The sequence below is a fragment of the Haliotis rufescens genome, unplaced genomic scaffold (assembly GCF_023055435.1).
Source record: "Haliotis rufescens isolate VD_foot unplaced genomic scaffold, xgHalRufe1.0.p SCAF_50, whole genome shotgun sequence".
NCBI classification, from domain to species: Eukaryota; Metazoa; Mollusca; class Gastropoda; order Lepetellida; family Haliotidae; genus Haliotis; species Haliotis rufescens.
Window position 1 is genome coordinate 572,043 of NW_025964224.1, and position 135,864 is coordinate 707,906.

Here is a 135,864-nt window from a genome sequence, read left to right on the forward strand (position 1 = left end):
ACTTGTAAAATATAAGAGAAAAAACCCTTTCCATAATCATAAGAAATATCTGTCCGTTGTACGATTCCGACTACATGATAAGAAATATCTGTCCGTTGTACGACTCCGACTACATCATAAGAAATATCTGTCCGTTGTACGACTCCGACTAAATCATAAGAAATATCTGTCCGTTGTACGATTCCGACTACATCATAAGAAATATCTGTCCGTTGTACGATTCTGGCTACATCATAAGAAATATCTGTCCGTTGTACGACTCCGACTACATCATAAGAAATATCTGTCCGCTGTACGACTCCGACTACATCATAAGAAATATCTGTCCGTTGTACGACTCCGACTACATCATAAGAAATATCTGTCCGTTGTACGACTCCGACTAAATCATAAGAAATATCTGTCCGTTGTACGACTCCGACTACATCATAAGAAATATCTGTCCGTTGTACGACTCCGACTACATCATAACAAATATCTGTCCGTTGTACGACTCCGACTACATCATAAGAAATATCTGTCCGCTGTACGACTCCGACTACATCATAAGAAATATCTGTCCGTTGTACGACTCCGACTACATCATAAGAAATATCTGTCCGTTGTACGACTCCGACTACATCATAACAAATATCTGTCCGTTGTACGACTCCGACTACATCATAAGAAATATCTGTCCGTTGTACGACTCCGACTACATCATAAGAAATATCTGTCCGTTGTACGACTCCGACTAAATCATAAGAAATATCTGTCCGTTGTACGACTCCGACTACATCATAAGAAATATCTGTCCGTTGTACGACTCCGACTACATCATAAGAAATATCTGTCCGTTGTACGACTCCGACTACATCATAAGAAATATCTGTCCGCTGTACGACTCCGACTACATCATAAGAAATATCTGTCCGTTGTACGACTCCGACTACATCATAAGAAATATCTGTCCGTTGTACGATTCTGACTACATCATAAGAAATATCTGTCCGTTGTACGACTCCGACTACATCATAAGAAATATCTGTCCGTTGTACGACTCCGACTACATCATTAGAAATATCTGTCCGTTGTACGACTCCGACTACATCATAAGAAAGATCTGTCCGTTGTACGACTCCGACTACATCATAAGAAATATCTGTCCGTTGTACGACTCCGACTACATCATAAGAAATATCTGTCCGTTGTACGACTCCGACTACATCATAAGAAATATCTGTCCGTTGTACGACTCCGACTACATCATAAGAAATATCTGTCCGCTGTACGACTCCGACTACATCATAAGAAATATCTGTCCGTTGTACGACTCCGACTACATCATAAGAAATATCTGTCCGTTGTACGACTCCGACTACATCATAAGATTTTCTGGCCGTTGTACGACTCCGACTACATCATACGCTTTGTGATTCACTATCAATTAGTTATGATACCAGGTGTTTGCGAAAACATGAGTGTATCCTACCCTACCGGTGGCGCCCGTCACAAACACATGCAAAGGCAAGACAAGTGTTCATCTAAAACCACGAGAACATATGGAGTCAGTCAAAATAGGGAACTGCAGGGGACATTGCATGGAACATGATCACGGAGGCGTCAAGTTTGGAAGTGTCCCCCACATGTCTTCCATAAAACTATTTGTATAAATAAAACGTGCAAGTGTAATGAAGAAAAACCTCAAAATCAGTCTTAAAATGTTCCTAACAATATTTCAAACCATTTCAAACCATTATCAATTTCAATGCACAAACCATTATTTCCACCACTAATTTGCCATTTACACCATGATCGAGACTGATTGTGTAGCCTTTCAACGGATGCATATTCCTCCCTGCTCATTGCATGCATTGGGCAAGCTGTATTGACGATTGCACGCATTGCAAACGGCCTGCACAATGGGCAGTTGCACAGATTGGGTATAACACACATACAGACAGGATAATACCATCCCATAGGAGAGGATATCGGAGATACAATGCACATGCCGTCTCTTTTCAAGTATTCAAGACTCCACTCATGTAAATACACAACCCATGTGGAAATTTATTGAGCTGCTTGTTTTGTATATCATCAACTACGTGAGTCAATGCGTAAGTACACTGTGAGCTGCTTGATTTGTATATCATCAACTGCGTGAGTCAATGCGTAAGTACACTGTGTGCTGCTTGATTTGTATACCATCAACTGCGTGAGTCAATGCGTAAGTACACTGTGTGCTGCTTGATTTGTATACCATCAACTGCGTGAGTCAATGCGTAAGTACACTGTGTGCTGCTTGATTTGTATACCATCAACTGCGTGAGTCAATGCGTAAGTACACTGTGTGCTGCTTGATTTGTATACCATCAACTGCGTGAGTCAATGCGTAAGTACACTGTGTGCTGCTTGATTTGTATACCATCAACTGCGTGAGTCAATGCGTAAGTACACTGTGAGCTGCTTGATTTGTATACCATCAACTGCGTGAGTCAATGCGTAAGTACACTGTGTGCTGCTTGATTTGTATACCATCAACTGCGTGAGTCAATGCGTAAGTACACTGTGTGCTGCTTGATTTGTATATCATCAACTGCGTGAGTCAATGCGTAAGTACACTGTGTGCTGCTTGATTTGTATACCATCAACTACGTGAGTCAATGCGTAAGTACACTGTGTGCTGCTTGATTTGTATACCATCAACTGCGTGAGTCAATGCGTAAGTACACTGTGTGCTGCTTGATTTGTATACCATCAACTGCGTGAGTCAATGCGTAAGTACACTGTGTGCTGCTTGATTTGTATACCATCAACTGCGTGAGTCAATGCGTAAGTACACTGTGTGCTGCTTGATTTGTATACCATCAACTGCGTGAGTCAATGTGTAAGTACACTGTGAGCTGCTTGATTTGTATATCATCAACTACGTGAGTCAATGCGTAAGTACACTGTGTGCTGCTTGATTTGTATACCATCAACTGCGTGAGTCAATGCGTAAGTACACTGTGAGCTGCTTGATTTGTATACCATCAACTGCGTGAGTCAATGCGTAAGTACACTGTGAGCTGCTTGATTTGTATACCATCAACTGCGTGAGTCAATGCGTAAGTACACTGTGTGCTGCTTGTTTTGTATACCATCAACTGCGTGAGTCAATGCGTAAGTACACTGTGTGCTGCTTGATTTGTATACCATCAACTGTGTGAGTCAATGCGTAAGTACACTGTGTGCTGCTTGATTTGTATACCATCAACTGTGTGTGTCAATGCGTAAGTACACTGTGTGCTGCTTGATTTGTATACCATCAACTGCGTGAGTCAATGCGTAAGTACACTGTGTGCTGCTTGATTTGTATACCATCAACTACGTGAGTCAATGCGTAAGTACACTGTGAGCTGCTTGTTTTGTATATCATCAACTGCGTGAGTCAATGCGTAAGTACACTGTGTGCTGCTTGATTTGTATACCATCAACTGCGTGAGTCAATGCGTAAGTACACTGTGTGCTGCTTGATTTGTATATCATCAACTGCGTGAGTCAATGCGTAAGTACACTGTGTGCTGCTTGTTTTGTATACCATCAACTGCGTGAGTCAATGCGTAAGTACACTGTGTGCTGCTTGTTTTGTATATCATCAACTGCGTGAGTCAATGCGTAAGTACACTGTGTGCTGCTTGTTTTGTATACCATCAACTGCGTGAGTCAATGCGTAAGTACACTGTGTGCTGCTTGTTTTGTATACCATCAACTGCGTGAGTCAATGCGTAAGTACACTGTGTGCTGCTTGTTTTGTATATCATCAACTGCGTGAGTCAATGCGTAAGTACACTGTGAGCTGCTTGTTTTGTATACCATCAACTGCGTGAGTCAATGCGTAAGTACACTGTGTGCTGCTTGATTTGTATATCATCAACTGCGTGAGTCAATGCGTAAGTACACTGTGTGCTGCTTGTTTTGTATACCATCAACTGCGTGAGTCAATGCGTAAGTACACTGTGTGCTGCTTGATTTGTATATCATCAACTGCGTGAGTCAATGCGTAAGTACACTGTGTGCTGCTTGATTTGTATATCATCAACTGCGTGAGTCAATGCGTAAGTACACTGTGTGCTGCTTGTTTTGTATATCATCAACTGCGTGAGTCAATGCGTAAGTACACTGTGTGCTGCTTGATTTGTATACCATCAACTGCGTGAGTCAATGCGTAAGTACACTGTGTGCTGCTTGATTTGTATACCATCAACTGCGTGAGTCAATGCGTAAGTACACTGTGAGCTGCTTGATTTGTATACCATCAACTACGTGAGTCAATGCGTAAGTACACTGTGTGCTGCTTGATTTGTATACCATCAACTACGTGAGTCAATGCGTAAGTACACTGTGTGCTGCTTGATTTGTATACCATCAACTGCGTGAGTCAATGCGTAAGTACACTGTGTGCCGCTTGTTTTGGCAGCGTTGCTGTTTGTGAAAGCTAATGGATGTCATCAGCCTAGAAATGACGGGACCTCAACAATAGCAACTGTGTATTCGTTACACTTGCTCTTATACTTTGTCAACAAGTTCATGATATGATAATCTGGTTTGACTGATGGGCGGCATTGTCAAGATATCTTCTCATTAGTCCGACATTCCAGTAGTGCCCCAGTTAAAAACAAGAAGCTATGAGGAAGCCGTCACCTTGGGATGACAGTGTTGCATCAATTCAAAACAGCCATCAAAAAAAGGCTTTAAAATTAGATGATTTATTGTCGTGTATTGATCTTGTCGTGTTTGCATGTCGAAGGTGACACAGCTAGTCCCAGGTTTGTCTTGAGTCTAGTTGTGCAGAAACGTGTGTGGGCGAGTGTACGTAAAGTTGTCTAGTTGTGCAGAAAAGTGTATGGGCGAGTGTACGGAAAGTTGTCTAGTTGTGCAGAAAAGTTTGTGGGTGAGTGTACATAAAGTTGTCTGGTACAGTGTGTGGGCGAGTGTACATAAAGTTGTCTAGTTGTGTGGCACAGTGTGTGGGCGAGTGTACATAAAGTTGTCTAGTTGTGTGGCACAGTGTGTGGGCGAGTGGACATAAAGTTGTCTAGTTGTGTAAAGTTAGAATATTATGTGTTCTGTTCTTTCGCCAGAAAATCGGATTGCATAAAACTGTATAGGACACACCAAGACAATGACAACAATAGCTATACATGTTTATTCAGGGAACATTATAAAAAGATTTCAAAAAGATAATTTGTTTTAAATAGCAAAAATGATTTCCCATTCTAGCTTCATCTAAGCTAAATCCCAGTGCTTGAAGACTAAGTCGTACATGTCCTGAAGGAGTAGAAAAGTCTTCAATGTGGACGGCACAGGCAGCTCTTCAACAAGAGGTTCAATTGACCTTTGAGTTCGATTTTGAAGAACACACCTGACTGACCTTCTGCAAAGTTTGAGCAGACTGTCTGGCTGACGTGTCGCCGATGCTGGTAATATTTGGCAACTCGGAACCAACTTTGGCCGTTGCTGACACAGCATATAAGCTAGATCGTGGAAATCCTGACAATAATATATCAGCAGTTTGAGCATTGACAGGTCTTCCCATTTCAAATGTTCTACCTGTATGTCCCTGGAATGTATTTTGGCACCATATTGTAGCAGAGTACATGTTGTATCTAAGTGCCCGTATATTATTGCATAATGGATAGGTGAGTATTTGTCTATGTTATCTCTACAATTCATTTCTGCACCCGCTCTCAACAACATATGCAACGCTTTGACACTGAAGGATTCTCCACCATTTGTTCCATGAGTTTGTTTCACTTGATGCAATGGGGTACAGGTTTGATTGGCCCGCTGCATCTTTTGTTTCACATTCCGTTGACTTATGTGAAGTGCATAGAATAACGGAGTGTGGCCAAACACATCTCTCCGATTTACATCTGCGTCATAGTCGATGAGAATTTTCACGATATCCAAGTGTCCAGCTTCACAGGCCAAGGTTAGGGCTGTTTTCCCCAAACGTTCCACCATGTTCACATCCGTTCCCACACTGCACAGCAACCTGACGACGTCTGTGTGTTTTTCCTGCACTGCGATGTGCAGAGGCGAGAACAGTTTGTGCTTCCAGCCAGTCGTATTGCGGGAGATCGAGACATCGCATCCTGTCAGAAAATATCAAAGTCATTTGAATCAAGGTCTTAATATATATGTCTAGTGTGATCGGAGATAAATAAAGTAATAAGAGTGCATTAAATCAGGACGATTGGGTAACCTAACTGTTAGCTTGTCACGTCGAAGGCCCGGGTTCAATTTCTTATATAGATACAATATGGGAACGTCTGTTCGATGTCCACTGTCCTGATATTGTTGGAATATTACTGACGACAGCGTTAAACCATAACCCATTAATGTGGAATGGTAAAAAAATAGGGATGTGTATTTCATATATTTTTGTTTTCTTTTTGACCAGAACCATTTATCAAGTTAGATCAAAATCTCAAAATCTCAAACTGTCTTGGAAAAAAACGCCTCTATTGTCTCGTGGACAGAACATCAGCTTTGAGGACGTGAGTCAGTATACTGTGTCTGACAGGGGTATCCATGCTTGACTACAGCATGGTATCTCAGTGGGTGTATGTTTTGAAGAGTACGTTAAATCCCATTTCACTTCACCCCTTTGGGAAGAGCAAGGACCTTATGACGTGTATTACTGCTAGTCAGAATAGACACAAAACAAGAGGTTTTCAAGGTCAATGGCAGACAGTGGTTTCCTTGATCATTGCTTTGCATTTTTCTTTTCATATCTAACCCATACATGTATATCTTGCTTTGTAGGTTGCCTCCAGTGGTAAAGCGTCCGCCAGGAAGGTCCGGGGCTCGATCCCCGGCCGCGTCATACCAAAAGACGTTAAAAGATGGTACCCTGTCTTGCGCTCGGTATTAAGGGGCTAAAACAAGGACTGGTCGGCTCGGAGTCAGTATACTGTGTCTGAGTGGGGTATTCATGTTAAACTGCGGCATGGTATCTCAGTGAGCTATCACTATAAATCGGCATCAGCCCGGACTAGTACACACACACACACACACACACACACACACACACACACACGTGCATGCACGTCGCTTGCAATAATCTTGGACGCGACGTTAAACTCAATTTCACCTCACCTCATCCCTAAAAGTGATATATTTATCGTGAAGAAACTTAATTAAAGTTAAAAGTCTTAGACGCTCAACATTTTGGCGAAATAAAAAATCACGGATATGGTGCTGACAAAACAACATCATGAGGGCGACTCTGGGACTGAATCTGATTAACTCTCCACAGCGGTTTACGGCAGAAGGATACCACCTACCTGCATTTATCAACATGGAGGCAATCTGCAGATGGCCCCTTTCACAGGCCAGATACAGAGGGGTGACGTTCCCACGATCAACGACGTCAAGGTCACTGCCCTCGCAGATGAGGAAGTTCACAACGTCACTGTACCCCAGACAGGATGCATAATGCAGAGGTTTGTGTCTGAAACGTAAGGATGGTCGATGACGGGTTTGTTTTGTAATATATTTTGGCCGAATCAACTGAATTGGCAGAAACATCATAAACAAGTGTCCAAAAGAAACGATACCACCTGTTTGCAACGACATAAAAGAAAAACTAAACAATGCAGAAGTTTAGGATTGGTGTTATGCTTTTGAGAAATCCTTTCACAACATCTGTACAAAACTTTCATTTCAATAAAATCTGTACAACCAATATGACAAGCCTTTAAAGATGGGTGGGGTCGAAAAATGAACATTTCGTTAGAGCACTGATCACAGAAACAACGGGAAATGTCACACCACACGTCTCAAAGTCAAGTCAGTAGCGGGTATGTCCACCGTGAGCATCAATACATGCCAGAACACGCCTACGGACTGATGACGTCAAACGTCTGATGACGTTGGGAGTGATGCGTTGCCATGCCTCGAGGAGACATCGTTCCAAGTCCTGGACGTTGACTGGAGGCACACGGCGATGTCGGATTTGCCGATCGAGGTGGTCCCATAAGTGCTCGATGGGATTCATGTCCGGTGAACATGCGGGCCATGGCAAAACCTGTACGTTGGCGTTGGCAAGGAAGTTCTGTGTCAATCTTGCTGTGTGTGGCCTTGCATTGTCATGTTGGAAAAGGAGTCCACGAGGCTGTTGCTGAATAAAGGGCACCACAACAGGCCGTAGGATGTCATCAAGATAACGCTGTGCATTCAGGTTTCCACGAATTACGACAAGCATCGTTTTGACGTCACCACATATGCCATCCCAAACCATTAACCCTCCACCTCCAAACGGCCGGACCTGTTGGATACAGTTAGGCGCCAAACGTTCACCAAATCGTCGGTATACAAGCTGCCGTCCATCGTTTCTGAAGATGAGGAATCTGCTCTCATCAGAGAACATAACACGTGCCCAGTCCCGCCGTTGCCAACGTCGAACTCGCCTGGCCCAGATCAGTCTGTTGTTCCGGTGTCGAGGCGTCAGGAGCGGTCCGCGGTAGGGATGACGTGGCCGGATACCATACTGCCGTAATCTCCTGTAGACGGTCTGTCGACTGATCCTGTGTCCCAGTGCTGTAGCCGCCGTGGACGTCGCTGTTACGGTGCGGTTCCTCAGGTGTAATACCCGGATGTAACGATCTTCACGGGGCGTGGTTACTCGTGGCCTCCACTCCTGGGCCTGTCTGACGTCTGACCTGTCTGACGTAACCGCTGCATCAACCTGGTGATAGTGATGCGTGAGCAGCCCAACCTTCTGGCGACGTCGACGTGTGACGCTCCTTGTTGGACCATTCCAACGGCTCTCTCTCTCTCTCGATGACTGTCAAACGTGGCATATCTTGTGTTCTTTTTGTTGCTGTGTTATCAACGTGTCTGATCAGCCGTTTTATACAGTTTTTCTGCACGTGCAGAACATGCTAGAGAGGGAAATGTCACTTTCACGAAATTTACGTTTTTTCCCGGAAGTGATCACGTGTTCCCGGTATTTTTTATCGACTATGCTGTGTTTGGGATGTGCAATACGATTTGGCATGTTTTCATACTTGACAATTCACTTTGTAAAAAACAATTTTGAAAATAAGTTGGTATCGTTTCTTTTGGACACTATTTTATTTAGAAGAAAAGAGGTGCTTTTGCACTTTACGCTTAATCTGTACTTAACACTCTTCATTGCTTAGTCGTCATACTGCTGGTTTCTACCAATGTGGAAAACGCCTGGGATCTGTATTACGGTTGGTTGTCAAAGTTGCATTGAGAAGTATTTCAGTTATATTGGGTTAGACCCGTGACGATGCGGGTAGAGAATAGGTCTTCAGCAACCCATGCTTGCAGTAAGAGGCCACACTGCTTGTCGCAAGAGACATCTAACGGGATTAAGTGGTCATTGCAGCCATTGCCCCTAGCGATATTTACAGCTATCCACAAACGTATAGGTCACTGGGATTAGGAAACATGTTGACAGTTTCACGCTGGACTTCAACATCGGCATGTGAAACACGTGTTTGAATACATCATCATCTATAAACACATCACTATCATACTTGCCATATCAGCAACCCATGCTCATTGCCCGCCCGCCCAGCCACCTACTCAGTCACTCACTCACTCGACCCGTGTAGATTCGGGTTAGAATAGGTTCCATGTTTGCTGTAAAAGGCGACTATGCTTCTCGAAAGAGGCGACTAACGGGAGCGGGTGGTCAGGCTCGCTGCCTTGGTTGGTGCATGTCATCGTAATCCAGTTGCGTAGATAGATGCTCGTGATATCAGTCACTGGATTGTCTGGTCCAGACTCGATTATTTACAGACCGCCGTCATATAACTGGAATATTGCTGAGTGCGGCGTAAAACAACAAACAAATCATATAGGGTTAATGTGTAAAAAGCCCAAAGCGACGTCGGTCATGGACGTTATCTTTTGCAAGGGTACAGCTACGATGCTGATACATCTCTCACGCTAATCAAGGTGAATCTGGGATGCGGGTGTACGAATCCAAATTGTCGTGTCAAACACTTGGCTTGATCACACGAGCGATTGTTAATTGACGGGAATCACCTTGCGTCATCGGCCTGTTCAATGTCAGCGCCATGCATGCAGAGAAGAGATATAAGTTCAAGGTTGTTCCTCTCGATGGCCTCCTTCAAAGGGGAACTACTCCTGCCCCTGAAACAGGTACATTTCAGGTCATGCCGTGGCCTATTTCACATCTGGGAAAGTAATTTGTAATATAGGGTCGCGTTTAAATGGATATTCAAATTATTACTAATCATTTGCTCTTTGTCTCTTTGCTATAAATAACAAACTTCAAATCATATTTTTTAATAATATGTGTTTCTGGTTTTAACTATGTAGACTGTTCATTGTCGCGTCATGGTGGATGAGTGTCTGTGGAGTGAGTGAGTGAGTGAGTGAGTGAGTGAGTGAGCTGGATCCCTACATGTTTGAGTAAAGCGGGAGAAGGATACCTTTGGAGTTTCAGGAGCACAATAGATCTTCGGTACACAAAAGCTTGCCAGAAGAGCCGACTGAATAGAATATAGTGTCCAGTTGTGTTATCTGGTTGATTGTGTGTCATCGTACGCTAACTGTAGGGATTGCTGCTCATGCTGTCAACCTCTTGTTAGTCTGGTCCAGACCAACTGGTGTCTGTGTAATATATAGCCCATTGTCCGCCCACCCAGCCACCCACTCACTCACTCACTCCACCCCTGAAGATCCGGGTTAGAATAGGTCCCATGCTTGCCGTAAAAGCAGACTATGCTTGTCGTCAGACGCGACTAACGGGATCGGGTGGTCAGGCTCGCTGACCAGGTTGATGCATGTCATCGTTTCCGAGTTGCATGGATCGATGTTCATGATGTCAATCACTGGATTGTCTGGTCCAGACTCGATTATTTACAGACTGCCGTTGTAAAGCTGGAATATTGCTGAGTGTGGCGTAAAACAACACTCACTCACTCACGGATGTGGGAGCAAAGTAAACATGATGTCTGTTGTTGCCAACCCACAACCGCCAGCAGCTAGCACCGCAAACTTCACGATCCTGCCTACACCACGTTCCTCCGTCGTGAACACAGCTGTACCGTGTGGTCGCTATTTACAATCAACGAATCAAGTCTGCTTCCATCGAAAATGAAGCCAGCACGTTGTGAGACCAATGAGCGCTAAACTTATCAACTTACCCAGACAAAAACTCAAAATAGTAAGATTGTTGGTAAAAATGGCCACCATACAACGGAAAACTTACTGTTTCATAAAGCGATCACTGCATGGCGTATTGACATCAATACCCGGATGGCGCAGAAGGACCTGTACTGCCGCCATCTTGTTCTCCGCGACAGCTCCCCACAGCGGAGTACAGTTGTTATGATCCGGCATGTTGATACAAGCCCCGCTTTGGAGCAGATGCTTCACCAGGTCTTCAGCCCCCATCCGACTGGCTAAATGAAGTGGTGTATCTGGAAAATATGCACGAATTAAAGGCCGTAAATAGAACGTTCCACATAGTGAGCAAGTGAATATGTGATTGTGTTACGTCATGGAAATATGTGTGTTGGAGAATTGGGATTTGTGACGACTTACATAGTGAGTGAGTGAGTGAGTAAGAGAGTGAGTGAGTGAGTGAGTGAGTGAGTATGGTGTTTTCGCCGCTTTTAGCAATATTCCACCCACATCATGGCGGAGGACACCAAAAATAGGCTTCACACATTATCTAGACTAGATTCTGACTGGTTATGGAGCAAGTGTGCAATTATTTTTAATGTAGGCCGCTCAGAGGCGAGGTACAAATGACACAGTGCCCGCTAATGTGTGTTTGTTTGTTGTTTAACGCCGAACTCAGCAATATTCCAGCTATTTGACGGCGGTCTGTAAATAATTGAGTTTGGACCAGGCAATCCAGTGTTTGACATCATGTAGCAATTGGGATCGATGATATGCATCAACCAAGTCAGCAAGCCTGACCGCCCGATCCCGTTAGTCGCCTCTTACGACAAGCGTAGTCGCCTTTTACGGCAAGTATGCGTTGCTGAAGACCTATTCTGCCCCGGATCCCCAGGGGTCTTGCCCGCTAATAAATCAAACGGACCACATATTAGGTTACATGCTTATCTCTCATAATTATTGTTGAGTTTCTGAAATAAACCGATGTTTATCCGAATGCAATGGGTAAAGGGAAGTAACTCGGTTCGTTTGCGTTGTCTGCTACGAGGTTTGTTCGGTGAAACTGCGGACATATATTTCGGATCTGTATGAATTAATGTCAGCCAAATACATTCGTTTTCAACCGATCCCTCGGGGTATATAGTGTGATGTACCCTGGGTATGGGCCTATGTAAACCCCGACTTCGGTTGACAACTTATAGTGTAATCATGTCGGGAATCGAACCCGGGTCTTCGGCGTAATGAGCGAACACTTTAACCACTAGACTACCACACCGCCCCTTCCGGAACATCCTCAGCATTCACTCACGACCGCCTCCGTGATCTGGTAGTAGAGCGTCCGCCCGGAGAGCGGAAGGCCGGGGTTCGATCCCTGGCCGCGTCATACCAAAACACGTTAAAGGATGGTACTTGTTGTTACCCTGTCTGGCGCTCGGCATTAAGGGGCTAAAACAAGGACTGGTCGGCTCGGAGTCAGTATACTGTGTCTGAGTGGGGAATTCATGTTAAACTTAGGCATGGTATCTCAGTGTGCAAGCACTATAAATCGGCATCAGCCCGGACTAGTACAAGCAGCCACACACACACACATGCATGCACGTCGCTATATAAGTGCAATAATCTTGGACGCTACGTTAAACCCCCTTTCACCTCACCTCACCTCACCACCTACCCGTAAAATTAGTTATCATGGGATGCGGCGTTCACACATCAAACAAATGTATAGTGTAGTTATATATGTGCTTTCTCATGTGCAGAGGGGGCTGTCGGGTAGCCTAGTGGTTAAAGCGTTCGCTCGTCACGCCGAAAACCCGGGTTCGATTCCCGACATGGGTACAATGAGTGATGTCCCCCGCCGTGATATTGCTGTAATATTGCTAAAAGCGGCGTAAAACCAAACTCACTCACTCATGTGCAGAAGGAATGGCTCACAACGTTCACCTATCAGTCACTAGATCTAGTCCGGTGTACCTGTATAATATCCAGCTGTGATATCGGCACCTCTCTTGATGAAAAGTTTGGCTAAATCATACTGACGACTTTGTATTGCTGCATAGAGGAGTGAGCTGTGGCCGACAGTGCAGTTCACCTGTAAACAAATCACATCACAATAAGTCTCACATACATATTCCTCACGTCGAACTAAGGGAGAGTTTCATTCAATGGTTTAGGGCGCCACTGTGCCCAGGCCAGAGTCTGTGTCGTGTTGCTGGAAACGGCTAGGCTTGAGCAAGTGTCGCTTTCCCGCATATCAAGTTTCATTAACATATGAAATGGGAACTATCAAACTAATTCAGTAATCGAAAACAACAAATGTTGTTATGTTGGTTTTTGTAAAAACTATAAACGTTATCCGTCACCACAATATCCAAAATGATTCATTAATCAAAGGACCCGTGAAGATCCGGGGTAGAATAGGTCTTCAGCAACCCATGCTTGCCGTAAAAGGTGACTATGATTGTCGTAAGAGGCGACTAACGGGATCGGGTGGTCAGGCTTGCTGACTTGGTTGGTGCATGTCATCATATCCAATTTGAGTGCATCGAAGCTCATGATGTCAATCACTGGATTGTCTGGTCCAGACTCTATTATTTACAGACCGTCGTCATACAGCTGAAATATTGCTGAGTGCGGCGTTAAACAACAAATAAACAAACAAACAAACATCTTTAATCAAAGGAAGAAGTTCAGGCACATCTTGATGAGAGTTGGCAGGTAACCAAAATCGTTTCAATTAGCGCACGTTGTAGCAGCGTTAAAGAAGCAACGTAAAATCTAGCCAGGTTTTCACAGTGGTTAGGACGCTCTAGCAATGTTTTCCCCGTGGTTAGGACGCTCTAGCAATGTTTTCCCAGTGGTTAGGACACTCTAGCAATGTTTTCCCCGTGGTTAGGACACTCTAGCAATGTTTTCCCAGTGGTTAGGACGCTATAGCAATGTTTTCCCAGTTGTTAGGACACTCTAGCAATGTTTTCCCAGTGGTTAGGACGCTATAGCAATGTTTTCCCAGTGGTTAGGACACTCTAGCAATGTTTTCCCCGTGGTTAGGACACTCTAGCAATGTTTTCCCAGTGGTTAGGACGCTATAGCAATGTTTTCCCAGTTGTTAGGACACTCTAGCAATGTTTTCCCAGTGGTTAGGACGCTATAGCAATGTTTTCCCAGTGGTTAGGACACTCTAGCAATGTTTTCCCAGTGGTTAGGACGCTATAGCAATGTTTTCCCAGTGGTTAGGACACTCTAGCAATGTTTTCCCAGTGGTTAGGACGCTATAGCAATGTTTTCCCAGTTGTTAGGACACTCTAGCAATGTTTTCCCCGTGGTTAGGACACTCTAGCAATGTTTTCCCAGTGGTTAGGACGCTATAGCAATGTTTTCCCAGTTGTTAGGACACTCTAGCAATGTTTTCCCAGTGGTTAGGACGCTATAGCAATGTTTTCCCAGTGGTTAGGACACTCTAGCAATGTTTTCCCCGTGGTTAGGACGCTCTAGCAATGTTTTCCCAGTGGTTAGGATGCTCGAGCAATGTGTTCCCCGTGGTAAGGACACTCTAGCTATGTTTTCCCCGTGGTTAGGACACTCTAGCAATGTTTTCCCCGTGGTAAGGACACTCTAGCAATGTTTTCCCCGTGGTTAGGACACTCTAGCAATGTGTTCCCCGTGGTTAGGACACTCTAGCAATGTTTTCCCCGTGGTTAGGACACTCTAGCAATGTGTTCCTCGTGGTTAGGACACTCTAGCAATGTTTTCCCCGTGGTTAGGACACTCTAGCAATGTGTTCCCCGTGGTTAGGACACTCTAGCAATGTTTTCCCAGTGGTTAGGACACTCTAGCAATGTTTTCCCAGTGGTTAGGACACTCCAGCTATGTTTTCCCAGTGGTTAGGACACTCTAGCAATGTGTTCCCCGTGGTAAGGACGCTCCAGGTATGTTTTCCCCGTGGTTAGGACACTCTAGCAATGTTTTCCCCGTGGTTAGGACACTCTAGCAATGTTTTCCCCGTGGTTAGGACGCTCTAGCAATGTTTTCCCAGTGGTTAGGACACTCTAGCAATGTCTTCCCAGTGGTAAGGACACTCTAGCAATGTGTTCCCCGTGGTAAGGACACTCTAGCAATGTGTTCCCCGTCGTTAGGACACTCTAGCAATGTGTTCCCAGTGGTTAGGACACTCTAGCAATGTTTTCCCCGTGGTTATGACGCTCTAGCAATGTGTTCCCCGTGGTTAGGACACTCTAGCAATGTGTTCCCAGTGGTTAGGACACTCTAGCAATGTTTTCCCAGTGGTTATGACGCTCTAGCAATGTGTTCCCAGTGGTTAGGACACTCTAGCAATGTTTTCCCGTGGTTAGGACACTCCAGCAATGTTTTCCCAGTGGTTAGGACACTCTAGCAATTTGTTCCCCGTGGTTAGGACGCTCTAGCAATGTGTTCCCCGTGGTTAGGACGCTCTAGCAATGTTTTCCCAGTGGTTAGGACACTCTAGCAATGTCTTCCCCGTGGTTAGGACACTCTAGCAATGTGTTCCCCGTGGTAAGGACACTCTAGCAATGTTTTCCCAGTGGTTAGGACACTCTAGCAATGTCTTCCCCGTGGTTAGGACGCTCCAGCTATGTTTTCCCAGTGGTTAGGACACTCCAGCAATGTTTTCCCCGTGGTTAGGACACTCTAGCAATGTTTTCCCCGTGGTAAGGACACTCTAGCAATGTTTTCCCATTGGTTAGGACACTCTAGCAATGTGTTCCCCGTGGTTAGGACACTCTAGCAATGTGTTCCCCGTGGTTAGGACACTCTAGCAATGTTTTCCCCGTGGTTAGGACACTCTAGCAATGTTTTCCCAGTGGTTAGGACACTCCAGCAATGTGTTCCCCGTGGTTAGGACACTCTAGCAATGTGTTCCCCGTGGTTAGGACACTCTAGCAATGTTTTCCCCGTGGTTAGGACACTCTAGCAATGTTTTCCCCGTGGTTAGGACACTCTAGCAATGTGTTCCCCGTGGTTAGGACACTCTAGCAATGTCTTCCCCGTGGTTAGGACACTCTAGCAATGTGTTCCCCGTGGTTAGGACACTCTAGCAATGTTTTCCCCATGGTTAGGACGCTCTAGCAATGTTTTCCCAGTGGTTAGGACACTCTAGCAATGTCTTCCCCGTGGTTAGGACGCTCCAGCTATGTTTTCCCAGTGGTTAGGACACTCTAGCAATGTCTTCCCCGTGGTTAGGACACTCTAGCAATGTGTTCCCCGTGGTTAGGACACTCTAGCAATGTTTTCCCCGTGGTTAGGACACTCTAGCAATGTTTTCCCCGTGGTTAGGACACTCTAGCAATGTGTTCCCCGTGGTTAGGACACTCTAGCAATGTTTTCCCCGTTGTTAGGACACTCTAGCAATGTCTTCCCCGTGGTTAGGACACTCTAGCAATGTGTTCCCCGTGGTTAGGACACTCTAGCAATGTTTTCACAGTGGTTATGACACTCTAACAATGTGTTCCCCGTGGTTAGGACACTCTAGCAATGTGTTCCCAGTGGTTAGGACACTCTAGCAATGTGTTCCCCGTGGTTAGGACACTCTAGCAATGTTTTCCCCGTGGTTAGGACACTCTAGCTATGTTTTCCCAGTGGTTAGGACACTCTAGCAATGTTTTCCCAGTGGTTATGACACTCTAACAATGTGTTCCCCGTGGTTAGGACACTCTAGCAATGTTTCCCCGTGGTTAGGACACTCTAGCAATGTTTTCCCGTGGTTAGGACACTCTAGCAATGTTTTCCCAGTGGTTAGGACGCTCTAGCAATGTTTTCCCCGTGGTTAGGACACTCTAACAATGTGTTCCCCGTGGTTAGGACACTCTAGCAATGTGTTCCCCGTGGTTAGGACACTCTAGCAATGTCTTCCCCGTGGTTAGGACACTCTAGCAATGTGTTCCCCGTGGTTAGGACACTCTAGCAATGTTTTCCCCGTGGTTAGGACACTCTAGCAATGTTTTCCCCGTGGTTAGGACACTCTAGCAATGTTTTCCCCGTGGTTAGGACACTCTAGCAATGTTTTCCCCGTGGTTAGGACACTCTAGCAATGTGTTCCCCGTGGTTAGGACACTCTAGCAATGTTTTCCCCGTGGTTAGGACACTCTAGCAATGTTTTCCCCGTGGTTAGGACACTCTAGCAATGTTTTCCCCGTGGTTAGGACACTCTAGCAATGTGTTCCCCGTGGTTAGGACACTCCAGCAATGTTTTCCCCTTGGTAAGACAACTCTGTGTAACATCGATTCAATGATTGATAGAGATGGATTCGTTTACTTGATTGCATGTCATCAATATTACATAGTCTATATGCTATAGTACCGCGGCATGTAAATAATAGCTTCCTGGTGGGCATGGAGTGTGATTGACAATCAATGGGATCACATTAAGTACCGTAGAACTACCGCCGACAAAGACGAAGGGGTTGAAATCACTTATCGAAGTCACATCGACCAAACATTAAATGTTGAATGTTCAGGAATAGTTGTATCAATATAGTTTATATGTTTGAATCGAAAATTGTCTTGACAAAGAATTAACAGTGTTTTTATGTGCCTTACATATTCATCTACATCAAAACGATCGCCCGTTGCACGCGAACTTCATAAACGACCAACACACGTACTCTACAATTATAACATGACAGCACTGTTCAAATCCTTTTCCAGCTAACAAAACCGTCCAGAAGTCAAAAATCACAAAAAATACCTGCACTCCCTGCTCCTTGGCTGGACGTTGACTAACGTAATGCTGCCCAGCGGTCACTCTTACTTAACCGTCTTCAACAATAACACGGACATGTCCGTCACACTCAGCTGACCAAGTTAAAAACACCTGTCTGTGCCAGGAAAAAGATCGATCTTAAGTTGATTGCAATGAGACTGAAGGCCGACCCATGACAATAGCGCGATTAGCCACACACTATTCCCCGCTAGGCCGTCAGCAGGCGGTCAGTTGGGTCGGAGAACGGCCAAGTAACGGCAGAGCGACCAGGTACTCAAAAGGTCATCTCGTCACCGGACAGCGTGACCGACTGTGCAGAGCACATGATTAAATAAGAGGTATCTTTTTGTTGGTATGTATAGCGCGGCGTATGTATAGACCTCTATAGGTCGTTAGTGCCTGAACGCCAAGTGGATACCAAACAGCGTAAATTGGAGAACGACGTTATGTACAGTGTCTAGATATTATGTAATTGTACACACTCATGTACTTGTATTATGCAACAGTAGATCATTTAAAATCGTAAGTATTTATGATAGCTGGAATATTGCTGAGTCCGGCGTTAAACAACAAACAAACAGCCTTTTTTCCAACAAACAATTTTACCAACAGCTTGTTGTTTGTTTGTTGTTTAACGCCGCACTCAGCAATATATCCAGCTATATGACGGTGGTCTGTAAATAATCGAGTCTGGACCAGGTCAGCGAGCCTGACCACCCAATCCCGTTAGTCGCCTCTTGCAACCATAACCAGCAGTGTGTACTCGTGGCTTTGTAAACAGGTCATATGCTACAACCATAAAGCCAAAAAAAATTGGCGATATAATATTAGTTTTTGAAACAAACACATTATCATCTAACAATAATAAAGTGATAATAATAAGCGAGTGTTTAACACTGTTTCAATCATTTCACATCACGGAGTGGCAACTTGAAGTTGGGGGAAAGCCCGAAATGATGATGATGATGATGATGATGATGATGATGATGATATATCTGTCATAAACTGGGAATCATAATCATAACATGACTGAGTGAATGAGTATGGTTTTACGCCGCTTTTATCAATATCGAGCTAATAGATCCATCTGTAGAGAGAGCAGTATTTCATTTATCGTGTTGCATAATGTTATCATACCAGACTGCAATTGATTACTCCTTGTATAGTTGTACAAATACTGTAAATCTCATTACACACATATCATTGATGTAGATTGAGACTTGAAAACATAAGTATGCCAATTAGATGGCATTTTATAAGCTTTAGAGAATAAGTAAAGACATTATAATCGTGATGATGATGTGTTAGCATTCTCTGTAATTTATTATTACTTATTGTCTGGAATATTATTTGACTTTTACGTGTTTAAGTTCTGTGACTGTAGGTGCATAGCCATCGAGGCTTAGAAGAAATCTCGGCTTTGTGATCTCTGTATGATTCTTTCTAATAATTCCTACCAATAATGATTATCAAGTTTGTGCATTATAATTCCAGTCGTTTTCCTGGTTTTCAGGTCTGGTTCTAAGGAATCTGGTTCTAAGTTTGAGGCCGCTGGGCATGACACAGTGTGTTCCTCATATATGATATTACGTCACTAAATAAATGTTATAACTTCGTATGCATGTCACCCGTTAATGACTTCATTTACCCATGTACATGTAATCTATGACCTACTTCCAGGACATGATGTCGCTCAGCAGGGAAAGGATCACCATGCCACACACATGTATATAAAGTAAGGTGCTTATCTCCCCTTGTCAACGCTTGAATCACACAAAGATTGATTGTCCCTCGACGGATCGTAAATGATCACTAAAACAAGGACTGGTCGGCTCGGAGTCAGTAAAGTGTGTCTGAGTGGGGTATCATGTTAAACTGCGGCATGGTATCTCAGTGAGCTAGCCTCATAAATCGGCATCAGTCCGGACTAGTACAAGCAGCCATAAGTGCAATAATCTTGGACGCGACATTAAACCCATTTCACCTCACCAACAAACAATCAATAGTTTGACTTATACACGCGAGGGTAGATAGTGCTACACACAACGTACATCAAACTACAAACACAAACACACACACACACACACACACACACACACACACACACACACACACGTCACTATATAAATTTAACAACACATACACACACACACATACACCCATAGGCACAGGCACACACACACACACACACACACACACATACACGTGCATGCACGTCGCTTTTTCAGTGTAATAATCTTGGACGCGACGCTAAACCCCATTTCACCTCACCTCATTGGATACTGTGCTGCACGTGCTTGTTAAGCAAATAAGGACATTCGTTGGAAGAAAGGAGAGAACTTGTCTCGCGCCGTTTTCGGAGGCAGTACGTTATAAATATAGACAGATGTTAGAGATAGGCATATATGAGCTTACATTGCGAAAACCAACAACAAACAGAGAATGAGTGAGTTGTTCTTAACGCCGCTTTAAACAGTATTTCTCCACACACCAAGAACCAAGAGCATATATCATGTCGAAAATACACACAACTGAAGAAAATAATCAGTATGCCTGGTTTCTGTTTGAAAAACATGTCGTAATTTCTGAGTAGAATTGATCGTAATTTCTGAGTAGAATTGATCGTAATTTCTGGGTATAATGGATCGCTGAGCACCCAGGGTGTGTGGTTATATTGCGGTTGGTTGTCAGGCGACAGCGTTCATAGTCGGATCAATAATACATAGAGACGAGTCAACATGGCGACGAGACGCCGTGACACATCCACGTGACAGTGGTCGAGAGTTGCATTTGAATACAGACCACTGTGACAGGGCTGGAACAACAGAGGAAGTCTCGCCTCAGGTGAGGTCGATGTCGGTGTATTTTTAGACTGATTGATGCAGGTTTCCGTTTGTCGACAACTCGACGTTCAACTTTTCATTTACGATTAAAGCGAATAAGTGAGTTGGGTGGTTTGTCGCATTTTACATTATTTCATTTAAATAAGATCCTGTCAGCTTAAAACGGAGAAAAGCCTAAAGTAGTAGGACTCGCATTTTGGCAACCACACTGTAGCGTGATTTAATATCTGTCATGTTATATTTCAAATAAGACTTCAAGAGCAGAAAAATTAAATGTACTTAAGTGACACGTGATTTTATTTATAAAATGATCCTGCATTGAATTGTACGCACTTCGTCTATTTGGGTGAAATTTCTTCCACTAAATATTCGAATTTAAATAAAGTACAGCCTTGGGGGGGTGGGGGGGTGGGGGGTGGGGGGGTGTATGGCGGAGATGGGGGGGGGGGGGGGGGGGAGCGGGGGACAAAATAATGCAGGGTCATGTTACATAAAGCACCTGAATGTGCATGTGTCTGTGTAAATGTGTCTGCGTTTGTGTGCATGGGTTTCCGTGTCTGCCACAAACTTAGCACTCTATGGAATGGTTTTGTGTTTTCGAGCTCTTCTCACCCAAATGCTTACATCTTGCATAAAGGCCAGTATGAATAATGTATAAACAAATAAGATTAATAGATCCAAACTATGGGAATATGTTAAGCAGTGTCTGGCTTACCAAAGTGTCTGATAATGGTAACAGTCTACACCTAGGGTCGTCAAGGACTTCCATGTTGAGATGACTCTCAATGACAAGTAAGCTACAGTTGGGAGCGGCGTTAAATCCATCTCACGACATCCTTTGAGATATTCAATTATGAGCAGCCCGCCTCCGTGGTCTAGTCTCCGCCCGGGGAGCGGAATGTCCGGGGTTCGATCCCCAGCCGCGTCATACCAAATTACTTTGAAAGATGGTACTTGTTATCCTGCCTGGCGCTCGGCGTTAAGAGACTACAACAAAGAGAGGTCGGCTCGGAGTCAGTATACGTGTTGTAACAACCAGTATTTCTACCCGTCTTTGAGATATGTCACCCCCTACAACACAACCGGTATTTCTACCCGTCTTTGAGATATGTCACCCCCTGATAGTAGAAGTACAATGTACAAAGAAAGTTGACACTATCAGCAAATGTATGGCGATCATTCAGATAAACTGCCCTGTCCTTAGTTTTCTTTCTGCAACTGGATTCATGTTTGGGTAATTGAGAGGGAACTGATACATGTTTATCCAGAAGTTTTTGTGCAACATGAGTGTACCTAGGATTAATTAAATACAGATCGTAGTCACTGATTTTAAACAACACGTAGGCATGCTATTTACATCGGTATGTTACAGTGTGGTGGAAGTTCGAGATTGTCTCGTTACCGTTTGTGCTTACAAATTACAATTGACGATTATGAAAATCGGTCTATGTAATCAGCACTCACAATTTGTGCTAGAAAAAGGTAAAGAAATCCTAAACAGTCATGTTTTAACAGCATAGCGAATAATGGTTTCAGCACGCGATATCATACAGTCTTATGATTGAAATCTTAGCACGAATGTTGACACACCGAAGATCGAGTGACGGTTGCTAAGTGAAACGGGCGTAACTTCAGACAAAGACACCTTTAATTCTAAATTAATTGGTTAAGATTAACATTGGCAAAGGTTTTGTGTAATGGGGCCTTGACTGTATAGTTCATCTGCAATCAGTCCAATATCTCATATATTATAGGGGCGGTCGGGTAGCCTAGTGGTTTAAGCGTTTGCTCGTCACGCCGAAGACCCGGGTTCGATTCCCCGACATGGGTACAATGTGTGAAGCCCATTTCTGGTGTCCCCCACCGTGATATTGGTTGAGTATTGCTAAAAAGGGCCATACTCACTATGCTGAATAAACCCCAACACATATCGATTTGGCCAGTGTGTTAAATTGATTTTTCAAGTCAATATCACACACGCGACAGCCTTCATGAAGTTCACTGACAGCAGTCATCTGTAGTGTCATCCCGGCACATCTGCGTCGGTTATTGACACAAATTTGTGTTTTCTAATCACAGCGTGAATTCGTGTTCCGAATATCAATACTTCAACACAGGTGTAACATAGTAAGTTCCTTGCAAATATCATGTACCTTCTCATGACATGAGAAACGTGTGCGCGTATTTCTGCCGCGCTATTTATAGAAAGTATCATCACGTAAAGCTCGTGCACCACGTGCGGAAGGTCCCGCCTTTTGAGAGCTGCTACCTGTCGGCTCATGATTAAAACTGCCTGGTCGCTTCATTGCATTGTTCTTGCAGTTAATTCTGAGCCGGGAATACACTGGCCTTTATGAACGTGCATCGTGACGAGTAAACCTGGACTGCAGGTCATTTTGCAAACTTAATAGAGAAAACATGTACTAACCAGAACACGGTTTACATCGGAGAAATCACTCGAAACGCAGGCATTTTTTGTTGCGTTATCGATTTAACATCCAACTATCGCGTCGAATGCAAACAAGTATTCACAGTGACTTATATCACGGACGCCCTGTACGTTATCAAGTCTGGATCATGCACACCAGTGGTTAGAAGCACGACATCTGTTCGCAGCGTCGTCAGAGTATGGTGACACACAAGGAGCCAACTGATCCCCACCTTCGTCTTACTAAATAATGCGCCGGTGTCTTATTTTGCCCGGGCGGTCGGGTAGCCTAGTGGTTAAAGCGTTCGCTCGTCACGCCGAAGACCCGGGTTCGATTCCCGACATGGGTACAATGTGTGAAGCCCATTTCTGGTGTCCCCCGCCGTGATATTGCTGGAATATTGCTAAAAGCGGCGTAAAACCATACTCACTCACTCACTCACTTATTTTGCCCAGGAACGGGAGTAATGGCGTCGGTACCATACAAATCAATGTCGCTGTCGGACGCATCCAACCATGACTCAAAAGAGAGTTTGTTGCCACTGTCATACGTAGGGCGGGTCCAGCATAATTTAAAAAGAGGTGGACCCGTGAAGATACGAGTTAGAATAGGTCTTCAGCAACCCATGCTTGCCATAAGAAGCGACAATGCTTGTAAGAGGCGACTAACGGGATCGGTCCGGCTCGGTGACTTGGTTGATGCAAGTCATCGTATACAAACTGTATGGATCGATGCTCATGATATCAATTACTGGATTGTCTGGTCCAGGCTCTAATATTTACAGACCGCCGTCATATAGCTGGAATATTGCTACGTGCGGCGTAAAACAACAATCAAACAAAAGGGATGGTCCACAATATCAAAATCCTCTCTTAGCTAATTTTACTGCTTTCAGCACACTACATTTGGTTTTCAAAAGGGGGGTCCGAGCCCCGCCCCCCTGGAGCCGCCTATGCATCCATATATCCTACAGTGGCACATTTAGTTAACGTGAGTTTTATGACCTGGTGATGAAATGAACTCTTATTCCTAATCTACTTATCCTTAGAGTTAAATGACTTATATGCAAGTCAGTGTAAGCACCCCAGCAGAGAGGATGTAATATGTGACCCGTCAAGATCCGGGGTAGAATAGGTTTCAGCAACCCATGCTTGCTGTAAAAAACGACTGCTTGTCGTAAGAGGCGACTAACGGGATCGGGTGGTCAGGCTCGCTGACTTTGTTGATGCTTGATCCCAACTGCGTGGATCGATGCTCATGGTGTCAATCACTGGATTGTCTGGTCCAGACTCGATTATTTACAGGCCGCCGTCATATAATTGGAATATTGTTAAGTGCGGCGTTAAACAACAAACAAGACATAACATGTATTTGCTTTCTCCTTAATTCGGACGATAGGTTGTTTCCTAACTCGTTCGACCAAAGTGGTTCTCAAACTCCTACTTGATTAGTCTATCCTGAAGTCACGCCCGCTAATGCCTCTGCAATAATAACACCACATTCCACAGCACTTATGTAATTATCGCCTTGGCACTAACGACAGTCTCGTCCTAACACACACATGTACCCAAGGGGGCTTAATATTGAATACATGCATGTTGATGAGCACAATCATAGCCAATAACTTCTGACATTCCCTTTCTTTCTCTGGGTATTTGTTGTAATACTTCCGCACAACCTCTAACTGTATTGGCAATTAACAAGATCGTATTTCAGTTAAGTATCCTTGTTATCGCCAACAATTATCACTCACAACTGGAATAATTAGCCAACATAATTGTGTTTATAAGATCTACATGAATAAATCGATTTCAAAATATTCTGCAACCCATGCTTGTCGTAAGCGGCCACTAACGTTATCGGATGGTCAGGCTCGCTGACTTGGTTGGACCCGTGAAGATTCCGGGTTAGAATAGGTCTTCAGCAACCCATGCTTGCCGTAAAAGGTGACAACGCTTGTCGCAAAAGGCGACTAACGGGATCGGGTGGTCAGGCTCGCTGACTTGGTTGATGCATGTCATCGATCCCAATTGCGTGGATCGATGCTCATGATATTAATCACTGGATTGTCTGGTCCAGGCTGGATTATTTACAGACCGCCGTCATATAGCTGTAAAATTGCTGAGTGCGGCGTTAAACAACGAACAAACCCACCAACTGACTTGGTTGATGCATGTCATCGTATCCCAATTGCGTAGATCAATGCCCATGATGTCAATCACGTTAAACATCAAACACCTCGATCACATTCCCTGCTATGACAGTTATCAAGCGATGCACGACACCTTCCCACTCTTGAAATTCACAAGTGGCTTTCGAGAAGCCAGTCATTACCCATTGACGAAGATGGTATGAACGGGAAGTGTTTTAATGTAATTCATTGTAATTACAATATTTAAAATAAATAACCCTCAACTTAGAGTCAACGAAACATATATGCCGGTCACAAATCGAAACTTTATCAGCCTTGCCTAACCATACAAATAATCAATTCGTGACTTGCAACGTACACCACTAGTTTCTTGTTGCTGTGGTAACAGATATGTATGACAACACTTACCTTAATGAGGTAATCTACGTATGCCTGCGTAAAATATCGTTAGCGCCACTACTGGTGTCTCGCACGTCTAAAGGCACTATCCCATCACCAAACTCATACGGCTATGATGACTGATGACATGTGTTCACCATACCTATAGACTGCCAACGTCATATGGACAGCATACACTGACCTTTACGGTTGGCCCGGCATCCAACAAATGCTCAATGAACTTAGCCTAACCCTCAATGAGTCGTGACTTCCCTATGACTAATTTCCGTCACCGCCCGTGCTGCCAAGGGTTAACCGCGTTCTATTGTGTTGTGGAGAGACTGTGGTCGTCCATGGCCGGGACCGCGGTTGCTGGTGTTAATCGGAAATGCTTTTCGGGCTGAAATCATTAACATGTGGATAAATAACGAATGTCGGGAGCCATAACCTCGCATCGGTGCTAAAACAGGGTTGTCTTAACAGTGCTGGGTTAACAAAACCCACAGTCAACGGTATTCAATATAAAGCATATATGTGTGTGATGATAACACGGCCCATAAACTGTTTTATGACTCAATTTAATCACCTCATATAAGAAAAACTCATGTGGCGTTTTTCTCTTTCTAAAATGATTCACTAAAATAATCTAAACTTGCACTGAGCTGGGTTCAGTGTCGCAGACACCCAAACACGTGTTTACACTGCCACTTCCGTCTGTCTAAAATTAGTCATTGCGCCACGCCTGCTCATGTACCACGGGCAACGATGGACATCAAACACATATTGTTTACTATGTTAGAGAACAAAAGTTCAATTGTCAAAATGATCTTGATTACCTTTTCCGGAAAATAAACGAATGTGTTTTTTTCTGAGAGAAAGTTTGCGGCAGACATGAACTTAGGTTGATGTAAAAGAGAGCGAGTGAAGACACCAGAATGAACACCCATGTTTTTCCCATCTAAGAAATCGAACCGTGGCCTTCGTGACAAGCGAACGCCTTAACCACTTGACCATCTGACGCGCGAGTAATGAGTAATGAAGAGTAAATGGTCATAAAAAACCTTTCCAATAATCATAAGAAGCCTCCACTCGGACATCTTCCCGAGGCAAGGGAGTTACCTGACTGTTTCCAGTTTCCACTCTTGCCGAACAAGGCTGGAATTTTGGACTCGATCGTAGCACCACCAGTGTTATGTCCCTTCTATGTCAAGATCAATACTGAACAACAAAATTTCCTGTGACATTGAATAAGATTTAATGTAAAGTTATGTTTTTTACCATATCTGAAACAATTTCGGTTTGCAACAGATAAAAGACTGTTCAAATGGTTTAATTTGCCATACTGACTTCAGAAAATGCGTGATTTCATAAAAAAAACATGAACATGCCAAAATGTCAATTTACAAATCAATAGCGTGTGTGTCCATCTCTGGTTGCGATGCAAGCAACACATCTTCGTCTCATGGAATGGACCAGGCGTCGCACAAAGTCCTGTGGGATATCTGTCAATATCTGTTGGAGCATGTTTCGAATTTCCTGGAGTGTGGAGTGTGGAATACGTGGTTGACGTCGAAGGCGCCGTTCCATCTCATCCCACATGTGCTCGATTGGTGAAAGATCAGGGGAGCGAGCCGGCCAGGGGATGACATTCACGTTGTTTTGTTGAAGAGAATTCTGAACAAGTCGAGCAATATGAGGCCGGCCGTTGTCATGTTGAAAGGTAATGCCTGGGCCATGACGACGCAAAAACGGTAGAACAACAGGGCCGATGATCTCGTCGCGGTAGCGCTGTCCATTGAGATTTCCCTCTACCACTATCAAACGGGTCCTCTGTCTTGCTGTAATCCAACCCCATACCATAACGCTGCCGCCCCCGAACCGATCTTCTTCCATGACACAATCATTGACGTAACGTTCTCCTCGACGTCGGTACAATCGAATCCGTCAATCGCTGTGGCTGAGGTCAAAACGAGACTCGTCAGTGAATAGAACTTGTCCCCACTGCATGGCCGTCCAGCGTAGACGCTGTCTGCACCACTGTGGACCACTGGCGGTTCTTCTGGCGACAATCTCGACACATCTTAGGAGACGACGTACGGTTTGTGAAGAAATTCGTCGAAGGCCAGGAATGCTTCTTGCAGTCACTGTTGCTAGCTGGAATCGATTTCGTAGGTGTGTTGTTCGAATCCAGTTGTCTTGTCAATTATTGGTTACGCGTGGCCTGCCACTCCGAGGATGGTCTCTGACTGCATTCGTCTGTTGCCAACATTGCAAAAACACCAAATGGTGTTTCTGTGGACGTCAAATTGTCTTGCAACATCACGTTGACTCGATCCTGCTTCAAGCATACCAATGGCTCGCAGACGCTCATTTTCGGACAAGCGTGGCATTTCGTAATGTTGAATAATTGCGTAATTCTTATGTTTTTCTGAGTGGTTGTTGTCAGCACGATGCTAAACAATGCATATGGAATCCAGTCAACGCACATGTTTTTATACCCATTCTTGGGTAGTGAAATGCATGGGGCTTGCATAAAAGTCAACTTTTGCATGGAATGCATGCCTTTCTGTAGCAGTTGCGTTTTTGTGACTTGATTCCATACATGTACTTTAATATTGAAAACCAAACTTTACTTGTTTGAAAAATACACTAAAATATTGGTGTCACAGAAACTTTTGTTGTTGAGTATATATTGTAATAAAACGGGTCTTAACTCGCGAAGTATATCAAATCACGTCAGCACCTTGATGAAAAAACGTGAAAAGATTTGGAAAATATCTGTCGAGGCTAAGTTGTTGGTACACATGTTTCGAAAATCCTGCAAACGAACGGAATCTGCTCGGCAGTTCACGTACCACATGTCGATCTTATTACGCGATTTTGATTGGACTATGCATGGACACGTTAGTCCAGCCAAAATATAACGCCATAATTCCAGCCTAGTTCGGCAAGGTTGGAAACTGGACTTTTATAGTTAGTTAGCTCCAAGCCTCGAGAATATGCTACTAAGACTCACTGCGTGATTCAGACATCATGAGAATGTGTCTATGAATCACTACTACATAGTGATGACACCAGGTATTTGAGAAAAGGTGAGCGTATCCAACCCAACCCATCACAAACACATACAAAGGCATGTCAACTGTTCACCTGAAAGAAAGTCAAAATAACAACGTGTTACGATGAGTGACTGTGTGTCATTGTACCGTGTGTCATTGTACCGTGTGTCACTGTACCGTGTGTCACTGTACCGTGTGTCATTGTACCGTGTGTCACTGTACCGTGTGTCACTGTACCGTGTGTCATTGTACCGTGTGTCACTGTACCGTGTGTCACTGTACCGTGTGTCATTGTACCGTGTGTCACTGTACCGTGTGTCACTGTACCGTGTGTCATTGTACCGTGTGTCACTGTACCGTGTGTCACTGTACCGTGTGTCATTGTACCGTGGGCGTTGGTCGCAGTATCAACCACTTCGTTACCGGTAGTTCCGGCAATGTGTTATTTTCACTGCAGTGAAATTATCACTTTTCAGTCACTGCTATGAAAATATCACTTTTCAGTCACTGCTATGAAAATATCACTTTTCTGCCACTGCTATGAAAATATCACTTTTCTGTTACTGCTATAAAAATATCACTTTTCTAAACTTCAGAAACTTCAGTCGTTCACACTTAAGTATAAAAAGAATGTTTACAGGGAAGAGCAACAAAAAACACTTCACTGTATGGATGACAATGAGATGAGGTGGAGAGAGGTCTCATCATACACGAAGTCCTTTTACTAATAGAAATATATTTACCCGAAAGGCGGTAAATACGAATACTTGGTATAGTTCACGTATCATTAAACACACTTAATAATACTAACGATAATACCAGAGTGTCTACCCGCGTTAAGTAAATTAATATTACCGCAGATGTGAAGGGCATTTGAGCTACACGGGGCATGTCAAATCGGTGTAACAAACGAGGGACTCCCGCTGAGGAGCAAGTGAACGTTTACCACTTTGTTGAAAGTCCCGAGGACGGGAATGGTGCTGATCTAGGCGGGTCTAGGAGTCGAACCAACTATCACTGAAGATAAGGGTTACTCGTGCGGGCCTTTCCGTTGAAACCTGGTTACAAATTACACCGCAAACAAACATCGACCCCCGATGTAAAGTTGGAGGTCATGTTCTGGCAGTTCAGATATTCAGGACTCAATAGGTATTAAATTTCAAAGGAAATACAGAGATGGTTATCTTTTAGAGGAGATTCGAACTTTGCTCTGTCAGATAGTGAAACCAACAACATGTATGTATGTATGTATTATGTATGTATGTATGTATGTATGTATGTATGTATGTATGTATGTATGTATGTATGTATGTATGTCGTATGCAATATCAATGCAAGAGAATAACCAATCGGACATATCAGAACTCCAGATAAGCTGCGTATCTGCGTGAAATACGCATCAGAAATGCAGAAATACGCAGTAAAATATAATCCAAGCGTATCAAATACGCAACGAACATTACAGATACGCTACACAAATAAAACTTGTGCGTATCATCAAAATATTGTGAAGTAACCCTGCGTATTCGATTAGCAAATGAGCAACTTATTTTTGAAATTATAAGTTGGCATTCCGTCAACCTTGCCAAACTCCACGATGACAGTCAGATCATGATCATTTGCCATCACACTTTCTTGTGGAAGTATCGTGGTATGTTTGAGTCCTATAAAGCTCTCGAACCCACACGGCACCAGTTTGCAGGGACTAGATGAATAGTGTTTTAAATATTTAACTTAAATACCCACATGTGTAAAAACTAGTGGGTAACAGAAATTTGAATACGCAGATAGAATTACTGATACCCAATGATTTTAAAATGCATGGGTAAAATACCCACAACACCAAAAGCTTATCTGGAGCTCTGCATATCCGCCGAAACTCCATTTGACGTAAATGGCAAAATAGTTGTGAAAATCAGTGATGACACCTGGTGTTCGTGAAAAGCGAAGGCATGCCCTGCCCTACCAGTAGCACCCGCCATTCACACAATCTGCATAAAACAGTTAGTTTCTGTTGCCTGATGCCACAGAGCAGAACTCCTGCCATGGGAAGCGGTCTGGAAACAACCAGACAATTAATAAAGACATAATATAATGTTTGTCCAGTCTGACCAGACAATCCAGTCACAGATATTAGAGCCACGAGCAACACGAAGCAAGTAAACAATCATGATTCATCACTGACAACGCTGTGAACCACATGTAAGTTTGTATATAATATATTGATTTTTTACAAAATATTTAATGTATTTTTCCAATCTGCGAAAAGTGGGTGAGTTGGGGTTTGTCCTAGTTTTAGCAATATTCCAGCAATATCACTAGGGTGACAATAACAATGGGCTTAACAGTGCGGAAACCGACCCCCAGTGCTTGAGCGTGACGAACCGGTGAACGCTCTAACTTGTAGGCTACCTCATCCCTCCTCAGTCTGTGAGTACAGTCCATCCACCCAACAAACAGTAATATTTGCAACTCGCTGAGTCGCTTATTGTGTAATGTGTCAGTCATCTGGCAATATAGCTCCGAAATCAACAGATCGGTATTATAATATGAACAGCTCGTGTCGATTTCCTCACAGTTCATGTTGCGAAATACATTATGCAGTGATCAAGACACTCTGCTGTTGCCGACTTACAAAAGCGAAATGGCTTCTCACAAACAAACGACTGAAGCATGGTTCGATAAAAGTACAGTTGGTAATATTGTTGAGATATTATGGAGTGAGTGCGCAATAACAGAGCCTACCTCTCTCGTATGGTAAGAATGTAATTAAAGTATATCATTATCAACACATGCAATACCCAGTAGACAAGCGTTGATCCAGCCGACTAACCACATACTAAACAACACACACACACACACACACACGCACACACACACAAACACACACACACACACACACACACACACACACACACACACACACACACACACAAACACACCTGAATTACAAAAATAATCCCAAGACTAAATAAAATTCAAAGCTCAACTCAAATTATCCGTCACCGATATGCCTTAAACCCCTCAAAACTGTCTGTCACCTCACACCCATCTCATCAGGGACCCCAGACTTGTAATGTATACATATGCATTGCTCAGATCGCCGAGCACTCCACCCGGGACAAGCAGGCACAGACACGCACTATAACTCTGAACAATGTTCATGCTCATATTTTTCACAAACTCTCAATCCGACACCTATGACTATCAAACTGCAGACTCACTATAATGGAGTAGTCAAACAGGTTTCCATAGATTTGTAGTAACATCGCCCGACCTTATATACCATATATACCACTGTCGGGACTAGAGCAGGCCGTGGGATGAGTAGTCGCGAAATACAATGTATATACCTAATACAGGGTATTAACCATCCTCAAAAACACTCGCATGATAACCTCTATGTATCTATTATCACATAACAATAGCTCTCCGTGAACCCAGATATACCTGCTTTATCTTCCAAGCGTGTGGTGAATATTTCATCATCATTTCAGAGGTTTGACAATATGGTTTATTTAAAACACACTTGAAAAAACTTTCTGTCGTAGTTGATTTTGTGCCCGTAGATCAGCAGAGTTTAAGTGGAGTGTTGTTGATTTGTTTGTTTGTTGTTTGTTGTTGTTTAACTCCGCACTCAACAATATTCCAGCTATATGACGGCGGTCTGTAAATAGTCGAGTCTGGACCAGACAATCCTGTGATTGATGTCACGAGCATCGTTCCACGGGATACATCGTTTGGGATACGATGACATGCATCAACCAAGTCAGCGAGCCTGACCACCCGATCCCGTTAGTCGCCTCTTTCCACAAGCATAGTTGTCATTTATGGCAAGCATGGGTTGCTGAAGACCTATTCTACCCCGATCTCCCATGTAAACTGGAAATATATTCATACACGATATAATCCCGATTAACGATAAACACCGAGCCGTTGCATAGCAACATACAGCTACAAAGTGTTGGAAATTTGTAAATGTAATTGTATTTCACACCTTTAGAAATATCACAATAAGGAAGCTTTCATTTGAAAGGTAAAAAAATGGATCATACATGTATTTTTTCTTGTCTATGATATTTTCCTATTCCGTGTATTTATCAACGGTGTTTTTAAGTTATATTACAGTTAACAAAATGTGTATTAATAAACAACTTTACCATGAAACATGCTACATTCGTGGCGTGTAACGACTCGTGCAAGGTGATGTCGAGTTGTATTGATTGGCAACATGTCCTACTTACTGACACGCCTGCATCCAGTAGACGAGTAACAGTCTCCGTAACTCCACCCCGGGTAGCTTCATGTAACAGCCCCTCCTTGCTGCTCCACAGCCCCATGCCGACCCTTCGGGCGGCGCTTGAGGGGACAAGACATGCACCCTTCCACCCCGCCGCTTTACAACTCCAAACACGGTCGCTGAGGATTCGCTATTCTGCGTCAAAGGGAAAGGCCCTGCTGTCGAGTTTGTGCCTCCTCCTACAACGAAACAAGCATGCGAGGTCGGTTCATATGTTTGCGAGTGAAGTCTGTCTCTCAAATAAGACGAGTATTGAGTCTTTGTCTCTTTGTATGTCGTTTCGGTCTGGTTCAAGTGAGACCATGCGTGTTGAGGGTAGTCAGTGACATGGTCTCGCAGGAAGAAATAGAGAGCTGGTTCCTGATTGTTTCACCACGCAACATGAGTAACAATATCGGGCTTCGCAAAATGGGGAAGCGAAGCATTGATGAGACCGATCGATCGCACATTTGTATCAAATTAAACCTAAACGCATTGTAAATGAACTTTACCATTGTTTGTTTGTTGTTTAACGCCGCACGCAGCACTACTCCAGCGGTCTGTAAATAATCGAGTCTGGACCAGTCAATCCAGTGGTTGACATCATGAGCATCGATCCACGCAATTCGGATATAATGACATGCATCAACCAAGTCAGCAAGCCTGGCCACCCGACCCTGTTAGTCGCCTCTAACGACAAGCATAGATGCCTTTTACCGCATGGGTTGCTGAAGACCTATTCTCATCGGATCATCGCGGGTCTTTCCCATATCAAATTAACGAATATGGGCGATATTATTAATATTGCATGTGGTATTATTTGACCTTGCTGGGGTTAATCATTCCCTGCTGCTAACCAAGATATTTACAATCGATTTCTAGCAAATCGACACGAGGCTGGTATAGCACAAGCGTTGACAGAGTTGCGTTGATTAGTTGTGTCAGGATCCGCTGACAGTGGGTCGAAATCGTGATCGTGATCGTGGGTTTCACTGAAGTGATAATGATGTATCACCTGCATCAGTTTAGGATATGTGACGCTGGATTGGTTTCAGCTGCTGAATTGTTTCCCCATTTCTTGGCCCTGGATTAAGTGTAGCACAAGGCGCTGTAAAGAGGGTGGGTGATTTCAAACAGTCTATGCTTCATTAAACACGGGCTGAATGAAGCAATATTTCGCACGTTAATTCCGGATAAAAAATACACATTATCATGAAACAAATATCCTGACATTTTCAAACATACAGAGGTAAAACATGTATATTTTCATGAATTAACCTGAATCACGTTATTGAATGTGAATGCGTTTCATATTAGGAACATGTTTAAATTGTTAAGTTTGTGCTGATTGCAATTCTCATATCTCCGATATCTTTAATTTAAAAGCTGATATCATTCGTTGAAAAAATATGTCACTTAATTTGGAAATATTTCGTCTGTCCCACCCACTAAAAACACAGATCACTACAGGATATAATTAATATACACTCATTAGAAATAATGTGACTTTGACTATATGAGTGGCATATTATTATACCGGCTGGACCGTGTATTCTCCCGTGACACGGAAACCGTAGTGGATATCCGTAGCTATATGTCAACATGACACAGGCAAGTTTCTCAGTATCTTCATTTGAAGTTTTGTTGATTTAAAGATCACCCTTTTGTTTTAAGTTCAAATAACGATATTATTCTTGTAAGTGTGGGGTAGGCTGATGACTTGTTTTTACTATAATAATTGTGTCTAACGCAATACGTCTACAGCTATCGCCTATAGGCAATGACCACCCTCCACAACAGGGCGCGAAAATGAGCGTGAAAAATTTGTTGTTTCGAAGTGGCGTTCATGCATTCCTGAATGCGATAGGATATTCGCAATTGCAAGTGGTCATATGCACAGCACACAGGTCACAAACCAGGTGAGGTGACCGGGTTTCGGCAGCTTGGCTCCTGGACGCTCCAGGGTGGCTGCAGGACGCTCCAGGGTGACTGCAGGACGTTCCAGGATGACTGCAGGACGCTCCAGGGTGGCTGCAGGACGCTCCAGGGTGGCTGCAGGACGCTCCAGGGTGGCTGCAGGACGTTCCAGGGTGGCTGCAGGACGTTCCAGGGTGGCTGCAAGACGCTCCAGGGTGGCTGCAGGACGTTCCATGGTGACTGCACGACGTTCCAGGATGGCTGCAGGACGCTCCAGGATGGCTGCAGGACGTTCCAGGATGGCTGCAGGACGTTCCAGAATGACTGCAGGACGTTCCAGGATGGCTGCAGAACGCTCCAGGGTGGCTGCAGGACGCTCCAGGGTGGCTGCAGGACGTTCCAGGATGGCTGCAGGACGCTCCAGGGTGGCTGCAGGACGTTCCAGGGTGGCTCCTGGACGTTCCAGGGTGGCTGCAGGACGCTCCAGGGTGGCTGCAGGACGTTCCAGGATGACTGCAGGACGTTCCAGGGTGGCTGCAGGACGCTCCAGGGTGGCTGCAGGACGTTCCAGGATGACTGCAGGACGTTCCAGGATGACTGCAGGACGTTCCAGGGTGGCTGCAGGACGCTCCAGGATGACTGCAGGACGCTCCAGGATGGCTGCAGGACGTTCCAGGGTGGCTGCAGGACGCTCCAGGATGACTGCAGGACGTTCCAGGGTGGCTGCAGGACGTTCCAGGATGGCTGCAGGACGTTCCAGGGTGGCTGCAGGACGTTCCAGGATGGCTGCAGGACGTTCCAGGGTGGCTGCAGGACGTTCCAGGATGGCTGCAGGACGTTCCAGGGTGGCTGCAGGACGTTCCAGGATGGCTGCAGGACGCTCCAGGATGACTGCAGGACGTTCCAGGGTGGCTGCAGGACGCTCTAGGATGACTGCAGGACGTTCCAGGGTGGCTGCAGGACGCTCCAGGATGACTGCAGGACGTTCCAGGATGGCTGCAGGACGCTCCAGGGTGACTGCAGGACGTTCCAGGATGACTGCAGGACGCTCCAGGGTGGCTGCAGGACGCTCCAGGGTGGCTGCAGGACGCTCCAGGGTGGCTGCAGGACGTTCCAGGGTGACTGCAGGACGCTCCAGGGTGGCTGCAGGACGCTCCAGGGTGACTGCAGGACGTTCCAGGATGGCTGCAGGACGTTCCAGGGTGGCTGCAGGACGTTCCAGGGTGGCTGCAAGACGCTCCAGGGTGGCTGCAGGACGTTCCATGGTGACTGCACGACGTTCCAGGATGGCTGCAGGACGCTCCAGGATGGCTGCAGGACGTTCCAGGATGGCTGCAGGACGTTCCAGAATGACTGCAGGACGTTCCAGGATGGCTGCAGAACGCTCCAGGGTGGCTGCAGGACGCTCCAGGGTGGCTGCAGGACGTTCCAGGATGGCTGCAGGACGTTCCAGGATGACTGCAGGACGTTCCAGGATGGCTGCAGGACGCTCCAGGGTGGCTGCAGGACGCTCCAGGATGACTGCAGGACGTTCCAGAATGACTGCAGGACGTTCCAGGGTGGCTGCAGGACGCTCCAGGATGACTGCAGGACGTTCCAGAATGACTGCAGGACGTTCCAGGGTGGCTGCAGGACGCTCCAGGATGACTGCAGGACGCTCCAGGATGACTGCAGGACGCTCCAGGATGACTGCAGGACGCTCCAGGATGGCTGCAGGACGCTCCAGGATGACTGCAGGACGCTCCAGGATGACTGCAGGACGTTCCAGGGTGGCTGCAGAACGTTCCAGGATGGCTGCGGGACGCCCAGGTTTTCCACATTTAAGTCGCTCGTATCCCTCCAGGAATTTTGTTGCAACGACCAATCTTAATTTCTCAGAATTGACCCTCTCACCACGGTTTGCAGCTTTGAAAAGTGCATTAATGAAAGAAAGTTCCATGAGGTACAAAAACACCCTTTTCCATGACTTACAACACCTGCGGAGCACGATATAATACTGCAGCTGTTTGTCTGCCAGGACCCCGTTCTACAAAGGGATCTTAGCGCTACGATGATCGGAAGCCTCTGTTAAAGTATGGGAGTTACGATCACCTTAGTGCTAAGATCGCTTTGTGCGACGGGGCCCATGTCCACGCCTCCCATGTGTGACTGTACTGAACCGCTTTGGACTTTCTTACTTCCCTGAAGCAGTTTGGTGAAGACTTAGATCCTACTCTTTCAAAAAACAAAAACAATAGCCATTGTGAACACTGGTCAAGGGGCTTTCTTTCCTATTATCAGACCATGTGATGTACAAGGATATTTCATTGCCGCTTGTCAGATAGAACCTGAATAAAAGTGGGAGAAGTGAAAAACATTCCATGGTCAAATGGTAACCCTTACCATACAGTGGTCATCTTCCCGAGGCAAGTGAGTTAACTGACTATAAAAGTCCAGTTTCCACACTTGCCGAACTAGGCTGGTATTATGGAGTTACATTTTGGCTGGACTAACGAGTCTATGCATAGTCCAATCAAAATCGCGCACCGAAATCGAAATCCGGTTAGTAAAGTGTCAAGCAGATTTCGGTCGATTGCAGGATTTGCAAAGCATGTGCATCGCTAACTCGTTGTCAACAGATATTTTCTAAATCTTTTCATATTTTTAATCAAGGTGCTCATGTGATTTGATGCACTTCGCGATGTAAGACTCGTTTTATCACAATATAGATCTGGATTATCGATTAGATCGTCTTGACTGGGCGCCACCGTTTTGTTTGAAGCAAATGCAAGTGATACGAGAGGTTGAATCTGATTGGCCAATAGGAGAGGCATAGAAAAGGACATAACTTGTAATAGCCACTGGTGGCGCTACGATCGAGCCCAGGAATTCCAGCCTAGTTCGGCAAGGGTGGAAATTGGACTTTTAAAGTCAGTTAACTCTCTTGCCTCGGGAAGATGTACAGTGGTTCACACAATGATGTAACAACTTCATACGTCAAACCTTGCTGCCTCCCTGTCTCCCTGTATAAACCTGCCAGTTCCACATGAACCCGGCCCTCCTGTCTGCCAGACCCCATGACTTGTTCCCCAATTCTGTGGTTTATTTGGCATATATTGCAGCAAACCTGTTCGACCCTTGTATACAATAATACTCTCGTCAACATCCTGATTAAAGAATTGTCATCAGACGTCTCATTTTAAATAATTTGACCTGTCTTGGATCCTCTTTGGGCAAGTCTTTGGCATTGCCATTAACTGGAAAATAACACATCAGAATCGGTATAGATCTATCCCCGGACTTGATAGATTTAAACCCTTTACTCTCAGTTAGTGGGTCACTTGACCAACAGGATTCACAAGATGGTTTCTTTGACAGGCCCATCACTAACACGATAGAAATGAAAGCCCTCATTTCGGAGGTGTCAACGGTTTTCCAATTATTCACACGTGAATGTACTTTCAACGTGTCCATCTTATCAGCTATAAACTGAGCCGCACACCTGTTGGTTTCAGTGACAAGCAAATCACACACTTCATCACTGGCAAAGGTGAGAGGGCATCACTAACATTTTCACCAATAGTTCTAGGCCCCGATCGGTCGACAAAATCTCAAAACCACGGTGTTTCGCTCGCTCCGACTGAGGGGTCCTCTTCTGTCTTCTCCTGTGCCTTCAGTGTCCAAATTGTCCACTTCTTTCAAATTCTCAGCATGGACCCCGAAAATATCGTCATCCCCTCGCTATCCGAATTTTCGAAAAACTTCGAGTTTATCTTACGAAACCATTACGAACTCGTCAAATAGTAGATTTTTTTAAAGAGTGATAAATCTATGTAACTAATGTTTTATTTGGGATAACACTTTCTTAGTAAAGTACAGATTCTCGTCCTTTCTTGGGTTGATTCCCGTCGGGATTCGAACCCACACTGCCAGAGTGAGGGACAAAGTCAGCGATCTGACCCACTCAGCCACCGAGGCTTCCACAAAAATGAAAGTCTGACAACTGGAAGTCTAGATCGCGTGCTTTGTGTACCCCTCTGACAAGTGTAGATTGGCTCGGCTCTCATGGCCGAAAGCTATGAATACACAATGCCATTTGGAAAGTGGTCAAATGTAATTAATGTTATACTTTAGATAACACTTAAAGTACAGATTCTCGTACTCTTGGGGGTTGAGTTCCGTCCGGGTTTCGAACCCACACTGCCAGGGGTACATTTGACCACTTTCTAAAGGCATTGTGTATTGATAAATCTATGCATTTTTATTTAGAAAAATTAAGTTAACTATTAAAAATTGAATGTTATGGAATGACGGCATCGCGGTGCATATAGGGGTGGGTGTTTACATCCCTTGTCATGATTATGTCCGTTTCATCTAGTCGATGATGTCACGACCTAGATTGTTTTTGTTTATATTTAATTAAACCTATCAGAAATTAAGGTTCTTGTGTGTTTGTAGTTCATAAAAAGCAAAGAGTTATGATCAGATTTCCAAAATGACAACATTACAAAGAAAATATCGGACTGCATGCCGCTCAACGTGAAGCGCGTCAAGTCAACAACGGCCGTTACGTGTGGTTGTGTACCGCCGATAACTCGCAGGATGTTCTTCTTAAGGTTACTAAGCGACTGACAGTTGTGATATTTAGCAAACTGAGCATTTGGAGTTATCTCCACTACTTATCCCGTACAGTGACTTCAAACCAACTGTCAAGATTCTCGTACTTTTTTGGGTTGAGTCCCGTCCGGGATTCGAACCTAAACTGTCAGAGTCAACACTTTGTGTGCGGAAGGTCGGTTGTTCGATCTCCGACCAAAAGACGTTAAAAAAGGGTACTTCTTGTTACCCTGCATGGCTCAGTATTAAGCGGATATACTGTGTCTGTGTGTGGTATCCATGGTAAACTGCGGCATGGTATCTCTGTATGCTAGTGAAATACAACTGGCATCAGTCCGGACCAGTACCATGTACGTTGCTATATAAGTGTCATAATCTTACACGTGACGTAAAACAAGCAGTCCACTGTCTCCATTCATCGTCGAGGTGGGGGCAAGGGTGGCCCAGTCGTCTAAGGCGCCGCGATTCGCTGTGCAGAGTTGCGTCCCTTGGACACGCAAGAAACCTATGATTGTGGGTTCGAATCCCGGTTCGCCCAAATTATGTTTCTAGGTTTGTCAGCACCATACCCGTGCTCGTGGGTTTCACCGAAGTGGTAAACGTCTGAGACCTGCATCACTTCGGGCTTTCCTCCCACATTAAGCTGACACGCCGTGATATAACTGGAATAATGTTAAAAGCGGCGTTAAACCCAACTCACTCACTCACTCATCGTCGAGGTCACGGACATATACGAGGGCACTGTATCAACGCAAAACCTCGAGGTGAGCTTGGATGTACGATGTACGATCTCGCCACCTGTCTCTCCACCATCTGCCTGCTGACACACCAAGGCGGGATTAGATATTAAATATTTACAGCGTCAGCTGCATTTGAGAAGGTAACAGAATTTAATTAAAACGTGGATATTATTATTAGTAGTAGTTTCCGGAAGTCCGGGTAGTGTGTGACACAGTATATACACGCAGTCCGGGTAGTGTGTGACACAGTATATACACGCTGTCCGGGTAGTGTGTAACACAGTATATACACGCAGTGCATGACACAGTATACACACACAGTCCGGGTAGTGTGTGACACAGTATATACACGCAGTCCGGGCAGTATGTGACACAGTATGTACATGCTGTGTGTGACACAGTATATACACGCAGTCCGGGTAGTGTGTAACACAGTATATACACGCAGTCCGGGCAGTGTGTGACACAGTATATACACGCAATCCGGGCAGTGTGTGACACAGTATATACACGCAGTCCGGGTAGTGTGTGACACAGTATATACACGCAGTCCGGGCAGTGTGTGACACAGTATATACACGCAGTCCGGGTAGTGTGTAACACAGTATATACACGCAGTCCAGGTAGTATGTAACACAGTATAACACGCAGTGTGTGACGCAGTTTTTGTATACACGCGACCCGGCCAAATGTGATATATTTCTATTTATAGATCGGGCGTTTTACGAAAATCATTCGACATATTTCGGAGTGATCTGAAGTGTGTGAACACGTCAAGAGTAAGCCCTGGGTTAAAGTGTTTACCTACATAGATAAAGGCGCGTCAGGTCAGACCAGATAACGACTGCTTGACTGAGGGGAAATACGAAGGTGAAATATACCATGGCTTGTGATATAGTTATACACACAACAGAATATATACAACTGAAAACATCATGACCAGATTTTATACTTGTGCAATGTAACATTAATTACAACCACACAGAGAACGAAAGTCAGTGTCCCAGTATTGATTACGAATCAGATTAAAGGTATCCTCTAAATAAAATATATTAACTTATGTCATACTTACTCCGAAACGCCATTTGTATAGATCTAAATGCAATTGTGTGTATAAATTGAGACATTAAACTAGAATTGCTACTCACATAGGCTGTTGATTGCGTACAAAACTTCACATTTCCTGAAGCGGTCAGCCGTACCACACATGTACTGATACTCGCCTCGGGTCACCCGCTGTGTAATCCGATTTATATCTTGTCAATCGCTGTGTTTATAAACAAAGCTGAGAGTGACCACAAACAAGTTTAAAACTCGCACTCTTGTCACGTAACCTGTTGTACGTGAGCACTGGGAGACGAGCGGTTTAAAGCTGATTTGTCATTACACCGAGTTGGGGCAGGTATATGGAAACGATTGACCCTTATCCAGCACGTACAAAGAGCTATCTGTGAGTATACCACAGAGGTAGATCGACGTTGTATATATCTGGTCGGGGCTTGCATTTGGCACGAGGAAGCCCCTGCCATGTATATGTAAGAGTTCAACTTTCAGATGTGGGATTGCACGTATGCTCGTTAAGGGCTCGTGATAGATACAACGTAGCCCGTGTCGAGGATGGTAACAAAATGACTTGGTTCAACTTGAGCGACGCGTTATGAATAACGATTTCTGCCTTTCATTGTCCAACATGTGGCACTACGGACGCCAACAATGTTCTTAATCAATAAATAAAATGATATTGTATCCCCGACTGTGAACTCTACTGGATTAATGCAGAAAAAGGAAAACGACTATGTTTCGACGTATCAAACAGATAATGGGATAATTGTTTCCACCGACCCAGTGGCCAAGTTGCGTGGAGCAGATGTGAACTGTCTGTCAGTGCAACATCACGTGTTTGTATGTCAGTGGGGCAGAATACGCTCACCTTTTGGACGAATATCTGGTATCATGACTATATGATAGTGAATTATAGACACATGCTGATCATATAGTCGGAATCGTACAGTCGTCAGTCTGACTCTGTTTGTGTGTTGTTTAACGCCGCACTCATCAATATTCCAGCTATAAGATGGCGGTCTGTAAATAATCGAGTCTGGACCAGACAATCCCGTGATTGACATCATGCGCATCAATCCACGTAATTGTGATACGATGACTTGCATTAACCAAGTCAGCGAGCCTGACCACCCGATCAATTTGGTCGCCTCTTACGACCAGCATAACGCTGATTATGCGCCCCAAGCCACTTCTATTATGCATGCAAATTTGTAACGAATGCAAATGAAATAGAAATTCAAGTCTTCATGGTTTGAGTTGTTGTTTTACGCCGCACTCAGTAGCAATATTCGAGCTGTATGACCGCGGCCTGTATGTAATTTAACTCTTGACCAGACAATCCAGTGATCAGTGAGTAAGGAACCATGCTGTCGTACGTGATGACGTGCTATCAATCAAGTTACCGAATCTGACAACTACATTGGCACCGATGGGTTATACTTGGTCACTTGCCAAATATGGCGTTCATCTTAGGAAAAGTTGCCTTTCACGACCATCATGTTAAACACCTGCACGCACGCGCGAAAAAACACACACACAGACACACAAAAAAAACTACCGGAATGCCAACGTGACGTTGTCTTTCCCCAAACCGGTATTGATTATAACTTTGCCATTATCGTAACTGGGGACAAAAGACTTTCTGTTTTAAATTGTGGTCTGTTTAGTTATTGATTCATATATCCGAATATGCGGGAATGAGCGAATTGTTATGGGTCAGCAAATGATTGAAGCGTTAGTAAAATGTCGAGCGCTGTCGTGGACAGATTTTAACGGTAATCGGTGGCAGAGAATAATCTGCATTTGTTTACACAATATTTTTGTTTGTTTGTTTGTTGTTCAACGTCGCACTCAGCCTCCAGGTATATGTATTTTAATAATATATGTAAATAATCGAGTCTGGACCAGACAATCCAGTGACTGACATCATGAGCATCGATCCATGCAATGACATTCATCAACCAAGTCAGCAAGCCTGACCACCCGATCCCGTTAGTCGCCTCTTACGAAATATGTGTAGGTTGAGCGAGCGAAATGTGAATTGAGGTGACAGTTTCTGAAAGGCTGGCTGTGCCTTTATAAGTCAATCTCATTCAAATCAGATCTTAGTTCTCGCTACCGCTAAACAAAGATCTGAGGACATCCCATTACGGATCACGTCAAACCGACCTTGCGCGAATTTTGACCGACCAATGGAAGGACTGACAAGAAGTCGACATTAGCCAATCAGAAGGCATCTTTCTCGTGCTTTACGGCACTAATTTCAAATTGGTGACTACGCTTCGAAACATATTTTGACAAATTCTCGATTAAAAAATTCTGGAATGGCAAATATATGGTCTAGATTGTATGGATTCAGTCGTTAAACATGTAACTATCGTTCGGAATACCCTGTGTTAAAGTTTTCGAGATTGCATGATTAGAAATCACATTCCGACTGTCACTTTCATGATCTGGTAAGCGACGCTCTGATTGATCGGATGAAAGGTCGTTCTGACGTGACCCCTAATGGGATGTCCTCAGATCTTTGTTTAGCGGTAGCGAGAAATAAGATCTGTTTTTAATGCGATTGTATATAAGTCTACAGGAGGGCGGTTGGAGGGATTTTATGTCCCGGCTTGCGTCTTGTCTACTTGCCACGTGCGGATAGGATACCTATGTAAAAACGCAAATTCCTGCCAGCTTCCAACATTCAACAGCAAACCTCTGCCCAATTCGTGAGCGCTCTGACATATTATAGGGCCTGTGACGTGTGGGTTCATTCACCTTCTTGACCCATTGTATTGCCTGCTTTCATTGTAAACCTAAGCGTTCCAGTAGAAATTGTTGACTATAGTTTAATCCTGTGTGGTCATTTACCGATTTACTTTCTGATTTATGGGTTCACCTCTGTTCTTCAATTTGGAAATCATGGTGTCACAGAATATTGACAGATGTTGCCATGAGCGACTGTCAGCTCATGGAATTGAAAGAACCACTTCATTTAAATGCGAGTGACACAAGATGGACTCGTTTCTACATCAATACGGCGTCACTGAAAGCCCCGGGAAGGAGAGGGGGATGCGTGGCCCAGTAGACAAAGGCCACACAATTCGCTGTGTATGAATGAATGAATGAATGAATGAATGAATCCAAAGATTTACAAAATCTTTGTTATTCTTAGAGCGAATGCATGGTGCTAGTAATTACATAAATTAAAATGATGTAGACTACGGTTAAAACGAACACGCTTATAACGAACTGACGGATATAACGAACTTACTCTTTTGTCCCGACTATTTGCTGTAGTTATGCTAAATATATGCTTATAACGAACTACGGTTATAACGAACTAAAATTAGTAGTCCCTTTGAGTTCGTTATAACCGTAGTTTACTGTAGGTGCATTATTAACACAAGATATATACTTTCGCAAGTTATATAATCGTCAAATACGCAAACTAATATCAACTTAAATAATTTGACGGCTTTCAAAATTTATTTTTTGTAGAAGGTGACCTTTGTGTATGTTGCTAGATAATTTATGCAAATATATTTTTCCGATATTGCTTGAGGAAACATTGTTTATTAATAATTTTAAGGTCCGTCCACTTTCTCATTTGCACATGCCACTTAAGCAGTGATCTGCTTAATATTAATCTTCCCGAGGCAAGAGATTTAACTGACTTTAAAAGTCCAGTTTCCGAACTAGGCTGGAATTCCTGGGCTCTATCGTAGCGCCGCCAGTGGCTATTACGAGTCATGTCCCTTCTAAGCCTCTCCTTTAGACCAATCAGATTCCATCTCTCGTATCACTTGCATTTGCTTCAAACAAAACAGTGGCGCCCAGTCAAGACGATCTGATCGATAATCATGGTCTATGTTGTGATAAAAACGGGTCTTACATCGCGCAATGCGTGAGCACCTTGATTTAAAACATGAAAAGATTGGGAAAATATCTGTTGGCGGAGCACATGCTTTGCAAATCCGGCAATCGACCGAAATCTGCATGACAGTTTACGAACCGGATTTCGATTTCGTTGCACGATTTTGGTTTGATTATGCATAGACTTGTTAGTCCAGCCAAAATGTAACTCCATAATACCAGCCTAGTTCGGCAAGGGTGGAAACTGGACTTTTATAGTCAGTTAACTAACTTGCCACGAGAAGATGCTCAATATTATAATGTAGTCAACAATGTTCTGTTATTGTGAAACAGATAAGTGTCAAGTTCCAAACTGCTGATGTCTATTTAGATTAATGCTCAGTCTCCAAAAATATATAATAATGGAAACAAAAAACTCCATTTAAATTGAAGAGGAGCCCCAGTGAGATAGGAGATTCAGAGATGAACCTAAGAAAATCTAGACTTGCTTCATACAGACCTTTTGCATTATAGAAAGGGCTGAGCGAAAGAGATAAATGATATGGTTCAGGGACTTTGAGACATATTTGTGTTTATTCTATGGATATCTATATCTAGACTGCCACCCAAACCGATCCAAACGGGGCCCGAAAGCTTATTGTATGCTATATAGTCGTATGGAAGTGGACCGACCAGAATTATACTTTCGATTGAGCACGATTGTGTTCTTACATTTACTTATAAGTCAGGAAAATGACTTATAAAGAGAATTGTTGACATTAATTATAAAAGTTTTTAGATACTGTAAGTGCTACTCATTGTTCCATGTCATCTCATATACATATCACATATACATTAGTACCTGTTACCGTTATAGAGTCATCCTCTCATATAACCTTTTATTGTTCATAGTCGAACGTACGCAATATCGCTGATACAGATATCATGTATTTGAATGTTAACACTAAAGACAAGCATACGTCATTACTTGTTCAGAGACGATATAACACTTATACACGTTTATTAGTAACTTTTAACAGTTGTACTCTTCATTTAATAACTTTGTTTTCACAATACACATGTAGCACTACCCGACTAATCTGTCACACATAATTATGGGGCAGTTTTCAGTCTTATAATGACTTACTCTGGTGTTCCTGATGGAAGCTTATTGGCTAGGGTGTTATACCTTGTTTTTCTGGTAATCCTGTTATAGATTTATTCTTATTTAATGACAACCTGTTTTCTGGGTCACATTCCGTTATAATCCATAACAATTAAGATGAACATTCAGTTCCCCATACAAGTAAGTGAATGAGTGTGTTGTAACGCCACGGCCAGTCAAAGGCCAATGTTGTGCGGTTTGATGACACACTTCTACCAGGTCGAACATTGTGGATCCTCATGTAATCCGCTCTGTGGATATTCAAGGTGACGAAAAGGCCCCCGTGTACCTGGGAATCTTGTCAGTATAACCACACGCAGCACTGGCTACGTAATGAGAATAATAGTTCAAATGCTAATCCATCTCCAAATACCGTCCCGCTGAAGATGACTCTTCTTCATGTTAAATCTGCCCTACCCCCCACCCCCACCCCCACCCGGATCCTACTTATTTTGTGGATACCATAAACATAAATCAAAGTTTCGTTTGAGCTAGCATAAATATCATAAAATAAGTAGCAAGTCTATGCTCATAGTTCCCTCTATTGGTCCCACATATAATGTTCTTCAAAAATACTGTAAATCATGAAATTAACGCAATAATGAGTCACCACATTAATGCGAGTATAGAACCCTGACCTAAATTGCGTCATGAAATTTGTGAGAGTAGCCTTGCAAAAAACACTGTAGACTCACAATTCCATCATTAGTATTGGCTGATAACAAGTGATGTAATTCGGTCGAACGTCTCTTTCAACTGTTCATCGCATCTCCATTAATGTATGTTAACTAGTTAATATGTTCATGGGCTTCTTCACTTAATGTAAAGTGTGCAGGACTACTTCAGTTAAGGATTATTGTAACATATTTTAAAACAATTACGATATTATTGTCATTATTATTCTTTCAGATTATTACAAACAAAAGTTATTATGTTTTCATATTAAACATGGAGAGAGGTATGGAGTTTATGGTGATTATTTTTTAACATTGGCATTGTTAACATAATTCTTAATTCTTACTTATAATATATTTTGTTTGTTTATTGTTTAATGCCGCACTCAGCAACCTAAGGGTATTACAACATACACACATTTAAGTTCATTTGTATTATTAAGTCTGTATTATTTTGCAATAGTTACAGAGACTAAGCATATACAAGATTTCATATATCATATATCATGACTCTATTGTACGTCGAAGACAACGATGTGTATGTACTGTGTTGTTGGTTAGACATGGATACGTCATCAGAAAGCAATGAGTAATTGACATATATTTGATGAAATGAAATAGAACAAAGCGGGATTTATTTCACGACATTGTTCTATCATGACGCCCTTTCTTGAGATTCGAACATGCACTCGCAACTTGATGACGTCGTAAATTTGACAACGTTATTATTTAGAAGGAAGTGTCCAGTGAGTTGTTCCCCTTAGATGTAGCTGGGCAACGTAGATAAACGCAATGCCCGAACAATCACATCCGAAAGTGAGAGCGATATGACAATCGGTATTGCAAGAAAAGGTACAGATAATCGACGTGAAAATTGTGGGAATGTGCGGGAAAGACCAAATTCACCCATTTGAAATAATTATAAAAAATGGTACTATTTATCTTTTAATATATATTGAAACAAGGTTGGGTTAATCACAAACATATTTGAATGTATACAACATCTATACTTACTTTATATCTTTAATGAGATGATTTGATTATTTCTCAATAAAAGGCTGATTTCATTGAACTATTAACAGAGCTCATCCCATATGCATGTATGAAAGGACATTTATATATTTCAGCACATTTTGATGTACAATGATTAATAATTTGGCTCAGAACATTGTGTTAAAGTTGACAATAGAAAACATTATAGAGAAGATTTTTTTCGACTATCTTGACTCATTATACTTAAATGCACCAGGTTCGTATGCAGACCCTGACACAAATATATATCAAATACAGCCCGATATTTGGCAAGATGAAAAGTCTCTTGGCTCCTCTTTATTATATTTTATAACTATTATTTAACAACTGTTTTTTTCTGTAAAATATGTTCATTTCAGAGATCAGGTGTTAGTCTAGCATCAGGTCTGTGGTACGTTCACTGCAACAGTGTTGACATTAAAATGATATTTACATACATCAATATTAACAGAGGAAATGCTTAGCGTATATCTTTAAGGAAGAGTGCCGGAGTTGCTTAATACACACACACACACACACACACACACACACACACACACACACACACATATATATATATATATATATATATATATATATATATATGGATGAGTAGAGATATACCTTCTTATGATTAGTGATCATAGATGATTGTAGTAAGTGCATAAAGAAAATTGAATAAATGAGTGAGTAATCTGGTTAATACCACTTTTAGCAATGTTCAGGCATATTGCGATATTGGTTTCCCACATACAAGACGAACCATGAAATCATGACATGGATTTGGACCTGGCTTTCTGGTGTTATGTAACCACCAGTCTATACCCAAATAATTGCATGTAAAAAAAGAGTCAAAAGTACGAATAAAGGTCACGAAATTAAACTGATGTTTACAAGTGGTCACATTTTTGCGTTGTATTACAACGTTAATTAATCAGTATGTATGTGTTCTGCGCAAAAAGAATAACACAAATACATTCATAGACAGTGAATTTATAAGAAAAACGTAATTGTCTTTTGATATATAGAGATAGAAACTAGGAGAGTCTGTCCGAAGAAATCTGAGGTGAGGTGAAATGAGGTTTAACGTCGCGTCCAAGATTATTGCACTTATATAGCGACGTGCATGTACGTGTGTGTGTGTGGGTGTGGCTGCTTGTACTAGTCCGGACTGATGCCGATTTATAGTGCTAGCACACTGAGATACCATGCCGCAGTTTGACATGAATACCCCACTCAGACACAGTATACTGACTCCGAGCCGACCAGTCCTTGTTTTAGCCCCTCAATGCCGAGCGCCAGACAGGGTAACATTAAGTACCATCTTTTAACGTCTTTTGGTATGACGCGGTCGGGATCGAACCCCGGACCTTCCGCTCTCCGGGCGGACGCTCTACCACTAGACCACGGAGGCGGTCCGAAGAAATCTGAAGAAATCTAGACTAGCATGGGATCTTTTGGATACTTGTACTTCACGGTGAGGCTAAAGCTTAGTCTCTGAGGAGATATTATTTTGATAAAAGGAAATTTCAGCCTGAACCTGTTGAACATCTGGGCTTGCTTCATTTGGGACTATAGCGTTACAGCAAGGACTGCGCGGAAGGGAAAATAATGTTTCAGGCACTGAGGGACCCACCAGATACCAGTCACCACTGTTACTTCTTGTCTCTCCGAACGCAAAAAAACCATACGAAACATGTCGGAAGTGTAAATTTTTAAACCAGCTAATTTACTATTTAGATACATGTTTTAACTTTTAAGTACATGTTTTGAACTATGGACTTGTAAAAGAGGTCATCATTGAATCATATGCAGTCGAACCTATTTAATTGGCGTGTACCGATATATTATCTTTCTACTTAAACACACGTATTCTGAACATATACATATTTCATTGTTCATTATTCAAAATGTACCCGTGAAGATCCGGGTTAGAATAGGCCTTCAGCAACCCATGCTTGTAAGAGGCGACTAATAGGAACGGGTGGTCAGGCTCACTGACTTGGTTGACGCATGTCATCGTATCCCAATTGCGTAGGTCGATGCTCTTGATGTAAATAACTGGATTGTCTTGTCATAACTCCAGTATTTACAAACCAACGTCATATAGCTGGAATGCACATGTTCAAACCCCTTAACCCCTTAACTATGAATATACCCAAATGCACAGACACTGGCAGTTACATGTTCTGTGGTCAATAAACTCATTTATCGTTCTATTGCTTCTTTTTGTTGCCTTCAAGTCCATTTAACAATTGAGTTTAAAATGGAGTGCTTTGCCCAAACGCAGCCTAAAAAAGTGCAATGGACTCAGTTGCGGAAAAGTCTTGTCAAAAACATGATGCACGTGCATATCGTGGCTGGTATGGGTATAAAAGACACCCAAAACTGTTAAGCTGGCTTTCGTTATTTCGATTCATCAGCCATGCCAAGATTATCAGGAAATGAGAGACAACAAGTGATCGGATGACTGCAAGCAGGCCAGAGTGCACAGGTCGTTGCAAATGCATTCAATGTCAACGTCAGAACGATATATCATTTGCAACATCGCCACAACAACACCAACACAACCGACGACCGACCGCGTAGTGGTCGTCCTGGAGTCACTACTTCCAGACATGATCGGTTCATGATACGCCAACATCTGCAGAACCGATTCCGAATGGCCACTGAAACAGCTCGGCAAACCATTGGCAACCACCAGCGTGCCATCAGTGATCGTACAGTCCGACGTCGCCTAACTGCCAACAACATCTCGTGCCACCGTCCTGCTCGTGTACCCATCCTGAGAGATCGTCACCGACAGGCCCGACGGCAATGGGCCAGGCAGCATCAAAAATGGCGTCAACAGTAATGGAGAAGAATCCTCTTCACTGATGAAAGTCGCTACTGTGTTTCAACGGTTAATGTTAGAGTCAGGGTCTGGCGAAGGAGGGGCGAACGTTATGCTGATGCTTGATTTATGGAACGAGACCCGTGGATCGGCCCAAGCATCATGGTTTGGGTTGGACTCGGACTGAACCAGAGAGTGGGAGCTGAGGTCTTACAGAATATTGGTCCAGGCAGGGGTAATGGCATCACAGCTCTCCGCTACATTGACCAAGTCCTCAAACCCCATATCGTGCCTTTTTTGCCCGTCATCAAAACCACACTTTTCAGCAAGACAACGCCCGTCCCCACACTGCCAGAATCGCAAGGGACTTCCTCCAGCAGCACAACATCCAAATCATGCCTTGGCCTGCCCTCAGTCCGGATTTGAATCCCATTGAACACTTGTGGGATGAGATCTAACGTCGACTCAACGACATACGCCCAAGGCCGACAACTGCAGCAGAACTGCGTGTAGCGTTCCTGAGGATATGGGCCCATATCCAAATGGCCTTCATCAACAGGCTAGTCCACTCCATGTACAGGAGATGTGTGGCTGTAGTCAACGCCCGTGGTTGCCACACCAGGTACTGATTTTGAACCCCCCAGCTGTGATGTCTTCTGGTGCCTCCCCAAATTCACTATTCGCAAAAACATTCCCCAGACTGTTAATTTCATGTGGGTCAAACACTGACTTTCTCCGATGTCTTCATTTACATATATAAGCATTTGAAAATAAAGATATTTATATGATACATCCACATGACGTTTCATTTAGCTTTCAGTGTACATTTTACATTTTCCAGACTCGATCGTAGCGCAAGCAATGGCTTTTACGAGTAATGTCCCTTCTATGTCCCTCCTATTGACCAATCAGATTCCACCTCTTATATCACTTGGACTTGTTTCAAACAAAATGGCGACATCATGTCAAGACGATCCGATCGATAATACATAGATCCGACCGGGAGCCATTAAACCAATATGGCGTTATCTTGTGCCCAAAGCGCTAACGTTATTCAAGGCAAACCATTTGAGGATTTGAAAATGGCCGAATATTTTTGCGTACGTTTGTACGCACAACACTTAGAACCTGCCATTGCTGCTACCATCTATATATTAATTAAGATATATAATTTGCTGAAGTTATGTCACATTCGAGATTTCTTCCCACGCCCGATGGTGGTTTCATGTATACAATCGGCAATGTAAAGGCAAGAGAGGTTTTTTTGTACTGGAGAAGCCGGATGCATTACGAAACATAGAACGGAGAGAACTATCAGCGACAGTGAGCAAACCATGCATGTCAGTTTATTGCAGTATTGCTTATTCACAACGACAGCTATTAATGTACATTATAGCTAAACTGGATAGAATTATCATAAAAACGCCCGCATGTTATCAGAAATGAGCGGGCCACTGTAACTTGATAATGCCCTTATATTACTTGACGACGGGCCATTATCACGCCCGTTGTTAGGTGACGTCATAGGATAGGGATAGGTGACGTAACGTTCAATAGTGACGTTATCTGGTTTGTTCTATGGCGTTTCCATATTTGTTAAAGTGGGTCAGTGACATTCGTGTTGATTGCAGTAAATGTTTCAAAACCGATATTGTTGTTTCTTTTTATTTGATAACAAATTCCATAAATTTTAGCTATAATAACGGTAACGCTATTTTTCAGGGCATTATCATTTGCAGAAGCCCTCGGTCTTTTCAACTGCCCTCCTTCGTCGGGCAGTTAATGGAAGTCCTCGGGCTTCTGCAAATGATAATGCCCTGAAAAATAGCGTTACCCTTATATCAATGGGTGTACGAGCCTTACCTCGCGAAGTGCATCAAATTACATGAGCACTTTAATTAAGAACATGAAAAGATTTGCAAAATATCTGTCGACGCCCAGTTGGCGGTAAACCATTTGTAACCATTTAGGTAATTTGTTTCTCAAAATACACTTGGACCATCAAGTAACACTTGTAGTGTTTTTTGAATCGGCAAATAGTACTGAGTCATCGGGAAACAACAAATGACAAATGTTCAAACCTTTAAGTGTTATATTATAACTTTCAAATTTGATATAAAGTGGAGGATCATTGAGGAATATGTCAAATAATGTGGGAGAATAAATGTATCCTTGTCTTACCCCGATGTTGGAGTTGAAGGATTGTGAAATGTCCCTGTCAGTTTTCACTTCATAAGCGATATAGTGATGATATTATTTTTAATACATTGCTTCAAATATTAATTGATAACATCTTTGTAAGGAGTAGTGATCTGTCAACTGAATCAAAGGGCTTTTGAAAGTCTACAAAGCAACTGTATATTCTTTTCTTTTTACTTTTTGTAGAATATATTAATGTTTGATGAACAAATACATTTTGTGACGTTCGGTATCCCCTTTTAAATCAAGACTTACAGTGGTCTTCTAATAGAGTTTTTTCCATGTCTTCCATGTTTTCCGTTTTTCTTTCATTTATGAAGTTGCAAAATAGCTTACCCAAGCAGCTGCTTACTGTAAAACACCTGTAGTTGTTTGGGTCAGTCTTATCACCCTTCTCATGTAAGAATTCATTGGCATATAGCTAGCTGGAGCTGGCTAGACTTGCCTTTGTATACATTTCTAGATTGTTTTGTTTTTTTCAAATACATTTATTCCACAGTCATAGTGCATGACTAAACTCTCTGGGAAGTGACTACTATTTTAGACATTAAACAGTTCAACCAACTGGTCTATCAATGTACAATATATTGATTAATTTTTTTTTATTTCCTTATGTTATATTCGCCTGGACTTGAATTTTTTATAAAAGTCAGAATTTCATTAGCTGTTATTTGATTTTTAAGACTGTCACGTATATGAATATCTCTTTGTTTTAGTGTTGTAAATATTCTTGAAGTGGTTTGTTAGCTCCTCAGGATCAGGATGAATAAATTCTAGTATCATTTAATAGCTTCCCGAATTGGTTCCTGTCTTGATAAATAAGGGTTCCAGTTGTTCCAGCTGAGTTTGTTTACATACATGTTGTTTTGTTCTGAGTAACTTTAATATTCTTTTGTTCTGGCAAAAAGACCCCTATTATTAATTGATATATTGTTTTTGTATTGAACTCATGCTGTTTTCCCTCCATATTACGTTTTGCCTCATCAACATTCAACATTATGCCATTATTCTTTTTGGTACATGATATTTTTGCAAGGCTTTGTTTATAATTTGTTGTTTGTAAAATATCAGAGCAGGAACCAACGAGCGCTTCACGTTCACATTCAGCCTGGAGGTTTACAAAAAATTGTTCATGACAGTTTGAATATTTCAGCTAGAAGTATCATGTTCAACACATATGTGACTGTTGATATGCCAACGTTTTCTACCCCTGTAAGTAAAGGTTACATTTGTGGCCTTATAAAAATATGCTGATTATATGAAAACATATATTTAAAACACTTGATGCATAATAGAACATATCAATATTATGACTGTACTGTTAATAGACATTTTAACTTTTCATATGTGTCATTCACATTGTGAATATATCCTATAACTACCATTCACTTCCTTTGAAAAGAGCAAACCCAACTCATTGAGCCTCTTACTCTGTGCTGACCATCAGCATAAATGTAAACCATGTGGTCTAATGGAGGCTGCAGGCACTGGTTCTCTTCATGGTCCAACTATGCAGTGTGTGTGATATGGCAGGAAATGTCATATTACCTGATTTTGGTGCTAACGCTACATATTACCAAGAAGTAAATACTTGACTTCTTACAAACGGTTACGTTAGTGAGTTGCCTCGATCTATGGACACACACACACACACACACACACACACACACACACACACACACACAGAGATAAAAAAATGATTTGTTTGTACTATTTTTTTCTTATTTTAGTTTTAGTTTATTAAATTCATAATAAGAAACATTAAGTAATAAATACGTTATCACAGTATGGATCATATCCGTTTATATCACTATGTGATGTTACGCTTTTATTGCAGAAATTATAATGAATTCAAGATGTTTTCACTGCATTAGACATTCATTTGCCATTAGGGGGCACGGGTGGCCCAGTCGTCTAAGGCGCCGCGATTCGCTGTGCAGAGGTGCGTCCCTTGGGCACGCCAGAAACCTATGATTGTGGGTTCGAATCCCGGTTCGCCACGATTATGTTTCTAGGTTTGTCAGCACCATATCCGTGCCCGTGGGTTTCACCGAAGTGGTAACCGTCAGAGACCTCCCACATTAAGCTGACACGCCGCGATATTACTGGAATACTGTTAAAAGTGGCGTTAAACCAAACTCACTCACTCACTCATTTGCCATTATTTGAAATGCAATATTTCCCAACTGTTAAACTATAAATGGTAAAAAGTCAAGACTAGAATGCCTGTAACTGGCAGTGTTAAAGAAGGGAATATTAGTCCATAAGTCCAATTTATCAGATATGCACTTCAGAAGCATTATTGTATACGTCCAGGTAGATGTTTACATTGTATCTCTCAATATTTGTGGATAATTTAACAAGCATCATAAAATGAAATATTCTATCATGACGAGATAATACAGAGTATATAATAACTTTGTGCGCTTTGTGTGCTGGCGATTAATGCCTCACTCACTGAATGTACTTACTCAGAGAGTGTTATCCCAAATATAACATTTGTTACATTTGACCACTTTCTAAATGGCATTGTGTGTTTATACGAAAATTTTATTAGTTTACTGACATCGGTGCTGCCACTGATGAAGCTATGTATAGCTCGAATAAGAATTTTGAAGTGTCAATGCTTCAATGCATCGATGGCAAGTGAGGATATCATAAAGTTATTATTGGTACCACGCTGCTTTATAATAACAATCATCATCAAGTGGACTAGTATGTACATTACTTCAACGGGGACTAGTGTGTACAATGTACTACATGTATATGATAATGCACTTCGTAATATCAAATACTTATATTTTTGTGTGTGATGGAGTTAACTGGATCAGTGGTAATACGTGATATGAATGTTCCATCAATTTCTTTCCCATTGGTCTATCAATGTCTACAAAATAAAAATAATAAAATTAAAAAGGAGCACATACCAATCTTTATTTCATGCTAGTGTTATGGCAAACTTTCCCAATCATTCTAGACTTGAGTTGGACTCCTTTTTTAATTAATTCTCTTGGGTCTTGGTGACAGTCTACGTCACATCCATACCACACAATAACAAGTCCAGTTTGGCCCCCTGTTAGAAGCTACACTCTTAATTGTAATAAAGAAGTTGTTCATCCATATATCTTATCATTACCAAGTGGGGCGGTCGGGTAGCCAAGTGGTTAAAGCGTTCGCTCGTCACGCCGAAGACCCGGGTTCGATTCCCGACATGGGTACAGTGTGTGAAGCCAATTTCTGGTGTCCCCCGCCGTGATATTGCGGGAATATTGCTAAAAGCGGCGTAAAACCATACTCACTAACTAACTAACATTACTAAGTACTCCAACTTCTAAATGTCTATCAAAGAGGTTTAACAACTACATGCAAAACTTGGGTAGGGACGTCATGCCCCAGGTGAGATGACTCGGGTGGTAACGTTCCAGTTGAGGTCCTTTGGTGGCGACATCATGGCCCAGGTGCGGTAATTGAGCCCTGGTTGTTGTCATCATTCATCACTGTGCCGGTGTATGCGACCTCTACACCCACCTTCATAAAGAATCCTGTCGACATGTCTACAATCAGTAGCTCTTCCACCATGCGTCTCGTAGCATGTTTGTGGGTGATGCTACATGTACTGCCACAAGGAGTCATCACCTTTTTCCCCAGCAGACTGTCAGGTGTCGACATAGGAGATGGAACATTGACTCATGCTGACATTACTGAGGTCGGGATATTGAAGGCTGTAGCGTCCAACTTTGAGGCCAACCCTAGGCCGAACAGCACCCTTGCAGCTGGCGATCTGACGCAGATGAAAAACATCACGACGAGAAAACTGTTCCAAGCTTACTATGGAGGTGACGTACATACTAATAGTTTAACTACCCATTGCACTTCAGTTTAAAATGTAAACTATATACAAGTATTGTTCACACGTTTTCAACAGGTCGAGCTTTTCTTCTTTTATACACCCTATCTGTAACACGCGACTGTGATAAATCTGCTAAGCGTGAAATAGTTTCTGTCAGTTCCCCTGGACTACAGTCCGTTTGACTCCAGATGAGAACGATGAATTGCAAAATAACTCAAAATCCAGAAAAGTGTATGAAACATCAATACGGTACTTGACCCTGTACCCAACAAAATCTGAATTTTGTTTAATTTAAGACCCATGACGGATGAAGTTCTTTAAGAAACTATCATGTAATTTTGTATAGAAATGTGTACATGACACGTAGGGGGACAAACCGTGGATGTAAAGTTTATTTAACAGGAGTGAGTGAGTGAGTATTGTTTTACGCCGCTTTTAGCAATATTCCAGCAATATCACGGCGGGGGACACCAGAAATGGGCTTCACACATTGTACCCATGTCGGGAATCGAACCCGGGTCTTCGGCGTGACGAGCGAACGCTTTAACCACTAGGCTACCCGACCGCCCCTTTATTTAACAGGAACAACAGGGACAAAATCCTTCCCTTATCTTTTACCTACATAATTGTGATATTTTGCTACAAGGGAGACATGTCTTGTTTCTGTGTTCAGTACTGACATCATTACAATGCTTATCATGTCGCAATGTGGAGATTGTTACTGAGTATTTTGTACCTTATTTATGGTAATAATCTAACAAAAAATTTATTCATCAAGTATTGCAGGCATAGGTTCATTCTACATTACAAAGTATACAGTATCAGGGAATTGTATTGTCCAAGATACAAGAGGTAAATAACACAAGTCGTATCTGCATTGCATTATGGTGCATACCCTACCAGACACTTCCCATGTGGGTCAGTTCGCCTACAAAAACAAAGAATGCTCTTCCCATTTGGCCTGTGGATCAGTTGGCCTGTACAAATAAAGAATGCGTTTCACTTTGGGCCTCTTTGGTATTTGGCCTACAGAAACAAAGAATGGACTTTCCATTTGGCCTGTGGGTGAGTTGGCCTACAAAAACAAAGAATGTTCTTCCCATTTGGCCTGTGGATCAGTTGGCCTGTACAAATAAAGAATGCGTTTCACTTTGGGCCTCTTTGGTATTTGGCCTACAGAAACAAAGAATGCACTTCTCATTTGGCCTGTGGATCAGTTGGCCTGTAGAAATATAGAATGCGCCTCCTATATGACCTGCTCAGAATTATTTCCCAATAATCTTCACCCAACCGACATAATGACCTTCTTCTGCTATACAAGTACATGCAAAACATTCATGCTATGCTAATTAATCAATTTTTACAGAAAGGGGATACACTGGTTTCAGTAGTTCAATCATTCTTATGCCATGTTCTTTTCATTACACAACCATATCTGTCAATTGTCTTGTCATTTATTGATCTTTAGCATATTTAAAAAGAGAGACTAAGCACCATTGGTTTCCTTGTCTCTGACTGATTCTGCATTATATATACATTATTTGTACGGGATTAAATATCACTTGTTTCAGCTCTTTGATTGAAGACAATATTCGATCACATGTTTATGTTTATTGCATTCGTATATTGGTATTTTGGTACATGGATTGATGAAAGATAGCAGTTCATCATTCCTCAGAATGTCATACAGTACAATACATACACGTAATCTATATGGGAACTATGGCAAAATCAAAGTATGAAATAGAATGATAGACAGGTGGTTTGGATCAAATGACGCGTCTTTTCTTTGTGTATGAGGATGCATTTGTCGTTACAGAAGGCGTGTCAGAAACTCGTTTTCAGGACACCATTACCAGCATCATCAATGCCAACAACCAAGTAAATCTGAATCTGTTCAATGTGTCTGCCTGGCACTGTAACGGCGAAACCATCAGGGAAGGTAGGCCATGTTTAATTGGACTTTGACACGATGACAGTAATTCGAGTTTGAATACTTTTGCGAGTGATTATACTTTGTTTTTCGTAGAAGTGTTTTTGGTGTCTACATTTCACAACCTTTGAGGTTCAATGGAGCATTCCTTTTCTATGAGGGTTTCAATGATCGTCATACGACTCTTACTCCAAAGTTGTTTGATAAGGGTTGCACGATCCCAAGCTTCAAAGTATTATGACGAGTGACAAAGGTGATACCCGATGCATTTCACAATATAATAAGTTGTAATTTCAAGATAATAAGTTGAAAGTTTAAGATTCGGCTTTATTCACAAAGGTTTGTGGGCAAGCGCCCTATATCACATAGTGTTACAACAGAGAGACAGTGCTACTTTACAGAAACTTCACACACACGTCACAGACTCTTTACATACACGTCACAGACTCTTCATATACACGTCACAGAAACTTCAAATACACGCAACAGACTGCTCACATACACGTCACAGAAACTTCAAATACACGCAACAGACTGCTCACATACACGTCACAGAAACTTTACATACCCTTTACAGACTCTTTACATACATGTCACGGACTCTTCACATACACGTCACAGACTCTTTACATACACGTCAGAGACTCTTCACGTACACGTCACAGACTCAGACTCTGTACATACATGTCAGAGACACTCGATATAGACGTCACAGACTGCTCACATACACGTCACAGAAACTTTACATACCCTTCACAGACTCTTTACATACACGTCAGAGACTCTTTACATACACGTCACAGACTCTTTACATACACGTCACAGACTCTTCACATACACGTCACAGACTCTTTACATACACGTCAGAGACACTCGATATAGACGTTACAGAAACTTCACATACACGTCACAGACTCTTCACATACACGTCACAGACTCTTCACATACACGTCACAGACTCTTCACATACACGTCACAGACTCTTCACATACACGTCACAGACTCCTACATACACGTCAGAGGCACTCGATATACACGTCACAGAAACGACACATACACGTCACAGACTCTTCACATACACGTCACAGACTCTTCACATACACGTCACAGACTCTTCACATACACGTCACAGACTCTTTACATACACGTCAGAGGCACTCGATATAGACGTCACAGAAACTACACATACCCTTCACAGACTCTTTACATACACGTCACGGACTCTTCACATACACGTCACAGAATCTTTACATACACGTCAGAGGCACTCGATATAGACGTTACAGACTCTTTACAAAAACGTCACAGACACTCGATATACACGTCACAGAAACTACACATACCCTTCACAGACTCTTTACATACACGTCGCGGACTCTTCTCATACACGTCACAGACTCTTTACATACACGTCACAGACTCTTCACATACACGTCACAGACTCTTTACAAAAACGTCACAGACACTCGATATACACGTCACAGAAACTACACATACCCTTCACAGACTCTTTACATACACGTCGCGGACTCTTCTCATACACGTCACAGACTCTTTACATACACGTCACAGACTCTTCACATACACGTCACAGACTCTTTACAAAAACGTCACAGACACTCGATATACACGTCACAGAAACTTCACATACACGTCACGGACTCTTCACATACACGTCACAGACTCTTTACATACACGCCACAGACTCTTCACATACACGTCACAGACTCTTTACATACACGTCAGAGGCACTCGATATTCACGTCACAGACTCTCCGCATACCCGCCACAGACCCTTGATACACTCGTCACAGACACCTCACATACACGTCACAGAAACTTCACATACACGTCACAGAAACTTCACATACACGCCACAGACCCTTGATACAATCGTCACAGACACCTCACATACACGTCACAGCCACTTCACATACATGTCACAATCACTTGATATACACGTCACAGACACTTGATGTACACGTCACAGTCACTTCATATACACGTCAAAGACACTTCACTGAACGTCACAGTCATTTCACATACACGTAACAGCCACTTTACACACCCGTGACAGACACTTCATGTATACGTCGCAGATACTTTCAAGGTAAACAATTGACATGGCTTTGCATGTGTTTGTGACGGGTGAAACCGGTGGGGCAGGATAAGCTCCCCTTTTCGCGGGCACCTGGTGTCATCACTTTTTGCTAGTGATTCACAAACACATGGAAATGATATACTCAGAATCGTACAAACAACAACTTTAAACAGATATCTTCTGATCAAGGAATGAATGTGCTGGTCTGCATTGTTTCAAACGCGTATTTGGTAGACAAGACTGGAAACCCATCATAGCATACCAGTTTACTGTCTAAAACTAAGTGTTCCCTTATTTATTCCCATGAGTATATATACTTACTGTAGCACTGGTGTATGTGTATGTGAAAGGTTGTTTATGCACCATTCACTCATCAGTATGGTTGTTCAACTGATAAATGTCTAGACAGAGTTCATTATGCACGTCATTATAGACAGATGAAATCCAGGATTATAAACGTTACGTTTTCGAACCTAATTCAAATTATTTCACCTACAGCAAACCAGAAGATGATGAACCTAAGAGAACAGGCCATAGCCGTTTTGTCACAGAGCAATACAAACTTTGACCAGGCCAGAAATTTGATTGGGCAATTTCTGCACATCTTGCAAATGTTTTACAGCAACACAAACTGGATTGAGTTCAGCGGAGCTGTTCCATACTACTCCCTCGGTAGGTCTCACCTGAACTATTATGACAACACTTCCCGATGCATACTAAGCAACGACGTTATAAAAAGCTCATGCTGCGTGTCATTGAGTCAGTATGATCACTTGGGCGCCATGCGTACACTTAATGAACTGGCTAAATCGGCAAGCCGAGCTTTTGGTGTTTTATGTACAAACTATTTTGATGCTGGTGGTTTTACACTATGCAATTTACACTAAATTGTATGAATCCTTGTTTCAGCCTATTATGCAATATGGTGCTTCCATCTGGGGGTTGTATGAACATAAAAAGTTAAACACTCTGCAAAACAAAGCATGTAAAAAATTTCTCGACCTTAGACGTAATGCGTCAAATGTCGCCGCCAGGGGAGACATGGGTTGGAAATCATGTGTCACAAAGCAACGCATAGAAGTATTTCGCTTATTCTTCCGCCTTAACAGTATGGAAATTACAAGATTGCCCCGTGTCATTCATGCTTGGTCAAGTAAAAGAGGGCGCTCATGGGAAAAGGAGGTTTACAAGCTAGCTAGAAACTTAAACGTCGTCGACCTGATCGATGTCCATTCGATGCCACGTGGCCAGTTCACTCTCATTAAGCAAAAATTATTTCAAGTTGATGAAACTGCTTGGTTTTCAGAGCTGTGGAATGATGCTAATAACCCTAATGGTAATAAGCTGAGGACCTATTGCTTAAGAAGGATCTAGCACCTGAGCCCTCTGTCTTATCAAATTATATCCATAGAAACACCAGAAAATATTTGGCACTTTTACACAGTGGCAGCCTCCCCCATTAACATTGAAAAAATGAGGTACAGTCGTCCCCCTGTCCCCCTTCAGGATAGAACTTGCCCTTTTTGTTTTAACTCAGTAGAGACTGAGGTCCACTTCTTAATTGATTGTAACATGTATGATGATTTACGTTATGATGTAATGAACGCTATGTGTGAATGTATGCCAGATTTTAAAAACTTATCTTCAACCGAGAAATTTATAACATTACTCAGATGTGAAAACGGGTGTTATACTCTTTGTAAGCTAATTGATTAAATGTTCCAAAGACGCTTGTCACTCATTTGATTCTGTGTGCGCTTTTCTGCACGTATGTCATTATGCTTGCGAATTGTAGTATTTCTTCTTGTGATCAATGTTATACTTGTAATGCTTATGTTGAGTGTCGGTGAGGATAAATGCACCCCTGTGTTGTGTGTGTGTGTGTGTGTATGTGTGTGTGTGTGTGTGTGGGGGGGGGGGGGGGGGGGGGGGGGGGGGGGGTATTATGTACGTATGATGTGTGTGTGCGTGTGTATGGTATAATGTACGTATGGTGTGTGTGTGTGCGTGCGTGTGTTTGTGTGTGCGTGTACATGTGCGAGTGTGTGTGCGTGTGTGCGTGGTATGGTGTGGGGTGGGTGTGTGGGTACCTACGTGTTTGTGTATGATTGTGTGCGTGACTTTATAAGTAATTTGGCGTGTGTGTGTGCGTGTGCGTGCGAGCGTGCGTGTTCATACCCTAACCTTAATTTTAAACATTGTGTTAGTTGTGTCTTATTTTACCTTACCCAGATCATGGCGTTATAATTTGCTTTTATGTCTAAGTGTCTCGTAGACTATACTTGGTCGGATGTTATATTTTACTGTTCGTGTACGTGTTTTAGTATGAAGTGTATATAACATGTGACACTATAATAAACATTATTCTCTCTCTCTCTCTCTCTCTCTCTCTCTCTCTCTCTCTCTCTCTCTCTCTCTCTCTCTCTCTCTCTCTCTCTCTCTCTCTCTCTCTCTCTCTCTCTCTCTCTCTCTCTCTCTCTCTCTCTCTCAAGGAGAGGGCAATACCCTTACATTTCATGTTATGCATGACTTCCTGTGAATAAAGGAAGTAACCTAATCCGCCTTGAGTTATCTTCCCGCCTACAGATGCCTTATTGTCTTCACCTGTCTCCACGCTTTGTGACACAAGCATGCCCTGACTGTTGAGTGTGTGTGGCAGAAGCCTGTTAAATACCTGAATTATTTTTCGCCTGCCCCTATCGTCACCTTAGTTCTGAATGTATGAGTTGATTGTCTGCTGATCCAATGAGTGAGTGAGTGAGTGAGTTGGGTTTAATGCCGCTTTTAACAGTATTCCAGTCATATCACGGCGTGTCAGCTTAATGTGGGAGGAAGCCCGAATTGATGCAGGTCTCAGACTTTACCATTTCGGTGAAACCCACGAGCACGGGTATGGTGCTGACAAACCTAGAAGCATAATCGGGGCGAACCGGGATTCGAACCCACAATCATAGGTTTCTGGCGTGCCCAAGGGACGCAACTCTGCACAGCGAATCGCGGCGCCTTAGACGACTGGGCCACCCGTGCCCCCGCTGATTCCATGACATCCCATGACTGTTTGATTGAATGTATAAGTTGATGGTTTGTTTGTTTGGCTGGTTATGTGGATGAAATGACTGTTAGATTGTATGAGTTGTTTGGTACGTTGGTTGGAGGGGATGTTGAGTGAATAATTCCTTCGTTTTCTCAAGTTGATATTCTGCTTGGATGTGTTGTCGTTGTCTAGTTGTTTGTATTGATGGACCTCTTGGTTGTGTGAGTTTGTCTTTGCTTGGTTGTATGTGTTGGTGGTCTGCCTTTGATGTATGCCTGTCGAGTATTATCTGTCGACATATTAATGTACAGTAAACTACGGTTATAACGAACTCAAATGGACTACTAATTTCAGTTCGTTATAACCGTAGTTCGTTATACGCATATATACAGCATAACTACAGCAAATTGTCGGGACCAAAAAAGTAAGTTTGTTATATCCGTCAGTTCGTTATAAGCGTGTTCGTTATAACCGAAGTTTGCTGTGCAGGTTTTGGCATGCGCTGCTCAATTATTTCGGAATCGTACAAAGGAGTGGGGTTTCTTGGTATTGCAGTAAGGTAATAGCTATAATTACATCTATTTTGGTCGTTATTGTGTGATTTTGTAGTCATTGTTTTGTGTAAATGTGTCTGCAATGTGTTAATGCGATTGTCTTGTTATCATGTTGTGCTGATTGTGTGGTTATTGTATCGTGTAGAAGAGATTCATTTAACAGTATGATGGTATGATGGTATGATGGTATAATGGTATGATTAATGGAGAGTTGTGATTTTAATGTATCTGGATTGTGTGGGTGTGTACCCGTGGAATTTGTCTCAAGATAAAGTGACTGCATTGTGGTCATATGATTTTATGTTTACTTCACTACCAGATACGGTTGCATTGCCATAGTTTGGGGGCAGTATATTTGATGCCACATTAGTTTTCCTGACATTCCTCGGGTGAGTAATGATTCTGAATGAATTCAACTCACACCCTTAGTCTTCAAATCACCGACGCGTTAGGCACGAAATACATAATATACAATACAGACATGTGTAGGTTTGGGACAAGTGAGTTTATTTTATGGATACGCTTATCATCATTATCTGTTCAGGAATACGAAACAAACCACTGCTTGGTCAAGCACCGCCGGTAATGGACGCCTGCGTATCATGTGGGTTGGTATGAGACAATTTGAAAAGTGCAACACAAGTATCATAAATACGCTCTTGGCACGAATCAAACCTAAAACAGCGCTCAAGTAAACTTTTTGAAATCAAGTTTGTTATCGAGGTTTTGTTTTAAAACATAGGTTACCTTAGTTTGTGTATTTCAAAGCTTTTCTTACAAAGTATGACCCTTTCCAACAGTTAAACAATCCTTTCTCGGATTCTGTATTTCTCTTACTACCACCATCGGTGGTACATGCGCAATGATTCATTGATTGATATATAACATATGCACCGTTTGACAGGACAGACTATATTAACTTTAAATGTAATACCATTACCTACTGCGTTGCTTAAAGTTTTACAGCCAGAAGGACACCAGCTGCGTTTCAGATTCGAAATGTTTGGACAATAGAGTTCATTTTTAGATATTGGCTATTTTTTGTTCTATAAAAGCTCAGCGGCGAAATGAACTATGGAATTCATCTGCAATATGTAATAGAGTTTACAGATGTGTTTTCTGGTGATATTGGTCCATCTACCAGTATCAGTAGGGACATTTTGTGAAGATGCTCTAAACTAAAGAATTGGGTATCATACTGAATGTGGTGAAAGATGGTAGTTTTCGAGACGTGGTATTTGCTTGAAACATTTGCAGTAAAATTCTTAAGAGCTTGATGCAACTGTATTCTGCCAGGTTTTTACTCGATGATTTTTCAATGTTCTCTCAACCATTGATTGATACGAGCCAGTTTCCGACAAAACATTGCGGTAAATGGAATACTACAGTTAAACACAGAGGCTTAGAGTATTTTTAACGAAATTAAGCCACTGGCACTTGTGTGAGTTCATACCACTATCGACTTTCAGGATGTGATACACAACCTGAGACAAGTTAAGGGACCGACGTGGGACTTTTCAAGTTCACTATATACCAAAAGTTCACTATATAAAGCAAAGGTTATGTTTCAATAACCTCTAGCTTTTCCTAGACCCAAACTTCGAATTCATACAATAAAATGGGGGGTAGCCATATTAACGTAAATTCTTCTCATAAACAATCAAATTTCGGTTATATTGCTCGTTTGCAAAACCTGGGTTAAGATGCGATCTCCATTAAACTAGTAATACCATATTGCTTTTTTATATATTTTTAAATTTTATTGGGTAATCATCAACTTTTTAAACACCAAACGAAAATGACAATTTATTTTCTTTACTTTACCTTTCTAAATTTTGGAATTTAATTTAGATATGTTGACATCAAGTTGCAATTTGCAATTTGAAGGCATATAATGAGTTTTGTAATGCGTTTTGACCGTACCCAAGTAAAAATGTGTCATCTGTACATACATGTATCAGTGAGTGAGTATAGTTTTACGCCGCTTTTAGCAATATTCCAGCAATATCACGTCGGGGGACACCAGAAATGGGCTCACACATTGTGTCCATGTCGGGAATCGAACCCGGGTCTTCGGCGTGACGAACTAACGCTTAAACCACTAGGCTACCCGGCCGCCCCTTGGCTAAAAGTATTAGACCCGTTTGAATGTACGCAATCATCGAAAATGGCACATTAACAACTCAGTGTCTTTCTTATAGAGGAGAATTGGACAAAATGTGTGAAGACAATATAATTGTGGATGGCAAGATTCTAACAAGTGGTTACAGAAGTGGACAAGATGCTGTCAAACCTCACAGTAAACTTTAAAATTTACTACATTATCAATTTCACTCTTTTCTTGTTTAAAGCTGATGACTTACTGAATAGTTATCATCAGTTGTATCAAAGTGCATCAAACAATCATCACATCCTACTTAATGTGTGTTTACAACTTCCTCAGGTGCTACATTGAAATACGAATTCGAATTCTTTGCATAGTTCAAACATTTTGTCAACACGATAAATTACATTCTTCTTTTCAGAACACCACAGCATCTCAAACACCGGGAAGTGCAGTCATGGCGGTCCGTTGGACGACACCAGTTCATCAGTGGCAGCCCTGGGGGGCATCAACAAAGACTCTACCCTCGGGTCCCTCTCCCCCCACAGCCACCTCCACCAGGCGGCAGCACAGGCAGCCATTGAACACACCACTTACTTCTTTGATGATGAAGGTAACATCGTTCATGTACAAAAAACTTTTTATTAGCTGCATTGTTTCAATCTTCATTTTGCATCATGCTCAACAATATATAAATATTTCAGTTGCTTTTGTTCAATCATTTATACCACTTCGTTTGTGCCCAGAATACGGAATCAGGGGTATCATCGGGATCAAAAAGTTCAACGAATTATTCCAACTGAAACCTGAAGCCTCGGTTGTATTCGTCATAGACTATTCTGGTTCCATGAAAGAAGACATTGCCGCAGTTTCGTCTGTGATACGGGCTACTTTGGAAAAACCAGTTAATTACATACTCTCCCTCTTCAGTGACCCTTGTAAGTATGAGACGTTTCTATATTGCTTCGTGATCTTAACATCACCTCTAATCAAAACTGTATAAACTCGAACATTTTACTTGAAATGTTTTGCTTATATACACACTTGTGTTATTAACTTGTGGTTTTGTTTCAGTGTCCAAAAGCAGGGTTTACTTGACCGATGATGGAAACGATGCGCTAAGATACCTGGACGAGATCAGCATTTCTGGTGGCGAGGATTGTCCAGAATATGCTATGGATGGACTAATGAATGGTGAGGAACATCACTGTGTTATGCTGATAACTTAAATACCTAATACTTTATCCACTCCATAGGACTAGGTGATTTTGTTACGGGCCAACTCAACGTTTGCAATAGTTGTCATTTTACTGATCTCATTTCTTCCAATGAATGTTGAATCTTAGCAGGAAGAAATACACCAAATGCACGTTTAGGATGACTCATATTTAATCGTGACATTTTGTCCACTATAGGCTTGTAAACACGAAGGTCCGGAGTGTCTGTCCCTGAGCGTTTCACTCCCCGACAACTGTATACTCCAAGGTCTGGCAACCACTGTTAGATCTTGTCTCATGAGGGGGCACGGGTGGCCCAGTCGTCTAAGGCGCCGCGATTCGCTGTGCAGAGTTGCGCCCCTTGGGCACACCAGAAACCTATGATTGTGGGTTCGAATCCCGGTTCGCCCCGATTATGTTTCTAGGTTTGTCAGCACCCGTGCTCGTGGATTTCACCGAAATGGTAAACGTCTGAGACCTGCATCACTTCGGGCTTTCCTCCCACATTAAGCTGACCCGCCGTGATATGACTGGAATACTGTCAAAAGCGGCGTTAAACCCAACTCACTCACTCTTGTCTCATGTAAATACCTGTCCACCCAATACAAAGGGGGATGAAGTTGGGTTTAACGGCGCTTTGACGAGTGTTTTATTTACATCACGGCGTCTCAACCCAACTCAGGGACATAGTGTGAGGCTTGGGGCATGTTATTATGTGTCCACGACTTCTTATGTAGGTGTCCCCAAATCAGATCACGAACTGATCTCACATTTTGGCACATTTCATCATTTGCCTTGAGCTACATTTAGTAGAGTTGCTTCTATTTCCAACCAATGACTGCAAGTTTAGTAAATATTGACTTTTTAACCTTAAACTTGAGTTATGGTATTATTGTCAGATTCCAACGCTGCCAGCAGGGTTTACCTGTATCTATTGTGTTTGAAACTGCGACATGGCACTAAACATAATTCACCATTTGTATGCAAGTATTTCAAGTAAGTCAATTCGTTTTCAGCTCTGACTGTTTGTAATTACAACATCGACGTATTTGTCTTCACCGATGCCTCGGCTAAAGATGCACCTTTACACGTCGCGGTGCTGTCACTGGCGGCGCTGAAAAACGTCCACTTGCAATTCATATTAACCGGTGATTGTGGCTTTTGGAATAAGCCGACAGGTACTCAATAATTATCTTTTTCACTATCACATGTCAATATGCAGTCAAGTCAAAACAGAGACTTGCATCGGATATATTTTTTGTCACTGTGGGTACAATTCTAATAGAATCTATCTCCAATGTTTGGGCTTACTGGAGTTGCATATATTAAGTTGAAAGTCGCATCTTTCAGGTGAGGATTTATACAGAACACTGGCCACAGCTACTGGAGGCTCTGTATACTTCACAAACAAGGACGGCATCGCCACAGTTGTTGACATAATAAAGGTAAAAGTCCCTGTTGAAATATATCTAACTGTCTTATATGCGCAGCTACCAGCTTTATCAATCAGACAAGAAATTAACAGCACGGTAGAGGATGATTTTAGGTACGAAATTACTACGAATATATGGAATAAAAATAAATATAAATATATAAATACAAATATAAGCGACAAAACTCTTTCCATAATCATAAGAAATATCGGCTAAAGGCAAGGTACATTGTACACTTCCGACAATATCATAATCATGTGCCCTATCCCATATGTGCGACCTTTCACACACACACGCAAAGGCAATTAAATTGTTTGGGAAGTCTAGCATGTCACGAATTGTTTTCAACAATAAAACTGAGACATTTGGCGAAATAACTACTTTTACGTCTACTGACAAGTGATCGGGTAGCCTAGTTGTTAAAGCGTTTGCTCGTCATGCCGAAGACCTGGGTTCGATTCCCGACCTTGGTACAATGTGTGAAGCCGTGATATTGCTGGAATATTGCTAAAAGCGGCGTAAACCATACTCACTCACTGACCCACTGATACAAATCTAGTGGACGTCAAGTGGAGGGTAATTTCGACCTTGTTCCAGCAGTTCAGCTTTTTTTCCAGGAATCGCTAACGCCTTCAGTCACTATCGCCAAATCATCAATATCAGCATCTGACGTGAATGTCACATTTCCTGTGGATCAGACCATTCTACAAGCAACAATTAAGATTGTAACTTTGGACAGAAATACGCCCGTGTATATACTGTATACACCCGACAGTAAGTATAATTTACTCACCCTGTTCACGTCTAGTCCACACGTCGGTCATAATTTGGTCAAATCCAGTACAGACTCTGCTCGCCAGCATGTATAGACTCCATGACGTCAAACAGTCCTCTGCAAAGTGGGAAGCAGTCGGAAGCACAATTATATTTTTCATGAATAATCGGGGTAAATTTATAAAATCCCAGACAACCAGCACCCCACCCCACCCCACCACACTCCGAATATCTAATGGCTGTTACTTTGATTTTTTCATTTTAAGTCAGGCACTTTGGCATGATATGTTTATAAGCTTAATTTGAAATTGGGACCGTATAGCACTGATTTCAGATTGGCTAATGTCGACTTCTTGTCATTCATTGGTCGGTCAAATTTCCTGAAAGGTCGTTCTGACTTGACCTGTATTGGGGTTAAAAACGACTTTTTTGTGGTAGGAAGATCTGAAAAACTGTGGCATTAACACATGATGGTAAATGTGTTCGATCGTAGATAGTGATAGTGTGGATGAGTGATGGAGTCCTCTCAGTATCAGAATACAACCACACATCAACTAGAACTAGAACTGGTCCATTTATTGTCCTATGTGATTTCAGACACTGAGGCGACTTCAAACGTAATTGTGTCTGACCTTGGAGATGGAATACAGTTGGTCAAGATTCAAGTGAGCAATATGATAAATATTCTTGACCATTGCTAAAAGTGACGTCACACCGAGCTCATTCACTCACTCACTCACTCACTTTGTGCGCCTCACCATTAAACAAAAGAAAAACTTCATGAACTTTTTACTTCATAAGCTCAATAGAATAAGAATTACATCCTTTGTCTCATAAATCCATTAAATATATTTCAAGCACCACAATATCAATACCTGACTTATTCTATCAACCATAATGCGTGAGTGAGTTAAAATTGAAGGTCATATCGGCAATATTTGATGCAGAAATAAGCTTTACATCTATAATTTATTAAACAATATATTCATGTCATACATATAACATATATGGACGAGTGAATCAACTGGACCCTCACAGGTGTGCTTTTTTATATATTTTTAAATTTTATTGGGTAATCATCAACTTTTTAAACACCAAACGAAAATGACAATTTATTTTCTTTACTTTACCTTTCTAAATTTTGGAATTTAATTTAGATATGTTGACATCAAGTTGCAATTTGCAATTTGAAGGCATATAATGAGTTTTGTAATGCGTTTTGACCGTACCCAAGTAAAAATGTGTCATCTGTACATACATGTATCAGTGAGTGAGTATGGTTTTACGCCGCTTTTAGCAATATTCCAGCAATATCACGGCGGGGGACACCAGAAATGGGCTTCACACATTGTGCCCATGTCGGGAATCGAACCCGGGTCTTCGGCGTGACGAACTAACGCTTAAACATCTAGGTTACCCGACCGCCCCTTGGCTAAAAGTATTAGACCCGTTTGAATGTACGCTATCATCGAAAATGGCACATTAACAACTCAGTGTCTTTCTTATAGAGGAGAATTGGACAAAATGTGTGAAGACAATATGATTGTGGATGGCAAGATTCTAACAAGTGGTTACAGAAGTGGACAAGATGCTGTCAAACCTCACAGTAAACTTTAAAATTTACTACATTATCAATTTCACTCTGTTCTTGTTTAAAGCTGATGACTTACTGAATAGTTATCATCAGTTGTATCAAAGTGCATCAAACAATCATCACATCCTACTTAATGTGTGTTTACAACTTCCTCAGGTGCTACATTGAAATACGAATTCGAATTCTTTGCATAGTTCAAACATTTTGTCAACACGATAAATTACATTCTTCTTTTCAGAACACCACAGCATCTCAAACACCGGGAAGTGCAGTCATGGCGGTCCGTTGGACGACACCAGTTCATCAGTGGCAGCCCTGGGGGGCATCAACAAAGACTCTACCCTCGGGTCCCTCTCCCCCCACAGCCACCTCCACCAGGCGGCAGCACAGGCAGCCATTGAACACACCACTTACTTCTTTGATGATGAAGGTAACATCGTTCATGTACAAAAAACTTTTTATTAGCTGCATTGTTTCAATCTTCATTTTGCATCATGCTCAACAATATATAAATATTTCAGTTGCTTTTGTTCAATCATTTATACCACTTCGTTTGTGCCCAGAATACGGAATCAGGGGTATCATCGGGATCAAAAAGTTCAACGAATTATTCCAACTGAAACCTGAAGCCTCGGTTGTATTCGTCATAGACTATTCTGGTTCCATGAAAGAAGACATTGCCGCAGTTTCGTCTGTGATACGGGCTACTTTGGAAAAACCAGTTAATTACATACTCTCCCTCTTCAGTGACCCTTGTAAGTATGAGACGTTTCTATATTGCTTCGTGATCTTAACATCACCTCTAATCAAAACTGTATAAACTCGAACATTTTACTTGAAATGTTTTGCTTATATACACACTTGTGTTATTAACTTGTGGTTTTGTTTCAGTGTCCAAAAGCAGGGTTTACTTGACCGATGATGGAAATGATGCGCTAAGATACCTGGACGAGATCAGCATTTCTGGTGGCGAAGATTGTCCAGAATATGCTATGGATGGACTAATGAATGGTGAGGAACATCACTGTGTTATGCTGATAACTTAAATACCTAATACTTTATCCACTCCATAGGACTAGGTGATTTTGTTACGGGCCAACTCAACGTTTGCAATAGTTGTCATTTTACTGATCTCATTTCTTCCAATGAATGTTGAATCTTAGCAGGAAGAAATACACCAAATGCACGTTTAGGATGACTCATATTTAATCGTGACATTTTGTCCACTATAGGCTTGTAAACACGAAGGTCCGGAGTGTCTGTCCCTGAGCGTTTCACTCCCCGACAACTGTATACTCCAAGGTCTGGCAACCACTGTTAGATCTTGTCTCATGAGGGGGCACGGGTGGCCCAGTCGTCTAAGGCGCCGCGATTCGCTGTGCAGAGTTGCGCCCCTTGGGCACACCAGAAACCTATGATTGTGGGTTCGAATCCCGGTTCGCCCCGATTATGTTTCTAGGTTTGTCAGCACCCGTGCTCGTGGATTTCACCGAAATGGTAAACGTCTGAGACCTGCATCACTTCGGGCTTTCCTCCCACATTAAGCTGACCCGCCGTGATATAACTGGAATACTGTTAAAAGCGGCGTTAAACCCAACTCACTCACTCTTGTCTCATGTAAATACCTGTCCACCCAATACAAAGGGGGATGAAGTTGGGTTTAACGGCGCTTTGACGAGTGTTTTATTTACATCACGGCGTCTCAACCCAACTCAGGGACATAGTGTGAGGCTTGGGGCATGTTATTATGTGTCCACGACTTCTTATGTAGGTGTCCCCAAATCAGATCACGAACTGATCTCACATTTTGGCACATTTCATCATTTGCCTTGAGCTACATTTAGTAGAGTTGCTTCTATTTCCAACCAATGACTGCAAGTTTAGTAAATATTGACTTTTTAACCTTAAACTTGAGTTATGGTATTATTGTCAGATTCCAACGCTGCCAGCAGGGTTTACCTGTATCTATTGTGTTTGAAACTGCGACATGGCACTAAACATAATTCACCATTTGTATGCAAGTATTTCAAGTAAGTCAATTCGTTTTCAGCTCTGACTGTTTGTAATAACAACATCGACGTATTTGTCTTCACCGATGCCTCGGCTAAAGATGCACCTTTACACGTCGCGGTGCTGTCACTGGCGGCGCTGAAAAACGTCCACTTGCAATTCATATTAACCGGTGATTGTGGCTTTTGGAATAAGCCGACAGGTACTCAATAATTATCTTTTTCACTATCACATGTCAATATGCAGTCAAGTCAAAACAGAGACTTGCATCGGATATATTTTTTGTCACTGTGGGTACAATTCTAATAGAATCTATCTCCAATGTTTGGGCTTACTGGAGTTGCATATATTAAGTTGAAAGTCGCATCTTTCAGGTGAGGATTTATACAGAACACTGGCCACAGCTACTGGAGGCTCTGTATACTTCACAAACAAGAACGGCATCGCCACAGTTGTTGACATAATAAAGGTAAAAGTCCCTGTTGAAATATATCTAACTGTCTTATATGCGCAGCTACCAGCTTTATCAATCAGACAAGAAATTAACAGCACGGTAGATGATGATTTTAGGTACGAAATTACTACGAATATATGGAATAAAAATAAATATAAATATATAAATACAAATATAAGCGACAAAACTCTTTCCATAATCATAAGAAATATCGGCTAAAGGCAAGGTACATTGTACACTTCCGACAATATCATAATCATGTGCCCTATCCCATATGTGCGACCTTTCACACACACACGCAAAGGCAATTAAATTGTTTAGGAAGTCTAGCATGTCACGAATTGTTTTCAACAATAAAACTGAGACATTTGGCGAAATAACTACTTTTACGTCTACTGACAAGTGATCGGGTAGCCTAGTTGTTAAAGCGTTTGCTCGTCATGCCGAAGACCTGGGTTCGATTCCCGACATTGGTACAATGTGTTAAGCCGTGATATTGCTGGAATATTGCTAAAAGCGGCGTAAACCATACTCACTCACTCACCCACTGATACAAATCTAGTGGACGTCAAGTGGAGGGTAATTTCGACCTTGTTCCAGCAGTTCAGCTTTTTTTCCAGGAATCGCTTACGCCTTCAGTCACTATCGCCAAATCATCAATATCAGCATCTGACGTGAATGTCACATTTCCCGTGGATCAGACCATTCTACAAGCAACAATTAAGATTGTAACTTTGGACAGAAATACGCCCGTGTATATACTGTATACACCCGACAGTAAGTATAATTTACTCACCCTGTTCACGTCTAGTCCACACGTCAGTCATAATTTGGTCAAATCCAGTACAGACTCTGCTCGCCAGCATGTATAGACTCCATGACGTCAAACAGTCCTCTGCAAAGTGGGAAGCAGTCGGAAGCACAATTATATTTTTCATGAATAATCGGGGTAAATTTATAAAATCCCAGACACCCAGCACCCCACCCCACCCCACCACACTCCGAATATCTAATGGCTGTTACTTTGATTTTTTCATTTTAAGTCAGGCGCTTTGGCATGATATGTTTATAAGCTTAATTTGAAATTGGGACCGTATAGCACTGATTTCAGATTGGCTAATGTCGACTTCTTGTCATTCATTGGTCGGTCAAATTTCCTGAAAGGTCATTCTGACTTGACCTGTATTGGGGTTAAAAACGACTTTTTTGTGGTAGCAAGATCTGAAAAACTGTGGCATTAACACATGATGGTAAATGTGTTCGATCGTAGATAGTGATAGTGTGGATGAGTGATGGAGTCCTCTCAGTATCAGAATACAACCACACATCAACTAGAACTAGAACTGGTCCATTTATTGTCCTATGTAATTTCAGACACTGAGGCGACTTCAAACGTAACTGTGTCTGACCTTGGAGATGGAATACAGTTGGTCAAGATTCAAGTGAGCAACATGATAAATATTCTTGACCATTGCTAAAAGTGACGTCACACCGAGCTCATTCATTCACTCACTCACTCACTTTGTGCGCCTCACCATTAAACAGAAGAAAAACTTCATGAACTTTTTACTTCATTAGCTCAATAGAATAAGAATTACATCCTTTGTCTCATAAATCCATTAAATATATTTCAAACACCACAATATCAATACCTGACTTATTCTATCAACCGTAATGCGTGAGTGAGTTAAAATTGAAGGTCATATCGGCAATATTTGATGCAGAAATAAGCTTTACATCTATAATTTATTAAACAATATATTCATGTCATACATATAACATATATATGGACGAGTGAATCAACTGGACCCTCACAGGTTTGTAATACATTAACAGTAACAATGTGTGACAATAATATAACGGTTCAAAATCCAATTTTGGCGATAAATCACCAGGTAGCAACAAAGTTAGTCCATTTCATTAGGTCCGTTGGGACTAACGGTATGTGTGCTACCTGCAAGATACCCAAGCAGGATTTGCACCAAGCCATCAGTTGCAGGGGTTTGTAGGCGAATTTAGCCCAAAGTTTAAATATACAATTAAAACAATGATAGATGGTCTAAGCATATGTACCGGGCGAATTACTTGTTTCTTCTAGGATCAGTATTACACGCCAAGGCCATACAGTAATAGGACAGAAAGCAAGTGAAACATAACGGTAAAAAGGGCCAATTTGAACGTTTCAAAAACTTCTTGGCAACCTTTGTTATAGTAGTTGCAGTCACAAGATATCAAACGAAAACTGTGAATGTAAATCAACCTTTTCATGTGCATTCTGAGAAAGGTAAACTTTCTTTCGACTAACTTTATCAGAACCCAACCCCCGGGATGTGGAGACTAGCCCGCCAGGGTTCCAACTCTTGGGAGGTGGAGGTGAAAGGTCAGAGTACCCTGGACATATCAACAACCTTTGTGAAGCTGGACCCCAACTCTGGCTTTGATTATGAGATGACTGCGAAGCCTATTGCAGGTTGGTATTTCCCCTCATCACAGTGAACAGTCTGTATCTCCAAGCAGCAGAGTAAGCAGCCACTTTGGGGTAAATACTTAGTGGTCACTCTGTTCTGAAGATACAAGCATCAATGACTTTATAAAATCAACAGACTAATCGTGAATTGATTAAACGGTTGGTTTTACCCTTTCCGTTGCCCGCCTCTTTGAGTTTTGACCTTCTCCGAAACTATTGAATGAACGATGTTACCTCCTTGTATCTATGCCCCCAACGGCTGTTTGTATCCATGTCCCCTACAGTTGTTTTGTACTCATGCCCCCATAGCTGTTTGTATCTATGCCTCTACAGCTGTTTGTATCTATGCCCCTACAGCTGTTTGTACTCATGCCCCCATAGCTGTCTGTATCTATGCCTCTACAGCTGTTTGTATCTATGCCTCTACAGCTGTTTGTATCTATGCCCCTACAGCTGTTTGTACTCATGCCCCTACAGCTGTTTGTATCTATGCCTCTACAGCTGTTTGTATCCATGCCTCTACAGCTGTTTGTATCTATGCCTCTACAGTTGTTTTGTACTCATGCCCCTACAGCTGTCTGTATCTATGCCTCTACAGCTGTTTGTATCTATGCCTCTACAGCTGTTTGTATCTATGCCTCTACAGCTGTTTGTATCTATGCCTCTACAGCTGTTTGTATCTATGCCTCTACAGCTGTTTGTATCTATGCCTCTACAGCTGTTTGTATCTATGCCTCTACAGCTGTTTGTATCTATGCCCCTACAGCTGTTTTGTACTCATGCCCCTACGGCTGTTTGTATCTATGCCCCTATAGCTGTTTGTATCTATGCCCCTACAGCTGTTTGTATCTATGCCCCTACAGCTGTTTGTATCTATGCCCCTACAGCTGTTTGTATCTATGCCCCTTCAGCTGTTTGTATCTATGCCTCTACAGCTGTTTGTATCCATGCCCATACAGCTGTTTGTATCTATGCCCCTACAGCTGTTTGTATCTATGCCCCTACGGCTGTTTGTATCTATGCCCCTACAGCTGTTTGTATCTATGCCCATACAGCTGTTTGTATCTATGCCCCTACAGCTGTTTGTATCTATGCCTCTACAGCTGTTTGTATCTATGCCTCTACAGCTGTTTGTATCTATGCCTCTACAGCTGTTTGTATCTATGCCTCTACAGCTGTTTGTATCTATGCCTCTACAGCTGTTTGTATCTATGCCTCTACAGCTGTTTGTATCTATGCCTCTACAGCTGTTTGTATCTATGCCTCTACAGCTGTTTGTATCTATGCCCCTACAGCTGTTTGTATCTATGCCTCTACAGCTGTTTGTATCTATGCCCATACAGCTGTTTGTATCTATGCCCCTACAGCTGTTTGTATCTATGCCCCTACAGCTGTTTGTATCTATGCCCCTACAGCTGTTTGTATCTATGCCCCTACGGCTGTTTGTATCTATGCCCCTACGGCTGTTTGTATCTATGCTCCTACAGCTGTTTGTATCTATGCCTCTACAGCTGTTTGTATCTATGCCCCTATAACTGTTTGTATCTATGCCCCTACAGCTGTTTGTATCTATGCCCCTATAACTGTTTGTATCTATGCTCCTACAGCTGTTTGTATCTATGCCTCTACAGCTGTTTGTATCTATGCCCCTATAACTGTTTGTATCTATGCCCCTACAGCTGTTTGTATCTATGCCCCTATAACTGTTTGTATCTATGCCCCTATAACTGTTTGTATCTATGCCCCTATAACTGTTTGTATCTATGCCTCTACAGCTGTTTGTATCTATGCCCCTATAACTGTTTGTATCTATGCCCCTACAGCTGTTTGTATCTATGCCCCTATAACTGTTTGTACCAATGCCCCTACGGCTGTTTGTATCTATGCCCCTATAACTGTTTGTATCTATGCCTCTACAGCTGTTTGTATCTATGCCCCTATAACTGTTTGTATCTATGCCCCTATAACTGTTTGTACCAATGCCCCTACGGCTGTTTGTATCTATGCCCCTACGGCTGTTTGTACCATTAAAATTGCCCCTATAACTGTTTTTTATCTATTTCCCTATAGCTGTTCGTATCTATTTCCCTTTAGCTCTTTGTATCTATGCCCCTATAGATGTTTGTATCTATGCCCCTAAAGCTATTTGTACCCATGCCCCCAACAGCTGTTTGTATCTATGCCCCTACATCTGTTTGTATCTATACCCCCAAAAGCTGTTCGTATCTTTTCCCCTTTAGCTCTTTGTATCTATGCCCCTATAGATGTTTGTATCTATGCCTCTACAGCTGTTTGTATCTATGCCTCTACAGCTGTTTGTATCTATGCCTCTACAGCTGTTTGTATCTATGCCTCTACAGCTGTTTGTATCTATGTCTCTACAGCTGTTTGTATCTATGCCTCTACAGCTGTTTGTATCTTTGCCTCTACAGCTGTTTGTATCTATGCCCCTACAGTTGTTTTGTACACATGCCCCTACGGCTGTTTCTATCTATGCCCCTACAGCTGTTTGTATCTATGCCTCTACAGCTGTTTGTATCTATGCCTCTACAGCTGTTTGTACTCATGCTCCTACAGCTGTTTGTATCTATGCCCCTACGGCTGTTTGTATCTATGCCCCTACAGCTGTTTGTATCTATGCCTCTACAGCTGTTTGTATCTATGCCTCTACAGCTGTTTGTATCTATGCCTCTACAGCTGTTTGTATCTATGCCTCTACAGCTGTTTGTATCTATGCCTCTACAGCTGTTTGTATCTATGCCCCTACAGCTGTTTGTATCTATGCCCCTACAGCTGTTTGTATCTATGCCCCTACAGCTGTTTGTATCTATGCCCCTACGGCTGTTTGTACTCATGCTCCTACAGCTGTTTGTATCCATGCCCTTACAGCTGTTTGTACTCATGCCCCTACAGCTGTTTGTATCTATGCCCATACAGCTGTTTGTATCTATGCCCCTACAGCTGTTTGTACCAATGCCCCTACGGCTGTTTGTATCTATGCCCCTACAGCTGTTTGTATCTTTGCCCCTACAGCTGTTTGTACCAATGCCCCTACAGCTGTTTGTATCTATGCCCCTACAGCTGTTTGTATCTTTGCCTCTACAGCTGTTTGTACCAATGCCCCTACAGCTGTTTGTATCTATGCCCCTACAGCTGTTTGTATCTATGCCTCTACAGCTGTTTGTATCTATGCCCCTACGGCTGTTTGTACCAATGCCCCTACGGCTGTTTGTATCTATGCCCCTACAGCTGTTTGTATCTATGCCCCTACAGCTGTTTGTATCTATGCCCCTACAGCTGTTTGTATCTATGCCCCTACGGCTGTTTGTACTCATGCTCCTACAGCTGTTTGTATCCATGCCCTTACAGCTGTTTGTACTCATGCCCCTACAGCTGTTTGTATCTATGCCCCTACAGCTGTTTGTATCTATGCCCCTACAGCTGTTTGTACCAATGCCCCTACGGCTGTTTGTATCTATGCCCCTACGGCTGTTTGTACCATTGCCCCTATAACTGTTTTTTATCTATTCCCCTATAGCTGTTCGTATCTATTTCCCTTTAGCTCTTTGTATCTATGCCCCTATAGATGTTTGTATCTATGCCCCTAAAGCTATTTGTACCCATGCCCCCAACAGCTGTTTGTATCTATGCCCCTACATCTGTTTGTTTCTATACCCCCAAAAGCTGTTCGTATCTTTTCCCCTTTAGCTCTTTGTATCTATGCCCCTATAGATGTTTGTATCTATGCCTCTACAGCTGTTTGTATCTATGCCTCTACAGCTGTTTGTATCTATGCCTCTACAGCTGTTTGTATCTATGCCTCTACAGCTGTTTGTATCTATGTCTCTACAGCTGTTTGTATCTATGCCTCTACAGCTGTTTGTATCTTTGCCTCTACAGCTGTTTGTATCTATGCCCCTACAGTTGTTTTGTACACATGCCCCTACGGCTGTTTCTATCTATGCCCCTACAGCTGTTTGTATCTATGCCTCTACAGCTGTTTGTATCTATGTCTCTACAGCTGTTTGTATCTATGCCTCTACAGCTGTTTGTATCTTTGCCTCTACAGCTGTTTGTATCTATGCCCCTACAGTTGTTTTGTACACATGCCCCTACGGCTGTTTCTATCTATGCCCCTACAGCTGTTTGTATCTATGCCTCTACAGCTGTTTGTATCTATGCCCCTACAGTTGTTTTGTACTCATGCCCCTACGGCTGTTTGTACCATTGCCCCTACAGCTGTTTGTACTCATGCTCCTACAGCTGTTTGTATCTATGCCCCTACAGCTGTTTGTATCTATGCCCCTACAGCTGTTTGTATCTATGCCTCTACAGCTGTTTGTATCTATGCCTCTACAGCTGTTTGTATCTATGCCTCTACAGCTGTTTGTATCTATGCCTCTACAGCTGTTTGTATGTATGCCTCTACAGCTGTTTGTATCTATGCCCCTACAGCTGTTTGTATCTATGCCCCTACAGCTGTTTGTATCTATGCCCCTACAGCTGTTTGTATCTATGCCCCTACGGCTGTTTGTACTCATGCTCCTACAGCTGTTTGTATCCATGCCCTTACAGCTGTTTGTACTCATGCCCCTACAGCTGTTTGTATCTATGCCCATACAGCTGTTTGTATCTATGCCCCTACAGCTGTTTGTATCTTTGCCCCTACGGCTGTTTGTATCTATGCCCCTACAGCTGTTTGTATCTTTGCCCCTACAGCTGTTTGTACCAATGCCCCTACAGCTGTTGTATCTATGCCCCTACAGCTGTTTGTATCTTTGCCTCTACAGCTGTTTGTACCAGTGCCCCTACAGCTGTTTGTATCTATGCCCCTACAGCTGTTTGTATCTATGCCTCTACAGCTGTTTGTATCTATGCCCCTACGGCTGTTTGTACCAATGCCCCTACGGCTGTTTGTATCTATGCCCCTACAGCTGTTTGTATCTATGCCCCTACAGCTGTTTGTATCTATGCCCCTACAGCTGTTTGTATCTATGCCCCTACGGCTGTTTGTACTCATGCTCCTACAGCTGTTTGTATCCATGCCCTTACAGCTGTTTGTACTCATGCCCCTACAGCTGTTTGTATCTATGCCCCTACAGCTGTTTGTATCTATGCCCCTACAGCTGTTTGTACCAATGCCCCTACGGCTGTTTGTATCTATGCCCCTACGGCTGTTTGTACCATTGCCCCTATAACTGTTTTTTATCTATTCCCCTATAGCTGTTCGTATCTATTTCCCTTTAGCTCTTTGTATCTATGCCCCTATAGATGTTTGTATCTATGCCCCTAAAGCTATTTGTACCCATGCCCCCAACAGCTGTTTGTATCTATGCCCCTACATCTGTTTGTTTCTATACCCCCAAAAGCTGTTCGTATCTTTTCCCCTTTAGCTCTTTGTATCTATGCCCCTATAGATGTTTGTATCTTTGCCTCTACAGCTGTTTGTATCTATGCCTCTACAGCTGTTTGTATCTATGCCTCTACAGCTGTTTGTATCTATGCCTCTACAGCTGTTTGTATCTATGTCTCTACAGCTGTTTGTATCTATGCCTCTACAGCTGTTTGTATCTTTGCCTCTACAGCTGTTTGTATCTATGCCCCTACAGTTGTTTTGTACACATGCCCCTACGGCTGTTTCTATCTATGCCCCTACAGCTGTTTGTATCTATGCCTCTACAGCTGTTTGTATCTATGTCTCTACAGCTGTTTGTATCTATGCCTCTACAGCTGTTTGTATCTTTGCCTCTACAGCTGTTTGTATCTATGCCCCTACAGTTGTTTTGTACACATGCCCCTACGGCTGTTTCTATCTATGCCCCTACAGCTGTTTGTATCTATGCCTCTACAGCTGTTTGTATCTATGCCCCTACAGTTGTTTTGTACTCATGCCCCTACGGCTGTTTGTACCATTGCCCCTACAGCTGTTTGTACTCATGCTCCTACAGCTGTTTGTATCTATGCCCCTACGGCTGTTTGTATCTATGCCCCTACAGCTGTTTGTATCTATGCCTCTACAGCTGTTTGTATCTATGCCTCTACAGCTGTTTGTATCTATGCCTCTACAGCTGTTTGTATCTATGCCTCTACAGCTGTTTGTATCTATGCCTCTACAGCTGTTTGTATCTATGCCTCTACAGCTGTTTGTATCTATGCCCCTACAGCTGTTTGTATCTATGCCCCTACAGCTGTTTGTATCTATGCCCCTACGGCTGTTTGTACTCATGCTCCTACAGCTGTTTGTATCCATGCCCTTACAGCTGTTTGTACTCATGCCCCTACAGCTGTTTGTATCTATGCCCATACAGCTGTTTGTATCTATGCCCCTACAGCTGTTTGTACCAATGCCCCTACGGCTGTTTGTATCTATGCCCCTACAGCTGTTTGTATCTTTGCCCCTACAGCTGTTTGTACCAATGCCCCTACAGCTGTTTGTATCTATGCCCCTACAGCTGTTTGTATCTTTGCCTCTACAGCTGTTTGTACCAATGCCCCTACAGCTGTTTCTATCTATGCCCCTACAGCTGTTTGTATCTATGCCTCTACAGCTGTTTGTATCTATGCCCCTACAGCTGTTTGTATCTATGCCCCTACAGCTGTTTGTACCAATGCCCCTACGGCTGTTTGTATCTATGCCCCTACAGCTGTTTGTATCTATGCCCCTACAGCTGTTTGTATCTATGCCTCTACAGCTGTTTGTATCTATGCCCCTACAGCTGTTTGTATCTATGCCCCTACAGCTGTTTGTATCTATGCCCCTACAGCTGTTTGTACCAATGCCCCTACGGCTGTTTGTATCTATGCCCCTACGGCTGTTTGTACCATTGCCCCTATAACTGTTTTTTATCTATTCCCCTATAGCTGTTCGTATCTATTCCCCTATAGCTGTTCGTATCTATTTCCCTTTAGCTCTTTGTATCTATGCCCCTATAGATGTTTGTATCTATGCCCCTAAAGCTATTTGTACCCATGCCCCCAACAGCTGTTTGTATCTATGCCCCTACATCTGTTTGTTTCTATACCCCCAAAAGCTGTTCGTATCTTTTCCCCTTTAGCTCTTTGTATCTATGCCCCTATAGATGTTTGTATCTATGCCCCTATAGCTATTTGTATTTATGCCCCTAGAGCTGTTTGTATCTATGGCCCAACAGCTGTTTGTATCTATTACCCTACAGCTGTTTGTATCTATTACCCTACAGCTGTTTGTATCTATTACCCTACAGCTGTTTGTATCTATGTCCCCTACAGCTGTTTGAACCTATTACCCTACAGCTGTTTGTATCTATGCCCCTACAGCTGTTTGTATCTATGCCTCTACGGCTGTTTCTATCTATTACCCTACAGCTGTTTGTATCTATGCCTCTACGGCTGTTTCTATCTATTACCCTACAGCTGTTTGTACTCATGCCCCTACAGCTGTTTGTATCTATTACCCTACAGCTGTTTGTATCTATGCCCCTCCAGCTGTTTGTATCTATGCCACTACGGCTGTTTGTATCTATTACCCTACAGCTGTTTGTATCTATGCCCCTACAGCTGTTTGTATCTATTACCCTACATCTGTTTGTATGTATTACCCTACAGCTGTTTGTATCTATTACCCTACAGCTGTTTGTATCCATGCCTCTACGGCTGTTTGTATCTATGCCCCTATAGCTGTTTGTATCTATTACCCTACAGCTGTTTGTATTTATGCCCCTACAGCTGTTTGTATCTATGCCCCTACAGCTGTGTGTATCTATGCCTCTACAGCTGTTTGTACCCATGCCTCTACGGCTGTTTGTACCCATGCCCCTAACAGCTGTTTGTATCTATGCCCCAACAGCTGTTTGTACTCATGGCCCCTACACTCCATACGCCCATGGCCACTTCGTGGTCTAATGGTAGAGCGTCCGCCCGGAGAGCGGAAGGTCCGGGGTTCGATCCCCGGCCGCGTCATACCAAAAGACGTTAAAAGATGGTACTTGTTGTTACCTTGTCTGGCGCTCGGCATTAAGGGGCTAAAACAAGGACTGGTCGGCCCGGAGTCAGTATACTGTGTCTGAGTGGGGTATTCATGTTAAACTGCGGCATGGTATCTCAGTGAGCTAGCACTATAAATCGGCATCAGTCCGGACTAGTACAAGCAGCCACACACATACACGTGCATGCACGTCACTATATAAGTGCAATAATCTTGGATGCGACGTTAAACCCCATTTCACCTCACCTCACCGTACGCCCATACCACCCTTCACTCCATATACCCATGTCCCCCTACACTTCATATACCCATGTCCCCGACGTTCCATATACACTCCATATACCCATGTCCCCCTACACTCCATATACCCATGTCCCCCTACACTCCATACACCCATACCACCCACCATTCGATACACCGATACCACCCTTCACTCCATACACCCGTGTCCCCTACAATCCATATACCCATGTCCCCCTACACTCCATACACCCATACCACCCTACATTCCATACACCCATACCACCCTTCACTCCATACACCCGTGTCCCCTACAATCCATATACCCATGTCCCCCTACACTCCATACACCCATACCACCCTACATTCCATACACCCATACCACCCTTCACTCCATATACCCATGTCCCCCTACACTCCATACACCCATACCACCCTTCACTCCATATACCCATGTCCCCCTACATTCCATACACCCATACCACCCTTCACTCCATACACCCATACCACCCTACATTCCATACACCCATACCACCCTTCACTCCATATACCCATGTCCCCTACAATCCATATACCCATGTCCCCCTACACTCCATAAACCCATACCACCCTACACCCATACCACCCTTCACTCCATATACCCATGTCCCCCTATATTCCATACACCCATACCACCCTACATTCCATACACCCGTGTCCCCTACAATCCATATACCCATGTCCCCCTACGCTCCATACACCCATACCACCCTACACTCCCTACACCCATACCACCCTTCACTCCACATACCCATGTCCCCCTACACTCCATACACCCATACCACCCTTCACTCCATGCAAATTGCATGTCCCATCAAATACTTAATGAAAGCCGCAAATCTTCCAGTTAAATGATAAAGATACGGCCATGTATCATCAATTAATTTCACATTGTATATTCGGTGATTCAATGCTGTTGTATATTCAGTGATTCAATGCTGTTGTATATTCAGTGATTCAATGCTGTTGTATATTCAGTGATTCATTGCTGTTGTATATTCAGTGATTCAGTGCTGTTGTATATTCAGTGATTCAATGCTGTTGTATATTCAGTGATTCAATGCTGTTGGAACAAAGTACAAGAGTGATAGAAGCTGGCAGCAGGCATGTGTGTGTCGTTAGGTTGTCTTCCTGTTTCATTTAGATGTAGCTTCAACTACATTGTATCAGTATTCTGAACTGAAGGCTGTTTCTATTCACAGGTGAAAATGCCACGGTCATTGTACGCATTCCTTCGTCAGAGAATATTGGAACCGTAGACAACCTTATTTTAACTGATCCTGAGGGATCTGAGCTCGCAAGACATGGCGGGATGACACAGGTGGCGTCACGGGCTGATTCGCTTGTCTACAGGATCACGTTCCCACTACCCGCGAAGGTAAAACCTAGATCAGCTAAAACTAGATCACTACGTACAGCGGAATGCGGCGCCTTAGACGACTGACCCCCCCCCCCCCCCCCCCCCCCCCCCCCCCACACACACACACACACACACTCCCCCCCACCCCCCACCCCCCACCCCCCTTTAGACACAGTCGCTTGAGCGGGTCTCAGTTGGGGGTAATGAAACATGGTACACGCCTCAAGAATAGTGTTTTGTTGCATTAGATTTATTTCTTTATCTTTCAAGACAAGCTATAAGCTATCAATGACTTTATTATCACCTGTCATGTGTCATGCTTGTGTCAGATGTCGATCCTGAACACTTGAGTTACGTTCAGACAGTATGTGGTAGGGTATCAGGGTATTTGTTGTCATTCATTGAAAGTCTTCTTAATAATATATTTCAGTCTACTTTATCAGACAATTTCACATATTACATTTGCAACAAATCATGATTGCAATCATTATAATGCACTAACTATTAAACGTGTAATATACTAATAAAACGATGACTGTAGTAATTTAACGAAACTTTACCTACATCATCAGGTTAAGGTGTCTATATGTGTGTTAATCTCTAAGGGACCATCGGGCACGCTTCAGAAATATTTCTAATGCAATACCCAATCAATTGCAATGATGTTCCCCAAAGTCGTCAGACAGGAAGATCTAATATCACTGGGTTGTTATGCGTCCAGCCGTATTGTATAAGGCAAGGGGTGCCATGTACAAGCCGCCTGATAACTAACCGAGCTTCTTGAATCTTCTCTGAAAGAGAATCAAAACAACAAAACCCTTTCCATAGCAACAACAAAGATGGATTTAAGCAGAGACGATTGTAACATTCCGAACAGATAGCATGACCATGTGTTTATGATTCGCTGTACAAATTGTAATGATCCCCGGCATCCGCGAATAGGTGAGAACCCGTCACAAACACATGCAAAGGCAAAGTAAGGAATTGCACTGGGCATAATGTTTGTCACTGATCAAACCTGAAAATGTCCTCCACGCGTCTACCATAAAACCCTTTGAAAGCTTTACACACGTGTATTTAAAATTATTTCAGTGACATCATTTTTCACCTAAATAATATTGCTGTATTAAAAGTATTTCATAACTTCTGGAAGGATTTATGTTCTATGTCAAAATGTCATTGCACTAATGTTGGTATGCAATGTGTGCGTGTGTATTCAGGAAAAAGCGGCAATGCTCCATTAGTTTAAAAAATCAGTATTGTTGCTTTTTACTTGACAAAGGCATTCCAAATGGCAACTGAAGGCACTGACAAGGCGGGAAACCAATTTCTGCGTCTCCGGCCAAAAACAATTGTGCCTGGACCAGACAATCCAGTGATTGATATCATGAGCATCGATCCAGGAAATTGGTATTCGATGACATGCACCAAGAAAGTCAGCGTGTCTGACCACCCAAACCCGTTAGTCGCCTTTTACGACAAGCATGGGTTGCAGGGACCTATTCTACCCTGGATCTTCACGAGTCTATACCCCTTGGAAGGGTAGTAGTTTTGGCAGCCACAAGCACATGGCAGTGTGGTGAGTGTCTGGGGAGATTTTGTGTTTGTCACGCTGCGGGTCGGTGACAGTATTTCAAGAAGCGTTACAATAACACAATTTAGTCTCAGTATGAAAACTACAGCTATCTTATTTTAGAACAAATGGCTGCCAGCTAAAACTGGCTGTGACTGTCGATATTCCTCTTCTTATTACAGGTAGTCTTTACATCAACGAGCAGTTGGCAGTACCATTCCTGGTAATCAACAAGGGTGCAGCTGGGTCCACAGTAACTGTCACAGTCAGAGACGATCAGAACTTTGTAAAGACGACCACGTCTCTGGAGTACATGCTGCAGCCTGGTCAGAATACATTGGGGCAGTTTTCACTGCACGCTGGGTCGACCGTGGGTGTGACCAGGTACACGCCTCCCTCATCACGTGACAACATCAAATCGAGAACACGTCCCCTGCCCAACTACTTGTAAGATGCAACTGAAATGTATCGATGGCCTGACTGTTGACAGCGTGTCATCAGTAACTTGAGAGCGAGTGACGTTGCCCTTAACATGTTTGTTGTTTAACGCCGCACTCAGCAATATTCCAGTTATATGACGGCGGTCTGTTAATAATCGAGTCTGGACCAGACAATCCAGTGATTGACATCATGAGTACCTAGCCACGAAATTGTGATACGATGACATGCATCAACCAAGTCAGCGTGCCTGACCACCCGATCCCGTTAGTCGCCTCTTACGACAAGCATGGGTTGCTGAAGACATCTTCTATCCCCGATCTTCATTGATGCCCTAATAGTGAGTGAGTATGCTTTTACGCCGCTTTTAGCAATATTCCAGCAATATCACGGCGGGGGACACCAGAAATTGGTTTCAAACATTTTACCCATGTCGGGAATCGAACCCGGGTCTTGGGCGTGACGAGCGAACGCTTTAACCACTAGGCTACCCGACCGCCCCTGATGCCCTATTATGAACTGCTGGTTTGACAACTGGAATATTGCTGACTGCAGTGTAAAACATCAAAAGAGATCAATGTACCATGCTTGCCCTATGTCACAACGGCCTATCTTTAATTGTATCTTTCCCTGTAGCACCTGTACACCGCCTTTGGTGTAGCAAAGTATCAGTAGGGGACATTCAAAGGTTTGGTTTTCATAGACCTAAGCCAAGTTCTGTTATCTGTGTTAGGACGGAATTAATATACATTACTCTGTAGATTTAGTTTTTTTCAACATTAATATGAAATGAAAATCATCTTGTTCAACTTGAAGCATTTACGCACTTCGGGGACAAAGATGACGTTTGTTTTTGTTTTCTTATAAAATGATATTATGAATAATATTCAGCTGTTTCAATGTTCACCAGCACTGTGACAGTTTCTGCGTCTGCATCTGCCGCAGCTGACGACGACTTCCAGTATGACACCGTGATCGTCACGACAGAAGAGCGTGTTGTCAGGGTAAGTGGGCTTAATAGAACTAGTTTATCAGTGTAAGCATCAACGTAGAGAAATGAGCTATATGTGTCGGAATACTTGTCCGAAGAAAGCTGTTTTGCCTGTCTAAAGGGTAAACGTTTATTTTCAGAAAGAAGATAACACCATCCCTGTCTGCAACATCACCGCGGTGACAGGTAGTTGTGACGTCACAATGCTTGACCCCTGTATGTGTAGCCAGTACAATTGGTCAGGGACTGCTGAGATTCAAGACGATGGGTTCGGCCTCTACCTAGTGACCGCTTCTGTCAACACAACTGGAACGTTCCGACACGACCCGTTCAGTGTGGGTTACAACGGCACCATATCTGCTACCATCGCGTAAGCATGACAACAATTCAATAATTGCCAATCTGTTGCATGTGAGACAATAGAGTTCATTTTTCAAGATATTTCACAAGAAGACAGAGCTTTGTAACTGCTTGCGTAAATGACGACTATGCTTGTCGTAAGAGGCGACTAACGGGATCGGGTGGTCAGGCTCGCTGACTTGGTTGATGCATGTCATCGATTTCAATTGCGTGGATCGATGCTCATGATGTCGATCACTGGATTGTCAGGTCCAGACTCCATTATTTACAGACCGCCATCATATAGCTGGAATATTGATGAGTGCGGCGTTAAACAACAAACAGACAAACAGATAAAAAAAAGCATGGCACAAAAACACCAGCTGTCAATAATTGCATGTCTTAAATGTCTGTCAGCATTGTGAGGTTGAGATCATATCAAAGCAAAATACTTCGAAAGTATATTTCATACCGACTGGGTTGACAAAATATTATTAATTAATTTTTTGGACTGAGTAATAATTGTCCAGGAACAATAACGTAGCACTTTGTGTCATATATCTCCCGACAGGAGTGATTGCTGTCATCCCCTCGCCTACATCACCGTTGTAGACCTCGCCAGCAACACCGGCCAGTGTGTGTTTTATCTCGCCCCAAGACTCACCAACTATGTCCATTCATTCAAGCCAACTACTCAGTGTCAAGTAGGTCAACGTTATTTCAGAAATCTTTATCATATAATGGGCAGTGCTAATGTAAGCGATGCGATAAACCGATCTGATCAACTTGGTGTCACGATCGGATAGATGTACAAACAATATACAAGAACTACTTGTGAGTCCAAAAAATCGATGTGATGTCTCCTTGTAGACAGTGTATCCCGATGTGCGCTAGCATATGTAGGTAAATAATTTGGCACTATATGATAAATGAGGCGGTTCACTCCAACTTTGTATTCTTATGCGGTTTGATAAGAGTGAGTGAGTGAGTTGGGTTTAAAGCCGCTTTGAACAGTATTCCAGTTTTATCACTTCGTGTCAGCTTAATGTGGGAGGAAAGCCTCAAGTGATGCAGGTCTCAGACGTTTACCACTTTGGTGAAACCCACGAGGACAGGTATGGTGCTGACAAACCTAGAAACGTAATCGGCGTGAACCGGAATTCGAACACACGACTACCGGCGTACCCACGGCACGCAACTCTGCAGAGCGAATTGTGGCGGCTTAGACGACTGAGTCAGCCGTGCCCGCGATTTCCTGATATTCTTCTTTGAGTAAAATTACATCTTTATCATGGATTATTTTATTATGAAATATTAAAATTAAAAATTATGAAAATTAAGTATCACAATCGCGAGTTTTTGTATAATAGATACCATATATTAGGAATATATAACGTATGATGCAACACAGAAACACGCTCGGCTACTAAGCTTTATTTATCTGGGGTGGATTTGTTAATTCTTTGTATCATGCTCTTTTTCCAAATACTAAAATGTAATTAGGAATAAAATCTCTTAAATATCTTCTTCTTTAAACACACCAGGGGCGGTCAGGTAGCCTAGTGGTTAAAGCGTCCGCTCGTCACTTCGAAGACCCGAGTTCGATTCCCGACATGGGTACAATGTGTTATGACGTGGGAACGAAATTGGTTGCGTAATTGTTCTGCCACTAATTGGTCTCAAACCAGGAATTGTCCGAGCTAATGTGTTAATGTAGCAATTGGTATCAATTCCGCAGATGCACCAACCGAATATGGTTGTCTTGTTGACGTTGATGACCTGTTCGGGGGAAGTCATTGGTGTTGCTTTGCTCTCAAGGACGTTTCCAAAGACGTGATATTGTGTTTCGGTGAACGTTAAAATGTCTACCAACCTTGTTATGGGCCATTCCTGTTTGCAGCTTACCCGCGGCGATTAGATGTTGATTTTCAGCAAGCCGTTTGCATTGTGTAAGCGATATTTAGGGTGAAACAAAAATGTTTTTTTGAGCACCTGGTGTCAAGACAAGCATTGTGTGCTTTTCACATAAAAAAACACGTGTATGAGTAGCATTCTCCCTATAAACACCCATCCTTCAAATTGTTTGCCGTGCATTAACAATCATGTGCGAATTGTGAAGAGGGGTTTTCATGAATATGTATTAAATGATGCATTATTTAATATCAGAATCTGTTTTGTATTGAACTTTATATGAAGCACTTTCACTTTTTTCTGCTAGCATAGTTTCCCTGGAACATTGTGTTCGTTGTTTTGTAGTTACGAACAACAATATTCCAGTGATATGACGGCGGCCATTAAAAAATCTGGGCCAAATAATCCAGCGACCGATACAATGAGCAACGATCCCCGGCGTCTTGATAGACATGCAATCAACCAAGCCACCTTTTCTGACTAGCCGCTCCGTGACGGTGCCTCGTACGGTGCCTCGTACGGCCCATGGGTTGCAGTGACCTGGGTCCCGTTTCATAAAGCGATCGAGTTACGATCTGAGCGCTTTGTGAAACGGGACCCTCTTCTGACCCGGATCTCACGGGATGTATGTTAATGTTCTTCAGTCACATCCTTTTCAATTTGTTTATTTTTCCGTTTTTAATATATTCCAATTCTCTTCCAATCGTGTCTGTGCCCTGTTTCACAGACTGCTTCACAGCCTGCTTCACAGACATCCAGCGACTGGTCCACGGATCGTGTGATCATGGCCATTGCTGCCCAAGATGCTGCTATCCTCGTCATCGTGATTCTCATCTCCATCTGCCTTGTCTGTGTCAGAGGCCGGAATAAGAAGAAAACGGATGTCAAGTAATGGCTGGTTGGACTATATGAGTGGTGCGGGTGCATGTCTGTCATCTCCCACTTTATCTCTCATTATCAAGACCAGCTTTCGTGTGAGGATCATCCCATCCAGGGATGTTTGTTGAGGTGTAGTCTCCGTAAGCATTGCAGCAGGTTAAAAAACCAAGCAGGGTCTAACTCGACGAGCATGACTTGGATTACACACTCCAGTAATCATAGTTTTGAAAGATGTTTATGCTATTTTTAAAAATCGTTATAAATTGTGTTAAGTTTCAAAGCATAACTCAAAATGGGTTCAATTTTTATAATGAAACTTTGTTTACACATCACACAAGAGTCGAACGTATGCCCTTTGCAATATAAGGACATATATGTTGAAATGAGTGTAGGGTTCCCTTCCAGAGCCATAAGGTGTTCAGTATTACTGTGAACTTGGCTTAAAATCAGACAATATCTGAACTGGTGCCTTTGGATAAATTTGGACTTCGTTCAAAAGTAGGTAGGATTCACTTCCGGGTCAAAGCTCATAAACGGTTCAATATCTTTCAAACAGCTTTGTACATCAAGCACAGCTGAACAGTTGGTTTCGTTTCTTATTCAGGAGTTTTCAGGTTCTACGTTTCTATGCCTGACGTTTCAACTGCAGGTTTGTGTATAGTGCCAAACCTTTACATTTTTCAGGTTTCAGTCTCAAGGAAATTTAAGATCAATTACTCTATATCCTCACATTATGGAATTTGGCTTAGCTGAGTAGCTTTTGGTTTACTGCCGTGTAAGGGGGATTTACATAGAAACCAAACTATAATGCATTTCCCAATTGAAACAATATGTTATCCCAGAAATCTGTAAGTGAAAGAACTTAGGGTGAAACCAACGGATGGAACACAATCAACAAATGTATTACAAATTTCACTAAGCTTACAATGCAGTACACTGGAGTGGAACTACAATATTCAATGGCAGTCTGTATCATGATGGCAGTGGTCAGTATCAAATACACAAAAAGGTCGTAGCCTAAAGCAAAAGACAGGGACAATAGTATATTCATCCGGCGGTAAAAGCGATCAAGTCCCGAGACGGACCTAGGCGGGGATTCCGGGGTGATAATCGATCCTCACACGAAGGCTGGCCCTGATGTGATGAAATACGTCAGCAATACGTAAACACGTTCTTGTCCCCTTATATAGTCGAACCTGTTACTTGAAATGTCTACACAGTGTCCTCACCAATCTAACAAATTGCAGAATATTCTATCCTATACACCACGGTATACCGGACGTTTACAGGCCACACTAGCATCTAGATACAGTAACTTCCTGACGACTGCTTACATTAAGTAGTACTACATTCCTGACGATTAATCACTGTCCTAACACAATGCAATGAGCGTCTACCGAATCTCAACAGAAACAATGTAACACTGTTACAGTCATTCTCCAACAATAAAATAGACTGACCTATCACAATTTTGCCATAGACCACACTAGATCGCTTCCTATTACTGTTTTAACAACTTCACTTCCCACCAATTTATACGGATTCACGTGTGAAGGTCGGATGATTTCCCAACATATTTCAACGTCATAATTACACAGATGGGTAGATGCTGCTACACTGTTATGTAGTGCTGCATCACTATGTTCCTGTATATATACTGAACAACAAAAGTTCCTGTGACATTGAATAAGATTTAATGCAAAGTTATGTGTTTTACCAAATCTGAAACAATTTCGGTTTGCAACAGATAAAAAACTCCTGTAAGTGTTCAAATGGTTTAATTTGCCATACTGACTTCAGAAAATGCGTGATTTCATAAAAAGATGAACCTGCCAAAAGGTCAATTTACAAATCAAATGCGTGTGTGTCCACCTCTGGTTGCGATGCAAGCAACACATCTTCTTCTCATGGAATGGACCAGGCGTAGCGCCAAGTCCTGTGGGATATCTGTCCCTATCTGCTGGAGCATGTTTCGAAGTTCCTGGAGTGTCTGTGGAACACGTGGTTGACGTCGAAGGCGCCGATCCATCTCATCCCACATGTGCTCGATTGGTGAGAGATCAGGGGAGGGGATGACATTCACCTTGTTTTGTTGAAGAGAACCCTGAATAAGTCGAGCAATATGAGGCCGGGCGATGTCATGTTGAAAGGTGCCATGGCCACAACGACGCAAAAAACGGTAGAACAACAGGGTCGATGATCTCGTCGCGGTAGCGCTGTCCATTGAGATTTTCCTCTACCACTATCAAACGGGTCCTCTGTCTTGCTGTAATCCCACCCCATACCATAACGCTGCCGCCCCCGAACCGATCTTCTTCAATGACACAATGATTGACGTAACGTTCACCTCGACGTCGCTACACTCGAATCCGTCAATCGCTGTGGCTGAGGTGAAAACGAGACTCGTCAGTGAATAGAACTTGTCCCCACTGCATGGCCGTCCAGCGTAGACGCTGTCTGCACCACGGTAGACGTGCTTGACGGTGGTTTCCTGTCAAAATAGGACGTCTGGCGGGTCTTCTGGCGACAATCCCTGCACATCTGAGGCGGCGACGTACGGTTTGTGAAGATATTCGTCGAAGGCCAGGGATGCCTCTTGTAGTCACTGTTGCTGGCTGGAATCGATTTCGTAGGTGTGTTGTTCGAATCCAGTTGTCTTGTCGATTATTGGTTACACGTGGACTGCCACTCCGAGGGTGGCCTGCCACTGCTTTCGTCTGTTGCCAACGTTGCCATAAACACCAAATGGTGTTTCTCTGGACGTTAAATTGTCTTGCAACATCACGTTGACACGATCCTGCTTCAGGTATACCAATGGCTCGCAGACGCTCATTTTCGGACAGGCGTGGCATTACGTAATGTTGAATAATTTCTTAGTGCTGTTGTTTTTTCTGAGTGGTTGTAAGCACGATGCTAAACAATGCATATGGAATCCGGTTAACGCACGTTTTTTTTATCAATTCTTAGGTAGTGAAATGCATGGGGCTTGCATAAAAGTCAACTTTTGCATTGAATGCATGCTTTTCTGTAGCAGTTGGGTTTTTGTGACTTGATTCCATACATGTACTACAATATTGAAAACCAAACTTTACTTGTTTGAAAAATACACCAAAATATTGGTGTCACAGGAACTTTTGTTGTTGAGTATATATATATTGTGTGTTGTTACCTATAGTAACACAATGGGTCATGTCTGGTAATACTTTGAACTGTATGACAATACTGATGTTCTGAGGCATATGTCTATATAACCATCAATGCATGATTAACAAACCGTAACCTTAATAAAACAATTATGTATCCTTTTATACTGTTGTTATTTCTAATTGTTCTGTTATCTCGCAATAATCTGAACAGATGAACAGATGTACATGCAGTGTGAACATGACTTCATGTTCAACAGATACCAGACATTCAATCGTTATTATGCAAGCCGGTCTTGTTCAACAGATACCAGACATTCAATCGTTATTATGCAAGCCGGTCTTGTTCAACAGTTGCCACACACTCAACTGGTATTGTGCAAGCCGGTCTTGTTCAACAGATGCCAGACATTCAACTATTATTGTGAAAGCCGGTCTTGTTCAACAGATGCCAGACATTCAACTATTATTGTGCAAGCCGGTCTTGTTCAACAGATGTCAGACATCGAACAAGCCACACTACAAGACAACCAGATCCACCTGGTCCTGTTACAGGCGTCTCCTACAGGGACTATGCATGTCTTGAAAGGCGACTTACAGGATCGAGCGGTCAGGCTCGCTGACTTGTTTGATGCCTGTCATCATATCCCAATTGGGTGGATCGATGCTCATGATCTACTTGCCCCTAGAGCCCATTAGACTACCCCACGGCCTGTACTTGCCCCTAGAGTCCATTAGACCGCCCCATAGCCCGTACTTGTCCCTAGAGTCCATTAGACTACCCCACGGCCTGTACTTGCCCCTAGAGTCCATTAGACCACCCCACGGCCTGTACATGTCCCTAGAGTCCACTAGGCTACCCCATGGCCTGTACTTGCCCCTCGAGTCCACTAGAATACCTACTCCTTGTTCACTTAACCAGGGAACAGCTCACACACAGTGAGTGAGTGAGTATAGATTTTTAGCAATATTCCAGCAACATCACGGCAGGATATACCAGAAAAGAGCTTCACGTTGTACCCAAGTGGGAAATCAAACCCAGGCCTTCAGTGTGACTCACAAACGCTTTAACCACTTGGCTACCCCACACCCCCTCACACTGCAGACCATGAAGACATAAACACAATGTTCCAATCATTTTCTATAAAACATTTATTTCTATTTAAGTATAAAATATTCTTGACAATATTATGATCCATGATCCATGAATGGAATATAATCATACAAAAGAAGCATGCTTGACATATAGACTTAGCAACATGAAACTTGCACTACCGTGTCAATTCAATTTAGTAATTTTACCAAAATTAATCAAATGAAAATCATGAAAATATCTGGTTTTCTGTTTGAAACACATAAAGTGTAATTTTCTTACAATGGTTATAAAGAACCTGCATCTAAAGTGCCATATGTACAAAGGTTATATGAAACATGGATGAATCAGTGATGAATACTATGTACAACTTCATCCTGTCCCTCTCCTAACTGTCACACCACCTGTCCTTCTCAGAGATAAGTTTCTTATTCCTGTCACTGATAAAAAGAAACCAACTTAATCCAACTGTTTTTACAGAAAACCCATGCATCAACATGTACTCACAAGAGTGGATAATTGCCACAGCCATTTAGATGCATTTAGTCAATAAGCTATGGATAATATTAACCACATTTAACTGTCGTATTTTCCTTCTTCCATCAGTGAAACAAAACAAAATGTATTTAAATACTAACCACGATAACCAATCATAGCTTGGCTGGTGGCTTTTTGATGTTGTTAGTTTTGTCCATAGAGTAGAACTTAATTGAACAGTTTCACCTGCTTAACAAAAAATAACTTCGTAAATTTGTTCAAGGCACTGTTATTGTGTTTTGAAAAAAACACATGCTGTGACATTACTTGTTCTTATTCTGGACAAGCTTTACATGACAATAGCTTTGACTTTACTAAAGGGAGTACAAACAAATGAAGAAATCTTAATTTACAATGCAAACTTATTCTCTGATAACCACGATAACTAGTCTGTAATGAATTATGTACAAGTTCAAACTAAACCTATGTATCAGTATTTAATATATTGGCAATCATATATTCAAAATGAAGAGGAATGTATCATGTTATTTGCTGCTCACTAAAGTCAGTTGTAATAAAAATTTCAGCAATTTTCTCAGATCTTTCTACATGTTCTAGATGATGTTTGTATATTAAACCTTCATCACATTAGTTCCCCTTAAACATAGACCCAACCAGAATGTATCTTATTTGCTGAAAAAAATAACAATCGCTGATAATTTCACAGAATGTCCCAAATATTACTCTTCTATTCTTTAGGTCAAGAAAAAGGCAAGGAAATGAATGTAATTTTAACACCTTCAATATTAATATCACATGCCCAATAATACATTTTCAACATAGCCCAAAGTTTACTTATGTTCTTCACTCTCTGGCAGAGTCCAAAAGACAGAATGGCAAGATATCAATAAGTGGAACTTGCTGATCATGAAACAATTTCCTTGTAATAATGTCCCAGGGTCACCGAGACACTAGGTGTCTATGCGTAGGAGTGACTGTACTTCTTCTCAGAGAACCGAAGCTCCATCGCCATTTCATCTGCCATCTGCTCATATCTCGAGTACAGCACACATGAGAAACATATCTGAAAGTAAACAAATCTATCAAATTCCTTCTGAAACTTGAAGGATCAGAAATTTACCACTCATACCATTTAAGAAGCAACCTATGGACACTGATTGAGCACAAACCTGGGGCTGAACACAAACCAGGGATGCTGGGAAGAAGGGGACACAACTCTGCACACTTAGTTGTGGCATCTTTAAACATTTGGCAACCCTTTCCCCTTACTTGAAGATTATCCCACCTCTATTACAGTACTCGCAAAGATGGTCGCAGTTTCACTATTGCTATATAGTAGAAGAATAGTGAAAACCATAACCGAGATACTATTGCAATACACATCACATTGGTCCAGTATCCCAATAGTATAGCAAGAGGTATAACACTCTCAGTAGTACTGTAATTGACACCTGTAACTCATAGCACACACCATTGACACCTATAACTAACTACTGACGCTGTTAGTCCTAGTACACCCCACTATTGACACTGTTAGTCCTAGTACACCCCACTATTGACACTGTTAGTGCTAGTACACCCCACCATTGACACTGTTAGTCCTAGTACACCCCACCATTGACACCTGTTAGTCCTAGTACACCCCACCATTGACACTGTTAGTCCTAGTACACCCCACTATTGACACCTGTTAGTCCTAGTACACCCCACTATTGACACTGTTAGTGCTAGTAGATCCCACCATTGACACTGTTAGTGCTAGTACACCCCACTATTGACACCTGTTAGTCCTAGTAGATCCCACCATTGACACTGTTAGTCCTAGTAGATCCCACTATTGACACTGTTACTGCTAGTACACCCCACTATTGACACTGTTAGTCCTAGTAGATCCCACTATTGACACCTGTTAGTCCTAGTAGATCCCACCATTGACACTGTTAGTCCTAGTACACCCCACTATTGACACTGTTAGTGCTAGTACACCCCACTATTGACACTGTTAGTGCCAGTACACCCCACTATTGACACTGTTAGTGCTAGTACACCCCACCATTGACACTGTTAGTCCTAGTACACCCCACCATTGACACCTGTTAGTCCTAGTACACCCCACCATTGACACTGTTAGTCCTAGTACACCCCACTATTGACACCAGTTAGTCCTAGTACACCCCACTATTGACACTGTTAGTGCTAGTAGATCCCACCATTGACACTGTTAGTGCTAGTACACCCCACTATTGACACCTGTTAGTCCTAGTAGATCCCACCATTGACACTGTTAGTCCTAGTAAATCCCACTATTGACACTGTTACTGCTAGTACACCCCACTATTGACACTGTTAGTCCTAGTAGATCCCACTATTGACACCTGTTAGTCCTAGTAGATCCCACCATTGACACTGTTAGTCCTAGTAGATCCCACCATTGACACCTGTTAGTCCTAGTACACCCCACCATTGACACTGTTAGTCCTAGTACACCCCACTATTGACACCTGTTAGTCCTAGTACACCCCACCATTGACACTGTTAGTGCTAGTACACCCCACTATTGACACCTGTTAGTCCTAGTACACCCCACCATTGACACTGTTAGTGCTAGTACACCCCACCATTGACACTGTTAGTGCTAGTACACCCCACCATTGACACTGTTAGTGCTAGTACACCCCACTATTGACACCTGTTAGTCCTAGTACACCCCACCATTGACACTGTTAGTGCTAGTACACCCCACTATTGACACCTGTTAGTCCTAGTAGATCCCACCATTGACACCTGTTAGTCCTAGTACACCCCACCATTGACACTGTTAGTGCTAGTACACCCCACTATTGACACCTGTTAGTCCTAGTAGATCCCACCATTGACACCTGTTAGTCCTAGTACACCCCACTATTGACACCTGTTACTCCTAGTACACCCCACCATTGACACTGTTAGTCCTAGTACACCCCACTATTGACACCTGTTAGTGCTAGTACACCCCACTATTGACACTGTTAGTGCTAGTACACCCCACTATTGACACTGTTAGTGCTAGTACACCCCACCATTGACACTGTTAGTCCTAGTACACCCCACTATTGACACTGTTAGTCCTAGTAGATCCCACCATTGACACCTGTTAGTCCTAGTACACCCCACCATTGACACTGTTAGTGCTAGTACACCCAACTATTGACACCTGTTAGTCCTAGTAGATCCCACCATTGACACTGTTACTCCTAGTAGATCCCACCATTGACACCTGTTAGTCCTAGTACACCCCACTATTGACACCTGTTAGTCCTAGTACACCCCACTATTGACACCTGTTAGTCCTAGTACACCCCACCATTGACACTGTTAGTGCTAGTACACCCCACTATTGACACCTGTTAGTCCTAGTAGATCCCACCATTGACACCTGTTAGTCCTAGTACACCCCACTATTGACACCTGTTAGTCCTAGTAGATCCCACCATTGACACCTGTTAGTCCTAGTACACCCCACTATTGACACCTGTTAGTCCTAGTACACCCCACTATTGACACCTGTTAGTCCTAGTACACCCCACCATTGACACTGTTAGTGCTAGTACACCCCACTATTGACACTGTTAGTGCTAGTACACCCCACTATTGACACCTGTTAGTCCTAGTACACCCCACTATTGACACCTGTTAGTCCTAGTACACCCCACCATTGACACCTGTTAGTGCTAGTAGATCCCACCATTGACACTGTTAGTGCTAGTAGATCCCACCATTGACACTGTTAGTCCTAGTACACCCCACTATTGACACCTGTTAGTCCTAGTACACCCCACCATTGACACCTGTAAGTCCTAGTACACCCCACTATTGACACTGTTAGTCCTAGTACACCCCACTATTGACACTGTTAGTCCTAGTACACCCCACCATTGACACCTGTAAGTCCTAGTACACCCCACTATTGACACTGTTAGTCCTAGTAGATCCCACCATTGACACTGTTACTCCTAGTAGATCCCACCATTGACACCTGTTAGTCCTAGTACACCCCACTATTGACACCTGTTAGTCCTAGTACACCCCACTATTGACACCTGTTAGTCCTAGTACACCCCACCATTGACACTGTTAGTGCTAGTACACCCCACTATTGACACCTGTTAGTCCTAGTAGATCCCACCATTGACACCTGTTAGTCCTAGTACACCCCACTATTGACACCTGTTAGTCCTAGTACACCCCACCATTGACACTGTTAGTGCTAGTACACCCCACTATTGACACTGTTAGTGCTAGTACACCCCACTATTGACACCTGTTAGTCCTAGTACACCCCATCATTGACACTGTTAGTCCTAGTACACCCCACCATTGACACCTGTTAGTCCTAGTACACCCCACCATTGACACCTGTTTGTCCTAGTACACCCCACTATTGACACTGTTAGTGCTAGTAGATCCCACCATTGACACTGTTAGTGCTAGTACACCCCACTATTGACACTGTTAGTGCTAGTACACCCCACCATTGACACTGTTACTCCTAGTACACCCCACCATTGACACTGTTAGTGCTAGTAGATCCCACCATTGACACCTGTTAGTCCTAGTACACCCCACTATTGACACCTGTTAGTCCTAGTACACCCCACTATTGACACTGTTAGTGCTAGTACACCCCACTATTGACACCTGTTAGTCCTAGTACACCCCACTATTGACACTGTTACTCCTAGTACACCCCACTATTGACACCTGTTAGTCCTAGTACACCCCACCATTGACACCTGTTAGTCCTAGTACACCCCACTATTGACACTGTTAGTCCTAGTACACCCCACTATTGACACTGTTAGTGCTAGTACACCCCACTATTGACACCTGTTAGTCCTAGTACACCCCACTATTGACACTGTTACTCCTAGTACACCCCACTATTGACACCTGTTAGTCCTAGTACACCCCACCATTGACACCTGTTAGTCCTAGTACACCCCACTATTGACACTGTTAGTCCTAGTACACCCCACTATTGACACTGTTAGTGCTAGTACACCCCACTATTGACACTGTTAGTGCTAGTACACCCCACTATTGACACCTGTTAGTCCTAGTACACCCCACCATTGACACCTGTTAGTCCTAGTACACCCCACTATTGACACTGTTAGTGCTAGTACACCCCACTATTGACACTGTTAGTGCCAGTACACCCCACTATTGACACTGTTAGTCCTAGTACACCCCACTATTGACACTGTTAGTGCTAGTACACCCCACTATTGACACTGTTAGTGCTAGTACACCCCACTATTGACACCTGTTAGTCCTAGTACACCCCACCATTGACACCTGTTAGTCCTAGTACACCCCACTATTGACACTGTTAGTGCTAGTACACCCCACTATTGACACTGTTAGTGCCAGTACACCCCACTATTGACACCTGGTGTCAGCCATGAAGTAGGGGGCAGTAGGGTGCTGTACGTACGTAGATGCAGGTCTTCACAAGCCAGTACAGCCACAAGAACACCACAAAGGAAAGTCTCTGTAACAAAAATTGAATACTGATCAGCAGTGTAAGTACATCACAAACTTCACAGAGTCCATCAATTTGGATATTCATATTAGTCGATTTATCCTAACGCTGCGTTTCCTTCTTCACTTCAATCACATAACAGAACCCAAAACAGGCTTCTTCTCCCTCACTACCTTCCCAGGAGGCCACTGCAATAAATTATGTGGCAAGTTTTCAATTTGAATAATGCATGTTTGTATTGTCTCATATGTTGGTGATATCCAGTCTATTTCCATTCTGTTGTTTCAACACAATTGTCATGGGTAATGACTAGCCTCATTCATTGTGTGACGTTTAATAATTCATTAAGTGAGTGAAAATCAAGGTGAGTAAACAGAGAAGAGTTGGTATAACAGGCAATAAACTCTTCAACCATGCCACTGGATTTGTCAAATAACAGGCAATAAACTCTTCTACCATGCCACTGGATTTGTCAAATAACAGGCAATAAACTCTTCAACCATGCCACTGGATTTGTCAAATAACAGGCAATAAACTCTTCAACCATGCCACTGGATTTGTCAAATAACAGGCAATAAACTCTTCAACCATGCCACTAGATTTGTCAAATAACAGGCAATAAACTCTTCAACCATGCCACTGGATTTGTCAAAAACAGGCAATAAACTCTTCAACCATGCCACTGGATTTGTCAAATAACAGGCAATAAACTCTTCAACCATGCCACTGGATTTGTCAAAAACATGCAATTTTAAACATTTGAAATGCCCGCCACGGTCATATGGCCTCTTATGAAGATACTGAAGACATAATTTTAAATTATTCTCTAAAATTGAAATTAAGTAGATCTTGTGGTTAAGAAAGAACTTTTCCAATCTGACTACAACCAATTTGGGCGATGTTTATTCTTGTCTGAGGAATTTATTAATAAACTTAAGTAAGTCTTCAACGTCTTCAAAAGAGGTAACAATAACCCTAAGAAAAACAAAAGTGAAATAATAATCTCAAACATGTTGAAAGCACTATTTTTAATTCCTATCTGGGTTAATCCCAGGAATGCATACTAAGTGCCCATGGCAGGCAAAATGGGGAGAAAAAACTGATATTGTTAAAAAATAATGTGCTAATTTTTGGAAATCCTGAGGGATTGGGATATTATTAGTTATAACTGAGAATATTTGATTTGCTGCACACTTGGGACTGAATATCGGCCTCTGAGCAGGTCCAGATAAATCCCTGTCTTCCGAATACAACAATTAAGCATTGACCCCCAACAACATGCACACAAATACATGGAGCAGTAAACATGCACAATAATTTTTTTTCTTCCCAGACATTTTTTTTTACAAAAAATAAAAAAAACAAAAGAACACATGATTTGCATTGATGAACACTGCCACGTTATCAGAGGATAAGGTCATTTGTGTCATATAAGTCAGTACAACTGATTTATTAGGGACAACAAGTTGTATCAGTTTCATACTTTAATATTCTATCACAACACTGAGGCTGCAAACATGGCAAAGAAAATATCAGGACATCTTCATCAAGATTAGCTAAATAACCTGAATTGTATTTTCATTATATCTTGTCCTCACAAAAAGGAAAACAAAAATACAGAAAAACTTAACCATAGTAGTAAAGTGAAGAGGGGGGATGGGGGGGTGCCTCCTCATGTCACAACCCTTGCCTCAATGCCTGTAGGGGTTGGGGTGCCCCCTCATGTCACTACCCTTGCCTCAATGCCTGTAGGGGGTGGGGTGCCCCCTCATGTCACTACCCTTGCCTCAATGCCTGTAGGGGGTGGGGTGCCCCCTCATGTCACAACCCTTGCCTCAATGCCTGTAGGGGGTGGGGTGCCCCCTCATGTCACAACCCTTGCCTCAATGCCTGTAGGGGGTGGGGTGCCCCCTCATGTCACAACCCTTGCCTCAATGTCTGTAGGGGGGATGCCTGTAGGGGGGGATGCCTGTAGGAGGGAATGCCTGTAGGGGGGGGCTCATGTCAAAACCCTTGCCTCAATGCCTGTAGGGGGTGGGGTGGGGTGGGGTGGGGTGCCCCCTCATGTCACAACCCTTGCCTCAATGACTGTAGGGGGTGGGGTGCCCCCTCATGTCACAACCCTTGCCTCAATGTCTGTAGGGGGGATGCCTGTAGGGGGGGATGCCTGTAGGAGGGAATGCCTGTAGGGGGGGCTCATGTCAAAACCCTTGCCTCAATGCCTGTAGGGGGTGGGGTGGGGTGGGGTGCCCCCTCATGTCACAACCCTTGCCTCAATGACTGTAGGGGGTGGGGTGCCCCCTCATGTCACAACCCTTGCCTCAATGACTGTAGGGGGTGGGGTGGGGTGGGGTGGGGTGCCCCCTCATGTCACAACCCTTGCCTCAATGCCTGTAGGGGGTGGGGATGCCCCCTCATGTCATTACCCTTGCCTCAATGCCTGTAGGGGGTGGGGTGGGGGTGGGGGCTCATGGCACTCGCTTGCCTCAATGCCTGTGTACTTACGAAGGTGTTGAGTCCATAGTAGGAGAACTCGAAGAGAGAGAAGCAGAACTCGATGAAGACATATGAGATGATGAAGTACAGGTACCATCTAGTCTCCCTCATGTACATCACAAAGTGCTGTAAAACAACCAAATACAATTGTTAATGCCCTAGTAGTATTGCAGCCCTCTAAGTAGCCACCTTTTTGTGACCAAATGGGACTTAAGTCTATGATTGGCGACCTAAATTTATCTACTGCTTGCCCCTTGGCTACCTAAAAGACAACATAACCTGTTTGCTCCAAAAATCGAGGTTTGGCTCCTAAAATATTCATGTTTGGAGCCGCTTGGCTCCCTAACAAAAAATAACGAACTTAGAGAGCTGCATTGGTGTATTTGTTTGACATAAGTAGTAAAATCCTAGATATTTTTTATATTTGAATACTTATCCAGCATTACTCCTTAACATGCTTAATGCATCAACTGCTTGTTCTTGACAGAGAGAATGAGCTGTGTGAGGTCTTGCTGAAGAAGACGTTGTTTCAACTAGCTTTGAGGGCAACCCCATCACACAGCTCCAATGTGACCACATTTTTGTGAGAGTTGTAAAGTTCTTTGGGCCATTGACTGGAAGTCACTTGTACAAATGATCTATCTCAGACAGTCATTTGTACGAGTCTTGCGGTCCCCGTATCACGTTCTCATAACACCCTCCACTGTTCAGCATCAGACACTTAGACTTGTTGCTGTGTCAGTGAATCGGGGAGTGACTTGGGTTTCATTCTGCTTTTAGCAATGTTCCACACATACAGGGGCAGTTGGGTAGCTTGTGGTTAAAGTGTTCGCTCAGCACGCCGAAGACCCGGGTTCGATTCCCGACATGGGTACAATGTGTGAAGCCCATTTCAGGTGTCCCCCGCCATGATATTGCTGGAATATTGCTAAAAGCGATGCAAAACAAAACTCACTCACTCCACACACACCATGCGTGCGTGTACTGGTCCTGACTAATTTGGTGCTAGCCCACTTAGATACCATGCCTCACTTTAACATGGATACTCCACTGAGACATAATTATTCTCCAAGACAAGCAATCTCTATTTTTTCCTGTGAGGTCAAGATCCAGGCAGGGTAACAAGTACCATCTTTAAGCATATTTTAGTATGATGAAGCAGAGGATCATTAGTCGCCTCCAGCAAGCATGGGTTGCTCTGGAACATAAACCAGATGATCGCCATGCAGGGGGGTAGATCTGATCGTAACGAGAGTGACTGGACACTGTTGTCTACTCACCCGGTTTGAGACCATCACGGACATGTACACTGAGAAGATGATGATGCCGACGTGGAAGACAAGCAGGATAACGTCACTGGCCAGGAAGGCTGCAACAGGAGGCAGATGGAGTCACACACTGTTTGTTTGTTTGTTTGTTGTTTAACGCCGCACTCAGCAATATTCCAGCCATGACGGCGGTCTGTAAATAATCAAGTCTGGACCAGACAATCCAGTGACTGACATCATGATCCTTGATCCAAGGAATTGGGATACGATGACATACATCAAGCAAGTCAGCGAGTCACCCGATCCTGTTAGTTGCCTCTCACACGCTGACAGGTAAACACAGCCATGTAAATCTGTACATCGAGTCACACACTGACAGGTAAACACAGGCATGTAAATCTGTACATCGAGTCACACACTGACAGGTAAACACAGCCATGTAAATCTGTACATCGAGTCACACACTGACAGGTAAACACAGCCATGTAAATCTGTACATCGAGTCACACACTGACAGGTAAACACAGCCATGTAAATCTGTACATCGAGTCACACACTGACAGGTACACACAGCCATGTAAATCTGTACATCGAGTCACACACTGACGGGTAAACACAGCCATGTAAATCTGTACATCGAGTCACACACTGACAGGTAAACACAGGCATGTAAATCTGTACATCGAGTCACACACTGACAGGTAAACACAGCCATGTAAATCTGTACATCGAGTCACACACTGACAGGTAAACACAGCCATGTAAATCTGTACATCGAGTCACACACTGACAGGTACACACAGCCATGTAAATCTGTAATCGAGTCACACACTGACAGGTACACACAGCCATGTAAATCTGTACATCGAGTCACACACTGACGGGTAAACACAGCCATGTAAATCTGTACATCGAGTCACACACTGACAGGTACACACAGCCATGTAAATCTGTACATCGAGTCACACACTGACAGGTACACACAGCCATGTAAATCTGTAATCGAGTCACACACTGACAGGTAAACACAGCCATGTAAATCTGTACATCGAGTCACACACTGACGGGTAAACACAGCCATGTAAATCTGTACATCGAGTCACACACTGACAGGTACACACAGCCATGTAAATCTGTACATCGAGTCACACACTGACAGGTACACACAGCCATGTAAATCTGTAATCGAGTCACACACTGACAGGTAAACACAGCCATGTAAATCTGTACATCGAGTCACACACTGACAGGTAAACACAGCCATGTAAATCTGTAATCGAGTCACACACTGACAGGTAAACACAGCCATGTAAATCTGTACATCGAGTCACACACTGACAGGTAAACACAGCCATGTAAATCTGTAATCGAGTCACACACTGACAGGTAAACACAGCCATGTCAATCAGTACATCGAGTCACACACTGACAGGTAAACACAGCCATGTCAATCAGTACATCGAGTCACACACTGACAGGTAAACACAGCCATGTCAATCAGTACATCGAGTCACACTGACAGGTACACACAGCCATGTAAATCTGTACATCGAGTCACACACTTCCACCATGTCCATGGTAGAACCATCACTTACCCTGCCACTGATGAGATCTCCATGCTGTGTGGAAACCCTGGCTGATCTCGAAATCATAATTTGCGATGGCGGAGACATCCAAAGCCCTCATCAGCAAGGCAAATATGGCTGTGACCTGCAAACATGAAACAAACACAACTGATCATTGCTGATGGAACAGAAACTACAAATCACTGACAGGCGGCTTGGAATTACAGCTTATCTGAGCCACTTTCAACACTATTTCAAGCAAGACAGATGGTCCATAGTTCAACTAGGTAATTCTGTATATTACCAGTGTTCAAAGTAGAGTGTAGATTTAGTGCCTCAAGCCATCTAGCAGTTTTATAACCCACAACATAATTTGCAAAATTATTGTTGCAAAGAGACAGTCCACGGACCTATATAACCATATATACAAGTCCGCGGATGGACAAACCGTGCAGAACAACAACCAAAGGTTCACAATGGCGACCAACAAAGGTACCCTGTCTCGGCAATAGATTTAGGTCTATTTTCACAATGCACAAAACCAATTTCATACTGGCGGTCACCTAAACTCATGGTGTACAAGGAAGTGTTTTGTTTACCTTATAGCCTAGAAGCAACTTCAGCGACACTCTCGGAGACATTTCTGTAATCCGATTTTGGTTATAGCTATTAAGTATAATTAAGTACATACTTTTCCACTACAGAGAAAAGTACATGGGAGGCATTATTGTACCTGTGCCAACAATGACCCCAGTAGTGTCACAGACCTTCTGACAACTTTTTGACCATTTAAGTTTTTACTCTATGGTTTCTATTTAAATTGGGCTATTACATTTTTCATTGGGTAGCCAATCTTTTTTCACTCATCTATTCATCACTCTATTGGGTTTTCCCCCAAAATTAGTGAACATTTTAAGACTTAAAAAAATGAAATAATGTTTTAGATGTACAGTCAAGTCCCACTAATCCGACATTGTTGGTTACATATGATTATGTTGGATTAATGAGTATGTCGGATAAACGAAATTAAGTAGTATCAACGTGCGTGATGGAAAATCGGACAACTACACGACAGATAATGATACAAACACGTAATAAAAATATATAAATGAAATATTCAAATGGTTATGTTACATTGTCAACAGAAAATGTTTTCTAATCATGCAACTTCTAAAGCTCAACACAAAACAACTGTTACGGACTGTATGACTTATTCAAAATACTTTTAAAAGCATAGTCTGGAATGGAAGTCACAAGTTTGAAACTGGTACCGCAAAGCTAAGAAAGCTGCTTTCTAAGTGACTAACATTAACTTCCTGTTAGTTATTTCATTGGTCAGTCGTAGTTCATGAAAGGTTGTTCGGTTCCCATCATTAGTGCCGGATAAAGCCGATTGTCGGATTAACAAGTGTCGGATTAACGAGACTTGACTGTATATAACCAGATAACCATGATAACTATTCTAAATATATAGGCTTGACTCGGAAAGAAAATTAGCTCGTAATTGTGTTTAAGAAATTAACTCCTTTGTACGCTGAGAAGGCTTCATTAGGTATTTACGTGTGCTATTTTTATACATTTGAGTTTTTCATTTAAAGCTACATTTCTGTACGCAAGTTAATTGAAAGTAATTCGGTTTTTTTCATATTTTCTACGGGTATTTTTCGCAAATACGCTGCTTATCTGAAGCTCTGTGTTATTTCTCATACATGGAGTAAACTGGTGCAAAAGCCATGAAAACACAAGATAAATGAATTCCCAGAAATTTATATTGTTGATGCATTTCAAGCAGTAGGCCTGGATCTTTGTGAAACCCAAAACATCATCATTCAATGGGTTTCCACCATACGAACTTGTTATCGGTCAGTAAATAAAAATATATACCCTCTATATGTAAGTCTCTATTTACATATTTAGGGGGTATATATCTATACTTACTGACAAATAACAAGTTCCTGTTGTCTCCACAACTGCATCGATGATCGAGTGCCCAGCTTGCCGAGCGAAATGGGTAAGACTTCCGCCTGTATCCACACTCAAAAATATATATGATTAAAAGGGTTGAGCGGCAATACTTACGTACATAACTTTTGGAGGGTGGATACGGGCGGAAGTCTTTCCGCGAAATGACCCCAGGTTTGTTTATTTCTAAAATGTCTAAACCAGGAAACGCGGAGAAGGGATCGACTGATTCAGGGCTACTTCAAAATGCCTCACCTGTACACACAGGTAACATAACTAATCAAGCTATGGTCTTAACTAAACGGTCGTCACTTACCGTGGTAGTAATGTACCCGATTACAGTCGCTGTTCGAAGATCCCAACACAAAAATCTTCGGAGTAGAGTCATTTTCGAAACAGTCTCTCACCTGAAATGGCGGCGTTTCCGGTTACCTGTAAAATGGGACCATTCATTGATAGGAACCGCATCGGTAATTAATATTTGTACAAACTCTTAAACAATCGTAATTGGAAGCTCGGTTAAAGTATTTGGACATATAACGTTACTAAAATCAAATCGACAAACAAGCATAAAGGAGTTATGCAGAGTGACTGAAACATATGATTACTAACTATGTGACAATTCTAAATGAGCACTCCCTCACATTGACCTCGATTTATCACCTGAAAGGTATGCACTAAAATGCCTGTGCACACCTGGACAACTGCCTTTATTAAATTGTGTAATGTGATGGTTTTAGGATAAGATATGATCGGAATAACCCCCTGCGGTCTCGATTCTAGTGCAGGGTCAAAGTGTATTTTTCAATCGTCATACTCGAGATCATGAAGTAACAACGAAGGGACATAACTCTTTGTGTCACGATGATTGATGAGTTCAGTTGAATGCAACGCCAGAAGATAGTAGTTGCGATATGCATTAGAAGGAAAGTCGTTGTTTCTGAGTGTCTAACCCGACAATCACATCGCATCTACTTTCAAGTTTAACAAGTAACGGGTCAGTGTCTATAATTACCGGGACAACCGCATCGAATCTACTATCTATCAAGTTTAGCAAGTACAACGGGAGAGTTAAAACTGGCAAGTGGCGTTCACGATGGGAAACAGCTCTCCTGGACAGACACGTGATCTCACTGTGTCATGCACGTGCGACATGTCCCATGTAAATGTAAATCTCAAGGAAACGGGTTATACTCAGACATAGACTCTGAACGATGGAACTCAAGCTAGAGAATCGAAACGTTTTTTGATGATTTTACACTGCGATGTTACCTCTGATTCTGAATTTGAGATTTCTCAGACTCCAAGTCTGATTCGTGAAGATACCAACTCAACCCTCCCCCGGATCCCGAATATCATCTTATTTTTCCCTCTGTGTCTCATTGCTCTCTCTGGAATCCCGAATACTAAATATCAAAAGCTTTGAGAAAAGGGTATGATTTAAAGTTAAATTTCTAAAAATATATTTTAAAAATCAAATGTACATATAATTTATATAGGACCTTTTATGCACACAATTGTTTGTTTCAAATGTTGAATGTTCATACCAATTGCGATTTTATTTGCGTAACAACAGAATGCTCTGTAATCAGACCCCCGAAGACCATATACGAAATGGTGTTGGCAATTCTACTCGTAACAGTTTCAATAATATTTGATAAAGCTGTTCAGAACACAAACAAAATTTAATCAGTTAATTTCACCTCTAGCACTATCAACTTTAGTACATATTTGTTCGACCTGCCTCATTGTGATGAGCTAGACAAAATATTTTTGAACTTCACCTCCGGGAAGGTGAGGCGAGGTGAAATGGGGTTCAACGTCGCGTCCAAGATTATTGCACTTATATAGCGACGCGCATGTACGTGCGTGTGTTTGTGTTGCTGCTTGTACTAGTCCGGACTGATGCCGATATATAGTGCTAGCTCACTGAGATACCATGCCGCAGTTTAACATGAATACCCCACTCAGACACAGTATACTGACTCCGAGCCGACCAGTCCTTGTTTTAGCCCCTTTAGTACCATATTTTAACGTCTTTTGGTATGACGCAGCCGGGGATCGAACTCCGGACCTTCCGCTCTCACACTTTGCCGAGTTGCGTCCCGAGTATGGACCCGAGCTGACTGGGTACTCGTATGGCGCTCGTAGAGAGGTCGTACTAAACTCGGGGTAACTTGGGATACCTCGTACTGATCTACGAGAGTTTTGGAACTGCTCAAAACAGTCGGACCGCCAGCCAACTCCTAGTAGACTCGTAAACACACTCGTCCTACCCTCGTGGCGGCCTCGCGGTGCTCGTACAGATTTCGTATGCAAAATTTATTGCCGAGTTGACCGAGTCTAATACGAGCTGTACGAGTGTAATTCCTGCCGAATTATTTAGCAGCTCGTAGCCACCTCGTACCAAACTCGTACAGCTCGTATCGAGATCGTTGTGCTCGTATGCAACTCTTAATAGACTCCTTTAAGACTCATACTGGACTCCTATGGGGCTCGTAACACACTCGTAGCGTACTCGTATGATACTCGTATGTGTAGTCTCTTCCCGAGTCCTAACCGAGTTAGGCTCGGGAGAGCTCGGGAGAGCTCGGCAACCACCTCGGCAAAGTGTGAGAGCTGCTTTAGCCTGACAAGATTAAGAGAATGCATCTGAAAATAAAGGAGGATCTAGAAAGGTACGTGTAAAGGCATGTTCAAATGAAAAGTTCAACGATATTTTGTAAATGTTTTTTTAATAAATTTAATACTCCAAGTAATATAACAATTTCAGAACTTTCATAGGGGCTCATATTGACAAATGCATCACTTTTTATTAAAACGTTTTGTACAAAGATATGCTCTTGCTTCTTGGGAAATATATAAAACTTATTTTAAAACCGATCAATCAGGTTTATAAAACATATTACTTGAACCACTCTGGTTAAATCATCACTGTATATGCTTATTGTATCACTCCGCACTTGTTCAATAAAAGAGTTCACACAATAATAATAAAAACAGCAATTCGAGAGGGATATTATCCTATGAATGTAAGAATATGTTTATTGTTAAGGACTCTTTTCAAGATTATAAGATAGTATTAAGAATATTCACTCGCAATTCGAGAGGGATATTGTCCTATGGATATAAGAACATGCTTAATGTTAAGGACACTTCAAGATTATGAGAAATTATCAAGAACATTCTCAAAACACGGAAAGACACTGTAAACAATGCCATTTCTGTTTATCAGACTATAGGAATATACAATGTGGTAATGAAGTTGATTTAACCTTAAAATGGGTGTCATGTATTTTATAATAAAATTATGCAATCTGATACAATTCCTGTAGTTTGCAATAACTGGGACAATACGACTAATGTGGAATAACTGTGACCTTGGAATAATATATTCTCCAATTGCAGAACCTGTATTAAGGACACAATGCTACTGGATACACAGAATAATATATCAAAATGAGTTACAGAAGATGAAAATATTACAAGTATATGCTTTTTTAGTGAATTATACCACAAGAAAAGAATACCTCTGTGTTGGCTGGAATGAACTTCGTAGCCTACCCCCTGATATTGACTTGTCCTTTCTGACTTTGTAATACTGTTGAGATTTGACACTGGCTATGAGTTCACGAGCCGTGTTTCCTGGCAGCTGACAGGTATGTCTACATATCAAGTATAAACACCAACATACAGTCAAGTCTCGTTAATCCGACAAGCGGCTTTATCCGACACTAATGATGGGAATGATGCTTAACAATAAACAATTATGCTTTAAATAAAGAAAACTGGATTAATCACATGCTTAGATTACCTCCATCTCATTAAAATCAGATACAAGTTCTCGCTATCGCCGAGGACATCCCATTACAGGCCACATCAGAAGAACCTTTCGCGAACTATGACCGACGAACGTTGGTACTACTTGATTTCATTTATCCGACATACTCGTTAATCCGACATTATCATATGCAACCAGCCATGTCGGATTAACGGGACTTGACTGTACGTTATCTGGACACGTTGATAATAATTATAATATATAGATCAAAACGGAAATGTCTATTGTCAGAAATGCATCTTTGCAGCGTTCGAGAAGAAATGCCAACTCTCACAATTGATCAATAACGTACAAATACCTGTCTCCTTTCACAGCCTGACTGAACGTGAAATATCTACTTGAATTTGTATATGGATGACCGCTTTATACCTGTCTGCAAAAATGAATGGAAAATGTGAAGAATAAAAGGAGAAAAACGTATCTCCCAAATAGCGCTTCGGCAATTATTTGTACTTGATCGAGATTTGTGTAACGCTACTTGGAAACTGATTTCATTTATATCACGGCGTGAAACGCTAAATGTCTACATGTGGAATTAAAGCCCGTTGACATATCTTAGAAATTTACGATTTTGATGAAACCCACGAGCACGGGTATGGCGCTTACAAACCTTGAAACATAATCAGGTCAAATCTGGCACGCCTTAGGAAACCAAAGTTCAGATTATTCATGGCGTGTCAAACTAGCCAGTCTGTTTGGGATTTCAGTTAGAGGCACTGGAAGTTAAGTGCAACATAATCGTGCAGCATGATACCCCTTTCTTATTTGCAGGAACACGGCTTGTCCGGTTGTCCAGCCCTAACCTTACATAGTGCCGGGGCGGTGGGGTAGCCTAATGGGTAAAGCGTTCGCTCGTCACGCCGAAGACCCGGGTTCGATTCCTCACCTGGGTTAAATGTGTGAAGCCCATTTCTGGTGTCCCCCGCTGTGATATTGCTGGAATATTGCTAAAAGCGGCGTAAAACCATACTCACCCTTGTATATAGTGCTAGCCCATTGAGACACTATGCCGCACTCAGACACAATATACTGACTCCGAGTCGACCAATCCTTGTTTCATCCCGTTATCGTCTAGCGCCAGGCAGGGTAACAAGTACCATCTTTTAACGTCTTTTGGTATGACGCGATCGGGGATCGAAGCGCTGACCTGCTCTCTCCGGACAGACGCTCTAACCACTAGACCACATAGGCACACAATGTGTGAAGCCCCTTTCTGGTGTCCCCCGCCGTGATATTGCTGGAATATTGCTAAAAGCGGCGTAAACCCATACTCACTCACTCACACGTCAACACGATGTAATTTCAATTGTGTCAAAACAAAGAGGAAATTCATTCATTGTCGGAACGTTTATTCAAATAAACGGTGAACAATATAATAATAACATATAAAAGAGATACCGTTTGTAAAAAACCAAATGGCCCAACACCCATTTAACTAAACTTACCAACATCATGCAACCCCACAAGAAAAAGTATCACACCGTAGCAGAAAGTACCCGACTGTGTGTTTATCTATCATGGTGACATCTCAGGCTATTAACTTTAATTTCACATTCTAACAAAATTTGTCCATTAAGTTTTCCACTTAACGTGTTACTTTCTATGTTTTTGAGTTCCGTGTACTCATAAAATGGCCTGCATGCACAAAGGGACACAACTCCTGACAACACCATAACCCACGGCCCAGCAGTGTGAGGACAGCACGTGACCATCCAACAATCGCAGCAAGGATCGCAGAAGATTCCCAACAAACTGTAACGCATTCGTCACCACCCGCCCCTACCCGTAACCTGATTTCGGCTTGTCCCGGAAAAACACGAGATGGCCACAAATGACGGTTCCGGTCACAGTTCTGAGCACTATATCGACAGACTTAATCTAAAGATATCAAATGAGTTATTTTTCCACGTGACCCCTTTCCACATTGGTACACTTTCGGCAACGATGTTGGAGGGATTTTATCACAGCTTCATCGAACTGTAACCAATGTTATATTTGGGATATCACTTTCTCAGTAGAGTACAGATTCTCGTACTTTTCTGGGTTGAATCCCATCCGGGATTCGAACCCACACTGCCAGAGTGAGGCACCTATTCGCCAGCACACAAAGTCAGCGGTCTCACCCACTCAGCCACCGAGGCTTCCACAAAATCAAAGTCCTACAACTGGTAGTCTAGATCATGTACCTTGTGTGCTCCTCATCGAAGTGCTCTGTCCACAGAGTTCTCAAAAGCAGCGCTCAATATGACGTCAGTGTTCAAGTTTATGGGCTCTGGCTAGAACTTTCTGTATGTTTAGGAACAGATGGAAGCCTGACGAAGCCAGAAGAACAGGAGAACTGGGAGAGCACTGAAGGAGTTCAAAGCCACAGTCGTGGATTGTATCATGTGTGTTTGTTTGTTGTTTAACGCCGCGCTCAGTAATATTCCAGCTATATGACGGCGGTCTGTCAATAGTCGAGTCTGGACCAGTCAACCCAGTGATTGACACCAACAGCGTCGATCCACGCAATAGGGATACGATGACATGCATCAACCAAGTCAGCGAGCCTGACCACCCATCTCGGTAGTCGCCTCTTACGACAAGCATAGTCGCCTTTTACGGCAAGCATGGGTTGCTGAAGACCTATTCTACCCCGGATCTTCACGGGTCGGAAGAAGCGGTATCATGATTGTGCAACGCTTGTCTAACTGAAGTACATATTCCTGAGAGTAGAGACAAAAGGTCTGCACAGATATTGGACACCGTGGAAGTATCTCCATGCGGAGAAACTGGTTATTAAGAACTATTATGCAGGACTGGGTTGTTTGGATACGTGCCATCAATCAATCTCATTAAAATCAGATCTTAGTTCTCGCTATCGCTAAACGCGGTAGCGAGAACTAAGATCTGATTTTAATGAGATTGGTCATCAATCAATCTAAAGTCCTTTCCTGCTTCTCAAGGCGTTTCAGCTCGGCTTGATTATATTTGTCAGCACCACACCATATTCGAGGGATTTACGAAAATGGTAAACGTCCAAGACCCGTGCCATTTTGGAGTTTCCTCCCACATTAAAATGAAATGCTGGGATATAACTGAAAATCTGTCCTTAGTGGCTTAAAATCCAACTCACTCATTCACTCGTTCTTTTCATACTGGTCCTGAGGAATCATGGTTTGTGGCAGTTACTGAAATATATCACCAATTCGAGTATTAAACTTACTACAGTATATAGATAGAAGGCAAAGCTGCCAGGTGCGGGAACTAGTTTTAACTGGCTGCATATTTCTCTTTTCCGGCGTTGTCGATGTTGTTTGTACAAGCAACTGTGCTTGTCTGAGTCGTCGCATCATAATTTACAGACGAGAGTCCTCCCCGTTGTGGCGTACTGTCTGAAACAGATAATAATAATAATCATCATCATCATCATCATCATCATAACAATGATAATAATAATAATAATAATGAGGAAAAACATGGCAAATATGCAGACCTCGCTTTCGAAATGTCACACTTGCATCCCAAGTAACAAGTTGTCCGATTCCCCATTGTTCTCGGTGCCTTAGGTTTGGTACCTCCCAATCTGTTGACTGACATTGGGAGAGTACCCGGGTTTGCTGCCAGGAATACAGCCCTTCTGACAATCTGGGTAATGCAGAAGGCTGCAGTGTTGGGGAGTCTTCCCCTTTTTCCGAAAAGTTCTTGATGGGTTTGACGTGGCAGCGCTTTCTGGGAGAAGTCCCGTTCGCTGTCTAGGCTGCGTGTAGAGGGGGCAAGGGCCCTGAGCTGATGATGAGCCTTACCAGCCTGACTGTGCCAGGATCAACTAAATCCTCTTTGCTGCGTTTATTTAAATCTGTATATAATAATAACAATAGTAATAATGTTTAATAAATTTAAAACAAGCATTCTTCTGAGCTACATTTCACAATGCGTATAAGCGCACGGTTTTCACTAGGTAAGGAATGGCATCAAATAAACAGTTTTTCACTTACTTTAATGCAACTCCAGAATTTTTTAGAATGATTCGTGAAGCTTGATAGCGTATATTATTGCGATCTTCCAGGAATATGACCTCCTTGATTCCTGACAGAACAATTAACCTTGCACAACCATTACATGGGTGGAGTGTCACGTAGATGGAACAGCCTCTTAAATCCCCAGGACAAGACGCAATGGCGCGCTCTTCCGCGTGACATACTGGGAAAAGAAAAGATGAGGCAGGTCAGCATCTGTCAGTGATCTTCAGTGCACTGCTTCATCTCCATGTATGATTTATCACCATACCAAGTGAGTGCATAAACTTCAGTGTGAAAGACAGAGTTTTCTGAAGTACAGAAAAGTGATATTTTCATTGCAGTTATCATAACACTGGATATTTCAAAGCAGTGAACCTAACACTTTGACGGAACTATTGTCATGCAAGAGTTACCTCCCCGCAAGTTGTCTCCCTTTATCGTACGTGTCTGGTCAGTACACAAACTGTTGACGTTAGTTCCACATAGGAAAGGCAAGATGATGACAGACGGTCATTTGTGGAGTTAATATCGTTTCCTGCCGTTTGCTATTCTCTTAAAAATGTTTCGTTTTAAACTGTAAATTTCTCATTGAACTCGTCAATCGGGACTGGTTTCGCAAAGCGCCATTGTTCAGTGATCAGCGTGTATTCCTTCGCTTCCAACAGCGGTCTCGTAGCTTTCAAGAATATCTTTTTGAAGTTGATTTAGTATATAATCATATCCAAATTACAAGGGGTGGTGAAACGTCCCTGCGTGTTAGGTAGGGAGAATTTACGTTTCAAGGTTTCACAGTTGTAATGATAAAAATTAAATTTTCAACAGACGACTGCACCAAATGTATATCATAAATCGGATATTCCACGTGAAATATCATGTTCCCCATCTCTCCACTCGTGAAAATATCTCCTTCACCCTGTCACTCGAAGAGAGAAACATGATTCACATTACTTAACCGCCCCGTGAAGATACGCGGTAGAACAGGTCTTCAGCAACCCATGCTTGCCGTAACAGGCGACTATGCTTGTCGCAAGAGGCGACTAACGGGATCGGGTTTACTTCTATACATGCTCGAAACCCAGAATCGCACGGAGCATGGTCCTTGGTCATTTGGAACCATACTTATTCTCGTGGGCTTCGTCAAGGTAGTACTTGACCATCTGAAGTCATTTGACTGCAACACAGTGCGGGGTTCATCCACCTCACCCACCTCACCCACTTGTTCATTTAGGCCTCGCCTCACCGGGGATTTACCTTGACCTTTCTATTTGCAAGTCCTTGTAACTCTCTGTCATGGCGTTTGAGTCCGAGGTTGACCATTACGTCAACAACGAATAAAAACTAGTTCACGTGAAGCCAAACCAGACACTCGGTGGGATTTTTCCTTGTTTCAACCAAAACTGATACAGTGAAGGAAAAAGACAGAAAACGATATATGAATGCTGTAATTGCTGGAGGTGTATTTGAACAACGTCATACTTTGTTGCATCACATGGGCCTCGCGGTGCAAACAATTTAGTTGCGTTCACACTCAGTTGTTATGTGTACAGGACGCCATATGTTCTCACCATAGAGCCGTTTGTGTTGTAATGGATCTGGGTCGTCCTTACACCAGGGGTACATGTCGTTGTCGTCGTTCGGCATATTGTTGTAGCCAACTGCCTTCACGCTACCATAGTCGTCCACCACGCATGCACCAACCTGTGAAAGTGATACTAATAATTTAATAACTAAATCCCGTTGGAGTGATGCTTCACTGATATTGAACTTCATTTATGTTGATGTTTTAATAATATTGATACTTCATTGATATTGATGCCCCGCTAATATTGATACTTCATTGATATTGATGCCTTGCTGATATTGATACTTCATTGATATTGATGCCTCGCTGATATTGATACTTCATTTATATTGATGCTTCACTGATATTGATACTTCATTACATTGATGCTTCACTGATATTGATACTTCATTTATATTGATGCTTCACTGATATTGATACTTCATTTATATTGATGCTTCACTGATATTGATACTTCATTTATATTGATGCCTCGCTGATATTGATACTTCATTTATATTGATGCTTCACTGATATTGATACTTCATTTATATTGATGCTTCACTGATATTGATACTTCATTTGAATTGATGCTTCACTGATATTGATACTTCATTTATACTGATGCTTCGCTGATACTGATACTTCATTTATATTGATGCTTCACTGATATTGATACTTCATTTATACTGATGCTTCGCTGATACTGATACTTCATTTATATTGATGCTTCACTGATATTGATACTTCATTTATATTGATGCTTCACTGATATTGATACTTCATTTATATTGATGCTTCACTGATATTGATACTTCATTTATATTGATGCTTCACTGATATTGATACTTCATTTGTATTGATGCTTCACTGATATTGATACTTCATTTATACTGATGCTTCGCTGATACTGAACTTCATGTATATTGATATTTCAATGACATCGGATGCTTTGCAGATATTAGACCCAGTGACTCGATTGATTGTCACCTTCTAAATTACTATTTTTAAAAATGTATTCTTTTAATTCAAATGTTATTCTAGGAATGCGAAACTGTAGATCTGTAAACACCGTCACAAAGACTCTGCTCAATTGACATGTCGCATGTTGTCTACAGCGATGATTTTTCTGACTATCAGTCAGTGAGTAAGTGAAGTCACGCTTTAGCTTCGCGGTCAAGATTATTTCATGTATATGGTGACGTGCATTCACGGGGTAGATGAGGTGACTCAGGACCTCGACCGGTTGACCAAAATTATTCGCACGAAGTCCAAATGCCGTATCGTTTGATGCCTAATCCGCGTAAATATTGTTGTTAAGACTGGGTGTGTTTGGGAGGGGGGCGGAGTTGTATCTGGTAAGAGATGTTGGTGGTAATGCTACTCATATTAAGTTTTTGGTTGGTTGGTTGGTTGGTTGTTTAACATCGCACTCAACAATATTCCAGCAATATGACGGCGGTCTGTAAATAGTCTGGACCAGACAATCCAGTGATTAATATCATGAGCGACGATCCACGCATTTGGAATCGATGACATGCATCAACAAAGTCTGACCACCCGATCCCGTTAGTCGCCCCTTACGACAAGCATAGTCTCCTTTTACGGCAAGCATGTCATATTAAGTAGTATCACATTTTCATATAGGCCGCATGGAGTCCGATTACGGCTAAATTACAAATGGCACTACTACTATCGCAAAGACCAAGGAAGAACGAAGCGTGGTTTATTTTACCCTATAACATTGTTCTATCATGACGTCATTTCTCGAGACTCGAACATGCGCTCGCAACTTGATGACGAGTATTCGGCGACGTTATTTGTGATAGGGGACTGTCTAGTGAGTATATATATTAGCTGTACGAGCATGACAATAGTGTAATAAGAATTAATGAATGGACATCAGTGCATTAGGTCATGTAGGCTATGCAGTAAACCATCTGCTTTGGTGAACCCTGAATGATGTACTCTTTGCCTTGAAGATGACAACCTCCTCCTTCAACCTCTTCGACTCCGGGTTGTTACAGCGTTGTTGTTAAAGCGTTCGCTCGTCACGCCGAAGACCCGGGTTCGATTCCCGACATGGGTATAATGTGTGAATCCCGTTTCTGGTGTCCCCCGCCGTGATGTTGCTGGAATATAGCTAAAAGCGGCATAAAATCATACTCACTCACTCTTCGAAATTCGCACGAAGTCACAGTATGGAATTTTGAAAAATCAGTCGGCCACCGACCTGCGAATTAAGCGCACATGTATCTTTGAAATGCCCACATCTCTGCTGAACAGCGTAAATCACCAGTTGCTCCGATACGCCTGGCAACTGGACAATATACAAACGTACCTATAAAAGAGTTCATGATACAAGAATGATGGGATCTGATTGGTCCACGTGATCTTGATAAAATACTGTTTAACCCGCCTTGGAGGGCTATACATTTCTCAATGGGGGAATAAATTTCTTATACCCCGCCACGAGCACTACAGGCTGCATGTTCATTTCTGCGAGCCAGAATATATCCTTTATACCCCGCTTCAAAGCAAAAACCAACACGCTTTTTCAGAGCCAATGGATGTCACGTGACACAAAGTCATATCAAAACATGTCTGTGAGATAAAGTATACCACCAAACTCTGGACGCATAAAACCCATGTACCCCTCGTGATCCTGCTACAACTTATAGTGTTTAAGTATATCAGCTGAGTGGAGGATGAGATACATGTTTCATTGCAATGTCCGGTTTAAAATGATGTTCTTCGGGTTTCACTTAATACAAGCAATGAACTGTGGTCACATTTCAGTAATGAAAGGGATGTTGTTAAAAGGTGATTCTATCCCGGCCAGTTTCAGTATTTTGGACCAATACCTGCTAAGTCATTTCAAATCTGCGCAAGAACATTTAATATAAGATTTAACGCATTTATATTTTCAGTTTATTCTGTATGTTATTTAAATTTATTCTGTATTTTATTCAAGAGATATTTTCTTAATTTGTCTTGAACATTATTTTATTCTCTCATTTAGATTTAAGTTTCTCGTTTTATATCACATTATATTAGTGTTTGATATGTAAAACTGAGCTGAGACTGAAGTACACTATCTGTCTGTATGATTGTGGCTGCTTGCACAGGTCACAAATCAAGTAAAGTTAAGCAATGTCCGTAGCGGAAAGTCCTTGACCCCACTTCGGCAACTTGGCTCTGATAGTAGCCAGGGTTTTGGTCCTGACCCACACTGAAGCTTATGTAAGACGTGTGGCGTCTACCTGGGCAAGTGACTGTTCGAAAAGTGCCTCTGTTCCCCCAGCAGTGAATGGGTACCCGGTAGGATGTGTTAGCAATGTGGTTGTTGACCTTCTAACAGGCATCCTGGGTTGTATACTCCCCAGGGAGCTGAGAATGATTCTTCAGTGTACACTAATCCAGTGACCGGAGTAATAATAGCGCTTTAAGCATGCTCTTGAGTGGTGTTGAAATATGCGCAATATAAATGGCTTATTATTATCATTATTCGATCATAGGTTTCATTACTTTCTATACATACAGTGGTATGTACCAAGAACGCCAGGTGTAGATAGTGTGTATGCAGTTTGAATTGAGGATAGTGACTTCAGTGACAAGCGCGTTTACCTGTCTCACTGGATCTCTACTTCGGCGGGACGTTGCTATGGCAATTGCCATGTACATCTCATCCGAACCGATAACATCCGACCTCATTCCACAGCTGTTGTTACCTGTTGAAAATACACAGCGTGAGTAACATGCAGTCGTGGTCATGTTACAATTGTTTTATTAATACTTGTATGACTAAATTTTCAACACACGTTACCATTCGGGGTACTATTGTGACACAAGTGCAGGCACGACGGGTCTACAGTGCTACAGTGCTACAGTGCTATATCCAGCCGTCTTGTGTGTGCGGTGCACCGTCAAAAGTCTAATGCTTTACAACACATTGCCTTCTGTTAATTCCAGGAAATAATATTTGAATTCAATACACCTTAATACTACTTTTTTTCTTATTCAGAAGCAGGGGAGTGTAACGGACGACACACAGGATTCACGAACGCGACAACATAACTCACCTAAGGGTCCTTAGCAACACTCACTCACTAACCTACCCATGCACCCACGCACGACACCCACTCACTCTCCACTCATCCACCCACACACCCGCTCTCCCATCCACTCATTCACTCTCAAAATCACCCACCAACGCACCCACGCACTAAACTCACTCCCTCACTCACACAGGCTAGTGGCACGGCTATACTGCAATGGGATTATGTTATACCCGGAATACTATTTGCACCCAAGGCAAGGCTGTACCACGCTGCCCATGTCGACCGTGTTGCCAACTAACAAATTCAAATCCACAATGCGTGACCTGTGCCACATTATATATAATCGGTAGAGCATTAAACTATACAGATAGAAAAAAGCATGTGCTGAGTGTGGGGTAAGTATTGTTAATGTACATCAGTAATAAATACCTTCGCGTAACCATGATTCGTGGATATAAGGAAAGTTCACCCAAATTCGTGGTTTAAATGTCCGATTTTGTTTTGTATACTCACTGATCATTTAATTCATCTATTAAACTATAAGAAAATGACCAAGATTCCACTCGTGACTGAAAAGTTTGTTTACCGAAGCCATTTGCATTCATCAGCCATTCATGTGCACACAAAATGTGACGTCAGCTTGATTCGTGAACTACGTAGTACATTATTGTCATTCGTGAGCAACTCGTGCCCCTCTCGTGGCCATTTTTGCGACCGGGTTCCGTCTTAGCGCAAACGGGCATACCTAAAACAATTGTCTACTCGTTGCGTAATGGTTCACAAATAATTCCCCATATATTATATATATTTCAGCTGCAATTTAAATCACATCGGGACATGCGGATTTATACAGTATGATTGAACACATTTAACTGTGTCTTGGGTATATTTTTAGATGCACGACATATGTAAAATCAAAAATTGTTTCTGAGGGATTCTTTGACGAAGAACTTGAAATCATACGCGCATTCTGATTGGTTTGTCGTATTTTCGCACATAACATTCATCGATAGGGGGACGAGTCTTCTTGCAGGTTACGGAAAGGGGCGAGGGGTGACGAATGAGATTATTGTATCGCTATGTACGAAAGCCCAGTACCGTTACTGTGTAATATTTTTTTATGAATTCGAATCTGTACCTACCAGCATTTCTGTGTCGGCTGATAACAGTTGAAGAGCATAGTTATTTAACACACAACTCCAAAACGAATCTTGTCAATAAAGTTATGTACACTATTTACAGGTAAGTTTGTGTCCTCTTTCAGTCCTACTCTTCCGATGGTTTGCATGGCAGACCATGGCTAGGGCAATAAGCACGTGTCATGCGTCCGAAGCACGCTCACTGGACAACAATACTGCAAGTGCACCCAGTGGTAACAGTCATGATACTTGCACTGCCCCCATTGTACGAAAAACAGTGATGTGCATTGGGCCAGTTCAGCGGGCTGAAAGTGATGACACACGCAACATGTTTCGTCATCGGATATTGGCGAATCCTCACTGTCACTGCTGTATAGTAGATTAATCGCAGCGGATGGTCCCGCTGCTGGCTCGGTGGTACTTTTATGTTTTTATGGCTGTTTAGAAGTTGAACTTTTAACATAGTTTTTAACTTGAATTTCTATCTCTGGTTCAGTTATGGCTTTGCCGCTAACGATCTTGTGGATAGGTCTACGTGGTTTTCTTTGCTTCTTCTGAATGACGGGAAGCTGGCCAACAAAGAATTGGGTTTGGTCAAAGTTAGTTATATACCCCCAACCTTTAGGCGAACGTGGAGTGTCATCTGAACATTTACTCTTCTCGCTTACCATTTATTTTGTTCTTTATTTAATGCGACCCTTTATACTGTCTGCCCTGTATTGTTAAAGAACGTCACCCCTCACTGACCAGCCATGACTCCCCCACCCCCCATCCCCCCCCACCCCCCTATTGCTTGTGTACAGCAGCATTGCCACGAGACCATGACGTCACGCGTATATACAGTTGTCTGCACAGACGATCAATACGACGCTATAATATTAAACTCACCACGATGAGGGAATATCAGGCTGTGCTCGTGCTACGAAGATCTCAATTCGATGAACACTGCGTATCTGGCATGGATGTCGTTTATACGCGTGTACGATGTGGATGAAAGCGGTGGAAGTAGGCGTAGATGTACATTGACCTGGACAGGTTGCCCACGTCAGTGCCAGGAAGTGGTGTACTCGTGTGTTATATCACTATCCGGACTGGATAGTGAGAAGCGTTCTGATTGGTCTAAAATGCTAGCATCTATATATCAACGAAATGTTTTAATTAGACCAGTTTCTTATTTTTGGCTGTCTCTAATTTGAGACTGGCAGGAGAAGGTAGGAAGTGAATGTTATTATACGCCGCGGTTAGCGACATTCACCTATATACATTGTACCTATATCCGAACAACATGGGATCTAGCATCTATATATCAACGATATGTTTTAATTTGACCAGTTTCTTATTTTTGGCTGTCTCTAATTTGAGACTGGCAGGAGAAGGTAGTAAGTGAATGTTATTATACGCCGCGGTTAGCGACATTCACCTCTATACATTGTACCTATATCCGAACAACATGGGATCTAGCATCTATATATCAACGATATGTTTTAATTTGACCAGTTTCTTATTTTTGGCTGTCTCTAATTTGAGACTGGCAGGAGAAGGTAGTAAGTGAATGTTATTATACGCCGCGGTTAGCGACATTCACCTATTTACATTGTACCTATATCCAAACAACATGGGATCTAGCATCTATATATCAACGATATGTTTTAATTTGACCAGTTTCTTATTTTTGGCTGTCTCTAATTTGAGACTGGCAGGAGAAGGTAGTAAGTGAATGTTATTATACGCCGCGGTTAGCGACATTCACCTATATACATTGTACCTATATCCGAACAACATGGGATCTAGCATCTATATATCAACGATATGTTTTAATTTGACCAGTTTCTTATTTTTGGCTGTCTCTAATTTGAGACTGGCAGGAGAAGGTAGTAAGTGAATGTTATTATACGCCGCGGTTAGCGACATTCACCTATATACATTGTACCTATATCCGAACAACATGGGATCTAGCATCTATATATCAACGATATGTTTTAATTTGACCAGTTTCTTATTTTTGGCTGTCTCTAATTTGAGACTGGCAGGAGAAGGTAGTAAGTGAATGTTATTATACGCCGCGGTTAGCGACATTCACCTATATACATTGTACCTATATCCGAACAACATGGGATCTAGCATCTATATATCAACGATATGTTTTAATTTGACCAGTTTCTTATTTTTGGCTGTCTCTAATTTGAGACTGGCAGGAGAAGGTAGTAAGTGAATGTTATTATACGCCATGGTTAGCGACATTCACCTATTTACATTGTACCTATATCCGAACAACATGGGATCTAGCATCTATATATCAACGATATGTTTTAATTTGACCAGTTTCTTATTTTTGGCTGTCTCTAATTTGAGACTGGCAGGAGAAGGTAGTAAGTGAATGTTATTATACGCCGCGGTTAGCGACATTCACCTATATACATTGTACCTATATCCGAACAACATGGGATCTAGCATCTATATATCAACGATATGTTTTAATTTGACCAGTTTCTTATTTTTGGCTGTCTCTAATTTGAGACTGGCAGGAGAAGGTAGTAAGTGAATGTTATTATACGCCATGGTTAGCGACATTCACCTATATACATTGTACCTATATCCGAACAACATGGGATCTAGCATCTATATATCAACGATATGTTTTAATTTGACCAGTTTCTTATTTTTGGCTGTCTCTAATTTGAGACTGGCAGGAGAAGGTAGTAAGTGAATGTTATTATACGCCGCGGTTAGCGACATTCACCTATATACATTGTACCTATATCCGAACAACATGGGATCTAGCATCTATATATCAACGATATGTTTTAATTTGACCAGTTTCTTATTTTTGGCTGTCTCTAATTTGAAACTGGCAGGAGAAGGTAGTAAGTGAATGTTATTTTCGCCGCGGTTAGCGACATTCACCTATATACATTGTACCTATATCTGAACAACATGGGATCTAGCATCTATATATCAACGATATGTTTTAATTTGACCAGTTTCTTATTTTTGGCTGTCTCTAATTTGAGACTGGCAGGAGAAGGTAGTAAGTGAATGTTATTATACGCCGCGGTTAGCAACATTCACTTATATACATTGTACCTATATCCGAACAACATGGGATCTAGCATCTATATATCAATGATATGTTTTAATTTGACCAGTTTCTTATTTTTGGCTGTCTCTAATTTGAGACTGGCAGGAGAAGGTAGTAAGTGAATGTTATTATACGCCGCGGTTAGCGACATTCACCTATTTACATTGTACCTATATCCGAACAACATGGGATCTAGCATCTATATATCAACGATATGTTTTAATTTGACCAGTTTCTTATTTTTGGCTGTCTCTAATTTGAGACTGGCAGGAGAAGGTAGAAAGTGAATGTTATTATACGCCGCGGTTAGCGACATTCACCTATTTACATTGTACCTATATCCGAACAACATGGGATCTAGCATCTATATATCAACGATATGTTTTAATTTGACCAGTTTCTTATTTTTGGCTGTCTCTAATTTGAGACTGGCAGGAGAAGGTAGTAAGTGAATGTTATTATACGCCGCGGTTAGCGACATTCACCTATATACATTGTACCTATATCCGAACAACATGGGATCTAGCATCTATATATCAACGATATGTTTTAATTTGACCAGTTTCTTATTTTTGGCTGTCTCTAATTTGAGACTGGCAGGAGAAGGTAGTAAGTGAATGTTATTATACGCCGCGGTTAGCGACATTCACCTATATACATTGTACCTATATCCGAACAACATGGGATCTAGCATCTATATATCAACGATATGTTTTAATTTGACCAGTTTCTTATTTTTGGCTGTCTCTAATTTGAGACTGGCAGGAGAAGGTAGTAAGTGAATGTTATTATACGCCGCGGTTAGCGACATTCACCTATATACATTGTACCTATATCCGAACAACATGGGATCTAGCATCTATATATCAACGATATGTTTTAATTTGACCAGTTTCTTATTTTTGGCTGTCTCTAATTTGAGACTGGCAGGAGAAGGTAATAAGTGAGTGTTATTATACGCCGCGGTTAGCGACATTCACCTATATACATTGTACAAACATACGAGCAACATGGGGTCTTGTGGACTATTTTAACGTGACTAGCGTCTTTTCTACTGCACGTAATTTGCGGATTGGATACCCCTTTGTCAACACCAAATTCTTTCCAGCATAATTTCGGGTTTAAGAACAATAACAGACCTTTTTCGAAATAGTGACAAATTATGAACATTTGTGTGTGCACTTCCATTACGTCATGGGCCTGTCACTTACTGCTGGCGCCACTTATTTGTCTCATTGTGTTGCTGCTTGATCGTAGGCCTAACACCGTGTGCTTAAATATGTTAATTATTCGATAAACTTGTGCGGTGTTTTATTCATTTTAGATTAGATCTGTAAATCAATTTCTGGGATAACCCTTCCGTTTTAATTTGGACATCACTTCGTAACAACATGTAGCTAAAAGTAGGTATACTAAGCATTCACATGATAAAAAATGCAGACATGAGTAGTTGTGTGCAGCAGTACAGGACCGCTCCTGGCTTCTGACTGGTCGAGTGGATCACGTGACCTCTGTGACGTCACTTCCGGTCACGTGACCTGCGCCTGCGTGCAGGGCATGATGGGACCTGCGCGCGCATCCAAGAGGCGGCGTTTCCGTTTCCCTAGGCGTGCGCAACTCCAAGAGGGCTACGCCTCCGTTTCCGGTTGCGTGCGCCTCCAAGATGGCGTCGCATCCGTGTCCGGTAGCGCGCGCCTCCAAGAGGGCGTCGCCTCCGTGTCCGGTGGCGTGCGCACCTCCAAGAGGACGTTGCCTCCGTTTTCCGGGGGAGGAGGAGGGAGGGAGGGAAGGGGGAAAAAAAACCAGGGAAGCGGTCGTAAAAGGTGAACAAGAAAAGAGTTTTATTGTTGTTGTTGTTTTTCTAAACATAGAAAAGGCGGTGGTGGTGGTGAAGGGAGGGTGGTGGTGGTGGAGGGAGGGAGGAAGGGAGGGAAGGAGGAGGCGGGTTCATGGTTTGGGGGTTTGAGGGTCGTCAAAGCAAAGGATGAAAACGTTCTTTCGGGAGAGATGGTTAGGCCCTGAAAAAGGCCGTTGGAAAAACAAACTGGAAACTGGAAACGACAGGAAACGGCAGGAACACTGGAACACTGGAAAACTGGAACACTGGAACACTGGAAAAACTGGAAACGATGGGAAACTGGAAAAAACAGTGCTCAGATGATCTATCTTCTTCATCCTCTACATCCATCTCATCCTCGGACTGAAGGTGTCGTCGTCGCTTTGAAGCGTGTTTTCTTGAGGGGCTTCTGTTCCGTTTTCTTTTCTCTAGACGAGGTGTGATGCCTGCACGGAGTTGTGTGAGGCATTCTTTTAGGTCGAGGACATCGGCATGCATGTCTTCTGTGAGATGAAGTTCTTGTGTCACGGGTGTCACGGGTACCATGGGTGCCAGGGATGCCACGGGTGCCGACGTGGACGGTGTTGCTGACCTTTCTTTCGACTAGGTTCTTGGCAATCTGCAGCGAAATGACCCACGACTTGGCAGTTGTAACAGGGGCGCTGGGGTGTCTTCTTTCGACTGGGTTCTGGACAATCTGCAGCAAAATTACCCATGACTTGACTTGACCCCTCTTTCCCAGGCCGTTGTCCCAGTATCAGTCCTTTCATGGTGTCAAAGTTGAGATGTTGTTGGTTTCTGTAATTCAAAGTGAACCCTCGCACTTTGCAGGTCGTGTGCGTTCCATCGGGTCTGGGGTTCATTAACTCATAGCCATAGTTTTTGGGGACTCCTGACACAAACGTCTTGATGGTGTTTCCGTCCAGTTCATCTGTAAACTCACCCAACGAATGACCCAGCTCTGGATTGGCGTCATGGGGTCGATGAATGTAAATGACGCTGTCCGTGTCAAAGTACAAGACCCTGCGACCCACCAGGGCAAGGGTCTCGTACAGCTTGAGACGTGCTTGGGCGGTGACCCAAGCAGCGATGGCAACATTGAAATGAGAATGAGGGGTTTGGAATTCTTTCTTCTGGGTATAGGTCACTTCCACCATGTGTTCGTTGACAACGGTGACATCATCGATGGTATTGCGTTCATCCCTCCACAAGGTAAAGTACTGTACAGGATCGTTCATATAGATGTTCCGACTGTAGTCTAGCCGTTGTCCAAACTTGCCCCAGAGCGAATTCAGTTGCATCTTGGCAATCATGCGACGTCCTGGATTTTTTTCGATGCGGTCCTTGTCCAACCCAATGCCTTCTTTGTCGTAGATCTCCTGGATGTAAGCGTCGTGATCCGTACATCCTTCGGGGTATCCGCTTGCTTCGAGTTTCTCCTTGAAATGACGATCGATATAAGTGTCAAAGAGTCCTACTTGCTGGGTGTGGGGGTCATGCTGTGCAAAGGTGTCAAAATGCCAAACGTCGTAGATCTGAAGCACCTGGTAGTCATACTTATTCACGGCTTCCTTCCTGGAGTTCTACGGTAGCATACGTACCCACCCATGACCTCTCTTCGACCGTGTGCTAGCAGGGGGAGTCTGACCGGGTATCGGCACACGTACGGCACAAAAGACAGAGCAGTTTGCCACCCGATCTGTAAGGCAGTAGCGGATGGTAGAGTCGTTTCGGGGGTAGGACACGGCATTGGATCAGGCCTTTCAGTTCAAACAAAGTGTCCACAGGGGGTTGATCGAGAAGGGTCGGGTGTCCGGTGGGAAATGCTCCGGTCTTACAATTGTAAGGATAAAGGGAACAAATATCGATGTACTTGATGGTTTCACCTTCTTGGGCTTCGTAGCATAATCGCGTGGCATTGGTGCGTCCTCCATAGAAGGCGTCGCGAGGGTTGAGCGGTCATGGGACATGGACACAGTGGGGTCCCTGCAAGAAAGCACGCAGAGCGGAGTCCTCCTGTTGCATTTTTGTAAACTCGTGCTCCCACAGGGTAATGATCCGTTTCACCTCAGGGTGTTGATTCAAGAGACTCAGGCGGTAGCGGGTGTCGGTGTAATGGGCTCCCAACGACGTGCCCAGGACGGGATGAAGTTCTCCACGTTGGGTCTTGTGACAGGCCTGGCACCCATGCCAGAAACAGCCAAGGAATTCGTAGATGGTGCCTGTCGCTGGATCATAGCCATCCGATGTTGATCCTCTCCACACGTGAACTCTTTTTCACTTCCATTCCTGGCGTGCTGGGGTACAGATGGGGTTGCGTCTCCATCAGATAATGGAGCCAGTGCATACAGGCTTGGGAATAGTTTCTCTTTGGTTGGTAGCCTTGAGGTGGAAGAATGGCAATGGTATTGGGTTTCAGGTCGTGTTTTCGGAAGGATTTCATGATGAACGCAGCAGCTGTCATCACTTCTACAAAGGGATCCATGCCAACCGAGTTCATGGCGTTCTGTCGGAAGTCAGCGCATCCTCGTCTCAAAATGTCCACATCGCTCTGGAAGTAGGCTAAAAGTTCTCCTTGTAAGTCGGACAAGGCTCCTTCTTGCACTTTTTAGGTATGCCACTGGAGGAAGGCTGTGCGTTCTGCGGGAGACGTGCCATCGGGATCGTACATGACGGCTGGTGGATAGGGACCTCTGTAGGTCTGGTTGGCTTCGGTATTGAAAAAGTGCGGAAAATACCCTTTCTTCAGTTCTTTCAGCCCAAAGCTCTTTGGAAATGCTTTCAGGGGGTAAGGTATGAAATTTAAACTGTCTTCGAAACACAACCGTCCCAGGGTCACCTGCAAAATTTGTTGACCATTTCGAATCTTGGTGGGGAGTTTCACCAGGAGAGGGGACAGACCCTTCAGGATCAAGTGTAAATCATACGATCGTGCATTATGGGCCATCACATAAATGCGATCCTCCTTCTGCACTGTCGTGGTGGTGGTGCTCTTGTTCTTGTTTGTCTTCTTTGTCTTCTTTCTTTTCTCCACTTCCATGACATCTTCCCCCTCCACCTCTTCCACCACCTCCTCCTGCTGGGGTGATGAATGTCGTTGACGTTTTGAAGAGTGGTTTCTTGAGGGGGTTCCATCCCGTTTTCTTTTCCCAAGGTGGGCTGTTGTCCCCTTGCGTATGCTGTCCTCCACACACACACACACATCATGTCGTGTGGTGGGGCCTCGAAACACGATCTCACGGCTGGGACCATACCCTTCTTCTCTCCATGGACAGTGTTCGCACAAGTCCTTGCTCACTTCACTGATGCATCGTCCACATCCCAACTGCACCACGCACAAATTTGGAATGTGTTCCCCCGTGTCTTGCATGCATTCAAAATCATAGAAGACGTATTGGACGTCGTCTCGTAAGTGATGTTGTTCCTCTTCCCCCTCTTCCCCTTCTTCCTCTCCCTCTTCCTCATCCTCGTTTTCTTCACAGAGAGGCGTCATGTAACAACGATGGTCTGGGGTCATTGGTTCTCAGCACACCAAGCAGGGATGTTCTTCATCTGAGCACTCGTGGTGAACCATGGGAGTCTCCAAGACGCGGACCAGCTGAAAACAGGTCGGACACCTGTGAATCGATTGACAGGCACTGGGTTTTCCCTCTGACGGTGACTGGAGATGTTGGGTGTAACACTGTTGATTTGGGAACCAACGTTGACATGTCAAGCAAGGGATCCCGTGCTCTTCCTTGGGTCCGCAATAGCTAGAGTGGAGGCAGCGGTATTGCTTGGTACAGGGATGGAGTTCGGGATGGTCGTAACGTTCGCAGTAATGGTTAGACACATAAAAAGCTGACATGGAAGTGATGGCATCGTAGTGCTGATCATGATGATATACATGCAACACGGTGGCGTGGGGTGGAGCCTCATCACACCTGTACAACAGTCTCTGGTCCACCTCTTGACTGTAGACTTTCAGTTGATAATTCAGGTAGGTCAAGGCGCGTCCCACACGTGTGAGGTCGTCCAGGCCCTGACTGGGACCTTCAGGCAGGCCAAGACGTCGAAACAAGTCCCGTGCCCATATGCCTTGAATGTCGACGCAATCCGTTCTCGTCAGTCTCTTTCGCTGGGTTTCCCATTCTGGGGTGTGAGGGTGGGGCTTCTGGGCATATTGCTGTGCCACCACCAGGGCCCGTGCCAAACAGGATTGATCTTCCTTCTTGATCGGTACAATGCCCCTTTTGCGTGTTAAAAAGGTTTCGAGTCAAATCACGTTTTTCAGTCGGGGAGCACCACTGCCCGATCCTAGCCTGTCGGGATCTGCTACGTGTACTAAAGTCACAACCATGGTGGCATCGATGTTCAGGGCTTTGTTGGACTGTTGGATTTTTTCCACGGCATGTAAAATATCTAACCCATGGAGATCTTCAAAGCAACGAAAGGGAATCCGTATGGGAGTGTTCAAAGCAGGATGATCGATACCTAGACCAATACGATCTCTCTTCTGGCCTGACATCTGTTGATAAAAGTCATCGATCACTCTGTCAAGTAAAGCTGGCAGTTCCATGGAAACGCGGTCCGGTGGTACGATGTCCAAGTAGTCTGGGTTGAAAGTCAAACGATAAGTATGATTAGCAGTTCTTAATCGTCTGGAGCACACCAGTAGGTGTCCTGTAAGACGCCAAATGACAGTCCGCCCGTGCCTTTGTACCGTTGCTTGTACGTATACGTGCATGTGAAGAAGTCATCTTCTTCAAAACGGCCCTTTTCAGGGCCTAACCATCTCTCCCAAAAGAACGCTTTCATCCTTTGCTTTGACGACCCTCAAACCCCCAAACCATGAACCCGCCTCCTCCTTCCCTCCCTTCCTCCCTCCCTCCACCACCACCACCCTCCCTTCAACACTACCACCACCACCGCCTTTTCCATGTTTAGAACAACAACAACAACAAAACTCTTTTCTTGTTCACCTTCCCTGGGTTGTTTTTTTTCCCTTCCCTCCCTCCCTCCTCCTCCCCCGGAAAATGGAGGCAACGTCCTCTTGGAGGTGCGCACGCCACCGGACACGGAGGCGACGCCCTCTTGGAGGCGCGCGCCACCGGACACGGATGCGACGCCATCTTGGAGGCGCACGCCACCGGAAGCGGAGGCGTAGCCCTCTTGGAGTTGAGCACGCCACCGGAAACGGATACGCCGCCATCTTGGAGGCGCGCGCCACCGGAAACGGATGGGCAGCAATCTTAGATGCGCGCGCAGGTCCCATCATGCCCTGTGCGCATGCGCAGGTCACGTGACCGGAAGTGACGTCACAGAGGTCACGTGATCCTCTCGACCAATCAGAAGCCAGGAGCGGTCCTGTACCGCTGCACACAACTACTGACATGAGAATCTCTGGATATGAATCCATCTTTCAAATGAAGGTATAAAAGTAGGAGTACTGCGCAACAACAACAACAACAACAACAACATCAACAACAACTCTGCCTCTCTCTCCAAATAACCGCCTTATACTTGCTCACAACCCTCACATTTCACGTGCAGGCACAGCCATACGTTGGTATGGTCAGGCGATGCGATCGTTATGCATTGGGTGCGTTTTGAAGAACAGATTCTTTATTTAAAACTAACATGACTGCACGTGAAGCGCGATCTATAGGCTCCGGGTGCGTTTTGGAGCACATTTTTAATGAACAAACATGTCTTCAGAACACTGATAACGTAACAACAATGGCGCTTTGCGAAACGACCAGTCCTGATTGACGAGTTCAATGAGAAATTTACAGCTTATAACGAAACATTTTTAAGAGAACCGATATTAACTCCACAAAAAACCGTCTGACATCATCTTGCCTTTCCTATGTGGAACTAACGTCAACAGTGTGTGTACTGACCAGACACGTACGATAAATGGAGACAATTTGCAGGGAGGTAGCTCTTGTATGACAATAGTTCCGTCAAAGTGTTAGGTTCACTGCTGTGAAATATCAAGTGTTATGATAACTGCAATAAAAAATATCACTTTTCTCAAATTCAGAAGGGGGCACGGGTGGCCCAGTCGTCTTAGGCGCCGCGATTCGCTGTGCAGAGTTGCGTCCCTTGGGCACGACCAAAACCTATGATTGTGGGTTCGAATCCCGGTTCGCCCCGATTATGTTTCTAGGTTTGTCAGCACCATACCTATGCTCGTGGGTTTCACCGAAGTGGTAAACGTCTTAGACCTGCATCACTTCGGGCTTTCTTCCCCCATTAAGCTGACACGCCGCGATATAACTGGAATACTGTTAAAAGTGGCGTTAAACCCAACTCACTCACTCACTCAAATTCAGGAAACTCAGTCTTTCACACTGAAGTTTATGCACTCACTTGGTATGGTGTTTAAATCGTACATGGAGATGAAGGGATTTAAGAGGCTGTTACATCTACGTGACACTCCACCCATGTAATGGTTGTGCAAGGTAAATTGTTCTATCAGGAATC

At 42.8% G+C, this 135,864-nt stretch overlaps 6 protein-coding genes and 1 long non-coding RNA gene across 12 annotated transcripts; 3 read left to right on the forward strand and 4 right to left on the reverse strand.

Moving 5' to 3' along the window:
- Nucleotides 1-5,152: 5,152 nt before the first annotated feature.
- On the reverse strand, nucleotides 5,153-41,661 carry LOC124151382 (serine/threonine-protein phosphatase 6 regulatory ankyrin repeat subunit C-like). 3 transcript variants are annotated; one of them, XM_048384750.1, is made up of 7 exons: nucleotides 41,432-41,660; nucleotides 32,996-33,230; nucleotides 13,126-13,243; nucleotides 11,240-11,450; nucleotides 10,048-10,155; nucleotides 7,311-7,477; nucleotides 5,153-6,116 (listed from the first exon to the last, which is right to left on the reverse strand). In XM_048384750.1, the coding sequence occupies exons 2-7, from the start codon at nucleotides 33,089-33,091 to the stop codon at nucleotides 5,248-5,250; spliced, it is 1,569 nt and encodes a 522-aa protein (XP_048240707.1). In that variant the 5' UTR covers nucleotides 33,092-33,230; nucleotides 41,432-41,660; the 3' UTR covers nucleotides 5,153-5,247. The 3 variants fall into 3 exon arrangements, with proteins under 3 accessions (XP_048240707.1, XP_048240708.1, XP_048240709.1); XM_048384751.1 differs by lacking the exon at nucleotides 10,048-10,155 and having other exon boundaries at nucleotides 41,432-41,661; XM_048384752.1 differs by lacking the exons at nucleotides 32,996-33,230; nucleotides 41,432-41,660 and adding an exon at nucleotides 25,723-25,871.
- On the reverse strand, nucleotides 33,654-37,406 carry LOC125374044 (zonadhesin-like). The gene has a single exon (XM_048384749.1). The coding sequence runs from the start codon at nucleotides 36,884-36,886 to the stop codon at nucleotides 34,919-34,921; it is 1,968 nt and encodes a 655-aa protein (XP_048240706.1). The 5' UTR covers nucleotides 36,887-37,406; the 3' UTR covers nucleotides 33,654-34,918.
- Nucleotides 41,662-56,610: 14,949 nt separating the features above from the next.
- LOC125374022 (von Willebrand factor A domain-containing protein 7-like) lies at nucleotides 56,611-72,710 on the forward strand. The gene is made up of 15 exons (XM_048384714.1): nucleotides 56,611-56,906; nucleotides 58,740-58,862; nucleotides 61,453-61,626; nucleotides 65,087-65,150; nucleotides 66,744-66,841; nucleotides 67,068-67,259; nucleotides 67,393-67,584; nucleotides 67,721-67,840; nucleotides 68,880-69,041; nucleotides 69,214-69,308; nucleotides 69,914-70,056; nucleotides 71,579-71,676; nucleotides 71,903-72,094; nucleotides 72,228-72,419; nucleotides 72,556-72,710. Exons 1-15 carry the CDS (start codon nucleotides 56,621-56,623, stop codon nucleotides 72,708-72,710), a joined length of 2,286 nt encoding a protein of 761 aa, XP_048240671.1. The 5' UTR covers nucleotides 56,611-56,620.
- A 1,052-nt stretch (nucleotides 72,711-73,762) lies between these two features.
- LOC125374011 lies at nucleotides 73,763-74,899 on the forward strand. Its single transcript, XR_007218493.1, has 3 exons — nucleotides 73,763-73,876; nucleotides 74,049-74,143; nucleotides 74,749-74,899. It is a non-coding gene; the product is annotated as an uncharacterized LOC125374011 (long non-coding RNA).
- A 609-nt stretch (nucleotides 74,900-75,508) lies between these two features.
- Nucleotides 75,509-89,573, forward strand: LOC125374023. The gene is made up of 7 exons (XM_048384715.1): nucleotides 75,509-75,570; nucleotides 76,442-76,598; nucleotides 86,040-86,215; nucleotides 87,480-87,572; nucleotides 87,910-88,154; nucleotides 89,119-89,212; nucleotides 89,340-89,573. Exons 2-7 carry the CDS (start codon nucleotides 76,457-76,459, stop codon nucleotides 89,571-89,573), a joined length of 984 nt encoding a protein of 327 aa, XP_048240672.1. The 5' UTR covers nucleotides 75,509-75,570; nucleotides 76,442-76,456.
- Nucleotides 89,574-96,605: 7,032 nt separating this feature from the next.
- LOC124151381 lies at nucleotides 96,606-110,337 on the reverse strand. The gene is made up of 6 exons (XM_048384726.1): nucleotides 110,194-110,337; nucleotides 107,946-108,060; nucleotides 106,363-106,451; nucleotides 105,092-105,208; nucleotides 102,539-102,595; nucleotides 96,606-98,125 (listed from the first exon to the last, which is right to left on the reverse strand). The coding sequence occupies exons 1-6, from the start codon at nucleotides 110,263-110,265 to the stop codon at nucleotides 98,021-98,023; spliced, it is 555 nt and encodes a 184-aa protein (XP_048240683.1). The 5' UTR covers nucleotides 110,266-110,337; the 3' UTR covers nucleotides 96,606-98,020.
- Nucleotides 110,338-116,247: 5,910 nt separating this feature from the next.
- LOC124151380 (deoxycytidylate deaminase-like) lies at nucleotides 116,248-125,554 on the reverse strand. 4 transcript variants are annotated; one of them, XM_046523799.2, is made up of 5 exons: nucleotides 125,369-125,554; nucleotides 122,908-123,011; nucleotides 119,285-119,417; nucleotides 117,696-117,900; nucleotides 116,248-117,092 (listed from the first exon to the last, which is right to left on the reverse strand). In XM_046523799.2, the coding sequence occupies exons 2-5, from the start codon at nucleotides 122,992-122,994 to the stop codon at nucleotides 117,050-117,052; spliced, it is 468 nt and encodes a 155-aa protein (XP_046379755.2). In that variant the 5' UTR covers nucleotides 122,995-123,011; nucleotides 125,369-125,554; the 3' UTR covers nucleotides 116,248-117,049. The 4 variants fall into 4 exon arrangements, with proteins under 4 accessions (XP_046379755.2, XP_046379753.2, XP_046379754.2 ...); XM_046523797.2 differs by lacking the exon at nucleotides 125,369-125,554 and adding an exon at nucleotides 123,928-123,991; XM_046523798.2 differs by lacking the exon at nucleotides 125,369-125,554 and adding an exon at nucleotides 123,855-123,967.
- Nucleotides 125,555-135,864: the final 10,310 nt, after the last annotated feature.

Bases quoted from the DNA above. Each gene is read 5' to 3' on its own strand.
- LOC124151381 (XM_048384726.1), bottom strand. From the start codon at position 110,265: ATGACTCTACTCCGAAGATTTTTGTGTTGGGATCTTCGAACAGCGACT. The intron at 102,596-105,091 runs GTAAGTACACAG...TTTTTGTTACAG, and splicing joins ACTATGGACTCAACACCTTC to AGACTTTCCTTTGTGGTGTT. The intron at 98,126-102,538 runs GTACGTACAGCA...GTTTACTTTCAG, and splicing joins TTGTGAAGACCTGCATCTAC to ATATGTTTCTCATGTGTGCT.
- LOC124151382 (XM_048384750.1), bottom strand. From the start codon at position 33,091: ATGGGGCTGTGGAGCAGCAAGGAGGGGCTGTTACATGAAGCTACCCGG. The intron at 13,244-32,995 runs GTAAGTAGGACA...ATTTGTTTACAG, and splicing joins TACTGGATGCAGGCGTGTCA to GTGAACTGCACTGTCGGCCA. The intron at 11,451-13,125 runs GTACACCGGACT...CATATTTTCCAG, and splicing joins CACAGCTGGATATTATACAG to ATACACCACTTCATTTAGCC.
- LOC125374044 (XM_048384749.1), bottom strand. From the start codon at position 36,886: ATGGAACTTTCTTTCATTAATGCACTTTTCAAAGCTGCAAACCGTGGT.
- LOC124151380 (XM_046523796.2), bottom strand. From the start codon at position 123,861: ATGATCAGTGAGTATACAAAACAAAATCGGACATTTAAACCACGAATT. The intron at 123,012-123,770 runs GTATTTATTACT...TATTTTCAACAG, and splicing joins CGAATCATGGTTACGCGAAG to GTAACAACAGCTGTGGAATG. The intron at 117,093-117,695 runs GTAAGTGAAAAA...TATCTGTTTCAG, and splicing joins AATTCTGGAGTTGCATTAAA to ACAGTACGCCACAACGGGGA.
- LOC125374023 (XM_048384715.1), top strand. From the start codon at position 76,457: ATGTGGAGACTAGCCCGCCAGGGTTCCAACTCTTGGGAGGTGGAGGTG. The intron at 86,216-87,479 runs GTAAAACCTAGA...TACTTGACAAAG, and splicing joins CGTTCCCACTACCCGCGAAG to GCATTCCAAATGGCAACTGA. The intron at 87,573-87,909 runs GTGATTGATATC...AATGGCTGCCAG, and splicing joins TGCCTGGACCAGACAATCCA to CTAAAACTGGCTGTGACTGT.
- LOC125374022 (XM_048384714.1), top strand. From the start codon at position 56,621: ATGTCTACAATCAGTAGCTCTTCCACCATGCGTCTCGTAGCATGTTTG. The intron at 67,585-67,720 runs GTAAGTATGAGA...GTTTTGTTTCAG, and splicing joins CTCCCTCTTCAGTGACCCTT to TGTCCAAAAGCAGGGTTTAC. The intron at 72,095-72,227 runs GTAACATCGTTC...GTTTGTGCCCAG, and splicing joins TTACTTCTTTGATGATGAAG to AATACGGAATCAGGGGTATC.